The sequence below is a fragment of the Nycticebus coucang genome, chromosome Y (genome assembly GCF_027406575.1).
Source record: "Nycticebus coucang isolate mNycCou1 chromosome Y, mNycCou1.pri, whole genome shotgun sequence".
Classification (NCBI taxonomy): Eukaryota; Metazoa; Chordata; class Mammalia; order Primates; family Lorisidae; genus Nycticebus; species Nycticebus coucang.
In genome coordinates this window covers 32,610,008-32,754,186 of record NC_069805.1, presented here as the reverse complement: position 1 = coordinate 32,754,186, position 144,179 = coordinate 32,610,008, and the positions used below count along the sequence as shown (strand labels likewise).

At 40.7% G+C, this 144,179-nt stretch overlaps 1 pseudogene; it reads right to left on the bottom strand.

The window, feature by feature from the left end:
- Positions 1-44,773: 44,773 nt before the first annotated feature.
- Positions 44,774-98,953, bottom strand: LOC128579064 (formin-2-like; annotated as a pseudogene).
- Positions 98,954-144,179: the final 45,226 nt, after the last annotated feature.

Sequence of the window (144,179 nt, the reverse complement as noted above, 5' to 3'; positions counted from 1 at the left end):
TGTGTGTGAGATTTGTACCTCTGACACGTGGGGGCTCAGGTCTTCCCTCCAAGGCCCTTGGGGACAGGCCTCCTGCATGGGGAGCTGAAAGATAATGAGGGTTCAGTAAGAACTCTCCTAGTTATCTGTTTAGTAAGCCTCCCCAGAACACCCAGCTTTGACACCCCTGCCTGTCAGTAACACCACCCAGAGACCTTGTGACAAACATTCTATACATGAAGAAGATATTATTGTCAGTGTCTCTTGAAGATACTTAGAACCCTGGTGCCAAAGTTGTAGTGCCTTTAAGTGTCCCCTGAGCTCAGATGGCTTTTGACAGACAAATAGGGACACACCCATTATTCTCTTTCTGTTAGCATGATTCTATTTTACAAAGAAGGTTCTGGACAGGCTGTAGAGACAAAGGCTGAGGTAGTGATTTTTCTCCCAAATTCAGGCTAGGGGACTTTCCAAGCACCCAGATTTCACTGATAGCCTATGGGGACCCTTCCTTGCTCCTCCCCTTAGTGGCAGCAGACCCAGGTCCTCCCAGCCTGGTCCTGTCAGGGGACAGTTTCCACAAGGCCAGGACATGAGTGCCTTTCCACTGTAGTTGCACCCCTCCCTGTGTACTGAGCCTTCTCACCACTGACCTGGGCACACCCTCTCCACACCCAGGGACAGGGAGCTCCTGTCACATTCCTGATCTCTGCACAGGTCAATAGTTAGGCTTGTGGGGAAACTTCCACTTTAAATGACCAATATATAATTTATGTTTTATTCACATTTTTCTACCAGGCCCTGCCCTGTAGGGAGAGAAGGGGGAGGGCAGACCGTCTGTGGCACTGCTGCCAGGTCCCCACTGTCAATGTGCCCACACACTGGTCAGGGTGGAAGGAGGGCCAAACCTTCCTCCCTCATCTCACTTCTGAAATGTGAGCCTGGGATCCCACCAAGCTCCTGCTCACAGGAGCCCATGCCTGGTGGGGTGGTTATGGAACCGCCTGAAGCCTCACAGGGCCGCAGCACAGCAGAGGTGGGTGCAGGGAGCTCAGGGACAGGGTGGAAAACACAGAACCAGGCCCTGGGAAGTCGAGAAAGCTCCCAGACCCCCTCACCTCTGTGCCAGAAACTCTGCCTAAGCATGTGACAGGAGCCGACAATGTCTCTTGGCCTAGCCTGGAGGGACATGGCTGAGCCTGGACAAAGGGGCCGGCAGAGCACAGGGAGAGCGCCTGGGACCCCAGGGACACTTATCTGCTTCATAACAGGACTCACCTGCTCCCTCCACAACAGACCTGCCCTCAGACTCCTCACACAGAAAGCCAGTGCCAACTCTGCTGAGATGATCTTGGCCACCACACAGATTGGAACCCCCAGAGGGAGGGACATCTTGCCCACTCAGGGCATCTGTCAGTCCATTCACTGTCCCCTCTTGTAGCTCACTGTGGAAGCTGGGGACACAGGGAGAAATGAGGTGCACTTGGGAGGGATAAGACCCCTCAGTACCCAGCAGGGCCCGACTGGAAGCACAAGGGTGGGGCCCAAAGGCGTGGGGCCTCCCTTCACAGAGGGAAGGACACTGTCTTCCTCTCTCTGAGCACAGCTGGGCTGCCATGGGCAAAGGGGGCAAGTGAGAGAGAGAGACAGAGAAAAACATGCAGAGAGAGATGGGGAGACAGAGACAGACCCAGAGAGACAAGGACACAGAGAGAGGGTCATAGACACAGAGTCCGCTCCGGGAAGGGCAGGGAGCACATTAACAAGATGAGGAGTTCAGGAGGATGGAACCCCAGACACCTGGCAGGCACACACAGGACACGCAGCACATGGGGAACACAGGATCCTTGGGCTCTATGGAATCCCTGAGATTTGGGCATTCCAGGTCTTTTATTTTTAAAATCTGTGCTCTGAGGTGATTGTTTTGTTCTAGTTTTTTGCTTGTGATGATGCTCCTGTCACTGACCTAAGGCCATAGTGTAAAAGCAGACATGTGTGTCCTGCTGGTGACAGTCTCACCCAGGAGAGTATGTGGGTGATGTAAGGGCAAGACTCCCCAGACCCTGGCTAGTTCCTCTCAGTCAGACACAGGGTACAAGTTCCAAGAAGGGGAGGGACCAGCCGGGGAGGGACAACCTTGCTGAGGGGCTCCTCCCTCTCTGAGTGAGCGATGTGATCAGTACATCAGGACCCTGTGTGGCCCTGAGTGAAATTGCAGCTCCGGGTGACCCCCTGCTCTGCACGGTAGATTCCAGCCCTGCCTGTCATGTTCGACCCTATTTCTCACCCCTGACAACTCATCCTCACCTGGAGGCCAGTGATGCCACATCTTCATCTTCATCATCCTCGTAGGTTTCTACAAACAAATTCAGACATATCCAGACATTAAATAGGTACCTTTTATCCAGGGCACATCCTGCTTAGCATGGAGACACGTCACCTGTGAGTGGGTTCAGCTACACTCAGGCGATTGTATTGATGTCCTCTGATGTCAGAGCAGAGGAGATGGACAATGTGCTGCCTCGTTCTGTCAATGTGCCTGGTTGTGGGTCATTATCATGGTGTGTCTGAATTTAGTTGTGAGTGTTACAATATGCTTTAGTCTCCAGGTCATGGATCCTAGCCCAGTTTCTTCCAGATATATCTAGCCACCTGTCTCTCCTTCCACAAGGAGGCACAGGGCTGTGTCCCCTCACATTTCTCAAATACACCCTATTCAGATTTGAGAAAGAAATGAAATCCTTTGCTGCTTCCCTCAATGCAGAGGGGACATCAGACTGAGCCAGGTTGGCTTGTGCAGTGAGGCAGGGAAAGTGTTCAGGACTGAATGACATTTCTGCCCTAGCCTGCACTACTTGAATTACATCCTTCTAAACCACCAGAGGCTTTATTCCTTCTGGAAGTGCATTCATGGGTTTTCACTGTGTCAATGCACCTAGCTTCCGGGCACCACAAGGAGGGACATGTTACGGATTAGGGGACAGAAGTCCAGAAGGGCCCAACCCGTCCCTCACCTACAGGTGTGAGGCCTGTGCTCAGGCAAGAGCTGGGGACAGTGGCCTTCTTTGTGCAGGGCTCTCTTCCCGCTAACAGTCTGCCTCTGCTTCAGATGCCATATTCCATCGGGAGGACAGTTGACAGTTGGAAGGCCATGACCTCCTGCACAGGGTGTCCCTCTGCTCAGTTCCCACCCAGGCTCTGTGGCCTCCTTACCTGGGCTGAGCAAGCGGGCCAGGTGATCTGCTAGCCTGCGCCCCTCCACCAGGTGTTGTCTGTGACCCTGGGAGTTGTCAGGGTGCTTATGGCTGAGCAGGGCCTGGAGGTGCCCAGTGAAGAAGGAGGATGCAGCCCGCCCAGCCCGTAGCTTGTGGCGGAGATGGCTCAGCTCTTGCCCCTGGATTTTAACCAGGAAGTTGAAATCACTGAGGTGGGATAAAAAGAAATATTTGTAGTTAGAAGTCAATGACGAGAAGTTACTCAGGTTTGAGAGTGATTTCATTGAGGACATTCCACTAAAGCCTTTAAAACACAATTGTGGATCATTTTTGGAAAATGCAGATTTTCTTTGGTACTTGTAGAAGCTACTGTAACTCCTGAGACACTGTAGACCCGCAGAGTTCTGTACTTTCTAGGCCTTTTCTCTGAATTTTGTGAGATACTTTGCTTGTCTACTGATCTTTGCTGCTGTGAAATTGCTGCTCATGACTTAAGATTACTGAATGGAAATTAGGAACCTCACCTGCCTCTCAGTCCCATGTGGAGGATCAGGTGGCATCTGTGAGTCTAGAAAGGCCCTGACTGGCTAGTTCTCCTTGGCTCAGACCAACACTCACAGTTCCAGAGACAGAATCCACAAGTTTGTTTAAGAAACTGCATCACTGCTGGTTGAGTGAGTGAGATGGGAAATCAACAGTTTATATTTCCCCTGCATCATGGATGTGCTGCGATCCTCTTGGCTCTTTCTAAAACCCTCTATAGTTTACCTGTTCTGGTCATCCATTGTGGACAGTGGTTCTTATTCTTCAACTTCCTCATTTTCTGCAAATTCAGAAATGTGCATCCATCTAAACATGAAAGAGGTAAAGTCTCCATCTTTCTTCAAGGCTGCATAGTATTCCATGGTGTACATATACCACAATTTGTTAGTTCATTCATGGATCGATGGGCACTTGGGTTTTTTCCATGACTTAGCAATTATGAATAGGGCTGCAATAAAGATTCTGGTACAAATATCTTTGTTATGATGTGTTTTTTGATCTTCTGGGTATATGCCCAGCAGAAGAATTACAGGATTGAATGGCAGATCTATTTTTAGATCTCTAAGTGTTCTCCATATATCTTTCCAAAAGGAATGTATTAGTTTGCATTCCCACCAGCAGTGCAAAAGTGTTCCCTTTTCTCCACATCCACGCCAACGTCTCTGGTCTTGAGATTTTGTGATATAGGCTAGTCTCACTGGAGTTAGATGATACCTCAAAGTAGTTTTGATTTGCATTTCTCTGATGATTAAAGATGATGAGCATTTTTTCATATGTCTGAAGGCCGCTCGCCTGTCTTCTTCGGAGAAGTTTCTTTTCAAGTCTCTTGCCCAGCCTGTGATGGTATCTCTTGTTCTTTTCTTGCTAATGCGTTTGAGTTCTCGGTGGATTCTGGTTATTAAGCCTTTGTCAGAGACATAACCAGCAAATATCTTCTCCAATTCTGTGGGCTGTTTGCTTGCTTTACTTACTGTGTTCGTAAAGTGTCTCAAGAATGGAAGAAAAAATATCCAATGTATTCACCCCTACTATGAAACTAACTTAGGACCTTCACATGAAAGCTATAACCAAGTTACAACTTAAGAACAGGGGAAGGGGGAAAGCATGGGGAGGGAGGGGGTGGGGGGAAGAGGGAGGGGGATTGAAAGGATCACACAAGTGTTGCATCTTACAAGGGTACATGTGAGGCTTGGCAAATGTGGAATGTAAATGTCTTGGCAAAGTAACTAAGAAAATGCCAGGAGGGCTATGTCAACTAATGAGATGAAAATGTTGTCAAATATTCTATGAACCAAGTGTATGGTGCCCCATGATCATATTGATGTACACAGCTATGATTTAATAAAAAAAAAAGAAATGTGCAGTCAGACATCACGGACTTTCTTGTCACTCATAACAAACACAGTGGACTTCAGGGTGAGGAGACTTCAACACCTAGTTATGGTTTTTGACACCCTGAAAGTTCCTGGTTTCCTTTAAAAAATGGCCTGGATTGACTTTAGCATGTAGCACAGAAAGTGTCCTAGTCTGATGTGTCACCTTCATGGCAACTTCTGTCTAACATTGCCAGAATGGTTAAAAATGTCTTCTGGTGCCCAGTCACCCCATACTTGTGCAGATTCCCTCTATCCTCTACGGATTTTCCATCTATACCCTCCCTCTTGTCATAGCTGGTCCCCAGACACAGGTTCCCTGTCTCTGCACAGCTGCCTTCTAGAACCAGAGCATTCTCCATGGGAGGGCAAACAGCCCTATCCCCAGTCCCTCTACACATACAAGGACTTCCCAGGTACTTCCATGTTGGAGTCTGCTGGTTTAGACGGCCCCTCACTTGAGCTGGGCAGTGAGATCTGAGTCCTCCGCCTGCTTTTCCTCTTCCACGTCTACCTTCTCCCAGAGCACAACCTCGAGAATATCCTTGAATTTTTCACATTCTGAAGAAAGACAAACATCTGCCTCAGTGGGAGACTGACATGTGGCTGTGGTCACCGCTACTGAGGAAGACACAGGGTCCATCTCCAGGACAAAACTTTCTGCAATACCAGGTTCTGTTGGGGGGGATTTTTATAACTTTATTTCTCAACCTCACACCCCCATGTGTAACCCCTATTGAACCATGAGGAAAGAGAAGCTTAAAGGCACAGGAAGTCATCTGAAAATTTTGAATTGGAATTTAGGAGAATTGACATCTCCTAAGGCTTGACTCTGAGTCAGGGGCCACTGGACCAAGCTAAACAGCCTGTAATGTAAACTCAGAGCTGGGGCATGAGGAGTGATTCCTGCAGAGCCAGAAAGGCCCTGAGGATGACAGAACCAAGGATCCTTTGTGCTGGGAATGTAGAGAGCCTTGAGTGTCCCACAGATCAATCATCTTGCCTGGAAACACTGGTGACAAATTTTAAGTCATTAGACAACAGGGACCTGGGACAACAATTCCCAGACTCTGAGAAGGCCTGAGTTAAATGAGAAGGGGCAAACTCTGAACTCAGAGTGCGCACTTCTGGCAGCCCTGCCATGAGAGCTTCACAAGGATTAACTCAGGTGCTCATTACAACCAAAGAAATGGGTCTAGGAAAGCACTATATAAACAGAGGAAAACTGATGTATGGGGGGACCAACAAATTGAACTGGAGCCAGAGACATTCCCAGGGTCCCTGCTCTCCATCCTGTGACCTCACCCAGGTCCTCAGCCCTGTTCTGTCTTCTCCTTCCACTTTACAGTTGTTCCAAATCCTCATACGATGACGACAAGGATGGGTCAGGATAAAACTCAATTTCTCCTTTCCCAAAACCCTTCTCTTCACTTTATGATTTTTACTTTTCTCATTCAAGTCTTGTCATTTAAAATAATCCCCAGTGCTTTGTTTGAAAATAATCTGTAGCATAATGATGTAAATTTAGCCTCAGAGGTCAAGATTCCTTGTAACCCTGCTGCTATGCACGTGACCCATTAAAAGGATAAGCTTCTCCTCCCGAGCTGGACAAGGGCTGGAAGTGGCCAAGAGGACCAAGGGAAGGGCTCCCTTGCCCACTGCTGAGTCCCAGTGCTGCTGCTCTCCTCCTCGGCCCTGTTCTCACTTGGGCATCACATCTCCTATCTTAAACCTTTAAGGGTCACTTGAACCTACTGCCTGTCCTGGGTACCAGAAGGTTCACAAGCTCATGGGACACACAGTGGTCGGAGAGGTTCCCTGACATGTACAGATGCACCATTTCCCTGCCAGGCATGTTGCAAATTACTCAGAGAAGAACCAGTGTTCCAGGAGACAGGATCCCTCCCACAGGGTCAGCCCTCTCCATGGGGTCATCAGGATATACAGCATCTGTTGGGAGCACACTCCTTGGGAAGCTCTTTTAGACCTGGGGTTGTGCCCCGTCACCACCTTTCTCTGGGGACACAGCACAGTACTCTCCTACTGGGCCTCAACAGAAGCTTGAATTAACTGGGAGTCCCTCAGTTGCAAAAATTCAGACCCACAGTGACGCTACATGCGATTGGACACAGCGCAGAAAGGACATTCGACACACCAGTTCAGCTTGTGCCCCAAAATAAGAGGCATGTCCCAGCCTGCTTTGGTAACAAACAACTGAGACTGACCTGAGTGCCCTGCCACTCCTCACATGGAGCCAGGGTGAAGTCTTTGCCTCAGTGATTCCATCCTCAGGGAAAATGTTGTTCAAACACCCACTTGTCCCTTTCCAGCAAATGTTCAGGATGAAATTGGATAAAGGGAAGGGAAGAATGAAGTCCACTGACCGTGGATTTGTTCAGACAGAAGACACAGAATCACTCACACTGAGGACCATGACCCCACAGGACTTAGTCTATCACTGTAGCTCGTTGGCCAGGGAGAAGGTAGTGGACTCCGAGATAGTCAGCTGCTCTCTCAGGTCCAGCACCTGCTGCCTTTTCTCAGCCAGCTGGGCCCGCAGCTCCTTGATGTGGTCCCCGGTGGCCACCTTTGCCCTCTGCCTGCACGCAGTGGGGGCAGGTCCTGACATGATAGAGTATGGACAGTAGAGGCACCACCTGGGACTGGGGAGAAGAAACCCAAACACAGGATTGGTGAAAAACTAGGGAAATACAATAGATTTCATCTGGACTGGGGAATGACAAACATGTCACTCTTAACTTACTGTTGGGGGCAATCTGATGAAGAGCCTCTTCACGGTTAAGCAAAATTTGTACCAAGTAACAGAGCTCACAGCTAAGCTACCACCATCAGCTCACATTCTGTGTAAAGTGAGGTAGGCAGAGCCCAGACTCCAGGTAACAGCCTGGGGTGCCATAACATAATTAGAAGGATGGAGTGTCTCAGAACCTGAGGAGCCCCTGCCTTCCAGTTTCCTGACCTATGCTGATACATAAGCCACGTGGTCCAGTGTGAAGGTCACCCCTGATGGGAACACCCCATGGCAGCCGTGGTGCAGACTTGTGTGATGCTACCATCCAGCCCTTTCCAAGAAATCTCAGCCTACTTCCTATGTTCATCCTCACACATATGAAAATATCTAGGTGGAAACATTTTCTCCACCTGTTTTGTATTATGTAGTCACCTCAGCATTTCATTACCATAAATACAGATCTTAGGATGTTTCCTAAACTGAATACTGTGAAACTCTGTAATGTCCAATGTGCATCTCTCCCGCCATTCCTCTCTGCATCTTCCTTCACACCTCCCGCTCTGTAAACAGGACAGAAGCACATTGAGTTTGTAGTACTAAGGGTGAAATCACCTGGATTTCCATCTGCTTTGTCCTTTCTTGGTGTCTGGCTGCGTTCTAGTTTTGTGTTGGCTCCTGTTCTCTATGATGGCAGCTGCATGTTCCTCATTACGCCTACATTACCTGACATTTCCCTGCCAACTATGTCCTCCCTATATGGGGGATGCTTTGTGTTTTTCTTTAACGTCACTAGCATTATATATCACAGTTGTTACTAGGGGTTATCATTGTATACCTTATGTTCTCTTTACCAGCTGTCACAGTGATTCCCATGGTTTAAGTGCATGCCTTTGATTACATGAGATCTGTCTTTGATTACATGATGTTGGGAGGACATGTCAACCTGGTGGCAGCTTTTAAGTGTTCAGTCATTTTTTCCCCCATACTGCACAGAACAATTATCAAGGAAAGGTTCATGGGCTCAGTGTACGTAGCTCAGTGGTTAGGGTGCCGGCCATGTACACCATGGCTGGTGGATTCAAAGCCCACCTTGGCCTCCTCCATACAACAACAACAACAAAATAGCCAGGTGTTGTATCTGGCACCTGTACTCCCAGCTACTGGGAAGGCTGAAGCAAGAGAATCATTTGAGTCCAAGAGTTTGTGGTTACTGTGAGTTATGACCTGACAGCAGTCTACAGAGAGCAACAAAGTAAAACTCTTTCTCAAAATAAAAAAATAAAAATTAAAAGACCAGGTTCGTGGAAACTGCTGCATAGATCTCTGTGAATTGACCTAACCTGACACAGTAACCTTGATGTTGTGTTCCACTAACAATATGGAAAGATCAAGGTCCTGAGTCTGGGGTGATGAGGTTCCACAATGGCCATGTGCAGCGGATTACAGAGACAGCAAGAGAGGCTGATATGAGAGGGACAGGCAGGCAGGGCAGAGGGACCCCCTTAGCCTCCTCCTCACTTTCTGTACTTCAACTTCCACCCAGACCTTATGAGTATGAGTCAAGAGAGACCCACTGTATCCCAGACCTCTGTAGTCCACCACATGGACACCTCTTATTTGAGCGTGTAACATGTGCTCTCATGGGCCCTGAGCATTCAAATCAAATAGGATGAAGCAGAATTGGTCTATCACTTTTGAATGCATGTCTCTGACACCCAAAACTAGTGGTTCTCAACCTTCCTAATAATGTGACCCTTTAATACAGTTCCTCATGTTGCCATGAACCCCAACCATAAAATTATTTTCGTTGCTACTTCATATAGTGCTACTTCATGAAGTAGCAACAAAAATAATTTTATGGTTGGGAGTCACCACAACATGAGGAACTGTATTAAAAGGTCGCAGCATTAGGAACGTTGAGAACCACTGCCCTAAACAATCCTCCTGCTATGCATGGAATGATATTTGTGTTGAAATGTATGTTAAAGTTCGGAGGCCACTGGGTCCACATTAACCAAACACACCTTTGAAAAGGGAATACTTATGAGCAGGTCATTTAGAGCTCTTCCATGTCATCCTGTTTATATGGTGTTTTTTTGCCCCCTAGTATGAGTACCACTCTGCTTTCCCCTATGAAACACTCCCATAGGATCCATGTCCTAGAGGTGGAATGATTTTTCCACCTTATGTATTGCATTAAAGACCTCCAGATTAGGTGCAAACAAGACAGGTGATGGTTCCCTTTGTTTTTTGGTGTACATGGCCTTGACTTGGGACATGAATTGTTTTAATAGGCCAGGTCACTACGACTCCAAAGCACCGCCCTGCCCATCACACCTATGTGGGGCTACTACCTCTCACCATCCTCTTTCTCTCTCTACACACACACACACACACACACACACACACACACACACACACACACACTAAACACACACACACTCTGACATCACACATGGGACCATAGGTCTAGGTGACAGAAGACTCTGGGAGGTGACAAGGGGAAAAAAGAGAAAGACTATGCATCTGACATGGGCCTTGCCCTTTGTCGGATTCTCTGGTGCCTTTTTACTGCTTCTGTATTCCTTTCTGTCTCATAAAATCCTATCTTGCCACTCATCTGTGGTGCATGGTTTCATTCTTTGGATCCCTGAGACCAAGGACCTACTGAGGAAGAAATTCCAGTAACACATTTTTGGGCCTCATCTGGGATTGAAGATCTGTGGTAAGCCTTGGGACCAATTACCTCTATCTTGTTTTTCTCTATAATCATGGTAATGGAGACTAATAATTTGGATGCCCATCAGCCTCTGAAACTGTATGTGTGGCTACTGACGTCCAGGTCATGGGCAAGAGGCTGTTGAGGAACAAGCTTGGCTCCAAAAGAAAGAAGTGAAAGGAATGTTTAAAGGCTTGAGATCCAAGCAAAGAGAAGTAGTGCCCAGAAGTCCTGAGTTTCTGTCAATGATTCTGACCCTATAGCACTGGAGGGCCTTCTAAAAAAATGTGCTCCCTGCTGGTGGGAATGCAAATTAATACATTCCTTTTGGAAAGATGTTTGGAGAACACTTAGAGATCTAAAAATAGATCTGCCATTCAATCCTATAATTCCTCAACTAGGCATATACCCAGAAGACCAAAAATCACATCATAACAAAGATATTTGTACCAGAATGTTTATTGCAGCCCAATTCATAATTGCTAAGTCATGGAAAAAGCCCAAGTGCCCATTGATCCACTAATGGATTAATAAATTGTGGTATATGTCCACCATGGAATATTATGCAGCCTTAAAGAAAGATGGAGACTTTACCTCTTTCATGTTGACATGGAGCTGGAACATACTGGAACATACTCTTCTTAGCAGAGTATCTCAAGAATGGAAGAAAAAGTATCCAATGTACTCAGCCCTACTATGAAACTAATTTATGGCTTTTATGTGAAAGCTATAACCCAGTTATAACCTAAGAATAGGGTGAAGGAGGAAAGGGAGGGGAGGGAGGGGGGAAATAGGCAGAGGGAGGGTGATTGGTGGGATTACACCTGCGGTGCATCTTACAAGGGTATATGTGAAACTTAGTAAATGTAGAATGTAAATGTCTTAACACAATAACTAAGAAAATGCCAGGAAAGCTATGTTAACCAGTGTGATGAAAATGTGTGAAACGGTCTATAAAACCAGTGTATGGTGCCCCATGATTGCATTAATGTACACAGCTATGATTCAATAAAAAAAATACAATAAAATAATTTATTTGAGGACATGAAAAAAAATAAAAACAAAATAAAAAATGTGCACCCCCGGGCGGCGCCTGTGGCTCAGTGAGTAGGGCGCCGGCCCCATATGCTGAGGGTGGCGGGTTCAAACCCAGCCCCGGCCAAACTGCAATAAAAAAATAGCCGGGCGTTGTGGCGGGCGCCTGTAGTCCCAGCTGCTCGGGAGGCTGAGGCAAGAGAATCGCGTAAGCCCAAGAGTTAGAGGTTGCTGTGAGCCGTGTGACGCCACGGCACTCTACCTGAGGGCGGTACAGTGAGACTCTGTTTCTACAAAAAAAAAAAAAAAAATTTGCACCCCCACGGCAGTGCCTGTGGCTCAAAGGAGTAGTCTGCTGGCCCATAGAAGTAGGGAATTGGCAGGTTCAAACCTGCCCTGGCCCAAAACTGCAAAAAAAAAAAAAAAAAAAAAAAAGTGCTCTCCCAGTTCTTGTACTATTCTCTCATGTCTTCCATTGTCCCAAACCTCTTCTTAGCTCTGGTACCTCTTCTGCTGTCCCTCTCTCTCCTTGTGGTTTGCATGATTTGTTTGAATGTTGATAAAGGATTGGTACTGGCTCTCTCTGGTATTTTTCAGTTAAAAAGGTCCTTTTCCTCCAAGAATAAATTCAATTGGCTTTTCCACATGTTTGAGAAGAAGTTTAACTGTGTTAATGATTAGAAGGCAAGAAGCCAGCTCCAAACAAAGAGTGAAATGGTGAAGGGGAGCCCAAGGCAAGAATGTCCCTAAACCCTAGCCTACAGTTAAGTATCTGTAAAGGAGAAAGAGAATGGAAAAAAAAACAAAAACAAAAAAAAAAACCTTCAAAAATGAAGAAAGGCAAAGAAAATGATCCTAAAAAAAAAAACAAAAAAAAAAACAATGATCCTCGGTATTTGATTTTTTTTTTTTAATGGTCTGTTGGTGTAAATGGAAAGGTTGAAAGTAATTCTAGGTTTCACTAAGACTTCACCTAGTGGTAGCTAATTCCAATTCAAAATTTTTAAAGTGTCTCTCAAATCTAAGTTTAATTCTTGTTGCCTTGCAAACTTTTGGGAAGAAGAGAAGTTGGAAAACATAGCATTTAAGATCTACTTACAATAGATATTCTGTTTTCCTTTATTACTGGTGATTTCCAAAAATCTTTTAAAATTATAAAGGGTTAAATGCGCAAGCACAGCACAGCAGTCTTCTCCTTTCACTTTGAGTGACAGGCTTATACTCAATAGCAAGTGCAGAAAGGGGCAGAACTTGTATTAGGTGGGACCAGGCTCCCAGATACCTGATTTCTCAAACTGTGCTGCCAGCAAGTAATAAGAACAGGAGAGCCAGTGGGTACAAAGTGCTACACTAGTAATTGTGGCTAAATCGAGACAAGTGCAGGGACTGAGGAGGCCATTCTCCTGAGGGATTCTTCCCCAAGCTTTGGAGGGATGCTTCCTTTTGTTTGGCTGGAAGGCTTCCTGGGTTGGTCAGAGAACACTTTGACAACCCAAGAACATAGGGTGGGATTGATTGAGATTCTGAAAATTTGTACTTTCCCACAGAGGGGTAATGTTCTCTACCTAAGAGAAAACTCAGGTACATGTTCCCTCACCAGGAGAACTTTCATCAGGTGGGACTACTATGGCTCCCAGTGACACAGGATTCTCCCACTAAGGGATGAGATACAGGATCTCTCCTCCTTAGGGACGGACAGGGATTCCCCCATTCTCTAGGTCCAGGTGAGCTCAGAAATCAGACCCCCATTCCCAGGCACAAACAGGCAGCCTTTTCTAGGAAACACTCTCTGAACTCTAACATGATCAGGAACAAAAGTTTTCAGACACAGTTTGGGGGTGATTCTACCTTGAGTAGGAAACACACACACTAATTCCTTCCCTGAGACAAAAACTGCAAAGACTTAATAACCTTGCCCAGGGTAGAGACTCCATTCAACTTTGAAAGGGTTATTTTCCATTTACCAAATCCTAGGCAAATGTAATTCTCCAGACAATATACACCCCTAAACAAAGGACCCAAAAGAGACTTCTGACTTGAGTCTTCCTATTTGCCAGCTCTGGTGCCTTTTTACTTCCTTTGCATTCCTTTCTTTCTAATAAACTCCCATCTTCCACTGGAAAAAAAGAATGAGGAGGAGGAGGAGGAGGAGGAAAAGAAGGAGAAGGAGAAGAAAAAGATTGCAGGCATCTCTGCAGTGGGACAGTAGCACCCACTCCCCGAGCACTGTGACCAGACCCCCAGCCTGGGAGAGGGTGGAAAATACTTTCTAATCCTTGGTCCTTTGAGCAGAGATTTATGGGTTTGGGGGACTGAGACTTAAGGCGAGGCAGAACATGGCAGGGCACTGAACACTCATCCTTGGAGAGGAGCAAAGGCAGCCCTGTCAGAGCCTCAGGGAGGCTCTAGCAATAGGGAGACAAGGAAAGTTTCTGAGTCCCTCTCAATGTCCCAGATCCTGAATCTCCTGCCTCTTTGCTCCCTGAATCCACAGAGAGCTGGTGCCTTCAAGTCATGCTAACAAAGGTGTCCTGGGTGGTGCTTTTCCTCCCTTGAGTGTAGTGCTACACTGGCCAGCAGGGCAGGCTGTGTCCACTGTGCTCTGCGGGAGCAACTGGAGCCAAGGAGGACTCACTCAGGGGTCCTTCTGTCCATTCCCTTCCCACAAACTGGGCCTTGCCCCCAGGGATGAGCACCCACCCCCACAACCTGAGATGGTCATAGGAAGATGGTCATATTGGGACCAGCTGCTCCAAGAGCCTGTCATTCATTCTTCCCCATAGAAAGTGTGCCCAGAACACTTACCTCGTTCCAGGGCCAAGGAAGGCCTGGGTGCCTCAGTGAAAAGACTAGCATGGTCCCTGCCCTGCAGGAGCTCACGGTCTGGAGAGGGAGAGAGACAGAAGTATGAAGACAAATGGAAACAGAGGAGAAGAGCAAGAATTAAAATGAAGTGCTGGGAGCAGGGATGGTGGGCTGTGAATGGGGAGTGTGATCTAGCAAAGGCCTCACTGAGTTGCCATTTATCCTCGGTGACCTGACATGTCTCTGTCAATGCTGCTAGGCTAGGGGTGGGCCTTGGGTGTGGTGGCCTCTGGGCAGACAGGGAAAGGAGACAAAAGAGTCCAGCCCTTAAAGTACAGCCCTGGGAGGGAGGTGAGGAGAGGCCAGGCCTCTGACTCTGCTGCACACCCACCTTCGTCCCCCTCTCTCCCCGTCCCTGGGCATCTGGATGGACCATTATTCTTGGGATGTCTCTCAGCCCACAGAACTTTTCTGTCTTGAGGTTCCAGGGCATGCCTGCAAATTAGTCTGCCTGGCTTAGACCTGCCATGCTGTGCCCACCTCTCCCTGGCTCCCCTGGAGCACCCAAGACCACCTGAAGCAGAGACGGGGTGTGGAGAAATAGGGGTGGGTCCAGGTGAGCATGTGGGCCTGAAACAGGTGCAATGAGAAATTCGGCGGAGTCATGCAGAGGCCTACAGTCTGAGAACACTTCTTGGGGTGGGTCATGGGCCTGGGCCTGTCTGAAAGGCAAGGTGTCTGACCCTGGAGCATGTGTGGGAAGTCAGGCATGGTGGTAATCTTTGTTCCTCTGGCAGCTCCAGGACCAGCTCCAGCCCAAGCTCACAAACCACCTCAGGAGTGTGTCACCGCCACTCCAGTTCTGGCGCCAGAGCCAGCTGAAGTCACAGCTCTAGGGACAGTTTAGGAGCTAGAAATAACAGTGGCACTTGTCCTAGCAGGAGCTCCTAAGTGCCCTGACTCCGTAAATAGCCCTAGCTTCAGAGCACAGGATAGACCCAGCAGGAGTCAGGTTGCCTCAGCTGCAGTTACAGCGCTAGTTGTATTGTCAGCAACAGAACCTGTTCCAACAGGAACTCTGGGGCCAGAAACACCTTCTCCCCCAAGTGCAGAGCTCCTGGAAGCCCCTCCTAGAGAGTCCAGCTTTTGCCCCAGGCCTCAGGCCACCTCCGAGCCCAGCCTTGCCCAGATCACCCCTCCCCCTCCATTACATTGCGGCTAATTTTGGTTTTCTTCCTTCATCCTGCATCCTGCACTTCAAGTTAAATTTAATATTTTAATCTTATAAAAATGTACAGTTCGGTGGCACATAGCACTTTCACTATGTGGTGCAACCATCACCATTGTTGAGTTCCAGAACATTTTTAGTCTCTTTGTATCCATAAAATGATCACTGTCCTCACCCCAGTCTCCAGAAGTTCTGTAACTATGATTTACCTATTTGGGATTTTTTCATATCACTGCATTTATATGATGTCTGGCCACATAAGAGGGGAGTAATTGATTTTGTGTTTTTAATAAAAATAAAAAGGGAAATCCCAGATAAATCAAAGGTTATATGTAAAAAAAATTAAGCCCTTCTAGTAAATGTTTTCATAATCCTGAGGCGGGGACTGCTTCTCTATGTCTTGACAGTAGTAGCCACAATGGGAATGGCTGCCTCCTCCTGTGGCCAGAACATAACCAAGGAAAATACTGAGAGTGGGAAGGATTCCTGGGAAACCGTACGCTGATACCCACAGCTAGAGAAGGGTCAGTACTGCAGTGGTACAACGAGCTTACATGAAGGATTTTTTTAGGGGAATAAAGGACATTTACCTGCAATTCACCAGAGAATTAACACATGTGGCCAGTAACTGTCAGAGACACTCAGTCATACACAAGTGTACTCATTCTTGAGCTGTCACTTGTCCCCATCAGACTGGGAGGTTTGTATGCCTGATGACAACTTGCATTTTTGAGAATGTGGGAGGCACAGTCTCTGGGGGAGGTGTTCTTGAACACCCCTCTCTAATGGAGTATCTAGCAAAGTTCCAAATGTGTGTCCCTTTACCTAACTGTGCTAACACTGGGAATTTATCCTGCGGAAGTAGTTGCACTGTTTTTGAGGATACGTTTTCAAGTCTCCGAATCACAGCACTGTTGCGTGAACCGAGACGCGAACGAGCAGCAGCTTTGCTGTAGGTGTAAACTCGCTCCTGTAATTATTAAGTCAAGAAACAGACTATACACCGGGGGATGGCATATAGCAAAGTTCTTTATTCCACGTTTAAGTTTTATACTCTTCCAGTCACGTACACACCTAATCCATTATCTATTAGCTGAATTTGAACTTGAAAGGAAATTTATCATATCAATGTAACCACTTGGGTAGTAAATCTCTTCCTCTAAACAGTGACTAGTTTTCCGAGCAGGGCACAAAGACAAAAACAGCTATAGGGGAACAGAGTTATCTTCAAGCATTCACTCAGTTTACTCAGTATGAAGTAAGGACTGTGACCTTCCTTCAGGGCAGACCACCTATAGACCTCTGACAATATGTTGTTAACATATGTCAACCCTCTGGCCCGTATCTCTGAGGAAGGGCGGCATGCCCTTGGATCTCAGGCTTCACAGGGTGTACTGCTTCAGAGAAAAGGCCTAAGGAATTTTCCAAAGAGCCTAACTCTGTGAGTAACCCGGGGTGTCCAAGCGTCTTAAGCCTCTGGAAGAAAAGCATGTCGTTTTAAACTCACACTGAATTTACTTTGTGTGCTTGATGTAGGATAAGTTTATTTCTAAATATTATCCTACACAGCACCAGTTGGAATAACAAAGAATTAGAAACATCACTCACATCCATGTAGAAAGGATGGATGAAGAACTACTGGCCAGCATGTAACAGGGAATACCAGGCGACTTCTGGGGAGAGTCTCTGTGTGCCCACGTGGAAAGACATCATGGGATCTATCAGGTGAAAAAACACATCGACAGTCTGTACTGCAGATCTCATTTGTAGACTCTGCATCGATGGCGCAATCTCACATAACCACACAGAGGCAAATGAGTCTGTGTGAGAGAGAGAGAGACCACAGATTGACAGAGACAGAGAGAGAGAGATGCCTGAGAGACAGGGCCTGAGAGAGGTTGCTAAACCATTAACCATGATCAGATGTGGTGATAGGATATTCAAAATACATGATCAGATGTGGTGATGGGATATTCAAAATGCTTTATTTTCCCCTTTAAGGAAAAAATGTAAATATGAAATACTAAATTTAAATATTAAAATTTAAATATTTTATAATTTTCATATTACTTTCATAATTATGAATAGATCAAAATCGTATTAAATATTATACATAAAACATTCACTCATTAAGTAATCAATGTATGCAATCTAGTTTTTATTTTTTAAAGTGTTTATTAAAAAGATATGAAATATTTAAGTGTAGTAAAACATGAGTTAAACATAAATAAAAAGTAAAATAGAGGACCTAGTCGTTCCCCTAGATGCACTGCCCTCCATGAGGTGCTCCCCGCTCCTGTTCTGGCTCCTGTGTGCCCCTGGGGCTGTGGGAGCCACATCATGCCCTAGGCTCTTCTGTAATTTGATGTTCTCATGGTGGCCATCGCCCAGTCAATCCCCCATGCCTTGTAAATTTTCACTGGCCACATCACAACTTCCTCAGTACCCTTTGCTCTTAAACATTAGACCACTTTCCATTTTTCACTTTCCTAATGGTGCTGGAGGAAGTATCTCTGTCCATAAATCTCTGTTTTATAAAATGGAACACTAGAAGTGAAAATTCTGGATCAAAGTGCATAAATGTTTACACGTGTTTTCCAGAGGCTTATTGCAGTTTCTAATATTTGAATGTGTTTTTCAAGATAGAGCCTTGTTTTGGGGACAGCAGGGGCTGCAGAGACACTGGGGCTGAGACTGAGGGAAGGGAGGGGGACAAGTCAGCAGTGGAGGCCACCCAGGGGGCAGGGAAGCCCGTGCCCAGCCCAGCGCCTCCTATTCCATAACACAGCTCTGAGTGAGGCAGCCAGGTGCTGCCATCCAGGACAGCATGGGGACAGGTCTGACCACCTTGCCTATCTGGTGTCGCTCTAAGCACGGAGCCCCTCCTGACACTCAGGAAAGCATGTGTAAAGGCAGACCAGTGAGTTACAGAGACCACCTCGAATGCGTTGGGGACAGGTGACATCCTCAGCTGCCAGAGGAGCACCTGCTTGAGACATGGGAACAGAATAGACATTACAAAGCACAGGAGGTGCCCATGGACACTGCGGGAAGGTCAGAGCATCAAGAGAGGCACAGCCCCAAGCCACCCTGAGGCTCATGCAGTAGTGACCCTTGCCTACACCCTGCACCAGCCCCCAGCCCAGGTAGCTCTCATGTTCAGCTTTATGGGGGCTGCCTCCCCTCAAGAGACAGTGAGGTTGGGAGAGTCCTCCTGGCCTGAGGCTGTGTGCTGAGGCCAAGATCTCCTGCAGGACTGCAGTCTGGAAAGACTCCCTGGGGTGCGTTCTCAAGCTGAGTCTTCTCTTTAAGGCAGTGGGGTGTTTTCCATCTCTGGAGAGGCACGTGGAAAGGCAGTAACTCATGATCACTTATCCTTGTGCAAAGCCAGCAGCAGCTTCTGTGTCAGCTTCTGTGTCAGCTTGCGAGCCAGCTCCACAGCAGCTGCCTGCCCTGCTGCCAGTTGTACTATCTCCAGGGTCAGCCTGAGCCCCAGCCTTAGCTGAGCATCAGCCCTCGTACCAGCTTGGGTGTTAGAGTCATTTCTGCCACCAGCACCAGTGGGGAGAGTTAATGCCAGACACAAAGTGACCGCCAACTTAAACACCAGCTCTTGCAGTGGCTCCTGAACTGGACTAAGCCCTGGTACCAGAGTCACCTCCAGCTTTAGATCCGGTATCATTTCCAGAGCTAGAATCAGCCCTAGCACCATCTCCAGCGTTGATTCCAGAGCTACCACCAGGTTGTTCCCAGCTCTAGCAAGTGCTTCAGAGCTACAACCAACTCACAAGCCAGCCCCACCTTCATTTCCAGAGATGGAGGCAGCTGCATATGCAGTTCCAGTGCCATTTCCGAGGGGCTGAGCCAGCATCAAGTCCCGAGCCAGCTACACATGACCCCAAGTGCCAAATCTGGGACAGATGGGAGCAACCTGATCACCAATTCCTGTACAGGTGTCAGTGGTGGTTCTAGCACCACCTCTTCCACTGGAATCAACTCCCACCTGTCCCAAAGCTGAAGACATTTCCAGGTGACTTAATGCATTTATGTTGCTAGAAAGGAATACCCCATGGTGGGTAACTTACAAAGAAAAGGGGTCTATTTGGCTCATGGTTCTATAGGCTGTGCAAGAGGCCTGGTGCCCACACCTGCTTCTCTTGAGGGCCTCAGGAATCATCTGTTCATGGCAGAAGGCACAGGGGAGCGGGCTTCAAAGGGCCAGAAAGGAAGGATGTGGCTGGGAAAGGTGGCTGGAGGTGACAAGGCTTTTTTCAACAGTTTTCTCAGGAACTAAGTGAGAATTCATTTATTACTGTGAAGACAGCATGAAGCCATTTATGAGGGATCCACCCCCAAGAACCAACACCCCTCTCCACACCCCCCCTCCAACATTGGAAATCAAATTTCAACACAGGATTGGGAGGGGACAGATATCCACGCTATATTACCAGGTTTTGGAAAAAAGTTCACTCCAGAAGCTGTTAGGGGACCTACTTCAGAGTCAGGGCCCCTTTAGGCTCTTGATGCACAGCTGATGACAGTGCCAAGTTCAAGGTAGGACTAGTTTCAAGACTAGCTCTAGGACTAGCTCTATCACCAGTTTGGGGGCTCTGGCCATCTGTGGAGCCAGCTGTGGAGCTGGAACCAGCAGTAGCTCCAGAATCTGCTGCCACACCAATAGTCCCAGCTTCCAAACCGGCTCCAGCCCCAGCCCTTCCACCAACTCCCATGCAAGATTCAGCACCAGCCATAATGCCAGCTCTGGAGAAAGAATGCACTCTAACACTAATTTGGGAGATAGCCAGTGGCAGCTCCATAGTGAGAACCAGCTATACCGGCAGCCGTGGCACCAGCTACAGATTGAGAACTGGTTTAAGCTATGTAGTTGGAGGAGTTTCGAGAACCATATTCAGCTTAAACACCAGATTTAGAGCCAAATCCAATTCTCAAGCCAGCTCTAGCACCATTCTTAGATTAGAGCCAGCTCTGATACCTGCCACAGATGTAGAAAAAGTATCTGATTCAGAGCTACAACCAATATTAGCACCAGGTCTTACATTAGCTACAGAAATAGAATCGTTTTCTGCCCCAGCTTCAGGGCCAGGCCTAGGGACAGAGTCGTCCTTCCCTTGTTCTAGAACCAGCACTAGCTACAGAAATACAGCCTATGCCATTTTCAGCTTCTACAGATCTAGATCTGGCTCTGCTGTCAATTCTAGAGCTAGAGGCAGCACCAGCTCCAGAGCCAGACCCAGCTTTAGCATCAGATCTGGCTTCAATACCAGAGATAGAGGCATCCCTATCATTAATTCTTTTACCAGCTGCAGTAATAGACTTTGCACCAGCTCTAGAGCTAAAATCAGCTCCAAAACCCATTCCAGAGATAGAGCTCTGGCTGAGTCTAGAGCTAGAGCCAGCACCACATGTGGAGGAAAGCCAATTCTATCACCAGCTTCTGTAATATCTAGAGCCACCACCAATGCCCACTCCACCAGCAACTCCATTGCTACATCCAGCTCTGGCTCTATGACAGTGCTAGAACCCCTGCCAGCTCCAGAGCTAGAACCAACTTTAGCACCAGCCCCAGATAAAGCAAGAGAGTTTGAAATAGCTCGGGCCACCAACTCCCAGTGCGACAGTACAACCACCAACTCCCAGGCCAGCGCCAGTGTCTGCTCTAGCACCAGTACTAGACCTTGAACCTCTTCAACACCAGTTACCAGGTTAGAGCCAGCATGAGAGCCGAAGCTAGACTCAGCCCCACTATCCACTCCAGCTAAATGTAGCTCCATTGCCAGATCTAGAAGTAGCTCCAGCCTCAGCTCTATAGCCAGTTACTTCCAGGGCCATGTCCACAGCTACAGCTAGTTTTTTTTTTTTTTTTTAAACCAGCTCCAGATATAATTACACTATGTTGAATTTTAAATTTCATGATTTTATGGTTCTAACTACATCAACTGTCCCGTGAACCATCAATGCTATCTAGTTCCAAAGCACATTCATCACCCATAGAGAAACCCTGTTCACTCCCCAAGCCACACTACCCCTTCCCCTGACAACCACTAGTCTCTTTCTGCCTCTACTCACCCATTTTGTTTTTTTCAGACCAGGCGGAGCATAGAATGTGTGGTCATTTCCATTTGTCTTCCCTCACTCAGCTGAATGTTGCTGAGGTTTATCTACACTGTATCTGTAGTAGGTATTGAGACCATTGAAGGCTGAGTAACACTCCACTGTAAGAACTGACCACACTCGGCTATTCATTCATCTGTTGATGGACATTTGGGTTGTTACTAGCTTCCAGCTATTGTGAATATTGGGTACAGATGTTCTTCTGAATGTCTATATTCATTTATTTATTTATTTTATTTATTTATTTATTTATTTTGGTATACATATAGAGATGAAATTGGTGAGTTAATCAAGAACTCTATGCTTGTCTTTTTGAGGAACTTCCAAACTTTTTTCTACAGTGTTTGTATACTTTACTGTCCCCCAGCAGTGCAGGAAGCTCCTCATTTTTCCATGTCTTTGCCGACAGTTGCTGCCTTATGTTTTCTTGTTGCTGTTTCATTATAGCCATCCTAGTGGGGTCGGAATGATATATTATTGTTGGTTTCTTTTGCATTTCCCTGCTATCTAATGCTTTGATCATCTTTCTTGTGCTTATGTGCCATTCATATGTCTTCTTTGGAGAAATGTCTATTCAAGTCCTTTGCCAATTTTTAGTTGGATTTTTTGTGTTTCTGTACTTCAGTTATAAGACTTCATTATATTTTCTGGGTGCCAAATATTTAATAAGTTTATCATCTACCAAGATTTTCTGTCATCCTGTGAGCTGTCTTACACTCTCTTGAGAGTGTCTTTTGATGCAAAAAAGTTTTAAATTTTGTTGATCCCCAATTTATCTGTTTTTTTTTTCTCCTTTTACTGCTAAAGCTTCTGATGTCATGCTTATGAAACCATCAATCCCAAGGTCATAATGCCTTGCCGTTAAATTTTATTTTGAGATTTTATTTAGGTTTTTGTTTGTTTTTGAGACAGAGTCTTGCTATGTCATGCTTGATAGAGTGCCGTAGCATCACAGCTCACAGCAACCTCAAACTCTTTGGGCTTAAGCGATCCTCTTGCCTTAGCCTCCCAAGTAGTCGCGACTACAGGCACCCGCTACAATGCCCGGCTATTTTTTGTTATTGTGGTTGTCATTGTTGTTTAGCAGACCTGGGTCAGGTTTGAACCTGCCAGCCCCGGTGTATGTGGCCAGCACCCTAACCACTGACCTATGGGCACCGAGCCAAGAGACTTTTAGTTTTTGTTTTTAAATTTAGTTGTTGTATTCACTTTCAGTTCATTTTTCATGTTTTGTTTGGTTAAGATCCAACTTCACTCATTCATAATTTTACATGTCTACATGTATAAGGAGATGTATCTTCCAGTTGGTTGGATTATCTTTTATTTGTTTCTTTTAGGACATTTTCATTACTTCCAAATGATATTAAAGGATAACAGCAAATGAGCATTTTTTAAAAAAAGTTCTCTAAGATTATTTACTTGTTCTGAATGCTAGCTTCTTTAGAGTGGAAGAATGTCATTATCATAAGCTGTCTTGCACTGTCCTCTGGTGGCTAAAGGGGAGAATGGCATGAATACTGCACGGCTGTGCTGGCAAAAGGGGCAGAGCTGATACTCAGACCTAAGGATTCCCCCTGCTAGTAGGTCACATCCAAATTCTTTAAGATCCTGCTTTGGTGGTGTCTTCTACAGGAATGCCTTGTGTTTTCATTTTACATTATGCAAAAATAGATCTCTTATCAAGTGCAGAATTTCAGTTGGTATTTATTGAACACCTGAGTAAGTAAGACCCTGAATTCCAGGGCGAAAAACAGAGATGAGATGAGTGTCTCACAAAGATCAGCAACAGGCTGTACAGAAGGGGCTGTGTGTGAATATGTGGTTTACAGCTGCATTTTGTGTTAAATAAAATCATGTAATACATCAAACCAAAGCATATGGATGAAATATTTATCATTATACATAAACATTTGAGGAAATTGAAACACTGTCATGCCTGATGTATCAGTATACTTCCTTCTAAATTCAGTTATAGAATTTTTCCAACAATGGAATCATCTTATATGCCCAGTTACTTTTCATTTAATATGAACACTTATCCATGCCATCTAATGTTTTTCAAAATATGATTCCAATAGCTGCAAAGTATTCCTCGACACAACCTATACACAAATTACATAAGTTTCAGTTCCTCTGTGGTAATTTACTGATGATAAAAGCTTTTAATTTTATCCCAAAACTTACCTTTTAAATTTATTTTAATGAGAATGTCTCTGAAGATGCAAAATTCTTATAAAATTAAAACTTTTACTAGCCGGGCGTTGTGGCAGGCCCCTGTAGTCCCAGCTGCTTGGGAGGCTGAGGCAAGAGAATCGCATAAGCCCAAGAGTTAGAGGTTGCTGTGAGCCGTGTGATGCCACGACACCCTACCCGAGGGCAGTACAGTGAGACTCTGTCTCTACAAAAAAAAAAAAAAAAACTTTTACAGTCCTCGTTCCTTACTATTGTTCAAATCAAGTACAGTTCATTTTATAAATCTGGTGGCAGTAACATTGGGTGCATAAATATTTAATATTGAAATGTCCTCTTACTATTTTGTTTTCTCGACCAGTATATAGTGTCCATCTTTTGTCTTTCTTTACTTTTGTTACTTTAACGACAATTGTATCTGAGGAAAGAATTGTAGCTCCCACTTTCTGTCAGCTACTTTTTGCCTGAAATATTATTTTCCAGCCCTTAACTCTGAGTCTTGATTTGTCCTTGAGGGGTCAGATGTGTTTCCTGAAGACAGAAAATACTTCACTTATTTTTTTTAAAAACTGGTCAGCCAAACCGTGCCTCATCACTGGGGAGTCAACCCATTCACATTTATTGAGAGGAGATAAGGAAGGAGGAGTTCTGTTTGTCTTGATGAGTGGAGGTCTGTTGCCATGTTTTATCACTTGGGTCATCATGGAAAGGCTTTGTCCATTTGTTTTTGAATGACTTTACTTTGCTAGTGCTTCATCGTGTTGGTCTACATATAGTACTGGTCTGAGTACTTCCTTCAGAGAGGGTCTTGTAGCGATAGATTTCCTCAAATTTTGCTTTTAAGTAAAAGATATTATTGCTCAAGTGAATATGAAGCCATTTTTCAGGATACAGAATCCCGGACTGTTAGTTGTTTTGTTTGAGTTGATCAAAGGTGGTAGCCCACTGTCTTCTGGCTTGTAAAAATCCTAATAGTTTTGGTCAGCTGTTGTTTATGCCTGACTGCTTACAGAATTTTTTCCTTCATTTTGACTTATTTGGCCAGGTTGATTACAATGTGTCTAGAAGATGCTCTGTTTGAATTGAGATGACCCAGGATCAAACATCTATCTAAAAGAGTGTGTTTGAATCTTTAGAGATGCTTGAGAAATTTTCAGTCATGATATCATGCACTAGAACTTCCATGCTATTGGAACTCTCTTCTCCTTCAGTGAAGCTATAATTCGTATATTTGTATGCCATGTGTAGTCCCATAGTTCTGTAAGTGATTGCTCTGCTTATATTTTCTTCTCTCTTCTTAAATGACTTAGCTCGAGAGCCTTGTTTTCAAGCTCTGAGATTCTTTCTTCCCCATGGTTTATTCTGCTGTTGAAAATTTCTACTATGTTTTAAAGCTCCTTGAATGACTTCCTGCAATTTTTAAAGCTCCATTATATCCTTTCTAATTTTGTCCAGGTCCTTTCTGACTTTATCGTGTCTTTTGTTAATTTCTTGGGTCAACTGTTGGATTTTGTTTTGGAGTGTTTTCCACTTTACCTTCCCTTTATTATTTTGGCTGTTTATAAGGTAAGTTATCTTTCTGTAATTTTCATGATTTCTTTATAGTTGGAATCTTTTGTGGTAGCTACCTGGTCATCCTTTGGGAGAGATGATATGTGCTAATTTTTCAAGTTGCCAGTTGTTTTTTGTTGGTATACCCTTATGTATGGTGTCTTCTTTATTTTATTTCCTTACTTACTTCTCTCACTTCTTCCTTCCTTTTGATCTTCTTTGCCTCTTTTCTTCTGGGCTTCATGGTTGAAATGGTCCTTTGTTATAGGAACAAAAGGGAGAGAAAAGAAGAAAGCAAAAAAGATAAAGAATACACAATCATATATTTAGTTAATTACAGTCCTTTTTGGTGCTCTGCAAGAGATAATAAAGGGGGAAAAGAGACAGACATTTTTAATTGTAATTACTATGACTTTAGTTGCCTTGAGAATTTAGAAAGAAAAAAGTCTGCAAGAACACTAGATGGCACTCCAGTATTAGGGAGAAAAAATTACATACACACACACAAACACACACACACACAAACTGCATCTGCTTCTGGATGTGATGGGGCCAAATGTTTTTAGCTGGTTGCTGTGGAGATCCAGACTTGTGTTTCTGTTTTCATTATGGGTGTGGTAGCTGAAGGAGAGCTGAAGCCTTGCAGTTCCGGACATTATGCTAGATGTTCTAGGGAGTTGCTGTCCAGTTCTGTGATTAGTCAAGGTGCTGTATGACTGTTTTTTCTGAGTTGGGGAACACACCTCAGTTACCCAAGTGGTACTCAGTAGTTACAAGGAGGTATGGCATCCCTGATCTCGCCATGGTCTGTAGGATCAACACAACGATGGCTTCCCCAGCTTAGGAGATAGAGCCAAAGGTAGGCGCAGGGCATGTCCCTGCAAAGTCACACCCATGAGGGCTTCCATGGATGTGAGAGGTAGCTCAGGGCTAAAGGGATCTCCACTCCACTCCTGTGACTCACTTAAGTGGTGAGGAACTTGGCAGCTGGATTTCCTGCTGACCAAACTCCATAGCCAACCCCCATGCACCATGCCAGTGAGTACCTAGTGACAAGCATTGCTTTGTCTCAAAGAAGCTGCAAGCAGCCAGCACTCTCCCTAGGCCATTTTTGTGCCTCTAACAGACCTATAGCTCCTTAGCTTCTACTTGTTGCATGCCACACCCTACCCCCAGAAGGATACACCATTGAGAATCTTGGCCAGTCCCCAGTTCACCTCTGCAGGAGGCTGTGGGGGTTGGAGGACATTCTCTGGCAGACCTTTAACCCCCCATGGATTCCATATGTAGGCTCTGTCCCTGAGATGCTGTACTCCCTTGCACCCTCTTTCCTTGTAGACCTCCCCCTTCTTATCTTTTTTGTTCCTGGTGTCCCATGCTGTCTCTCTGTGCGTTTGCAATGCTGTTTCTGAGTGAGAGATTGGAAACAGGAGAAAAAGGACCCACCTCTTCCACACTTTACTGAAAATGGCTGATGGGGAGATGGCTCTAAACCACCATCTGGAAGCCCCTCCTCAAATTTCTTTCAGCTTTTTGATGTATAATTGATGTAATAACAAGCTACATAGATTTAAACTATACGATTTCATGAGTCTTGACATATGTATTTATGAGTCCATTACTGCAAGTAAGGGAATGTGCCCATATTCATTACCCCCGAAAGTTTTGTTTATCACTTCTTTATAATCTATTGTTGGTTTGACATACAGATGCTTCTGTTGGTATTTCCAGATGTATGCTTTGTTCAGGGAGAAGGTAGTCTATTCAAGGAAGGAACTCTCTCACTTTGTTGCTTTGTACAGACAGAAGTCATAATGGAGGATAGATCTAAAGACAGATGTTGACATAACCAGGATAGAGTGTTCCAAGGACTGCCCCAGAGGAGATCTACTATACTTTGGAAGTTTACCCAAATCTGAATTTTATCTAGGAGTATGATGGCTCAGAATAAACCTAGAATGAGACATGACATTTTCCAACCTCCAGGGTGTCATGGGCATGGTCATGTGACTAAATTATGGCCAAGTTGCCAATTCTAATCAGCAGAATATAAGCAGAAGCATCATGTGCTACATAATGAGATCTTTCCTTAAAAGATGCATGCTTTGTGCAACATGCCCTTTTATCCTTGATTCTATTCTTCATTCTGCCCTTCGGAATGCAGTTGTGATAGCTGGTGTGCTGGCTGCCAACCTGAGTCATGAGGTTGAGAACTCCTAAGTACAACAAAAGGCTAGGGTAGAAGGCAGCTGGGCTACAAGGATTTCATGACTTACCTACATTCGGACTTAAAAGTGAGAGAGACTAAACTTTTTTATGTGTAAAACACTTATTTGGGGGTCTCTGTTATAGGTAGCCATATTGAATTACAACTCAAATGCTTGGTTTTAAAGAATAAGGCAATATTTATCAGTCTCAAAAACATTGTGAGGACATTATAAGAAGAATAATCTGTATTTGCTTAACTCTTAGTGCCAAAAGAAGAAAAAAAGTTGTTAACACTGCTCATTTTAGAGTGACATTTTGAATCTGTTGTAATATAAGGCAAAAGGTTAATTGTCTGCCACATTGCTGTTCCCTGGCTTCCCTGAAGATTAAACCAATATGCAACAAAGATAAAGAGAATAGAGTGTAGCAATCAGGACAAAGATAAAAATGTGTAATTAAAGAGAAAGTGTGTCAATTCCTAAAATATGAAAACATGGCTAAGAAACAATTATACAATGAATTCAAAAATATATACATACATTTGATAAATACGTGTTGCTTAAATTTAAAAAATTACAATACGCAAAATTTGACATATTTTACATATTTACTCTCCCAAAACTCTGTGTGTATGACTCATACTTAATAAAAATATTATGTAAATTTAAGAAATAGCATTTATATTTCTGTTATCATTTACACCAGACAGAAAAGTCAATTCCTAGATTGTCCAATTCAATCTCAGACAGCTCCTAATCCTGATAAGAAAGTATATCTGTCAGGATCTAGTCAACAGTAAGAAACACACCAGTAATTTGGGGTGGGCTAATTTAATATAATGAATTATTAGCTGGTAGAGGTAATTAAATATTAACAGGCGCAAAAGAGAACTTGAGATTACAGGAATTGCAGCTGAAGTGTAAGTTTATCGATCAGACCAATGTTTAAGGGATTTCAAGTTGGAAGCATCAAAGGTGGTAAGAACAAGTTCTGACACAGGAGTGGAACTGGGAAGGTAATGAGTAGAAGCAAAGTGTGGAGGTGTAGCTGCCATCCTGTGGCCCTGAGAGCAAGGCCAAGGGAATCAACAAAATGCAGGCAAAGAGGGGGTGTGGAGACAAGATGGCTGACTAAAGCCAGCTTTACACAGAGACTCCTGGCCAGAAGGAGAGTTAAAGGACAGAAATTTAGCAAGTAACCTGGGGGATTAGAGCTGCATGAAGAGAGAAGGTTGAAGAATGCACATCAACCCCACTGAGGTGAGCTGTGACACCAAGGATACAAACAAAAGGTACAAAATCCATCACCAAGTGGACAGGAGTCTGCTCCTCCAAGAGAATGGCTTGGAGTATCCCACAAACAAATGAGCAGAATTCAAAGGTCCTCCCATTACACTCCACGGGAGAGACCCTCTAAAAGCTGGACCTACTTCCCCAAATAGGGTGCCATGGGGTTCTCCTGCCAGGCATAAAGCTGTATAAAACTGTATATATTCTCTACCTGCAACTCTGAGCTCCCAGCACTCCCCTCCACTCTCACTCTGAGGCCTGGAGGCCTGTCCCCCAGAAGTCCAGATTCTTGGGTGATTTCTTGAGGGGTGTGGACAGGTCCTGGACCGAAGCTGACTGTCCTCTCCTCACTCCCCTCAGCCACACAGGAGTGAGGAGAGGACAGTCAGCTGAGAGGGAACCACACCAGAGCGGCAGTGCCCCGAGGTGCAGAGAAGCAGCCATTTTTGGCAAGAATAAGGCTCACCCCCAGATATTCCAAAGTCACACCCCCTGTCTCTCTGGGCAACCAGAAGCTGGGCATCCTCTCAGGTGGCAACTACTGTGGAACAGATCTGGGACAGAAACACAGGCCCCATGAGTAAAGGCTTTGCCTGAGGCTCCAAATCATCTAACTACATGGTGAACAAGCTAGGGTTCAAATTCAAGTAAGTCTAAGCTCAACATCTAAGAGCCCTTTGACTAAATGCCCGTGAACTATTATCAAAGGTGCAGACACACTAAGAACAGAGAAGAATGTGTACCTCAGGAAAAGTACCCAGGTAAGGGCAATTAAAAATAAGGTAATATTTCCTCTGGTTAAAGTGATCAGGGAAACCTTCCTGGAAGATGAGGGAGAATAAAAGTACTTGAAAAACAAAACTAGAAATAAAAAAAAGAAAATTGAAAACAACTGTATCAAGGACCAAAAACAACAGAGAAGGGGCTTTCAGAGCAAAGCAGGAAGTTGACAAATCAGAAGCATAGAATTGTGGGGTGTTCCTGACGATGGTGAGCCTGATCCAACCAGGGGAGAGGGGAAGTAAAAGAGAAATAGTGAGCATGAAGGACCTAAGATGTAGTCAGGGCAGGTACTCAATGAGATGTGTGTGGGATGCTTTTGGTGAGATTTGGGAAATAAAGTGAAACCAATCAGACCTGGTCATTGTAAAAATGAGTCAAGAGGGGGTGGTGCCTGTAGCTCAGTGGGTAGGGTGTCAGCCCCATATACTGAGGGTGGTGGGTTTGAATCCGGCCCCGGCCAAACTGCCACATAAAATAGCCAGGTGTTGTGGCAGGCACCTATAGTCCCAGCTACTTGGGAGGCCGAGGCAAGAGAATCACCTAAGCCCAGGAGTTAGAGGTTGCTGTGAGTTGTGATGCCAACAGCATTCTACCGAGGGCAATAAAGTGAGACTCTGTCTTGAAAAAAAAGAGGAGTAGAAGAGTAAAAGTGGGGGAATGAATGAGGTATAAGGCTGCAAACAGAGTGGTGGTGGCCCAGGGACTAGAGAGGCAGAGCAGGTGAAGGGGCACAGGTGAGAAGGTGTAGTGTCATAAGGACTGGTGGCAACCTGGGAGAGATCAAGAAAAGTAATGCTACTCTAAGAAAGTGGGAGCACTGATGACATTTGACAGAGCAGTCTAGTTCAAATCTAAGAAACTACTGGAGGTTTTCAGCAGGCAAATACAGAAGATGAAGGATGAGAGCCTTCACAAGTGACTGGGGTTGGTGTTCCGCACACAAGTCTGAATGATGCAGATATGCACGTATAAGGATGGACAGGAGGGCACGGGGAGGGGAAGAACCCTGAGGACTTCCCACTGGGAAACCTCTATATTTTAACAGCAGGAAAACGAGAAAATAATGGTGTTTTTCAGCAAGCCAAGTGCAGAGGAGTTTTCAGGAAGTATTGGTTAATTGCCTCAAATCCTATCAGAAGTAATGGAAGATGAATTCTCAAAACTAAGGAAAGATCTTTTCCAAAATGTCTTAAAAAAAAAACAAACATGCTAAGACTAGAAGGAGATAATAAGGGGCCAAGTAGCAGCAGAGAAACTAGATGCAAAAATTCTCCATGAATTTTTCCAGAGGAGGAAGTCCACATCAGAAGACATTGAAGAAGCCTCTATAAAAATGTAACCTTCCTAAGAAAATTAGACAAAGCATCACAGCTCAAAGATAGGAGCTGGACAGTTGCTGAGGAGACTAGAGGTCACTGGAAACACGAAGGGCCACCTGCCGGCCCCTGGGTGGGGAATGAAATGTCTGCAAGCCGTAAGGAGCCAGCTCAGACTGGGCTCTGAAACATTCATGCATTTTGTCATTTTTGCAGCTTTATCCAATAATCACTGTCAGGTCTGAGTAATGGAGAAAGAGGTGGTGAATAGCAAAGTAGACATTCTAGAAATGCTAAGATAGAAGCGGCTTCTCTGCACGGATCTTGCTTAGTAGAGCAGCAACTCTTCCAGAAATAAAATTTCCTAAATTACTTCTCTAGGAATGCTGTGCTTAATCCTCTAACTCATATGAGATGTAGACACAGGAACAGGGTCACCGTGCTGAGATTCCCCACGCCAGGAAGAGGACAGCCTGATGTGGTGTGAATCTAATATATGATGCTACTGCTGGAACAAATGTAGAAATAGAAGCAAAGGGTCAAGGATATGGAACCTGCCACAAGTTCAGATGGGGTCTGGAGAGGGCAACGGATCAGGACTGAATTACATGAAGGGAGAATTATGTGCAAATTACACATGTCAGAGTGCAAGGTTGTACCCACCCTCAGGAATGAATAAGGGAAGTGCTGACTGCAAGGGTTAAATTAGAAAAGTGACACTCATTTTAAAAGTCCACTGGTTCCTGTTTTTTGGCACCCAGCCAATTCTGCTTGGTGAGAGGCAGACATGAGCTCTTTAGTCATTCATTCTTATAATGAGATGGCAACAAGTCTCAAACTGAGGCTGGGTGTGGGGGGGAAGGGGGCATCTAAGTGCCTACGACAAAAATCTTAAGCAAAAGAAATACTCTAAGACACCACATTCACAATTCGGTCAGACTCCCATCCCTCAGAATCCAGACTTCACACACAGAGCATACATTTTCTCAAAGGTGTCAGCTGAAGGTGAGGCTTAACCATTTGCTTCAGTAAAGCACATACCAAGCAGAGATTGCACATACAGGAAAACTGCCTGTTGGGACTCTTTTTCAGAGAAAGAGAAGCTAAAATAAGGGCAGCCTTAACATTTGTCACCAACCACTTACAGCACAGGAAACAATTTGGAGGTGAGAATAAGATCTGTGATAAACTCTGCTGCTTATAGACTAGCCGGTGCTCACAATGGGAAGTGACTCAACAGTTAGTAGAACATGTTGCTATTATGGCTACCATTATTATTATCATCGTTTAAAAATAAGGTCTGCCGTCACCTGCAGTGTGTGGATCTACTGAGCTCAAATACAATTAAACAGAATAAAGTAGAGAATTTGATGAGTCATTTCTAAGGACCACATGCTTAAACTAATTTAAAAAGTGGGATTTAGGAACCAGCAAATTTATCCACGCTCTCCATGTATAGTTCCATGGGGAAGACAGTTTATTAACATCCTCTCATTTCTACTATTTATTACCTGTTTTTTTGGAGTTAGGGACAAAGGGAAGATTCCTGTTAGAACCTGTCCCTTTGCCTTTGAACATACTTAGGAAAGGCTAACACATTTGTATTTATATCCCATAATGATTATTCGAAAATAGACCAAGAGGTTCCCAAATAGTGGACATACTGGTTAAGAGCAGGCATTTAGGAGTCTAACAGACCTAGATTTGAATCGCATCTGCACTTACTATCATGACCAGTCTCCTCTTCACTAAAAATAAACATAACAAAACCTCCAAGGGGTGTTGTAAGGGTCAAATGTCATATGTAATACTCGTAGCAAAGTCCGAGCTCAAAAAATGGTGACTCTGGTTATGAGAAGGGTCATCAGAGATAATTTTGTTTGCCTTTTAAAATGAGGTCACACAATCACGGCTGAGAAAAGAAATCAATTCTCATCACCCTCGCTCAGCACTCTCTAGCTGCATTTTAGTCTCGAATTATTATTAAATAACAGTGTGACTTTAATTAAAGCCTGGATCCAACAAGATTGTGAGCAAAATTTGCCTTCCTTGGGCAGCACCTATGGCTCAAGGAGTAGGGCACCAGCCCTATATTCCAGAGGTGGCAGGTTCAAACCCAACCATGGCCAAAAGCTGCAACAACAAAAATTGTCTTCCTTTTATCTCTTTCTTGTGTCTTTTACCTTGTAAAAAAACCTTCCTCATGCTTAGATTGTTTCTTGTTCATGGCAAAGGAGAACATGGGATGGGTTGATGTCTTATTCCATTAATAATCATTTTACTTCTGTGTACAGAAAAGACTAACCAGTTTCTATCTATACAGTTTGTTAACTTTGCTGAATAGTAGACCTCAGATTTTCATTTATAATTCATCACATCTATAAACATTTGTGATTTTTATATCTTGATATAAGCTCCTGTAGAAAGTTTCATACAAATTCTTAAGAGTGAGATAATTGAATTTAGCAAATTCAATTAAAAATGAGTTTTATCTAAAAAGGAAAGTGTGTTATTTTAACCTATCAAGAGACATTAATGGAGTGCCATTTCAGAAGAGAATAGAAAAATACTGTAACTTTATCAACATTAATATTGATGCAGATCAGATTACTTAATTTAATGTTATTGTAACCTTAACTTATTCATATTTGTTTTCATCTAAACTTGGGAAGAAAATTAACTGCTATTTTCTTGAGTATCAAGTAAAACTTCCATTTCGCTCCCATTTTAACAATTTACCTAAATAAAATTTTTAATTAAAAATAATGAGACTATTACCATTTACCAATGAATATATATAGTGAGAAAGTTTTAAAACGTCTTCCAACAATTGTAAATATGTAAATGAAGTTATATTCTGAGAATTCTCCTTGCATAAACTTAAGTGACCAGCAGAGGGCAGAAATAAAGAGTTGCTATTTAAATCCCTGAATGAGAAGAAAATTCAAAATGAGTCTGAGTTCTATTTTTGACTGAAATTTAGCATCCCAGTTACAATATTTGCTGAGCTTTTAAAAATACCAAGAAAAAAATGTCCTTAACTCCAACCTAATGATCTCTTTAGTACAAATTGGGGAACTAAAAATCAACACTGCAATAAAATCCTTGTTTTTTTTTTTCTTTTTTGTCTAAGAGACAAAGTCTCACTCTGTTACCAAGGCTGGTGTATTGTAGCAGAATCATAGCTCACTGCTGCCTTGAACTCTGGCCCAAAGCTATTCTCCTTCTTAATCTCTAGAGCAGCTAGGATTACAAGTTCAAGACGCCCAGTCCAGATATAAAACAATTTGATGTAGTAGCATTGCTAGAATTAGAAGAAATAAGAATAATGTAACATCATTAGTACCTTGTTCATTTTATGCATGCAAATGAGGTACAATTAAATAACTTACAAATCAAATTAGAAATATTTTGTATATATGATACAGGTAAAGAGAAAATATCTATAAAAATTAATCTGTAAAAGTAATTTATGTGTACATGCATTACATAACAACTTATTGATCTAGACAGTGGTTCTCAACCTTGCTAATGCCGAGATGTATTTTCATTGTTACAAAGGAGTCGCAACCCACAGGTTGAGAACCACTGATCTAGAATATCCTATAAACAAAATTATTACAAATATTGTTCATAATTTTCTAGGATGGTTTAAAAATTTGATAAAAAATGGTTGTTTTATTCTCAAACTTAATATTCTGTAAGTTTAATGTTTTCTAATTCCTTATATTTAAAAAAAGCTGATCATTATATAAAGGAAGCAGCAAAAGGAAGAAAAACTCCAGGGATTAGGCCAATGGGTGAAGTGTACATTGAATAAGAGTAAATGTACCATATTTTTGGAAAGATAGAATTTTCATTCAGCCAGATTTCTAGATGTGAACATCTGCATTTTATGTCTCAAGTCTTCCAAATGAGAAAGTTAAATGGTGGAAGTCCTTGTAAGAAATAGAAAGTGATGTTAATTCCAGTGAAGAGTCTGTTCACCTAGAGAACTCAGTCTCTGTTTCAGCTGAGCAGTTTCTCAATTACACACAAGAAGTTAACCAAAGGTTTAATGAGCAATCTATGGAAAATGTTCCATCATTAAGCTTAGTTTTAGCATATCACCTCTCATCAGCTGAGCTGTAACTCTTGAGAATTCCAAGGTAGGACTTCCTTTGTATTAAAAGTAGCTAAGAGTACTTTTCACATTGAATATTCACAGAACACACTTTTAGAGCAAAGTTTTCCCAAACTTGGCTGATCTAAAACCCATATTCCCAGAGGCCACCCTCAGATCTAGTCAATCAGTCTAGAAGTGGAGCCCAAGAACCTGCATTTTAGAATGTTCCCCAGGTAGCCCAGAGACAAGGAACACAGCAGCATAAGGTGAGGCTGCAGACCTCGCCTGGAGGCAGCAGAGGAGGCCCGGGGCAGGTGCGGTGGCTCACACCTGTGAGGAGGCCCCTAAGGCAGGTGCAGTGGCCCACACCTGTGATCTTAGCACCTGGACAAGATCAGCCTGGGTGAAGAAAGATTCCATCTATACAAAACGCAGAAAACAAGCCACAGAACCCCCACCGACAGCCTTAAATGCAAGCTGTCTCCCATCTTCAGAGCTATCAGGAAACAGACTCATTTTTAATCTGCAGCCTTTAGTCTCTCCTCAAAACTTTCCTCTCAAGCAGCTTTCCCAAATAAATCCTGATGCCAAGCTTTTCACATCGAGCAACTGGAAACTGAACCTGAATTACTTGGCTCCAGCTGATGATTGTGTCTGAGTACCTTGTTTCCCTAGGCTGCATGGCCCACATAAACTACCTGACTTCTCAGGCTCCCTCTCCTTAGCCCTAGATACAAAAAAAACAACTGTTTTTGGCATATTATTGAGCAGATATCTTTAAATTCAGTAGGATCTACGTTCAACTGGCTGTCCCTGCAAACTGTTCTTCATACTGTACTTTACACACAGGAAATAGCATCACTTTCTCCTCTGTAGCTCCAGCCAGAAACCTGGACCTACATCCTCCTTGTCTGCCTCTCCCTCCCTGTTATCCAATGAATCCAATCTCCAAGCTCACCGTTTCTACCTTCTAATGCAGTGCTTCTCAACATGTGGTGTCCCGACCAGCAGCAGGGGCATCACCTGAGAATTTTGTTAGAAATGCAAATACTCCGGCCCCAAAGCAGACCTGAATTCTAAACTCTGGGGTTGTGGCCCAGGAATTTGTGTTATAACAAGTCCTTCAGAGCATGAGTAAGGAAGGATACTAATCTGCCCTTTTTTCATCCCAAATTTATTTCCCAAAGACAAGTCTAATTAATTAATTATTATGGTAGTATGAGAAGAACGTTAAGATGTACAATTTGATAAAGGAAAAGCTGAATTTTTTATACAAGTGCAACTCCCTGGATATTTTGAAGTCTTTAAAAAAAATAATCGTGCATCTACATGTAACATTTTTTAAAAAATAAAAGGACTTCAGACTGCCTACCTCCATCCTTGAGGGCCCTATATGTTCTTCTGGATTTTTGCAACAGCCTCCAAACCACACACACAGCACAACTCTCAGTCCACACCCCACTAACCCCTAGAATGTTCTCTCTAAAAACACCAACCTGATCAGTCGTACACCCTCCAGCGGCTTTCTGCTCTCAGATTTAAGGTCCAAATTCCTAAACCTTTTTTTCCAGAAGGTTCACAAATGGCCCTGGATACCGCCCAGTATAATTTCTGAAGCTATCCCTTCTGCCCCTGCTGTGACTCTAGCCCCCAGGCATACTGACCACTCAAAATCACACACCTTTTCTATCACCTTCCATTAAATACTGTGCCACTGCATCTGCTCACCTAATAGCTACTTTTGACAGTAAGCTACTGTAATGCCAATGTTCTGATTGGGACAGGCTGGAGAGGAATTTAGGAACCAAGGCAGGAATGACACGTCTTGTCCAGCTCATGGTGGCAGGGGGAGCAAGCAAAGGAAGTCCCACCCTCTTTCCGCTCGGGGCAGCAGGTGAGCTAATATAGGAAGTCCACATATGGGGAGGTCCTCTGCACATATGTGCCCAGGGGAACGACAGGGGCAAAGTGCCAAGCAACAGGTACATCATCATAACATCACTATGTACAGTGACAGCTATCTAAGACTCAATGGCACCTCCCAGCGGAACTGGGGGTGAGAATGCCCAAACAATTGTGTCTGGCCCTATGGCAGAAGAACAGAAAGAGGATTTCCATTTGATACAGAAAAATTTAGTAAATATTGCAGGATTAGCTGGTGCCCACATGTGGTTAGAGACAGAAGGAAAAGTCAAACTCACAGAATACACTCAGTTTCTACATGTTTGCCTGAGTAGAGTCTAGGGGTCAACTACAGCCTGCAAGCCTAAACCGGCCAACTGGATGCTTGTGTGAATAAGTTTTACTAGGAAATAAAGCCATGGTACTCGTTGTGCATTGTCCCTGACTGTGCACTACAGAGGCAGAAGTGAGTGGTTACAACAGATCTGGCCCTTTGCAGAAATCACCAACCCCTGATCTAGACAATAAAGTTCGTAAAAACCAAATATATTTTTATTCGGATTCCCAAAGTCTAGGAAATATTTAAAAAAGAAAAGAAAAAAGCCCTCTGATCTCCTGGGTGGGATGATGTCTTCCCATTGCACGGTACTTGCCCTCAATTACCAACTTCTCCTCACTCTTCAGATGGGAGAAAGCTGAGATGGGAGAAAGCAGGTCACAAGAAATCCAAGTGCCATCAGCACAATGAATTGATATTCCAACCATATCCAGGAGCAGGATAAGAAAAGAAAGTCATGACAGGGAAGTCGGGCTGAATCACCCATTTGAATCAAAGTCCACCATCCAAATTCAAAATGAACTCTGAGTCACCCAACACTGTTTGCCAAAAAGTACCAGTTGTGAAAGTCAAAATGAATATCTCAGACAGCATATTCCTAAACTGAGGAAAAACAAATCACAAAGTGTGCTGATTAGCCACAGATTTCTTTTTTTTATTAAATCATAGTTGTGTACATTAATATGATCATGGAGCACCATACACTTGGTTCATAGACCGCTTGACACATTCTCATCACATTAGTTGACATAGCCCTCCTGGCCTTTTCTTACTTACTTTGCTAAGACATTTACATTCCACATTTACTAAGCTTCACATATACCCTTGTAAGATGCACCACAGGTGTGATCCTTTCAATCCCCCTCCCTCAACCCCTCCCCCCTCCCTCCCCACCCTTTCCCCCTTCCCCCTATTCTTAGGTTGTAACTGGGTTATAGCTTTCATGTGAAGGTCCTAAATTAGTTTCATAGTAGGGTGAGTACATTGGATACCTTTTCTTCCATTCTCAAGACACTTTACTGAGAAGAATATGTTCCAGCTCCATCCATGTAAACATGAAAGAGGTAAAGTCTCGATCTTTCTTCAAGGCTGCATAGTATTCCATGGTGTACATATACCACAATTTATTAATCCATTCGTCGATCAATGGGCACGTGGGCTTTTTCCATGACTTAGCAATTATGAATAGGGCTGCAATAAACATTCTGGTACAAATATCTTTGTTATGATGTGTTTTTGGTCTTCTGGGTATATGCCCAGCAGAGGAATTACAGTATTGAATGGCAGATCTATTTTTAGATCTCTAAATTTTCTCCATATATCTTTCCAAAAGGAATGTATTAATTTGCATTCCCACCAGCAGTGCAAAAGAACAACCCAAATGTCCTTTAACAAATAAATTGATTAATAAATGGTGGTATCTGCATACCAGGGAGTACTATTCAGCCATAAAAGATGGAAATTTTGTATCTTTTATATCAACCTGTATAGATCTGGAGAACACTCTCCTAAAAAAAGTATCCCAGGAATGGAAAAAACAAGCATCACATATGCTCAATACTAAACTGAAACTAGTAAATTAACTAGTGAGAATAAATTGAGAGAATAAATTAAATTCAAGAAGAAGTGGGGGTGAGAGGATTCCCCTACCCAAAGGGAACAATACTTGAGTATATGGCATGTTTCCTGATGAATGACACAATTACAACTTGGTCTTTAGCTTACAAAGACTTAAGTGTAACTTAATCCTGTGTACCCTCATATTAACCTAAAATTTAGAAAAAAATACAATATAAAAGCACTGGAGACATATTTTTTAGAAAGAGTGCATCGGGGTACAGCGGATGTAGAACTAAACTTACTTCAGGTTTGTTAAATGCATCACCTGTGCCTGCAGAAGTCCACAGGTGAACACGGAAAATTCTCTGCCAGCTCCCGCAGTGTCCTCAGGACTCATTCTCACTCTCCTCTCTCTCACAGTAGGCTTTTAACTGAGTGGCTTGACTCTGAGACAGAAACTCTTCCTGTTAGGTACAGTCCAGACTGGAGTACCCAGGGGCAGAGATGCCCCAAGACCAGTCGATTCACAAAGTCCTCAGAACTCACTGCTTCTGGCTGTGCTAGTGCCCCATCTCTGACCTCTGAGCTGTGGCCAGAAGAATACGATTCTGTGGGCCCACCTTAGTCACATGACAACCCCAGAGCCAGGAGAGGCTCATTGAGACTGATAGTGGAGGAAAAGAGGGTCTTTGACAACTAGGAATCTGTTCCTAGAAAAACAGAGAACAGGTGCTTACAGAATAAAATCAACAAACATTCAAAAAAGATTCATCTTTATAATGTTCAATTAACTTTACGGTTAGTGAACATTCTAAAATCCAGGAAAGTATTGACGGGAAACATTCCTCTGAGTTCAGAAAACTTCATGGAAAAAGGAGTAACAGTAATTACCATTACTATAGTACTTTTGCAGCAATGTTCTTGAATTGAGTATAATGGGGGAAATAACCTGTTTTGCCTTCTGAAATAAAATACACTCACAGCAACACATATTAGAAATTTGCTAAATCATATATGTGATCAGAAAAATAAAATAAGCTCAAAATATGCTTCAACATTATACTCTCAAAGTATGCTTTAAAATACATAATAGCTTAAAAGAGCGACATGTGGTGACTGTCACCTGTAACCCCAGCTATTCGGAGGCTGAGGCAAGAGAATCACTGAAGCCCAAAAAAAAAAAAGAAAAACAGGCGGCGCCTGTGGCTCAGTGAGTAGGGCGCCAGCCCCATATACCGAGGGTGGCGGGTTCAAACCCAGCCCCGGCCAAACTGCAACAAAAAATAGCCAGGTGTTGTGGCGGGCGCCTGTAGTCCCAGCTACTCGGGAAGCTGAGGCAAGAGAATCATGTAAGCCCAAGAGTTGGAGGTTGCTGTGAGCCGAGTGATGCCACGGCACTCCACCGAGGGCAGTAAAGTGAGACTCAGTCTCTACAAAAAAAAAAAAAAACATGCCTAGGGGCAGCTCCTGTGGCTCAGTTGAGTAGGGCTCCGGCCCCATATACCGAGGGTAGCAGGTTCGAACCTGGCCCTGCCAAACTGCAACAAAAAAAAATAGCCAGGTATTGTGGCAGGTGCCTGTAGTTCCAGCTACTCCGGAGGCTGAGGCAACAGAATTGCCTAAGCACAAGAGCTGGAGGTTGCTGTGAGCTGTGACGCCACAGCACTCTACCAAGGGCAACAAAATAAGACACTGTCTCTTAAAAAGAAAGAAAGAAAAGAAAAAAGAAATGCCTAAACACATATGTATAGAATCTTGACTTCTAACTACTACAAAATGCAGTCATACATTCCTTGAATGGTGACAGTACAAATTGCCATAAATTGGAGTGACAAAAAGAAACATGACAGAATCTCAGAGAAATAACATTTTTTTAAATATGTATCAAAAGCCTCCTACTTCATAATGAACTGTCTGACCACAAACATGGGGAACATAATTTGATCCAACAAATAATCACTGTTATGTTACAGAAAAGTTACAAGATGGGATAATTTTTTTAAACTGCACACATGTACAGATTTCAAATAAAGAAATCAACCTGGAACTTCTTTTTTTTTTTTTTTTGGCCGGGACTGGGTTTGGTGCCCCGGCACCTCCGGCACATGGGACCGGCGCCCTACTTCTTTGAGCCACAGGCAACCTGGAAGTCCTTAAAATATATCAACTTATAATATTTTTTTTATTTTTTGAATTAAATCATAGCTGTGTACATTAATGCAATCTTTATGGAATAAACATATTTTGTAACTAAAAGTAAATTTGGATTAAAAAAATATCCCTTAAAGAGAACTAAGAACAGCAAGTAGATTCTTCCTATTTACTGATTATTCCCATCAATAATTTTAGCTCATGAGAATTATCCAACCAATAAAATCAAACTTGTTCCACGTGATAGAGATCTTTGAAAGAGAAGAGTGATACTGTGCAGAAAACCAATCTCCAACCCCTTTTTGGTTTTCTCTGTTTTGGGGAAGGAACTCTGGATGAAATAGAGGTCCTTATTCTTTGGTGAAGTGTTGCAGAAAGCAGAACCTTTCATTCTTTCATGCCACAATATCTACAAAGGTTTCAGACACTCACTCATAGAGAGCAAAATAAGTTAAGTCATATGCCAATAGTGAGTGTGACACCTCTACAAACAGAACCAGTGAAAGCCTGGAGAATGGTCATGGAGGTAACCCGAAGCGGACCATGACCATGGATTTACCTCCACAATTTGTAGTTACCTCTCAGCTTTTCCCACTCTCCATTTCCTTTCTATTCCATCCAGAAAGATGTGAGGGAGTGACGTCTGGGGAAAGAATGTGATAATGACAGTAGTAAAATCAAGAGTGGGAAATGGATTAAGAATGGAGGATGGCAATAATCCTAAAGCAGAGAGAAAGTTCAGAGTTAATTCCCAGACTAATTAACTCCTGAGCAAATCCATACTCCAACCCACCCTCCATCTTCTCTCCCTCCAAGTATTTTTAAGATTATTAAATACAGAATGAACATGTACAGAAATACAGAATGAATCATACCTGAAATCTCAGCACTTTGGGATGCTAATAACTTGAGGCCAGGAGTTCTAGACCAGCCTGGGCAATATAGTGAGACTACATCTCTAGAAAAAAATTTTAAATATCACCAGAGTGTGGTGGTGTACACCTGTTGTCCCTCCTGCTCATAAGTAAGCCCTGATCGTTTAAGACAATTCACTTTAACTCAGCCACCATGGCTCTCCTTACAGCTCTCTCTTCACAAAATCAAGGCAAATTTATTGAATGGCCATATCAAGTTCTAAGTTAAGAACTTAAAACCCAATACGTACAAACTGTAATCACTAATAATTGACTGACACAATGTGTCAGGCATTTAATTTTCAAAACAACCCCTGAGATAGACATTACATATTACACATGAAAAATGTTAATGTGGGTGAATGTTCTTAACCTCTTAAGGAGGTGGAAGAGATGGAATTAGAATCCAGTCTAGGACCAGAGCCCACTCCTAGCCCCTCGAGATACCTGTCAGGTAAACACAGAGACACGGCATTACACTGAAATGGCTTTGCTCAAGGGAATACCTTCACACAAAATTTCTAATTCACATTTGGGCATGACAGGGTAAAAAGCCAATTATAATCTCTGTAATAGGTCCTTTGAGAGAGAAAATGTAGACTTAGATGGCTAAAGAAGTTGTCTCAGAGAGAACAGCATCCTATGAAAAAGTGGAATTTAACCGAGAAGTAACAGTTGGGAGCAGAAGCAGCCATGCCCATGGAGCCCTGCAGGTAAGAGAAAGCACAGCTGGAATGCTTCAGTTTGGGAAAAGATGTCAGGGTAGTAGAAAGGGAAGTGAGTCATGAGCTTCAGAAGCAGGAAAGTGTTGAAAGGTAGGAGGAAGGCCACGGAGGTACAAAGAATTTGGACTTTATTTTGACAGAGAAACCATTCAAAGTTTTATTTAGAAAAATGATGTGATCGGATGTTTTTACATTGTGAGGTTTCTCAACCTTGGTACTGTGACTGGCATCTGGTATGGGTTAACTCCTGGGGGAGAGAGGGAGGCGTCCTGTGAATGGCATGATGCCTGGCTTTGCCCTGGGTGTGTACCCACTCAGAGTATCTCAGAGATGCAATTGTGTACCCAGTTGCACCCCTCCCCTGCACTGTGGCAACCAAAAGTACCTTCGGTCATTGCCAAGGGTACCCTGGAGGGCAATATGACCCTGAACTGAGAACCACTGGACTATACAGAGGAACCTGGACTGAAGATCAGTAACTGGCAAACCCAAGAAGGCGATGAAAAGCCCAATAAGATCATTCATCCAAGTAAGGACTGAACCTGAACCGTGACTTTCTCAATTCCCTCTCATGCAGTGTGGCTTTATTACCTAGCCCTACATAATCAGATGAGATTCAAAGTCCACCCTGTGCAAAACACTCGCTACCTTTGAAGAGTGTAAAACACAGGAGTCTCACCAGCATCCTTTCAGGTCACAGACATTACAGACATCCTTGGCACAGCCTTCACTCACCAAGGACTTGATCATATGGTCCTGTGTCTTCTTCTTCATACCAAATCTCCCACAAACCTGTGGGAATTAAGCCCCAGCCAAAATTCTGAGATTCTCTGTACTAACAGTAAGGGCATTCCCCTCCACCACAGACTGGACTATGGACTCGAGAACCCCTCCACCTCTGAAATCTCAAACACAATATTCTTTCCTCAGGCACGATCTCTAACGAATTAATTCTCTCTATAGTCTCACCACACCTATTCATTCTACCCTGTCTTTACAAACTTCAACCTTTTGACTTGTTGACTTGCTTTTAATTTATTAGATTTATTTGCTTTTATTTTCAGCATATAACCCATGGTCTATGCCAGGAATATCAGTTCCCTTGCCCTCTAGGAATTGCCAGTGTGAAGTCACAAAGAATCACAAATTCTAGATGTCCAAAAGAGAACTATATTCTCCAAAACCTGCTTCCTCTTTAGCATCCTGACTCAGAGTATCTCAGAGATACAAATCAGAACCCCAAGGAAATCATCTACTCTCCTTCCCCACAACCATCCAAATGGCAAGCCTCATTAATTCTAAATCCTATATATTCCCCATTGCCATCTCTTTGCATCCCACTGCCTATGCTTCACTTTAGACATTTCTGATCACCCAGAAGCTAATTTCAGTTTTCTTCAACCCATTCTCCACTCTGCTACCAGAGTGATATTTTATAAATGCCAAACTGTTTATGGCTCAAAATTCTTCAGAGTGAGATATATGGCTTTGTTTCCATGTCTGCCCTCCTTTCCACCCATCGTTCTCCCAACGTACATTCCATAAATACTTATAAATTATGCTCACACGCATCTTCATGCCTTTATATGTGCTGCCTGGTACATAGACTTCTCTGCTTACGGCTGCTCCTGCAGCCAACTCCTACTTGTTCCTCAAGTCTTGCCCCATGTATTATCACCTGAGATACCAAGGAAACCTAGTAAATTCTTCCCCTTTGATCCTTCTACTGTATGTGTCTCCACATGGACTTCAAAAATGTTTATGACCTGTGGTACAGTTAACATACCCAGAGCACTTATTATTTACACATGTTGTACAAAATGCTTTGTTTGTATTCACACTTTCCCTTCAGTAATAAACTACTATATTATCCTGAATTTTACTTAAGAAAACAAACTTTGAGAAATTAAGCCATTTACCTAAAGTTTGACAGTTAGGACAGTTTGACGATAAAGCCCACTTCAGCCTTTAAGCTTCACTAATTTATCTTCATGTCTAATTTCATAAAAGCAGACTGCAAGCCAGTTGGGAATAGAGGCTTTCTTTTCATCTTTGTGTTCCTGGGAAGGTTGGAGAAGGGGGACAGGGGAGCTCACAGAAGGGAGGAGCTGAAAGAAAATTTCAAACAGTGATAAATTCCATTTATAACTATGGAAGTCATAGTCAAATACCAAGAACCCAGTCTAAATTAGTAGATGAAGTCAGAATGGCAAGAATTAGTTGAAAAGTCAAAGATACTGAGAATATGGGGAGGGGGCTCATGTTTCTTCTCCCAAAATAAAAGAATCATAAGAAGTAATGGGATACTTTTAAGCACATGATTATTTATTAAAAACACAAAATCCATTTGACCTTGACCCAGGGAAATCCTTGTTTAGGTGGCATGAGGGCTGTGATACTGGTAGCAGCAAACAAAATCAGAGCACACTGTCTACCTCTGCCATGTGGTGTTTACACAGCGTCCATATGTTTCCAAGCTCTTAATATGAACCTACAGATGAAACATTACCATGAAAAGTATACCACAAAAATATAATGTGTGTGGTAGAAGCAGGGAGATAAACAGTGCTCAGAATAGGCAGAGGCACTGAGAGTCTGATTTTATAAGGTGGGTGGGGCAGCAAGAGATAATATCTAAAGTTGATGAACAAAAGAAAAAAGTCATAAGCATAGTTTTTAAATTTCAAAGAAGAATTATTAAATTGATACTAGGAAGAGCAATATTCATTATATAGGAAGAAATGGAGAAGGATAAGGTAGGGATATAACGCAGCTAAATCCTCACCTGTGATAGCCCAGGCACCCAAGGCAAGAGCAATGTCAATAATGCAATAATGACATCAGCAAACACAAAACACTGCAGGTCAACACAGCTAATATGAACGTTTGTAAACAAAATCTCATATTTTACTGAGGACTTCTACGTTGCAATTACAAAGATGTCTGCAAGGAATAGAAATGTCAACTAAAATAATTTTAAACACTGGTCTGAAAATTATTATTTTATTATAAGACCACCTTTAAAACAACAATAACAACTGTTTGAGAGTTGATGCTGTCCACCATAACATTTAAAAAATAAATATACCGCAAAATATACACATACATAAGTATGAAAGTATATTCTCTTGGAGCTAAAAGATGTGACAAGGCTTTTACTGCTTCTCAGGAAAAGATTGCGTGGGCCTGACTGAATAGGATCTATGTACTCTTCCAGCTCTGAAAAAAAAAATAACGAACTCAAATATAAATATCTGTTTGTTCCCTTAAGTCTTCTTTCTGTCTATGGTGACAACAACTAGAGTACATTTCATTAGTTTTCTAAGAGAGACTGCAGCTGGGTTGGATCAGTGACCTATCTTCTAACACGTTCAAGATCTTTGTCTTTAGCTTCACTCACATGCTCACCAAAACATATGTCTACTGACATATACACCAAGGAGCTTTTGACTATCTGGTAAGGATGGGGATCACCGTATATTTATAAAAGCAGCAGATCAGCATCCAAAAATAATACCCGATTATACAGACACTTAAGGTAAGTTCATGAAGGATTAAACATACGACCACATCCCCCTGAAAAGTAAACTTGCTTAATTCCTGGTGATATAAATGGATAATGTGATCTGCCACAGGTATGATTAAAGAAATCCTAAAAGAGTTTGTTAATGGATAATCAACAAGTGAGTAAGATAAGTGTGATTGGCTGGAAAACAGCTGTTAATGAATATGACCCCCAAAAAGGGAACATGTTATAAATGAAAGCATGAGAGAGATAACTACACTAGGTTCCTGTAGCAAAAAAAGTATTTTCTCAGACCACAGGGAAAAAAGAAAAAAAACATGATCTACAATTTATACCACAGTCTACCAGGAAGAAATCAGTAGTATTATCCCTGTGTTTTTCCTTGCTAGCTTTGGTATAGATCTAGCTTAGAATATTAAGATATAGCACCCACCCACTCACCCCCTAAAAAAAAAGTAAAAGGCAAATATGAGGAAACTCCCAGAGAAAAGGAGGTACACTGGTAGTTTCTGGGCCCCCAGATCAGTCATAGAAATGGAAAGAGATGTTAAGATGTTGTCATTAGGCCCTTAAGGGAGCTCAACTTTTATTCTATTTTTATAAAAGTCATACCTTTTGATGGCTAAAAAAAAATTTAACACATTGACTCCAACACTAGAAATTTTTTTTTTCCCTTGGGGCTATGGTGTTTTATTAGGCTAAGAAATGTGTGAGTTATATATGCTTCATGAGGCATGGGCTCAAATCTAGCATCAATTTTATACAACTCAGATGGCAGTTAATATGTTAAATATCATGACCCTAATAGTAAAGTCAATGCCATTCCACTTATAAAAAGGCAAAAGCTAATGTTTGCCAGGTAATAAGCTAGTTACTACATATTAGTTTTCTAAGTAGTTATAATTTCATTCAAGAAAAGTATAGAATGAGTTATGTTCTTACAACATTATCCTCCTAAAATGGCCTTGTCTCTTCCATCTATGTAAACAGCGCCTAGCTTTTATGCTTTTGTTTTATATCTGTGTCTTCCTACCCTGCATAGGACGTACATTCCAAAAGAACACACTAAATCATTCACTGTGTCTCTGCAAAGCCTAATACGTTAGCTGGTGAGCAGAAGGCATGTGGTAAACATCTGTGAATAAATTAACATGATCACTCAAAGCCATCTTAGTCTTTGAAAGTTCTTGAAACTTTAATGAAGTTAAAATGTATAATAAAAGAAAATGTGAAGTCCTTTCATATTTTCTACAGCACTCTACAAAGAAAAATATTAGACCCTAAAAATGTATACAAATAACGTGGAACTAAAATCAAAAGGGTGGACTGAAATAGGCTAATCCCTCAACTGCATCAGTAAGAGCCCCAAATCAAAACCCTTTATGGCTCTAATTATACGTGTTAAGTGCCCAGAGAAGGAGGGAGAAAGCAGGGAGGTAAGAGGAGAGGGTGCTGTTAGAGTAGGGAACAAAGTGGAAAAGTGAGGGCTAGGAAGGGTGCCAGCTATGAGCTTATTCCCACAGGGGGTTCTGTCTCGAAGGGCAACCGAGTTTAAGAGAATCTGTTGATTAGAAATGTCCACAACAGCTATTTTCTGGAAATCAGCAGAGAGACTAATTATCAAAAATTTCTCTCCCCATAGAGAAGCACATTCTCTCCCATCCCTGTGATACCTCACTCCTCATAACCCTCTATATTGTTATATCGTTACCACCTGTGGGTTTTAAAGAAACTACTGGAGTTTGCATCGGATCGACACAGTTCCATTACTGAACTGCTACTTAAATGTATGGAATAACATTTCTTACGATGGTACCTTTAATAATTTCTCCTTTAGGCTCAGTGCCTGTAGCACAGTGGTTACAACACCAGCCACATATACCGAAGTTGGCAGGTTCAAACCCCGTCTGACCAGCTATAACAACAATAACAACTGCAACAAAAAATAGCTGGGCATTGTGGCAGGCACCTGTAGTCCTACCTATTTGAGAGGATGAGGCAAGAGAACCATTTGAGTCCAAGAGTTTGAGGTTGCAGTGAGCTGTGATGACACAACACCCTACCGAGGGTGCCATACTGAGGCTCTGTCTCAAAAAAAAAAAAAAAATTCTCCTTTATTTTGGTCACTTCGGCAGGAAAGAATAGGGAAGTTAGACCACAGCCAACAAATAGGAAGGAGAAAATGCCATCACATCAAGTAGATGGAAACAATTCCCCATTCTGTGGAAATTCCCTCCTACAACATTAGAAGGATTTTATTTATTAATTGTTTGCTTTTCAGTCTCCAAGCCACACCCTGCTGCACAAAATAACATGGCTGGGAAGATTTACTAGTCTCTCTAACACAGGGTTGATACTAGAAGAGAAGTATTAAAAAAATAAAAATGGTTAGCTAATTTTGTTTTTTAATAAGAGAGAGGAGAAATGCAATTACCCTAATCTTTAAGTTTATTACAATTCCACACTTACAGACTAAAAAGGCTGTTTACCTCTGGGCTTTAAGGAAGGAAAACACAGTTAATCTAGGAATATTTTTTAATCAAAAATCCAGTGCTAGACATGGCTAGTCTATACTATATTGGCTTTGTATATACTGTATTTTAATTATAATTCCAATTTGCCAAATTGATGCATCTTCTAAAATACAGCTCTATAAAACTTAAACTACCATCATCCCCAAGTCCTCTCTTCAATAATTCAGCCTCCTCATAGAGGAGACAGGAGGGAAAAAATTAAACAATCCAATTCTTCCCATAGGAGAAAAATATCTATCTAGCATCTGTGATTAGCTGCCATGTCTTTAAGAAAAATTATGGCAGGAAAAAGATTTAAATATCAGAAAGAAAGTTTCACCAGTCACAGCACAACCTGGAGGATTTTCTTTCAATTGGGAAGTATCAAGAAGATCTCAGAATATTTGATGTGATTTCTCTTAATACTGAAGAGAGACTGAGAAAGGCTGCAGGTCATAATATGTAAAGGAAAGGAAAAAACCAACAGGTACATAGAGACACTTTATCATCCACTGCCATAATAACACCTTGACATCAGCCCAGGTTCATTTTCTTTCTTTCTTTTTTTTTTTTAAATCATAGCTATGTACATTAATGCGATCATGAGGCACCATACACTGGTTTTATGGACCATTTGACATATTTTCATCACTCTGGATAACATAGCCTTCCTGGCATTTTCTTAGTTATTGTGTTAATATATTTATATTCTACATTTACTAAGTTTCACATGTACCCTTGTAAGATACACTGTAGGTGTAATCCCACCAATCACCCTCCATCCATCCTCACCCCTCCCCTCCCTCTCCCCTTTCCCTGTGTTCTTAAGTTACAACTAGGTTATAGCTTTCATATGAAAGCCATAAATTGGTTTCATAGTAGGGCTGAGTACATTGGATACTTTCCCTTCCATTCTTGAGATTTTTTTTTTTTCTTTGTAGAGACAGAGTTTCACTTTATGGCCCTCGGTAGAGTGCCGTGGCCTCACACAGTTCACAGCAACCTCCAACTCCTGGGCTTAAGCGATTCTCTTGCCTCAGCCTCCCGAGTAGCTGGGACTACAGGCACCCGCCAAAACGCCGGGCTATTTTTTGGTTGCAGTTTGGCCGGGGCTGGGTTTGAACCCACCACCCTCGGTATATGGGGCCGGCGCCCTACCGACTGAGCCACAGGCCCCGCCCTATTTTTTTTTTTTTATTAACCCATAGCTGTGTACATTAGTATGATCGTGGGGCACCATACACTTGGTTCATAGATCGTTTGACACATTTTCATCACATTAGTTAACATAGCTTTTGTAGCATTTTCTTAGTTATTTTGCTAAGACCTTTACATTCCACATTTACTAGGATTCACATATGCCCTTGTAAGTTGCACCGCAGGTGTAATCCCATTAATCCCCCTCCTTCCCCCTCCCTCCCTTCCTTTTCCCCTTTCTCCCTATTCTTATGTTATAACTGGGATATAGCTTTCATGTGAAGGTCCTACATTAGTTTCATAATAAGGGTGAGTACATTGCGTACTTTTTCTTCCATTCTTGAGACACTTTACTAAGAAGAATATGTTCCAGCTCCATCCATGTAAACATGAAAGAGGTAAAGTCTCCATCTTTTTTAAGGCTGCATAGTATTCCATGGTGTACATATACCACAATTTATTGATCCATTCGTGGATCGATGGGCACTTGGGCTTTTTCCATGACTTAGCAATTATGAATAGGGCTGCAATAAATATTCTGATACAAATATCTTTGTTATGGTGTGATTTTTGGTCTTCTGGGTATATGCCCTGAAGGGGGATTACAGGATTGAATGGCAGATCTATTTTTAGATCTCTAAGTGTTCTCCATATCTCTTTCCAAAAGGAATGTATTAATTTGCGTTCCCACCAGCAGTGCAAAAGTGTTCCCTTTTCTCCACATCCACGCCAACATCTCTGGTCTTGGGATTTTGTGATATAGGCTAGTCTCACTGGAGTTAGATGATTACTCAAAGTAGTTTTGATTTGCAATTCTCTGATAATTAAAGATGTATCTCAAGGAAATAGACATTCTTGAGATACTTTACTAAGAAGAATATGTTCTAGCTCCATCCATGTACACATGAAAGAGGTAAAGTCTCCATCTTTCTTTAAGGCTGCATAATATTCCATGGTGTACATATACCACAATTTATTAATCCATTCATGGATCGATGAGCATTTGGGCTTTGTCCATGACCTAGCAATTATGAATTGGACTGCAATAAACATTCTGGTACAAATATCTTTGTTATGATGTGATTTTTGGTCTTCTGGGTATATACCTAGTAGAAGAATTATAGGATTGAATGACAGATTTATTTTTAGATCTCTAAGTGTTCTCCAAACATCTTTCCAAAAGGAATGTATTAATTTGCATTCCCACCAGCAGTGTAGAAGTGTTCCCTTTTCTCCACATCCACGCCAACATCTCTGGTCTTGGGATTTTGTGATATGGGCTAATTTTACTGGAGTTAGATGATATCTCAAAGTAGTTTTGATTTGCATTTTTCCGATGATTAAGGATGATGAGCATTTTTATTGTCTTTCAAAACTCTATTATCTGACTCCTTGAATGACAGCATGTAGAGTAAAGAAGGCTTACCAGGGAAGAGAGTGCAGTTGGCACCAATTAAGAGAAGAACCCATTACTCCCAAATACTCATAAATCCTGAGCTCTGTACAAGTGAATCAACCAGATCTTTAATGTTCTCAACAGAAATTCATATGTGAATTCTTACATATGAGGTATCTAGATTTTATGTTTGTTTACTTATTTATTTATTTATTCATTTATTTATTTTTCGAGACAGAGTCTCACTGAGTGGCCCTTGGTAGAGTGCCGTGGCATCACAGCTCACAGCAACCTCAAACTCTTGGGCTTAAATGATATTCTTGCCTCAGCCTCCCATGTAGCTGGGACTGCAGGCACCCGCCATAATGCCCAGCTATTTTTGTTGTTGTTGTTACAGTTGTTTAGCTGGCCTGGGCTGGGTTTGAACCCACCACCCTCAATGTATGTGGCTGGCACCATAAACTCTGTGCCATGGTGCCAAGTCGGTATCTTAGTTTTAGATGCCTGCTTATCACAACCAAGGTCACACATGTACCACATACCTGAGAATGATTAGCAATGCTCTGGTTTGAAAATGATAATCCACTAGTGCCGATATTCATTATGAAATATGAATATGCCTTTTGAATTACTGAAGCACAACATTAACTCTCTTGGTGAATGGGTGGGAGGGAGAAAGCAGACGATGCTGCTACACATCAACATACAGCACACACATGAGTTAGGAATGCACCAAAGTAGCATTTGAGGGCCCCTGGAAACCTGGGGCTGCATGGAGCCACTTCTGAAGGAAAGTCATAAATACGGACTTAGAGCCACTTTAAAGTCACCAATGATTAAAGCGGACTAGATTATCTAGCCTATTGTTAAGAAAAGAGGTTTGGCAAGTATACTTAACACTCCAGTCCAAAAAAACAAAAACAAAAAAAAGTATAGAAACAGACGCCTGAGCTACCGAGTGGCTGGGAGGAGGACGGCTCACATTCATGTCACTTGGAAATCACAGTGTGATTGGCAGATGTCCGTCACAGCTGCTGTGTGGGAGAAATCTGCCTCACAGACAGAAGAAAACATCCCTACTTACACCAAATGGAGCTGAACTTGACTGGGCATTCTGATTACACAGTTCCCTGAAGCAGTAACTAAAAGGAAGAAGAAGGCCCATGGCAATGATCTGAGAGCAAAACTTCTCTGCTTCTTCTGGAGGCCCATAAATACTCTCCAACAGAGTTCGCCCTAAGGACGAAACTCAGTCATTAGAGGGAGTTTTGGCAGGTCCCCGGCTCCGGCTCTCCCAGAGGAAGAAGGCCTGGTAAACACTGCCGGGGAGCAACACCGTTTCCATGGTGACTGACTGCAACAGCAAGCCTGGAAACCTTGCAGAAGACGCTGCAGTCTGTGACCAGAGATGTCACAGAGGGAAGGGAGATCTGGTTTGCTCTCCTGTCTGCCAAAGCCCCCTGCCTCAAAAGAAAATGGGCCACATTAGGGGCTGTAATCTTCCAACAAAGAAACCCCCCAACCCTTTTGGATAGTTTGGGTGGGAGGGAGGTATTTGTTTGTTTGTTTGTGTTTTTTGAGATGGGAGGTCTTGCTATGTTGCCCAGGCTGGCCTTGAATTCCTGGGCGCAAGTGATCCTCCTGCCTCAGCCCCAGGAGCAGCTGGAACTACTGGCATTTGCCACGGTACCCAGCTCCCTTTTGGATTTAATTGGTAAAACCACTATTTTGGTTAAATACAGGGTTTCTGGATTTAACTTGGGATCCAAAAGGTTAAACCTTTCTGGATTTAATTGCAGATGATTTTCTAAGGAAGCATTTAGTTACCCACCATGCAACCATTCTGGCTCAGAAATTTCAGGGACTAACATTCACAATCTCAGGTCTGGACCTTGGGAGGGGACAGAGAATGAGGAATTGGGGTGACCGGCAAAGGCACTAACCCGTGAGAGGTGAGGAGGGCGGTCCAGCAAAAACAGTCGCCTGAAAAGAGAAGTGACAGAAAAACTAAAATTTTTCCTGTATGTTCTTTGGAAATATAACTCTAGGTCCAAATGTAAGTTTGCAATTATTTTCCTTAAAGAGAGGCACAATGAGAAGACAGTGGCTGAGGACCCCAGGGGACCTGGGTCCACCTAGACCAAGGGTTATCAATCTTCCCTGCACCTAAGGACTGGCGAGGGAGGACAGAATTGCTGGCAGTGGGGCCCGGGCATCAGCATTTTACTGGTCACCAGTTGGTTCTATTGTTAGCCATGGGTTCTATCCCTAATCCAGTTTTGACACCACTATGTCTCTAACCTTCAGAAATTTATGAAGTTGGTTTCCATGTTCATAAACTAAGGCAGTAGAAAAAGAAAATTTCTAGGGCTCCATCTGGGGCCACAAGTGTTCCTCACTTTTTGCCCTGTCGGTACACTTCCTTCTAATTAGATTCTAGATTCTAATCTAAAATTTAGATTAACGACACTCATCCAAAAGAGCCTTTAGTTATCTCCTTCCACACTCTTGGAATCCTTCACCGCTGCTTTGTATACTTACTTATTTTTATTAATTAATTAATTATGCAATAATTTTCTTAATGTTTCCGTTCCCCACTAAAACATAACCCCACTGATGGCTGCCATCTGTATTGCAACCCTGACTACTTGCTCATGTAAACTCCACACGTGACTTTAGGGTTTCTGCATGAATGCAATGCTGTGATAGATTCATTCCCATCGTGGTCAGAACTAGAAATGAAATACCAGTCTTATACCATCCAACGTTTTATGCAAAGGGCCCAATCATAAGTATTTTAGGCTTTGTGGGCCATATAAGGTCTCCTTTGCATCTTTTTCACTGGTTTGGTTTGGTTTTGAACAACTTTGAAAATGTATAAACCTTTCTTAGCTTAGGGCTGTGCAAAACCAGGCCAGGTCTATATTTTAGTTACAACCACTAAATTTCAAATGTATGAATGTTTCCTTCTATCAGGACACTGGTCATGCAGTGTTTATGTCTCTTTCTATTTCTGTCTGTAAAACAAAACTAATCTAAAAACTCATCTTTCATATCTGGAGTGACAAAGCAGGACAAGAAAAGCCTCTATTGTCACCAATCTTTCAAGTCTTTACAGAATATTCCTTGGTCTCCTAGGAATTGCAAGGGGGATAAGGATTTTTCTTGTATAGAAATTCAGTTTGCTGGCATCTAACTGGAACTAAATATCTAGGAAACAAGTAAGCATCCCTTAGTCCCCAAGTGAGTATTCTCATGATAGTATATCCATTGTATTCATCTTGTGGAATGACTGGGAATAGTCCTAAAACTAATTAGTTCAACCCACCACTCAGATACCATGTAGAACTGAAACTAAGGGAAACAGGATCTTGCTTGTGTATGAGTGTGACAGGGTAAATGTATAAGTGCAAATCAAGCCAAAATGCACCAGAGGGGGCTACCAAACAGTGTGCACACGAGACAGCAGTCAGCAGAACAAGTACATGACACATTTTTAAAACACCAAAATGGAAAGTTTTCTTTTTCTTTTTTTTTTTTTTTTTCAAAATGGAAAATTTTCATCCCAAGATTATAACGAGTACTAAGACATGAGAGCTGACTTTGGTGAGAATTTGCTAGGACAGTGCATAAGACAAAGAGGTGTGGTAGTTTCCCCCATGTTCTCCTGTTTTAACAGCCCAAGACTTCTACCTAGGGACCTTAAAGGATGTGGTGTATGGTAGACAACCAGCTGCACCAGTGGTACTTCTGGAAGAAACTGAAACATCATGTGTAGCAATATAAGGGGACACTTTCAGCCAGGCCCGGCAGCTCACACCTGTAATCCCAGCACTCTGGAAGGCCCTGCCAAGTGGACTGCTTGACCTCAGGAGTTTGAGACCAGCCTGAGCAAGAGCAAGACCCTGTCTCTACTAAAAATGGGAAAAAAACTAGCCAGGTGTTGTGGCACGTGGCTGTAGTCCCAGCTACTGGGGAGGCTGAGGCAAGTGGGTCACTGGAGCCCAATGGTTTGAGGTTGCTGTGAGCTATGATGCCACAGCACTCTACTGAGGGTGACAGAAAGAGGCTCTGTCTCAGAAAAATAAAAATAAAAAAAAAAAAACATTGCTCAAGCAGTAGTTTGCTGTGATCCAAAGTGACAAACGATCTATGAACCAAGTGTATGGTGCCCCACGATCATACTAATGTACACAGCTATGGTTTAATAAAAAAAAAAAGTGTCTGGACACTAATGACAACCCTTTGAGCACCTCTTATAATTGCAGAAATCAAACGTGACATGTATTCATCATTTTTTGCCAGAATATATTGAGCATAACAATTTTAACACAGTTTTCTCCCTTCTTAGAATGTGTACCCTCTGCAGTTCACCTCCTGACTCTCAGTCCCACAGTCTCCCTCTATGCCTACTGTCATTCCTGTGGCCCTGACACCCCCACAGAGAGCAAACCAACACCCAGGAGATGCCTCGTCCCAGACCCTGAGCCCTTGCCTCTAGCCAGCATTTCCTCCATCCCAAAAGAGCTACCTATGCCACATCCTCCAGCTGGTCACTATCAGGAGCTGTACCTCCTCCAGAAGATGGATTTCAAAGCTTACTTCAAATGCTCCACAGGCTTTCTGTCATCCTCAGTGTAAAATCAGAAATCTCACCATGACTCAGGAGCCCCCACTTCTCACTCACAACCACGGTCCCTCATTCCACACTTGCTCTCGCCCACGGGCCCCTCCTCCTCAAACACACTGAGCTCACTCTTACCTCACAGCATGTCACACTAGAACATTCTTCCCCAGACAGCTCCATGGCTCCCTGGGTCCTCCATCTCATGCAGGCCTCTGCTCAACTGTCACTTCCACTGAGAGAAGTACCTGATCAACTGTCCTTTCTAAAAAACCATCCCTGGTCTCTCACTCCCATTATCAGCCTTACTCTTCAGTAAGCTTTAGCCCTTGAATTAATGGAGCCTATGGTCTATCTCCTACTCCTGGAATGTAAACTCCAATCCTGTAGACCCTAATGTTTACCATCTTTTACCCAGGACCTTCAGGAGTACCAGGCAAAGGGTAGATGATCTACTATTTTGTTGATCATCAGTGAATCAATCTATGTACAAATGCCTGAATGGAAACTCTAATTCTGGACCACCACCTTCTATCCTTTAAGCCCTCACTCTGGAAACCGTTCAAAAGCTCCATCCACCACACTGACCTTGAATCAGTCATCCTTACCCGCTGTTGCATGATCCATCACCCTTGTCATTTCCTTCCTTACCAGCCTAATTTCCATGTTCTATTACTATAATTAAACACTTCAAACATTTCAATTCCCTAATCCCTCTCCCCTCCAACAGCTTTGTCTGAAGAAACCACAACTTGTTTCAAACTGTCCATCCACTTTCTCTTTGCCTGCACCTGAGCAGCTGAACACTGCAAAAGACAGACACACGCGTGTCGCCTGCTTTCACTTTGCAGTCACAGCTATCCACCTCAGGGAAGCCCAGCACCCATCAGCTTCCTCATCTAAACTCCCACTCTCCAATACAAATTTGATACAATATCCTCACAAACTGACTTGCTCTTTCCAATGAGGGCATAATCTTCTAAAATAATTTATTGAGAAAACAGAATAGACCAACTGCAAATATGCAAAACCACCTGTGCTTGGCTTCTCTGCCATTTTCCTCACAGTGGAAACTGGCCCTGTTACAAACAAGAACAGGTTTTCCCCTGTGTTTTGAATCAAATTTTTTGTTGCATGCTCAAGATCTCACTTCCTTAGCTATCCCTGAAATGTAACACCACTCTCTTCCATGAATGTTCCTAGGATCATACAAACATACTTTAAATAAAAACCCTTCCTTGAGCCTGTAGGACTCCCCACTCCCAGCTACTGTCCTAGCATAAGGCTTCCCTTCACATCAAGATTACTAACTGGGGCTGTATACAGTGGCTCATGCCTTTAATCCCAGCAACTCAGGAGGCTGAAGCAGAAGGATTGCTTGAGGCCAAGAGTTCAATAGCAGGCTGGGTAACACAGCAAGACCCCTATATCTACAAAAAATAAGAAAAATGAGCCAGTGTGGTGGCATGAACCTGTAGCCCTAGCTACTCATGAGGATGAGGCAGGAGGATCATTGAGTAGAAGTTCCAGGTTCCAGCTAAGACCATGCCACTGTACCCCAGCCTGGGTGACAGAGAAAGACCTATCTCTAAAACAAAACAAAACAAAAACAAACAAACAAACAAAAAAACCCTACCTATGTTTGCAAAACAACAGAAACTAGTGGTCAACATGCTACTGATAACATTTAACTACTCCCAAAAGCACTTTCCTCTCATTTCCATAATATTCCCTTCTCCTATTTTCCCTAATTATCTGACCATTTTCTCTCATCATTCCTTTACTGGATTCTCTACCCAAAATGTCAGTGTACAACTGCTTTCTGGCTGATCCCATGGCTTATTCCAGTGATTTCCACCTTGTGTGCCATGAGAGGGTACTAGATATTCCACAAAATTTTTAAAGATCATTAGTTAAATTATTATGTTTCTTTGAGATAGAGTCTCTGTCATCTTTAGTAGAGTGCCATGGCATCATAGCTCACAGCAACCTCAAACTCTTGGGCACAAGCAATCCTCCTGCCTCAGCCTCCCAAGTAGCTGGGATTGTAGGTGCCCACCGTAAGGCACAGCTACTTTTTAGAGACAGGGTGATGCTCTTGCTCAGGCTGGTCTCAAACTCCTGAGCTCAGTCAATCCACCCACCTCAGCCTCCCAGAGTGCTAGGATTACAAGCATGAGTCACTGAGCCTGGCTTAGTTAAATTATTTTTGAAAAAAGTTCAAAGCACAATAAGAATATTCTTTTATTTGTTCTTGATTGACATAATTTAAGTGTGCTGTGGAAGTTTAACTATAGATTCAAGTCTGCCAGGAGATAAAAAAAGGTTGAAGAACACTGGCTTCTTCTCTCAACTATTTCTCTATTCTCTCCTATAATCCTACCCCTTTCCTTGAAACAGCAAACCTTTGTGGGTGCATCAACCAACAGAGCAAGGAAAAAGTGACTCCAGACATTGACAGAGCACCCAGGGCTGCTCCATGAAGACCCTGAAGAACAGCAGGAAGACTGAAGAAGATGAGCATTCAGAGAACCCACCAAATCAGTAGTGAGTTTACCAATTTTTTCCCCTTTGATATTCTTCAATCTGGATTTAAAGCAACCAATAACCCACAAGTAGACATCAACACTGCCAAAGAAACCTAAAGGAAAACCCTGGCAGTGTGTGTCAGTGATCTTTCAAAAACTTACCTCTTTCCCCAAGAAATTCAACTTTGCAAAAGCTACTCCAGGTAAGTACTTGGAGGTATAGTCAAAGAGTGATGTACCACAGGATTATTGTAACAATTAAATGAGATAGTGCTATGAAGTACTTAGCACAGTTCCTGGCATAGTAATAAATGGATTATTCATAACAAGAAAATTAAAAGAAGCTAAAATGCCCAATAATAAAGACATAGTTTAAAGAGCAAAAGTTAGCTTTAAATACTTGGTGGCTAACTATACAGCTGTTAAAATCATGCCATTATGGAAATAATAATGACTTACTTGATTTAAAAATATTTAATACATTAAAAGGAATAGGAAAATAAAATATTGGATGTCCCCAGAGAATGCTCGGGCACTCATCATTTCTAACTAAAGGGAAGAAGAAATAATAAAGTATTTGTCCTGTCTTTCCAGTATGAATTGTATTTCAGGGTAATAACACATACCTAGTGAAAAAGAAAAGTTTTTAATATGAAAAAGTTCCAGCTCAATAGTGCAAAGGAAATGACAGAATCAGAAAATCACTTTGGAATCCCTAATGAAATAATGGGTCTCCTTAATGAACAGTAAGTGGATGGAAAACCCATTACAGAAAAGGTCAAATGGAACACTTGCAAAGAAAGGGATCAAGCTGTCATCCCCAAACTCAGGGATCACTCACAGCTTCAAAATAATTGAGAAACCCAGAAATGGGTGGCCCCAGCTGTGGAGAATCATAAAGTACACAGCAACCCCCATCAAGCCCTCATGTCCCCAGCCCCTGTGACAAAAGAGAAGGGAGTTGAGCGTGAATTAAATCAGGTGGCCTGTTGTCTCTAACTTCCCCTTTTAGGATATCAGACAGTTCTGAAAATGGACTTGATTCCAGATAATATTAAACAGCTAATTATATCTGCATTCAATACTACAAATAATGACATTGTGACATATTTTTATAAAGTACTTTTACAAGACACATACTGAAATATTTGATATCAAAACAACATGAGGTCTGGGGGTTGTTTCAAATTCTTCCACAATAAAGCAGGTGGCGAGAGTAAGACCAGAAGAAAGGGGAACAGGGATGTGAACTAGTAAGGCATTGTTAGTATTGATGGTTACGAAAGCTGAGCGATAGGTACATCAACTTCATTGTACTACTGAGGGTATGTTCAACTTTCATTATAAAATATCTTAAATCATGTTATTAAAAATAGTTAACGGCAGAGAAACCTGTGACAAAACTATTATGAAAATATCAAGGTTGAGGGCAGTGCCTGTGGCTCAAAGAAGTAGGGCGCCAGCCCATGTACCGGAGGTGGTGGGTTCAAACCCACCCTCAGCCAAAAAAAACTGCAAAAAAAACAAAACAAAATATCAAGTTTGAAAAGCTAAACCCAAAGGTGGGTTTCTGATTTTGCAAAAACAAGAAATATGAAGGCAGCTTTTTTTTTTTTTTTTGTAGAGACAGAGTCTCACTTTATGGCCTTCGGTAGAGTGCCGTGGCTTCACAGCTCACAGCAACCTCCAACTCCTGGGGCTTAAGCGATCCTCTTGCCTCAGCCTCCCGAGTAGCTGGGACTACAGGCGCCCGCCACAACGCCCGGTTATTTTTTTGGTTGCAGTTTGGCCGGGGCCGGGCTTGAACCCGCCACCCTCGGCATATGGGGCCGGCGCCTTACCGACTGAGCCACAGGCGCCACCCATGAAGGCAGCTTTTTAAAAAGTCAAATCATGATGGTAGAAACATAAAAAGGTTTTATATATCTATATCTATATCTATGAACATGCATGGTAGCTGGACTATACTGAACTCCCTTTCCATAATTTAACCAGGTCAGGACAGAGACATGAACTTTTGCTTCCTGCAATTGACAACAGGATTTATCAGGACCGCTCACCAACCAAACAGGGTGCCTTAAATTCAACCTCACTTCTCAAACTGTACAAACTGTCTGGCAGAGACCAGGAACTAGAGGCTCCCCGGTTCCCTCTGGCACCCCCTCCCCACCCTACCACACAGACATAAAGCTCAACGTGTCCTGTCTCCTAACTCCCAGTCTTCCCGCTGTACTCCTTGATCAAAACGCAGTTTGCAGGCCGATGTGTGGATGACACCCACAAATGAAAATAACTGGCCCTGGAGTAAGTGTCCACTATTGAAACCTTCATTTTACCTCATATTTGCATTCATTTATTCAATTTATTCACTGAACTCTTAGTCTATGCAAAACAGGTCTAAGTTAACTTGTCAAAAACCTCTCTGCTGCATGTGTAACTAAAAAACCACTGCAGGAGAGCAGCTATTTCATTTTCAACTGCAAGGAGGCCAGTTTCTGGGGTCAAGGCCACAGGGTCAGCCTGGGAAACCCCTCAGGAGCACACACTGTCTCAGAGTTATTTATCAGGAAAATACAGGTGGAATCATGTATAAAGGAAGAACTAGGCTTCCCCACTTCCAGGGGAATGAGCCTGTCACAGCCACCCTGACACTAAAACTTGAGAAAATTCTCCAAAGCTGATAAAATCATGTCAGCATCACAGACTGCTATAAACTTACTCAGCATATGAAAACTAGTTTCTGTTGAATTTATAGCTATGTAAAGACAAGCACCAGAGAGGGGCAAAGTTTCACCAGCTCTTTCTACTCCATCCCTCTCTCCACTCAAACAAAAGACCCAGTGGGACGGACGGTGTTTCTGTCCTTCAAACCCAGCTCTCTCTTAATTAGGAAATGCAGGCTCAGGGATGTCAGGCATCTGGCCAAGATAACACTATCTTTACCCAAAAAAGGCTTATTTCATTTAACACACACATTGCATATTATAGCTCTAACATACAGCCTGAAGAAATCGCAACTATACACTCATACATAATTCTTTCATTTTTTTTATAGATTGGAAAGTGTTGGTTATTTTCTGCCCATTCTTTTCCATGAAAACATGTGGACTCTATCACTAGACCTCGTGAAGTGGCTGCAGGCTAGGATCCACAGTTTGCACTTAGAATGAACTTAGGCCAACTGTGGGCCTATGCAAGGTACTCAACCTCTCTCTTACCCCTGTTTCCTCATCTATAAAGTGGAAATAATCATCCTTATGACCTCCCAGGATTACTGTGAGAATTAAATGAAACTATTTTTGAAACAGACTTAAAACACAGTGCCCAATAAATGTTACCTGTTATTATTATTATTGCTGTACTTCAAATACTTTGTGTGTGAACTACAAATAAAAATTTGGTTCAGTTTTTAAAAAAAGAAAACCACAAATTGGTTCTAAGAGCATTTGAAAACATTTAATAAGAAGCAAGAAAATTGTAGATTAAAATACCTTAACCCACCAAGTTTTTTTGTTTATTTATATTCAGTAAATTTTAACAATAAAATAAAGTAATATTTAACACATTGCTGCTAGAATTATTAACACCAACTTTAAAAATGGATTATTTGTTTTTACTATGTCTATTAACTTCATGTTAAAACTAATATCCTTTCAATGTCACAGAACTTATTAATTATTAATGCCTTCCAATTATTTCTGTACTAATCCCCTCCCCCTCTTCCTAACAGTTTTCCACTCCATAGCTAACAAAAGGTAAAGGAGGTGAAATCGGCTTTTCAGTCACACACTAGCCACAAATCCTCCTCTTACCTTAAGAAGCAAAAATTACAAGGCTAGATGAACATGGAAATAGCACTTAGGGGGAAAGTCAGCAAATTACACGATTTCCCATCACAACAAATACTGCAATTCTCTCCTACAATGAAGTGAAACCATCTGTCCCTCCACTAGAGCTCTACTGGGCCTGTGACCAGTGACATTGTAAAAAATAGGAGACATTTATTTGGACAAAAGAGCAATACAATGTAAAAGGCATTTCCGCACCTACTGTCAGCTCTGTGAGGCACACAGAGCAAGGATTTATCATGACAATTTCAAAGAAACTAACCAAGGAATGAAAAGGTTCTAGAATCAGCCCAAAGTCATAAGACCGGAAAGTAGCAGTGCCAAAATTGGATGCACATTCTGCTCCTCTAATTTTTATTCTGGGGATCTTCTACTTCTGAGTCAGCCAGCAACTCGGTGAAAAGCTTCTGACCAACTTTCTGCATTAAGTGATGAAAGAAAAAGACCCTGCAGTCTGCGCCCTGCAGGGCTAACAAGCTAGTTACAATGACCAAAGATCCAAAAGGAACATTTTAAAAGCATTCTGTTTAGAACACACCGCCTTAATTAAACATCCTTAGTGGAAAGGGGGTAAAGATGGCAGAGGACAAAGACAAAATATAACCAATGACTTAGGAATCCATCATACGCCAAAGAATGTCTTAGGTCCATAAGAGGGTAAAATCATGAAGAAAATATGCTCCCAGCCCTTAACCAATGATAATACAGTAAGCCCATGTTGGTGGCACACTCTTAAAGCAGACATGCAGAGTATAGGCATCCTGACTGGTGACAAAACAGAACATGGGGAGTCCCTGGATCTTTCCCCATTTGCCTGAGACAGTAAATTCTCCAAACAGGAATAGAATCTTTTAATAAAGAAATCTCCTTGGAAACAATAGGAGTCCTCCCAGTAAATTCTCCAAACAGGAATAGAATCTTTTAATAAAGAAATCTCCTTGGAAACAATAGGAGTCCTCCCAGTGGCCTTGCCACTGGCCTTAAGATGCATATAACTTTTCTGTTCTTATTGATCATGAAGACTAACAATTTTTGTCACTATGTTACTTTCAATCTTCCAAATTTTAGAGCCAAAAGAAATATTACAGATCATTTAGCTCAAACCCCTCATTTCTCCTGTTAAAAAAAAAAAAAAATCAAGCCCCAAATAGTTGCACAATATGTTTAAAGTTATAGAAGTGTGGGGTTGCACTGAGTTTTATCTCCTATAGTAACTTCACGTTTAATCATGTTTTAAATTTATGTTTTAATGGCCTGGAAATAGATCATTGATATTTTTTTTCATTCAGTGAATTTTCTTAGTGGTTGAAGTATACACAATAGTTACTGTATTTTAAAAGGTATTAACTCAGTTTTCTATTTCTTCTAGACCAATATATCTTATGCAAAATGAGAATTAAAACGGATGTCTTGGTATGTAAAACTTTTCTCTGATTGTATAGCTCAGACATATCTCTCAAATAAATTTCCCCTGAAATCCCACATTATCTATCAATTGAAACATTGGAGGAAATAGGCAGCTTACAAACAAATCTATAATTAGACATTGATGATAACTGCTGAAGTTTATGTCAGCAAATACAGAGATATCACATATTATATATCACAAGCAAATCTATAATTAGACATTGATGATAACTGCTAAAGTTTATGTCAGTGAATACAGAAATATCACATATAACATATCACACCTACTGATAGTCTATGTTGACTAAATAAGAAAAATTCATAGAAACAGAGGCCCAAGTACAATCAAATAGGAAAAAAACAGAAATTAACAAGTCTAGTTTTAGATACAAAATGCTTTAAGTTTTTCAGTAACAGAAAGACTCTGACAAGGGCACAAGGGAACTCAAGCCTCTGGCCCTCCCAAGCAACCAACATACGATCCAGGCCCAGCACAACCCCGCAAAAAATCAGGGTTTAAACTTGGTGTCCTGTGCTATCTGTAAACTGACACTTTGGACATCACTCCCATAGCTATGTGGTCTCTAACGGTTTTACTTGTTAATGGGTGTTATGTGAAGTCAAAAAAACATGTCAGTGAAGGTGAAAAGTGTATTGTCTGCCGTTTAACTAAAATTGTACACTGCACTTACAAAGCTGTTCTATAATACAGTAAAACTATGTTACAATAAAACTATGCTACAGTAAATGAAGTTTATTTCCTGTGAATTAGTATATTTCAATATTAATATCCAGTGAATACGGAGTTTATGGTACGGTATAGTAGGTATGGTATGGTATGGTTGTTATGAGGTATAGAATTAGTTAGGCCTATTTTTAATAGTAACTTTTCTAGCAACTAAAAGCTACATTAATGCAGAATCTACCAATCCCCATGGTGCCCCCAGATAAAAGAAAAATTACTGCCTAGTTGTATTGTAAATGTCATGGCAAGTTCAAGAGTGGATAACTTTTAAGACCACAATGTAATTAGCCCAAATTCATGCAAAATGACCTATCAGGGGTCCTCAAACTATGGCCCGCGGGCCACATGAGGTGGTGTGATTGTATTTGTTCCCATTTTGGTTTTTTACTTCAAAATAAGATATGTGCAGTGTGCATAGGAATTTGTACATAGTTTTATTTTTTTTTTTAAACTATAGTCTGGCCCTCCAACGGTCTGAGGGACAGTGAACTGGCCCCCTGTTTAAAAAGTTTGAGGACACCTGAACTCTCCTAGATGGCTGACAAGCTGATTGAAGTCAGTTCCTATCAGTGGTTATCAGCTGCGCTTAGTTAAGCTTTATCACCCAAGTGTCCCAGCCCCTGCTTTCATACTTAGCTGTCTCTTATTCCAACATTTGACCCATTAAGAGCTTTGGGACCTTGGCCTCTTACAAGGGGCTGAAGGGAAAAGATTTCCACTTTGGAGTTGGTATCTGTGGCTCAAGGAGTAGGGTGGCAGCCCCATATACTAGAGGTGGCTGTTCAAACCCTGACCCAGCCAAAAAACAAACAAACAAAAAAACTGCAACAACAACAAAAAAACCCAGAAAAGATCCCACTTCAGATTCCTGCTGGTAGGGGGTGGTGACCCTGCCTGTGGGCACCAAAGTCTTTCTATCTTGTCCCCTGTCTAGTAATGGGACCAGGTGTCAGGGAATGGGATTTACTGGGTGTCAGAGGATGGGATTGAAGGCACCTCACAGTGGTAGGAGGGACACTGAGGGAGGTCAGGTGGCTATCATGGAAGGAGCAAGAAGCCCGACCAAGGGGATTGTGATGGTGCCTTTTTGAAGAGGGACAGTGCTAAGCCCTTGGAGTACCATGACATGTTGTAGGGTTGTCTGGACAACTTCAGAGATAAAAGATTTTAAAAGTTTAATAACATAAGGAAATGAAGGACAAGTAAAAACTATAATTATAATGGGGACTATAAAGGGTCCTAGCACGGACCACAGCATTTGCCAAAATGCAAGTCATCAAGACTTCATTCTACAAGCTTTTTTATTATTATTAAATTATAGCTGTGTACATTAATGTGATCATGGGGCATCATACACTGGTTTTATATACTTGATTTTAGTCAGCCATGGTGACTGACTTTTTAGAGTTCAGAGTTGGACGATAATAAATTTGTGCTGTTTCAAAAAAAAAAAAAATGTAGGTTATCCTGAGGATAGTTTGCTCCAGCAGCTCTGTCTGACTTTCTCTTGACGACCTTGACAATAGACTACTATAGTTGTCTTGGCTGGTTTCAGAATACCCTGTAATAATTGAAGGATTCCACAATGATGGTTAATGGGGGAACTGTCTGTTGTCAATAATCTCTGCTCCTTCCAAATGGCAGCAGGTGCGTGAAGGATGAGGAAGGCCTACTCGGAGTCTGTGTAGAGGTTAATTCCCTTTTCCCTTCCCAGCTCTAAGGTTCTTATGAGAGCAATTAATTTGGCCTGTGGGGCCGAAGTGTTGAGGGCCAGAGGTCTCATTTTTATACCACCGTTAAGGCTGACGATAACATATCCTGCCTTTCAGATGTCATCCAGCAGGAAGCTGCTGCCCTCTGTATGTTATTTCTCATCTGTCCAATGGGGTGCCTCCTAAGTTTGGTCTGTTAGAATACACTTGTTTTATAGTTTCTATACGGAAATGTGTCAAGCTGGTGAGGGTTTCCATGGGCATGGTGCTGGCCAAATTTAAAGTCTGGCACATTTTCAGACTGATTTCTGGAGAGGCCAGAGGACCTGGTATAATGTAACATGTCCTTCTCTTGGCCAATGGTGACATTTTGTTTCTATGACCCCTTGCACAGGATGGAGAGTTCTGACCTCTGGGATCATCCTCAAGGCCAACTTGTGGCCTCTTTAGCCAACAGGGCTATGGTCAGTAGAGCTCTTCAGCACCCAGGCCAGCCTGTGGCCACTGATTCCAACTGCTCAGGGAAGTAGGCATGGGTCACGGGCCTGTTCCAGAGTCTGGGTGAGCACACTCAGAGACATCTGTCTTTCTGTGGTAAACAGAATGAAAGGCTCATTTAGGTCAGAGGTCCCTAACACTGGGGTAGCTGTTACAGACCTTTGTTTTGGAGCTCCTGTTGTTGCTCTGGTCACCAATTCAAGAGCTTGGTGTCAGATACTTTGTAAAGTTACATATAAGGATTTTGGCATGATACTGAAACTGGGAATCCAAATTCTGCAAAATCCAGCCATTCCTCAAAATGTCCAGCCATTTCTGGGCTTGTGAAGGGCCAAGTAGTAAAACGGCCTCTTTTTTATTTATTTATTTTTTTTAATTTTTATTTTGTATGTGTGTGTGTGGACAGAGAATGCTGGATCCCAAGTGCCTGGATCTGTTGTAAGGATATTTGGGCTTTTGCTTTAGAGACCCTATATCCTCTTTTGCCTAGAAAGTTAAGAATCTGGACAGTATTGTTATCACATAAATTTTTGGTAGGATTATAGATAAGAATGCCATTTGTATATTAAAGAACAGCCCCTTATGGAAGGAACAACTCTCTTAACTTCTTAGCCAGGGCGTTTCCAAAAAGGTGATAACTGTTTTTAAATCCTTGGGGAGAAGCATCAGGTATGCTGTTGTGAGAATCCAGTATTCAGATCACTCCACTTGAAAGCAAAGAAAAACTGGGAAGCACCTTTGCATTCTCTCCATGATACACATGACCATGTGGTCCCTGAGTCCGTCTCCATGCGGTCCCCATTAGCAGTCCCTGTTAGGATCTGAAAGTGAATACCTGCCATTCCCACGTGGTTCTGGAGACATCAGGAAGCATTCAAGATGTCTGCTAGGGCCCAGATGCACATTCTCTTCCTTAGGTGCAACAGTGAGAAAGAATTTCATTAATATCCCTAAATGAGATCAAAGGAAAGGATCAGGCTTTGAATTGTTCAGTAAACTTTCCTGGATCCACAAGAAACTGGCCAAGGCTAGCCTGGTACTGTAAAGTTCTGACACAGAAAAAGGAACATGTACTCTGGTGGCGCCCCTTGGCCAGTGGCCATCTCCAGTAAAGGGCACGGGAGTCCAGAGCCCAGCTTACAGCCAGGAAGTTGAGGATACTAGTGGGTTGGGTGGGGATTTGGGGCAGAGGCTGGAATTTCCTGAAGGGGTCCTCACCCCTGTTTTGGAGGCTCCAAATTGGCTCTGGAGTTTTCCGAACTGGAGGAGAAGGTGCAAGTTTAGGTCATAAGAAAGGAATATCTCCTGGGGGTGGTGACTCACACTTGTAATCCTAGCACTATGGAGGCTGAGGCTAGTGGATTGCTTGAGCTCAAATGTTAGAGACCAGCCTAAGAAAGATCAAGACCCCATCTCTACTAAAAATAGAAAAATTATCCAGGCATAGTGGTGGCACCTGTAGTCCCAGTTACTCAGAGGATAAGGCAAGAAGAGCACTTGAGCCCAGGAGTTTGGGGTCACTGTGAGCTGTGGATGATGCCATAGCACTCTAAACTGGGTAACAGAGTAAGACTCTGTCTCAAAAAAACAAACAAACAAAAAAGACTTGGGAATATCTAGTTTTACAGGGCAATGTGCTAGGATGCAAGCTTTTATAGCTGTGGGTTTGCTCTTAAGGCCAAGAATACCTGAACATATAGGGAATTCAAACGGTTTATACTGTCCTTTGTAAAAGAGGTCTAACAAAGGACAGTATTATAGTTTTGACTCCAGTTGACTGGCCAGAACTCCCTGTCCCCCAGCTTACGTTGGGGCCAGGCAGTGCTACATAGGAATATGAGTTTCTTTCTTTTTATGCTATGCAATTTAAGGGTGGCCAAATTTTGGAGAATGCAGCCCAGAGGGAAGACCCTTGGAGAGGTGGAAATATTCCCCATTTCTCTGGCTTTCTGGACAAGACCTAGAAAAAGGAAGAAGGAAGGGGTTGCAATGGAGTCTTCCAGAGGCGGCTAGGGGTGACATTTGAGCCCTAGGTGGCTCACAAGTGAGGGAATATGGACATCCCAACTTCTCCCCTCTGTATTACCTATTGCAATGGCATCCATGGTCAGTTGTGTGACCTGTGGAGTCCAGCCACCTTTGTACCCTCCTCCTTGCCTGGCAAACACCTCCTCACCCTGGCAGTCATGCCCCTGGGGGAAGCCCCATCCCTGCCCCGACATCCATGAACCTGGGATCTGGGTAAGGAGTTGTCTAGGTCTTGAGGTGTGGGCCATGCTCAGTTATCAGTGGTCCTATGCTGGGGTGGACTGCTCTAGAACTGGCATCTCTCAGGTTCCAAGACCTCTATAATCCCACCAGCCTCTCACCTACATCTGATGGAGCACCTTTAGCTCCAACAAGGTAATGAAAGGGAACAGAAATTTTGTGTCTGAAAGGCTCTTATTTTATTCTTTATGTAACATTCCAGATCATAGACCTTTTTCTCTATCCCACCAGAGATGACTTCCATACAGGTTTCATTATGACAGACAACCTCTGGTTTGTGGCATTCAATCAAGAGTCTGATTCAAGTTCCCTTTCCCTTGGGTCACCCTGCCCCTCCTCCTAATCCTTCCAAAGGAGTCTGGCACAAACAGAGCAAACGGGGAGCCTGGCTGACGTCATAAGGGCAAGCCACTTAAGGGCATCCCCACCTTGCGAGGCTGCTTATTAACTTGCAAGTGTGTTGCCTCCAGGTATTGGAAAGCGATCCAGAAAAGTAAGAATGAAATCTAGCAGCAGAAGCTAAGCAAGAATTCCATGGCTTAGAGAGTGAGTATTTGGGCTTCCGATCTCCTGCCACTCCCTGGGTTGGTGTCACCCAGCATCCTGTGACACTTTGAATCTGCATAACCTGGCAGTGACCCTCTGCCATCCAGTCAGCGGGAGCCACAGTTAGCCAGATGGAGCAAAGTTATGCACCTGTGACCCACTGAGACATGCGAAAGCAGTGAGACACAAATCCGTGCTTACATCAAAGCACAATATGGCAGTCAAGTCTAAGCTTACACGCCCGCCATGTCCTGCTCGATCGCCATGGAGATGTTACAGGCCTCCTAGCAGAGGACTTTCAGGTTCTTGGTGATCACTGCAAAAGAAGAATTTCAGGATCCACCCCAGGTAAGCCAAAAGCAAGCAGCCTGTATTGAAAGCAAAAATGAGAGTATGCTCTCTCAACAAAGAGCAGACAGGCTCAAAAAAGAGGAGTTGCCCCCAAAGGAAGGCTTTTAAAAGTCTCGCTAAATGAGGGGAGAAATAGTTAAGGCTATGGGGTTGGTTTTTACTAAAACTATGGGGAATGATTCCGAGAATTGGGTTACACTTTATAGAGTTGTTTCAGAACTGTCATGGAGATTTCTAGGGTGGAGAACTTTTAAAACCATAATGTAATTAGCCAAAGTTTGTGCAAGGTGACCTAGCTAGCGACAAGCTGGTAGCTAGGCAATGATGTAATTGGGTGGTCACAGCCCTGGGGAGACTGAACTTGAGACAGTCCTTGTCTCTGGCCATCAGACCCCCATCATTAGACTTAAATACCTGCACCCACTCTTCAGGCCCCTTCACCCATCTCCTATCCTCGTATCCTAGTCAGCTTCTACCTGAAGGTTGTTTATTTTAACAACTGCATGCACCCTGCGAGCCCCTGAATCCGGTCTCAGCTCTGTCTCCTAGTCTCCTACTCTGACACTACAAGAAGTTATGGATTTGGGGGCGGAGAATATTTATTTCAAAAGATCACAGAACAAATTAAGATTCAAAGGATGTAGTTATAGAAATGTTAGAAATGTCAGAGGAAAATGATTAAAGAAAAAGTTTTCATGTTAACTCTTAATTGAGAGTTTAAACTTTAACTTAAACTCTCAATTAAAATACCACAAGGAGACATTTCAATTCTAAATATTTATGCACCTGATTTAAATGCTCCCAGATTCTTGAAACAGACCTTACTCAGTCTGAGCAATTTGATATCTGATAATACCATAATAATAGGGGACTTTAACACTCCTCTTACAGAGCTGGACAGATCCTCTAAGCAGAAATTAAACAAAGATATAAGAGATTTAAATGAGACCTTAGAACAACTGTGCTTGACAGACGCATATAGAACACTCCACCACTAAGATAAAGAATATACATTCTTCTCATCACCCCATGGAACATTCTCCAAAATTGATCATATCCTGGGACACAAAACAAATATCAACAGAATCAAAATAATTGAAATTTTACCTGGTATCTTCTCAGACCATAAGGCACTAAAGGTGGAACTCAACTCTAACAAAAATGCTCGACCCCACCCAAAGGCATGGAAATTAAACAATCTTCTGTTGAATAACAGACGGGTGTAGGAAGAAATAAAACAGGAAATCATTAACTTCCTTGAGCATAACAGCAATGAAGACACAAGCTTTAACTTAAACTCTCAATTAAGTTAAATCCATGAGAGGGAATCTAATAAATGACAGTTTCTAAAATACATTTAGCTGAAGAGTTTTTCTTATTTAAAGCAATGCCCCCACCCACCCCACCTCCCCCCAAAAAAACCCAAACAAATAAAGAGGAAATGAGTCACACAGGCTACAGAGACTGCTCTGAATTTCATGGCAAAACCCACCCACTCTTTCCTTGGGAGGAATGTCAGGGATCATCAAGTTTAATCTCCCTAGGGCTGTGACCACCCCATTATATCTTAACCCAATCTGTTCTAACATCTCCAGTGATTGTGAATCGCTCCTTTCAAGACCATCCCGTCCTAGACTGGACATTCTATAAAGGACAGATTCCCTTATGTTGGCTCACACAAAATGCTAGCTCCTCCCTCCTGAACATACTTCAGGCTTCAAATCTGTGTTTGTAGTCCCTAGGGAACTGCTGAAAAATTTAGACGCTATTATTAAAAACCCTCCTAAAAGTGAGGGTGATGAGTATTTAAAAATATATTTTGGTGGTGTATTTTAATAAGATTTAGTGACTGTCCAGATATAGGGAGGATGAGGAAGCAGTTAACCTGCAAACCCTCCAGAGTTCCAGCTGAAGAAACTGGAAGAAGGGCTGACTCAGAGGGTATTACCATCCACCAGGAAGCCATCAATGCATAAAAGAGCAGGCTGGGTTTGAAAGAAAGATTAAGTTCAGTTTGAAACTACTGCTATAGTCATATAAAAAGATTTTTAAAAGACAATACAAAATTTTCATCTGGAATTCACAGGAGAGAGATCTAAACTGGAAATTTGCATTTTGAGTTATCAACATACATAGAAAGGATTCCTCAGGGTAGATGTTCAGATGGGTTACATTTGAAGCCTGAGGGAAAAGCAGTATTTAATTAGGAAGGGTTACGTGGAGGAAGATTATATGAAGAAGCCAAACTAGGGAGAATTACATAATGGACATTCATGGATGAACATTTTTCTGATTGGATAAAATGTTGTATAGTTGTTTAAATCATGTATTTTTAAAAAGTGTTTTATTAATGTTGAATATAAAATATAACCTATTAAATTATTAGTAATGTTTCTGGGTTTTAGGATTATGGTTCCCCAAAGAAAGCATGGAACATATACAAAAACTGATCATACACAATGCCCCAAAAAGCTACAAATTTAAAAACAATTGACTCAATCTATATTATGTTAGATGACTATGTTTCTATTATTTTGCTGTAAAAAAAAAAAAGACTCCCTTTAAGAGCCCATAGAACTATAAACTATAGACATTATTAAATAAAAGTTCAGATTAAGAAAATATTCATAAGGCAACTCATATATTGCTTACCAATGAAAATATGTCTTTACCTGAACAATAATAAACTAGAAATAAAAGTTAAGTTTCCATTCCCATTAGTGTTAAAATGTATGAAGCAACCAGAAACAAATAAAAAAAAATAATAAACCTTCTACGGAGAAAAGTTTAAATTCAGTTAAAATAACACAAAAGGTAATCTGATAAACAAAGAGCTCTTTGACATTATTGGAAAAGATATTATAAAAGTGACAATAGTCCTCAATTTATCTGTAAATTTGATAAAATCCCAATCAAATGCCATCAAAATTTTTTAAGAAATTCAACAACCTATTCTAAATTTATATGGAAGACAACAAGGTCCACATTGATGGATTGAGTTCACTTTTAAAAATGCTTCTCTTTGAGATAATCAGACATGGTACAAAGTTACATTTATAAGAACCATATGGTACTTGCTGAAGATGGAAAAACACAAATAAAAAGGAAGAATAGGAACCTCAGAAACAGACTTATCTATACATGGGAATGATATAAGGATGATAACCATAAATCAGTGAGCAAAAGACTTCAGCAGGTGATGTTGGAAAAACTGTTTGCCATATGGAGGGAAAAAAACTAGATCCCTGCATTACACCAGCACTCAGAGGGGCTCTAGATCAAACACTTAAAGGTACAAGATAAAATGATAAAGTTAACAGAGGACAGATTTGTTTTTTTATTTTGTTTTTGAGACAGTCTTGCTCTGTCCCTAGGCTGGAGTGCCATGGCCTCAGCCTCGTTCATCGGCAACCTTAAACTAGACTCAGGGGATTTCCCTGCCTCAAGCTCCCAAGTAGTAGTTAACTAGACATGTGCCACTACACCCAGCTAATTTTTTTTTCTATTTTTTTTTGTAGAGATAATTGGGGTCTTGCTCTTACTCAGGCTGGTCTTGACCTCCTGAGCTAAAGCGATCTTCCCTCCTTGGCCTCCCCAGAATGCTAAGATTACAGGCATGAGCCACTGTGCCTGGCCAAGAAGACAGAATTTTGATTAGGAGAAAGAGAATTTAAATGTGACAAAAACAGCACAAACCATACGTTAAAAACAGATTGAACTGCAACATAATTATTTCTGTTCAACCAAAGACATTACAAATGTAAAATAAATAAGTATCAGGAGATGATATTTACAATATCTAAAAGCAATTTTATACTTCAAGATTAGATGATTATATAGAACTGAATCCACTCTGAATGATTTAAATGGGAAGAGAGTTACTACAGGGTACTATTTCATTTACAGAATCTTGGAAAGCCTGGACAAAAAATGTTTTAGAATCTTTTCAGAAACCATTCACAAAGCCACAAGTAGGAGCAGGCCACCAATGAAGGGGCGGCCTCTTCTGTGATCTAAAGTCCTGGGCTCTAATAGCACACACCCTGCTGGACCTCTGGGAGTTCCAGAGCTGTTGCGCCTGCTGCAGCCACCAGCTGCCTGGATGAACCATGCCCTGCCATGTGGCTGATGCTTGGACACTAGACCCCTGCTAACATCGCCCTGGGGGAATTAGACATTTCCTCAGCTGTGCTAGAGAAAGCCATCTCAGGCCCGTCTGAAGCTTTCCAAATATTGCACAAATTCATCAGACCTACGTCACATCTGAAACACAACCTCTCAGGAACTCTGAAAAATGTCACTTTTACATTTCTGATCTCTAATGTAAGGAAAGAAGACCAACAGGAAGCTGAGAGACACTCTATCATATCACTAACATTGGTAATAGAATAATGCCTAGAATATGCAAAGAACCCCTTTGGATAAACAATGAAAATCAGAAAACCTGACAGAAATGTAAAAGGATATGAACAGGCGATTCATGGATGGGTAAATCCAAATAGCTAAAAATTTCCTCATAGGCATTATTCATCAGATAAATACAAAGTAAAAAGTAAAACGAGACAGCCCTTTCCCTCCTTAGATTCATGGAAATTAGATAATACTAATTTGCTGTGCTAAGGGAGCATGAACTTGGAAGATATTCTGGAAACTGATGACCTAGATAAATTAAGTAAACCTTTTTTTGGTGAGCTAGCAGTCCCACTCCTGATAGACATCCACAGAACTTCTCATACAGCACTCTGCATAGGAATATTCATTGGAGTTTTTTCTGTGGTGACCAAGAAGCACAGGCATCTATATGTTCATTACAGTGAAAAGTATTTAAATACAATCTAGAGAATGCACCCAGAGCCACCACACTGCACAACTTCAGGGGAACAAACAGTGCCTCCTGGTGTTACACGACCCGGAAGAACTTTCACCCCTAGGAATATTACACAGCAGTAGGAGGCAATAAACCAATGAAACTTCACCCAGAAATTTTTGTACATTTTTTTTCCAAAGTCAACTGAGGTTTAGGGTGGGGAAAAAAGCATGAAGTCCACAACTCAAAGTATTTGCATAAACTAAATATAAATAGACATATCATATCATACTTTACACAAATACCTACAATTTCAAGGATCCCAGACACATAAAAGCAGGTCTGTCTGTTGATGGGGCGGGCAGAACACAAAATGAAAATGCCGGGGATACAACAAGGACTAAAGGAGTTTTGCATTGACTAAGGATGGCAGAGTGTCACGAACTGAGTATGCTTAAATGAATTTATTTTTTCTTTTCAGGGCAAATGAGTGTCAGTAATACCTAAAACTGCCAGACAGAACTATCTAAAGCAGTGGTTCTCAACCTTCCTAATGCCGGGGCCCTTTAATACAGTTCCGGGTTGAGAACCGCTGATCTAAAGAATGACTGACAGCTGGACAAAGGAAAATGGAGACTAAAAAATGAGGTGCTGAAACTGAAGAGCGTTACATCTTAATATATATTAAAATGTATGTAGTGCATTATGCATGTGTATAAAAGACACAATAATTTATATGTGCTAAAGAACATACTGTATATATTAATATATTTTATATTTATCATTAAAGAATTTAAACTGTAGCCTCTAGGCAATAGGGGAATAATGAAATGTTTCTAAACTGGGATGCCCCCATTAAAACTTTGTATTTTAAATATAAAGTTTACTCTCTTGCCTTGTTCAGAGTGGAGTGGAAAAGAGCCAGGCTGTGGGCAAGATTATGATGAGGAGACTATTGACAAGGATCTGAACTAGGATAGGTAGAGGTAAGGGAACAGAAGTTGAAAGATGTACGAGGTTAGACAATTAAGTTTGTGGACTCGCCCTAGAAAAAGTGCTACATATGTCATTAGTGAATAACATCAGTCACCTCTGAGGTACTCCTTTGGGGAAGCTATGCGCCAATGCCAGCACCTAGTCCACCCTTCAGAGCAATTTTGGAACTCTTTTCTGAAATGGCCACCAGAACTGTCATTATACCTACCAGGTCAGACAATTAAATCCACAAACTCATCCTAGAAGAAGTGCTACATACCTCACTGATGAATGTCACTACAGTCACCACATGGCCAAAGGGAGGACTTTGAAGGTCACCATAGTGATATCCATCCATGAGTATGCAGTACTTTTTTAGAATGAGTTCCCAAACTTCATTGTCTGATCTCATATTAAAGAGATATTAAGGAAAAGAACAGAGAAGAGGGAAAAATGAATTAGGTGTTAAGTATGAGAAGGAGAGAATAATCAAAGAATATGACAAAGATGGACAGCAATGCTTTGACTGGGAGACCCAGGAGGATGGGATGAATAATAACTGTAGTTTTAGACACATTGAATACCCTTGAGCAGGAGTGTCCAACCTGCAGCTGGTAGCATGCCTGTTGATTATTTGAAGACTGGTTTGTCTGTGATGTCAGATATCATGAAAAGTATGCACTGGCCTTTCTATTGCTCAACTTTCTTTAGTATTTGTGCATTTAATGTGTAGCCGAAGGCAACTCTTATTCTTCCAATTTGTGGCAGAGAAGAAAAAAGGTTGCATGCCCCTGACCTGGACTGTGATATCTACATGAGGTGTGTCTGGTACCCAGAAAAGAGATAGAACCTGGCGGTACTGACCTAGGAATCCATTGGTAACTGAAGTTGGTAATGAGGCCAAGAAAAAGAAATGGATGGCTCAACTTTAGAGGTTTAGTCTACAGCCATATATAAAGACACATGCTCACCCTTCATTATCCCTGAGGAGATGATATAAAAATGGTCTATGAATTTAGAGTCAAATGAATCTCCTTAGAGAAACAGTCCAAGTCCAAGAGTAAAGGCTCTCAAGATCAACTTTTCACTTACATCACATTGTCAGCCCAGTCAAATGTCTCTCCAGGTAAATCACTGCAGTTCTTCTGCAATCATCTATGCCTATCCCCAAAATATTAAACTCAACAGAATCAAAACACTTCCATATTTTTCTAAAAATAGAAAGGAGGCAGATTAAACCCTATATCCTAAAAGAAACTGCAAGGGTACTATCCAAACATTTTACACCCTCAAAGCCATCTAACCAAAATAGCACCTCAAGGACAGTAAGATAGAAATGGCTTATAGAATAACATCTTGGTTAGCTGCAAAATGTAGCACTTCCCACAAAGAGCTCACATAACTCGCCCTCTCCAACCAGGAAAATACTGGTCTATGGGGAAAAGAGAGGCCAATTATCTACAAGCATATAAGTTTAAAAATAAGTTATAAAAGATTATCCCTATTGTTACACCATTGCTTTTATCACACTTTTAAAAGATAAGATTTCTGCCTTAATATTGAATACAAATGTCTCCATGGAGTATTCTAATGCATTTATTTGGGATCCTAAAATAGTTCTATTCTAGGTCATTTTCTTATTTTTTTATTATTAAATCATAGCTGTGTACATTGATATGATCATGGGGCATCATTCACTAGCTTCACAGACCGTTTACCAAGTTTCACAAATACCCTTGTAAGATGCACTGCTGGTGTAATCCCACCAATCCCCTTCCCTCTACCCACCTCCCCTATCCCTCCCCTCACTTTCTCCATTCCTCCTATTCTTAGGTTGTAACTGGGATATACCTTTCTTGTGAAAACCCTAAATTAATTTCATAGTAGGGCTGAGTACATTGGGCACTTTTTCTTCCATTCTTGAGATACTTTACTAAGAAGAATATGTTCCAGCTCCATCCATGTAAACATGAAAGAGGTAAAGTCTCCATCTTTCTTTAAGGCTGCATAATATTCCATGGTGTACATATACCACAATTTATTAATTCGTTCGTGGATCGATGGACACTTGGACTTCTTCCATGACTTAGCAATTATGAATAGGGCTGCAATAAACATTCTGGTACAAATATCTTTGTTATGATGTGATTTTTGGTCTTCTGGATATATGCCCAGTACAGGGATTACAAGATTGAATGGCAGATCTATTTTTAGATCTCTAAGTGTTCTCCATATATCTTTCCAAAAGGAATGTATTAATTTGCATTCCCACCAGCAGTGCAAAAGTGTTCCCTTTTCTCCACATCCGCGCCAACATCTCCGGTCTTGGGATTTTGCGATATAGGCTAGTCTCACTGGAGTTAGATGGTATCTCAAAGTAGTTTTGATTTGCATTTCTCTGATGAATAAAGATGATGAGCATTTTTTCATATGTCTGAAGGCCGCACGCCTGTCTTCTTCAGAGAAGTTTCTCTTGAAGTCCCTTTCCCAGCCTGTGATGGGATCCCTTGTTCTATTCTTGCTAATGCATTTGAGTTCTCTGTGGGTTCTGGTTATTAAACCTTTGTCAGAGACATAACCTGCAAATATCTTCTCCCATTCTGAGGGCTGTTTGCTTGCTTTACTTACTGTGTTCTTGGCTGTACAGAAGCTTTTTAGTTTGATCAAGTCCCAGCAGTGTATTTTTGAAGCTGCTTCAATTGCCCAGGGGGTCCTCCTCATAAAATACTCGCCCAGACCGATTTCTTCGCGGGTTTTCCCTGCACTCTCCTCTAGTATTTTTATAGTTTCATGTCTTAAGTTTAAATCTTTGATGCAGTGAGAGTCTATCTTAGTTAATGGTGAAAGGTGTGGGTCCAGTTTCAGTCTTCTAGAGGATGCCAGCCAGTTCACCCAGCATCATTTGCTAAATAGGGCATGTTTTCCCCACTGAATGTTTTTAATTTGATTGTCAAAGATTAAATAACGGTAAGTAGCTGTATTCATCTCTTAGTTCTCTATTCTGTTCCAGACATCTACTTCTCTGTTTTTGTGCCAATACCATGCTGTTGTGATCACTATCGACTTGTAGTATAGTCTGAGGTCTGGTAGCGTAATTCCTCCTGCTTTGTTTTTATTTCTGAGTAATGTCTTGGCTATTCGAGGTTTTTTCTGATTCCATATAAAACGAAGTATTGTTTTTTCAAGATCTTTAAAGTAAGACAGTGGAGCTTTAATAGGGATTGCATTGAAATTATATATTGCTTTGGGTAGTACAGACATTTTAACAATGTTGATTCTTCCCAGCCATGAGCATGGTATGTTTTTCCATTTGTTAATATTTTCAGCTATTTCTTTTCTTAGAGTTTCATAGTTCTCTTTATAGAGTTCTTTCACGTCCTTTGTTAGATAAATTCCCAAATATCTCATCTTCTTTGGCACTACTGTGAATGGAATAGAGTCATTAACTGTTTTTTCAACTTGACTGTTGTTGGTATATATAAAGGCTACTGATTTATGAATGTTGATTTTGTAACCTGAGACGCTGCTGTATTCCTTGATCACTTCTAAGAGTTTTGTAGTAGAGTCCCTAGTGTTTTCCGGATATACTATCATATCATCCTCGAAGAGCGAAAGTTTGATCTCTTCTGACCCTTTATGGATACCCTTGATCACCTTTTCTTCCCTAATTGCAGTGGCTAAAACTTCCATTACAATGTTAAAAAGCAATGGAGACAATGGAAAGTCTTCTGTGGTTCCTGATCTGAGTGGAAATGATTCCAATTTAACTCCATTCAATATGATATTGGCTGTGGGTTTGCTGTAGATGGATTCTATCAGTTTAAGAAATGTCCCTTCTATACCAATTTTCTTAAGTGTTCTGATCATGAAGGGATGCTGGATATTATCAAAAGCTTTTTCTGCATCGATTGAGAGAATCATACGGTCTTTGTTTTTTAATTTGTTTATGTGCTGGATTACATTTATAGATTTAAATATATTGAACCAGCCTCGAAACACTGGGATAAAACCGACTTGGTCATGATGTATAATTTGTTTGATGTGTTGCTGGATTCTGTTTGTTAGGATCTTGTTGAATATTTTTGGATCTATATTCATTAGTGATATCAGTCTATAATTTTCTTTTCTTGTTGGATCTGTTCCTGGTTTGGGGATCAGGGTGATGTTTGCTTCAAAGTACATGTTGGTTAGTCTTCCTTCTTTTTCTACCTTTTGGAACAGGTTGAGTAATATAGGTACTAATTCCTCTTTATAGGTTTGGTAGAATTCTGACGTGAAACCATCTGGTCCCGGGCTTTTCTTTTTAGGGAGGTTTTGTATGGTTGATGCTATTTCCGAACTTGATATGGGCCTGTTCAAAATTTCCACTTGATTCTGGCTAAGTCTTGGAAGGTGACGTGCTTCCAAGTATCAGTCAATTTCCTTCAGATTTTCATATTTCTGAGAATAAAGTTTCTTGTAATATTCATAAAGAATTTTTTTGGATTTCTGACGAGTCTGTTGTTATTTCGTCTTTGTTGTTTCTGATTGATGAGATCAGAGATTTTAATCTTTTTTTCCTGATTAGTTTGGCCAAAGGTTTGTCTATTTTATTGACTTTCAAAAAACTAGCTTTTTGATTTATTGATCTGTTGTATTATTCTTTTGTTTTCAATTTCATTTAATTCTGCTCTAATTTTGGTTATTTCTTTTCTTCTACTGGGTTTGGGGTTGGAATATTCTTCCTTTTCCAGTTGCTTGAGATGTCCCATTAAGTTGTTAACTTCCTCTCTTTCTGTTCTCTTGAGGAAGGCTTGCAGTGCTATAAATTTCCCTCTTAGAACTGCCTTTGCGGTGTCCCAGAGGTTCTGATAGGTCGTGTCTTCATCGTTGTTTTGTTCCAAAAAATTGGTGATTTCTTTCTTAATCTCATCTCTGACCCAGCTATCATTCAGCATAAGGTTATTTAACTTCCATGTTTTTGTATGAGTATGCGGATTCCTGTAGTTACTCAGCTCAAGTTTTATTCCATGGTAGTCCGAGAAGATGCATGGAATAATTTCTATTCCTTTAAATTTACTGAGGTTAGACCTGTGACCTAAGATGTGATCGATTTTGGAGTATGTTCCATGGGCTGATGAGAAGTATGTGTATTCAGTTTTGTTGGGATGAAATGTTCTGTAGATGTCTGCTAAATCCAAATGTTGGATGGTTAGGTTTAAACTAAGATTTCTTTGCTCAGCTACTTGTTGGAGGATGGATCCAACACTGCCAAAGGAGTGTTGCAATCTCCAACTATTATGGAGCTGGAGGAAATCAAGTTGCTCATGTCTTTTAGAGTTTCTCTTATAAATTGAGGTGCATTCTGGTTGGGTGCATAGATATTAATAATTGAGATCTCATCATATTGAGTATTACCCTTAACAAATATGAAGTGACCATTTTTGTCCTTCCTTACTTTTGTTGGTTTAAAGCCTATTGTATCTGCAAATAAAATTGCACCATGTACACCATGGAATATTATGCAGCCTTAAAGAAAGATGGAGACTTTACCTCTTTCCTGTTTACATGGATGGAGCTGGAACATATTTTTCATAATAAAGTATCTCAAGAATGGAAGAAAAAGTATCCAATGTACTCAGACCTACTATGAAACTAATTTATAGCTTTCATATGAAAGCTATAACCCAATTAAAACCTAAGAATATAGATAAGGGGGAGTGGGAGGGGAGGGAATCAGGGAGGATGGGCAGAGGGAGGGTAATTGGTGGGAGAACACCTATGGTGCATCTTACACAGGTACATATGAAACTTACTAAATGTAGAATGTAAATGTCTCAACATAATAACGAAGAAAATGCCAGGAAGGCTATGTTAACCAGTGTGATGAAAATATGTCAAATGGTGTATAAAACCAGTGTATGGTGCCCCATGATTGAATTAATGTATACAGCTTTGATTTAATAATAAATTAAAATAAATAAATAAATCTAAAATCACATGCTCACCCTTCATTATCCCTGAGGAGATGATATAAAAATGGTCTATGAATTTAGAGTCAAATGAGTCTCCTTAGAGAAACAGTCCAAGTCCAAGAGTAAAGTCTCCCAAGATCAACTTTTCACCACATCACATTGTCAGCCCAGTCAAATGTCTATCCAGGTAAATCACTGCAGTTCTTATGCAATCATCTATGCCTACCATGAAATATTAGACTCAACAGAATCAACACACTTCCATATTTTTCCAAAAATAGAAAGGAGGCAGATTAAACCCCATATCCTGAAAGAAACTGCAAGTGTACCATCCAAACATTTTATACCCTCAAAGCCATCTAACCAAAATAGCACTTCAAGGACAGTAAGATGTAATTGGTTTATAGAATAACATCTTGTTTAGCTGAAAAATGTAGCACTTCCCACAAAGAGCTCACATAACTCGCCCTCTCCAAACAGGAAAATGCTGGTTTATGGGGAAAAGAGACGCCAATTATCTACAAACATATAAGTTTAAAAATAAGTTATAAAAGATTATCCCTATTGTTACCCCATTGCTTTTATCACACTTTCAAAACATAAGACTTGTGCCTTAATATGGAAGAGATGTGCAAATGTCTCCATGGAGTATTCTAATGTATTTATTTGGGATCCTAAAATAGTTCTATTCTAGTCCAATTTCTTCTTAATGGTCTTAACCAGGCCGTATTTCTTTAAGGCCAATTTTTTTTTTTTTTTTTTTTTTACATAGGGTGGTGCCTGCAGCTCAAAGGGGTAGGGCTCCGGAACCGTATGCCAGAGGTGGCAGGTTCAAACTCAGCCCTGGCCAAAAACACTGCAAAATAATAATAATAACATATTTTTTACATAAATCAAAAACTTAGGAGCTTTCAAAACCTTTTATCCTTGTAACATGTAAGAACTTTTCAATGTAAATGCAGATTTTTTTTAAATGGAATACCATAGAGTCACAAAAATCATTTGAATATGCATATGTAATAGCAGGAAAACCCAAAAAGATAACAAAAATCAATATATTAAAGTATGTTGAAGTCAGAGAATTAATAGCACTGCTTTTATTGAGCAGTTTGATCTACAAAGAAAAACTCAGTTTAATCTATGATCCATCCAAAAATAGGCAATGATTTACATTGCAGACAATGAATCTGGAAGGACTTGCTCAGAGTATTTTGTGCCAGTATTAGAAAGACTCAATATACTCTAAATTTGGGGGTCATACATTGCACAATACAGCTTTCCCTTTCATACAGTTTAAAAAAACAAACAAACAAACAAAAAAGAAAAACAGGATCGATCACTTAATCACTACATCAGTGTCGAAAAATGGAAGGTCTTATATTCACATGAGATAACAGAAGTTAAACTAGTTTAAATCTCCTTTGGCATGAATTGAAAACTGATCAAAACTATCCAGATCAAAACATTACTGCTCCTACCATCAGCTATTAATATAAAGGCTACCAAGGTGTCCTGACTTATCCTTACTCCATAGTATAAATGGATCCTCCAGCACAGGAATTTTCTTCAGTTCTAACAGTCAAGAAATATGCAGATTATCGTTTCAGTGCAGAAAAGGTACCTGCTGGACCCATCATTTCTACAGAATCTCAATGTTGAAAAAGGAATTTGCCCTCTTTCCTCAAGAAGGAATCATCTCAGGAAGATTGCATCCAGTTTTCCAACATAGGAAACCAGAGTATTAAAAACAGTTGAGAAAATTATTCATCCCTGTGGTGGCAAAACAGAAAAGAGCAGTAGATTGCAAGACTTCTGAACTTTTGCTCTTGCCGTAGTGCTGTTTGTAGCTTACTGATAAACATTACCCACCACCACCACCTAAAGCAACCATTTCAAGGATGCAGAATTACTTTCCATACACTTCCACTGTTACCACCAAGGGCTACAACAAATAATCCTTCTGCATGAAGTACAAAAAGAAACTCAACATAGTGTATTTAAGCATTTTGAGCATAATTTTAAAACACAATACAGGCTTGCTTTTCTCAAAAAATTTATCCCATTCCTCCTGAAAATAAGAGGACTATTTTCAGCCTGTTGCATCTCTGCCATAATAGGTAATAAAGCTTCTAGTACAATGGTTCTCAACCTGTTGGTGGCGACCCCTTCGGGGGTGGAACAACCCTTTCATCCAACACCATCCTGCAAATCAGATATTTACATTACGATTCATAAAAGTAGCAAAATTACAGTTTTGAAGTAGCAATGAAAGAAATTTTATGCTTGGGGGGTCACCACAACATGAGGAACTGTACTAAAGGGTCAAGGCATTAGGAAGGTTGAGAACCACTGTTCTAGTGGGTCCATGGCATAATGCTGTTTGACTAGATCACAGAAGGTTGGCAGCAATTTTCCTACCCAAATGTCACTTGTAAGACATCTTGATAAAGGAGGAAGACACATTTTTTTCCTCTCTCTCACCTATAGTGGAGCAGGTGCCAAAGGATAAATAATTCCCTGGTGCAGTTAATATCCTCTTAAAGCATCTAGTAACTGTTATTATTTGTTCCTATAATTTTGTTGTTATAACTACCTCACTTTGCTAATGAGAAAATTTAAGAAAGCTTTTGAAGTATATTTCTTTTCAGATGAAAGGACACCACAGACATTGTGAATTTAAGTGAACATTTGTCTCTAGATGACTTACTATATACATATATATATATAAACACTGCATAAGTTTTCTTCCAAATAACAAATAAATTCTTATTTCTACATAATGTAAGGCAAAATCATTATTTTTTTCCTGTTGAAATAACTTATGGCTTAAAATGCTTTCAGAGTTTGTTTTATTTTTCAAAATTAAAATTTGGTCACTGAACTCCATTTTGTTTTCTGGTTTAAAAATGAAAAAGGTTTCTTTTAACAGTATCTTCAGTGACAATACAAGGTAAGTATATTAAGGGAAATCGACAATCGTGCTTGTGGGCTTTTGTTATGGGGTATTGACTTTTTTTTTTTCCCCCTGAACATTGTCTTCTGAAGTTTAAATAAAAATTTAAACTTGTTTAGGGTATTTAGTAGACAGATCAAACAATTATATATTTTTTTATTTCAAAGTGTTTTTCTCTTCAACTGATCTAAAAATGAAAGCAAGATACGTAGAAATATTTTGATAATATCCCGTTTTTTTATATCTTAATTTTATTTGCTACGTTTTCTGTAGGTTGCACAAGAACTTTTCCTCTCTTGTAATTGTGCCTCAGACTTTTTGAAAGTCCACTTTCTAAGTTGCTCAGATGGTCTTCTAGATTCTACATGTTACCATTGGTTTATTTTTGTGCTTTCTGTATTTAAAACTTTGGCTGTACTAAGCAAATACAAGGTTATAAATTTAGCTAATAGTAGTTTACAGACAATTGAGATGATTATAATTTCATTTGGTTTAACTAAGCCGTACTAGTTCATTTCATAAGGAAACGATACTGTAGACAAATGTAAATAAAGCCTGTGAGTCAAGCAAAAAAAATTTTTTTTTGAGTAGAAGTTATATTTTCTGTATTTATATTTTTAATATTAAAACACTTTGGAAAGTTTTCGGTCACTAAAATTATATAGCCAATAACCATCAAGTCACAGGCAGTACTAATTTGTTTCTTCTTAATGGCCCCTTAATGCTAAATTTCATTAACATCAGGTTAGTACTTGTGAAACATAAGTAGGAATGACAGAGAAATAGAATTTTCTCTATTTCCTTTGCCTCTTCTTTTATTACCAATAAAACTTAGATTTGGAAGCTCAGATTTGCTAGAATATCATTACTATTTTAAAATTAACCTACAGAAACAAGAATAGATGTTCTTTTCTCAACACAAGTTCTACTAAAGTATCAGTCTACCTTTACCACTGATTCAATCACTCCTCAATGGAAAGAATAATTTTGATTTCCCCCAAAGTTTACCAATTTTGTAGCTTAAATTCAACTAGTTTTAATTGCCAGTTGGAAGTCTGGATACCCAACTGGCCTATATCACCGCCCCCCAAAAATGGAATCCAGCTACTTACCATTATTTAATTTTTGACAAGCCAATTACAAATATTCACTGGGGAAAAGATTCCCTATTTGACAAATTAGTTTCTGGTCTTGGGATTTTGTGATATAGGCTAGTCTCACTGGAGTTAGATGGTATCTCAAAGTAGTTTTGATTTGCATTTCTCTGATGATTAAAGATGATGAGCATTTTTTCATGCCAAGAGATTCTGAAATTCAGATAGCAGACAGTTTCAGAACTCCAGCACAAATCAACCTAAAGAAGACATCCACCAGACACATCATAATCAATTTCACTAAAGTTAATATGAAGGAGAAAATTCTGAAAGCTGCCAGACAAAAGAAAACAATCACCTCCAAGGGAGGAATATTAGAAAAACTGCAGATCTCTCTGCTGAAAACTTTCAAGCTATAAGAGGATGGTCATCGACTTTTAATCTCCTAAAACAAAATAACTTTCAACCCAGGATCCTGTACCCAGCTTAACTGAGTTTCATTTATGAAGGAGAAATTAAATACTTCAATGACATTCTCATGTTGAAGAAATTTGCCATAACTAAACCAGCACTTCAGGATATTCTCAGACCTATCCTCCATAAAGATCAGCATAATCCTCCACCACAAAAGTAAATTCACCCAGAAAATTTTGATCAAATTCCAACTTCCACAGTCGCAAAAGGATTAAAAATGTCCACCAGACTCTCGAAAGTCTTATCAATATTCTCAATTAATGTGAATGATTTAAATTGTCTTCTAAAGAGGCACAGGTAGGCTGACTGGACACAAAAACTCAAGCCAGATATCTCCTGCATACAAGAATCTCATCTTACATTAAAAGACAAATATAGACTAAAGGTGAAGGGATGGTCAGCTATACTCCAGGCAAATGGAAAGCAGAAAAAAGCAGGTGTTGCAATCCTATTCACAGATGCAATAGGCTTTAAACCAACCAAAATAAGGAAGGATAAGGATGGACACTTCATATTTGTTAAAGGTAATACTCAATATGATGAGATCTCAATTATTAATATTTGTGCACCCAACCAGAACCCACGTCAATTTATAAGAGAAACTCTAACAGACAAGAGCAACTTGATTTCCTCCAGTTCCATAGTAGTTGGAGATTTTAACACCCCATTAGCAGTGCTGGATAGATCCTCCAAAAAGAAGCTAAGCAAAGAAATTTTAGATTTAAATTAAACCATTCAACATCTGGACTTTTAAAGACATCTACAGAACATTTCATCCCAACAAAAATGAATACACATTCTTCTCATCATCCCATGGAACATACTCTAAAATCGACCACATACTAGGCCACAAATCTAACATCAGCAAACTTTAAAAAATAGAAATTATTCCTTTCATCTTCTCAAACCATCATGGAATAAAAGTTGAACTCAATAACAACAGGAATCTGCATATCCATACAAAAACATGGAAGCTAAACAACCTTATGCTGAAAGATAGATGGGTTATAGACTAGATTAAGAAGGAAATCACCAAATTTTTGGAACAAAACAACAATCAAGACTTGAATTATCAGAACCTCTGGGATACTGCAAAAACAGTCCTAAGAGGGAAATTTATAGCACTGCAAGCCTTCCTCCAGATAACAGAAAGAGAGAAAGTTAATAACTTAATGGGACATCTCAAGCAACTAAAGAATCTTTAGGAAGAACATTCCAACCACAAACCCAGCAGAAGAAAAGAAATAACCAAAATCAGAGCAGAATTAAATGAAATTGAAAATAAAAGAATTATACAATAGATCAATAAATCCAAAAGTTGGTTTTTTGAAAAGATCAATAAAACAGATAAACCATTGGCCAACCTACCAAGAAAAAAAAAGAGTAAAATCTCTAATTTCATCAATCTGAAATGGTAAAGATGAAATAACAACAGACCCCTCAGGAATTCAAAAAATACTTAATGAATATTACAATAAACTTTACTCTCAGAAATAGGAAAATCGGAAAAAAATCAACCAAAACTTCAAAGTATGCTACCTACCAAGACTTAGCCAGAACGAAGTGGAAATGTTGAACAGGCCTATATCAAGTTCTAAAATAGTATCAAGTATACAAAATCTCCCTAAAAAGAAAAGCCCAAAACCAGATGGCTTTACGCCAGAATTCTACCAAACCTTTAAAGAAGAACTGGTACCTATATTACTAAACCTCTTCCAAAATATAGAAAAAGAAGGAATACTACCCAAGACATTCCATGAAGCAAACATCACCTTGATCCCCGAACCAGGGAAAGACCCAACAAGCAAAGAAAATTATGGACCAATATCACTAATGAATATTGAGGCAAAAATAATAAGATCCTAAAGAACAGAATCCAACAACACATCAAAAAAATTATATACCATGACCAAGTGGGATTTATCCCAGTTTCTCAAGGCTGTTTCAATATACGTAAATCTATAAATGTTATTCAGCACATAAACAAAGTAAAAAATAAAGATCATATGATTCTCTCAGTTGATGCAGGAAAAAGCTTTTGACAATATCCAGCATCCCTTCATGTTCAGAACACTTAAGAAAATTGGTATAGAAGGGATATTTCTTAAACTAATGGAGGCCATCTACAGCAAACCCACAGCCAATATCGTATTGAATGGAGTTAAATTGAAATCATTTCCACTTAGATCAGGAACAAGGCAAGGTTGCCCATTGTCTCCATTGCTCTTTAACATTGTAATGGAAGTTTTAGCAATTAGGGAAGAAAAGGCAATCAAGGGTATCCACATAGGGTCAGAAGAGATCAAACTTTCACTCTTTGCAGATGATATGATCATATATCTGGAAAACACTAGGGACTCTACTATAAAACTTTTAGAAGTGATCAAGGAATATAGCAATGGCTCAGGCTACAAAATCAACACCCATAAATCTGTAGCCTTTATATATACCAACAAAAGCCAAGCCAAAAAAACAGTCAAAGACTCTATTCCTTTCACACTGGTGCCAAAGAAGATGAAATATTTGGGAGTTTATCTAACAAAGGATGTGAAAGATCTCTACAAAGAGAACTATGAATCTTTAAGAAAAGAAACAGCTGATGATGTTAACAAATGGAAAAACATACCATGCTCATGTCCAGGAAGAATCAACATTGTTAAAATGTCTATACTACCCAAAGCAATATATAATTTTAATGCAATTCCTATTAAAGCTCCATTCTCATATTTTAAAGATCTTGAAAAAATAATAGTTCATTTTGTATGGAATAAGAAAAAACCTTGAATACCCAAAACATTACTCAGCAATAAAAACAAAGCAGGAGGAATAAAGCTACCAGACCTGTGACTGTACTATAAATTGATAGTGATCAAAACAGCATGGTATTGGCACAAAAACAGAGAAGTAGATGTCTGGAACAGAATAGAGAACCAAGAGATGAATCCAGCTACTAACCGTTATGTGATCTTTGACAAGCCAATGAAAAACATTCAGTGAGGAACAGATTCCCTGTGTAACAAATGCTAGTGGGTGAACTGGCAACCTTTAGAAGACTGAAACTGGACCCACACCTTTCACCATTAACTAAGATAGACAGTCACTGGATAAAAGGTTCAAACTTAAGACATGAAACTATAAAAATACTTGAAGAAGGTGCAGGGAAAACTCTTGAAGGAATCAGCCTGGGTGAATATTTTATGAGGAGGATTTCCCGGGCAATTGAAGCAGTATCAAAACTACACTACTGGGACCTGATCAAACTAAAAAGCTTCTGCACAGCCGAGAACATAGTAAGTAAAGTAAGCAGACAGCACTCAGAATGGGAGAAAATATTTGCAAGTTATACCTCCAATAAAGGTTTAATAACCACAATCCACAGAGAACTCAAGTGAATTAGCAAGAAAAGAATAAGTGATCCCATCGCAGGGTGGGCAAGGGACTTGAAGAGAAACTTCTCTAAAGAAGACAGATGCATGATCTACATATGCATGAAAAAAAGCTCATCATCCTTAATCATCAGAGAAATGCAAATCAAAACTACTTTGAGATATCACCTAACCCCAGTAAGAGTAGCCCACATAACAAAATCCCCAAACCAGAGATGTTGGTGTGGATGTGGAGAAAAGGTCACACTTTTACACTACTGGTGGGAATGCACACTAATACATTCCTTTTGGAAGGATGTTTGGAGAATACTTAGAGATCTGTAAATAGACCTGCCATTTGATCCTATAATTCCTTTACTAGATATATACCCAGAAGATCAAAAATCACAATATAACAAAGACATCTGTACCAGAATGTTTATTGCAGCCCAATTCATAATTGCTAAGTGATTGTAGAAGCCCAAGTGCCCATCCACCCACGAATGGACTAGCAAATTATGGTACATGTATACCATGGAATATTATGCAGCCTTAAAGAATGATGGAGACTTTACCTCTTTCATGTTTACATTGATGGAGCTGGAACATATTCTTCTTAGCAAAGTATCTCAAGAATGGAAAATAAATGTATCCAATGTACTCAGCCCTAATATGAAGCTAATTTATAGCTTTCATATGAAGGCTATAACCCAACTATAGCCTAAGAATATGGGGAAACAGCCAAGGAAGGGGATGGGAGTGGGGAGGTTAGAGTGGAGGGAGAGTAATGGGTGGAGTCACACCTATGGTGCATCTTAGAATGGGTACAGGTGAAACCTACTACATGCAGAATACAAATGTCTACATACAATAACTAAGAAAATGCCATGGAGGGTATGTTGAACAGTTTGATGAGAATATTTCAGATTGTATATGAAACCAGCACATTGTACCCCTTGATTGCACTAATGTACATAGCTATGATCTAACAATAATATATATATGTATATATATATATACAAAAAAAAAAAGAATCCCATCAAGAGTGGTTTAGCATCACTCATTTAAAATGTTAGCTCTTTCATAAACTCTAATCAATTGCAAAGCTCTCATACCAAACTTCTGTTATATTTAATGCATAAAGGACCCTCTCAAATTTCAGAAGCAATTTTTTTAACCAAACACTGAAAAAGATTTATTTCAAACAAATTAGCTGTGAAGTATTTAAATGCAAAGGCCTAAGACATCATCAGTTTCTTAATAGCTAAAACACAATAAAGTTTTGATCTCCCTCTTAGCTAAATGGTTTTATATCTACCAAAGAGACATGAACATGTGCTGTGGTGATCCCTTTCCACTTGAATTTTCTCCCTATATTTGGAAGGCAAAAGCAAAAAACATCTGTTCTTTCCTGCAGAGCTGACAACTCTCATTCTCTGGTTTAAAAATAAAAGGTCCTATGGAAGCTTATAGATATAATGATTACCTGGTTCAAAAGCAGCTGGTGATTAATTGATCCAAATACATGCAAAATTAAGCCAAGAAACGACTCCCTGAGGACGAGGCTAGTATACCCCCAATGCTCTGGTCATTTCCAAGACACCCATAAAAAGTAGCAGAGGATAATAAAGAAAATGTAACGCCAGATGAGAAGAGTCAACAGCTGAGAAACAAGGGCCTGTGTCAATCTGGATTCAGTCTACCATAAGATAGTTTCCATGTGAGCTGCCTAGAGAAAATCTGGTTCACTCTGGCCCACCATCACCCTTCACCCAGCCCCCAAGGAAGGGGGCCAGATGTTCAACCATTAAATGAGTACACCATATTAAAACAGAAACTAGAAAACCTCTTAAGGAAAGGCCCTAAGTCCTGTAATATTTTTAGAGACCTGTTTTACTCTGTATATCATCTTAAAGCTCTAAACATCCAAACAGGAACAACTAGCAAAGACACTCAGCTGTGAATCAGTAGATGTAGCTTCCATTTCCGGCTCTGAATGAATTACAGAATGACCTTGAGAAAGTTCTTTCACCTCTTTCTCTACCTCTGTTTCCCCATCAGTTATAAGGTTAAGTTAAATCTACTGATTCCTTTTTTTTGAACAATGCCAACTGAATGAGATAAATTTATGGAAACTGCTACACAAAAAAAATATAAGTTCTGGTCACTGGCCAATTATATACAACCATCAAATACAAAATAGGTGACGTCCACATTAAAATGACTAACTACACTTTTTCTCTGAACAGTAAAAAAAAAAAATCTGCCTGGAGATGTCAACAAACCTCAGAGGCTTTCTGTTCAGGACCCCATTAAAAGCCCCAAATTTTGTGTTTGTAAATACTTAGTAAATTAAAATAAAGTGCAACTTCTAAGAAGACACTTTTTCTTTTAAACAGAAAACAAACATCCCACTATTTAGAGTCCTGTGATCTTTCAGGGTGCTATTCTGCCCTCCTCTGTCAAGCCTTCTTTCCTTACTCCCTACTAAAGAGATGAGCCAACCACTGCATCCTTGATGACCCCAGCATGTATAAAGGGGGGGAATGATGACCCCAGCACACTTACTCAGCATATATAGAGGGGGGAAAATCTATACACATTTTAAGAAAGGAAAAAACTGTATTAAAATTGGAATACTCAAGTCACCTTTGACTTCCGCAATTACAAATGATACAATAGAGAAGGTAACAAACATTATCAGTATATGCTGAGTACTATATATAGTTTTTTTAATTGTTGGAGATTACTGAGGGTACAAGAAACCAGGTTACACTGATTGCATTTGTCAGGCAAATTCCCTCTTACACTTGTGTCTTTCCCACATAAAGTATAAGGACACTTGCACTAGACTGTTTATTGCAGCTCAATTTACAATCGCCAAAATGTGGAAACAGCCTAAATGCCCACCAACCCAGGAATGGATTAACAAGCTGTGGTATATGTACACCAAGGAATACTATTCAGCCATTAAAAAAATGGAGACTTTACAGCCTTTGTATTAACCTGGATGGAAGTGGAACACATTATTCTTAGTAAAGCATCACAAAAATGGAGAAGCATGAATCCTATGTACTCAATTTTGATACGAGGTCAATTAATGACAATTAAGGACAAGGTGGGGGTGGGGAAAGGAAGAACAGATGGAAGGAGAAAGGGGTGTGGGGCCTTGCTGAGTACTACAATTTTAATACACATTTTTTTCCTTTATTAAAATGTGTAGACATTTTTTGGCACGCTTTGTGTGTGTGTATATACACACATATAGGTATAAAAACATTTCTGAGGAACCTCTGTAAGTTGACCAGCCAAGGGATTGTAACAAAGTGCTCAACATACAGAGGTGGTCAACATAAGGAACTAGGCCTACTGTGTGAATATGTACATGAGGGGCACGTCCAGTCTAGGAAAATTATACCAACTTAAGAAGGTGGTCAATGTAGGCAGGTGGTCAACTATGGTCAACTACAGGTTAACATTCTACTGCATGTATACTCCTGTGTACTGCACTTATTTCATGTCACCTCTTCATTTAGTCAGTGAACTACAGGAAGCAAGAACTATAATTTAAGGGTCTGTGTATTATATACCATCTAGCATATTGCTTGACACAATGTGTGTGTATACACATATATATAAATATGCATATATATGTATATATCTCACACCCACATACACACAAATATACTTATCTACATGCATATACAGATGTGTGTATATACATCTGCGTGCAAATATATATATATATATTTGCTAAATGAATAAATTTCCAAAGTCTTATGTTACATTAAAATTATTAGTCATTAATACTAATGATGGAGAATGTAATGAATTATTTTCATTTTCAGAAAAATGTATAAATGAATCCTACCTAGATAAAATGCATGATTTCTTGCCAACAATCAATTCACAAAAATTAACTCAAAAACTTTTCAATCTTCTTCTATTAAAAATGTCTTTTTTGCTGCTGTTTTGCATTATTCTTATAATTTATCCAGTGGGTATAAAACTACAAACATCCCTTTTAACTGAATCTACCTGACAGAAGGGTGGAAAAGAAGTACAAACAAAACAAAACAAAACAAAACAAAACAAAAATGAAAGTGTCTGTGAAATGAATAGAAAGTGACTTTTCAATGTAAACTTCTACAAATTCAAAATAAAAGTCGACAAAAGAAAATAAAGATGTGGTCAATGAAAGGAGCTATTTAGCCTGTTACAAAGTCATCCTCATGGAAAAATTTCATGTATGTTTTATAAACTGTAAACATAATGGATTTTGAAATTTTTATATTGTACTTGAAATTTTTAATGTAATATATCACAAGCATACCAGCACTCAGATAAGTTTCATTTTTTTCTTATTCATTAAACTCTAACACTCTATTTCATTCAATAATTAAAAGTAGATGTTAAGTAAACAGGAAACAAACTCACACTTTACCAGTGGGCTCTCAGGGTAAGGCCCTGGGACCTGTAAACCTGTATGCAATTATCAACTCATCCTCTCACAGTAAACTGACTGCTGGCTGTGCTTCATGCTGCTTTGAGTGCAAAGTCTATAAGAAATGCTAAGCAGGAGAGGTATCAGTTGGACCAGACGTGTTTTTGGCCCTCTCATCTTCACTATCAGCAGTGTACATCCTGTTCCAACTGGACCATGAAGCCAAATGAAAATTATTCCTTTTGTTGTTGTTGTTGTTGTTTTTTGTTTTTTTTTGTCGAGACACAGTTCTACCCTATGCCCTGAGCAGAGGGCAATGGCATCGTAGCTCACTGCAACCTGAGACTCGGGCTGTGGGCATCCTGCTGCCTCAGCCTCCGAAGCCGCTGAGATTACAGATGCTCGCCGGGCGCCCGGCTGGGTTTTTCCATTTTTTTCATGAGTCGGGGTCTCACTCTCGCTCAGACAAGCCTCGAACTCCTGAGCTCAAGCAATCCTCCCGCCTCAGCCTCCCACAGTGCTGGAATTACAGGCGTGAGCCACCCTGTGGCTCAGTGAGTAAGGCGCCAGCCCCATATACCGAGGGTGGCGAGTTCAAACCCAGCCCCGGCTAAACTGCAACAAAAAAGTAGCCGGGCGTTGTGGTGGGCGCCTGTAATCCCAGCTGCTTGGGAGGCTGAGGCAGGAGAATCGCGGAAGCCCAAGAGCTAGAGGTTGCTGTGAGTCCTGTGTACATCATGGCACTCTACTGAAGGAGGTAAGGTGAGACTCTGTCTCTACAAAAAAAAAAAAAAATTTCCTAGATTTTATTTATTTATTACTTTTCTAAAAGTACATATTAGATTTTCCTGTTGTGACCACTTAATCTTGAGAAGTAGTAGCTCAAATCTGTAATCCTAGCACTCTGGGAGGGAGAGGCAGGTGGATTGCTTGAGTTCAGGAGTTCCAGACCAGCCTAAGAAAGAGTGAGACCCTGTTTCTACTAGAAATAGAAAAAATAGCCCGCAGTTGTGGCAGGCTCCTATAGTCCCAGCTACTCAGGAAGCTGAGTCAAGAGGATCATTTAAGTCCAAGAGTTTGAGCTTGCTGTGAGCTACGATGATGCCAGAGTGAGACTCAAAAATAAATAAATAAGTAAATAGAAGTAGTAGACCCCTGACTCCTGCCAGACAGAAGCTACGTGTTACATGTACATGTTCTACACTTACATACACACATATGTATTTAAAAGGGGTTAGCAATCACCTTTGGATAGTACCTGAATAAATGATTTGTGCCTCCCGCGCTGAACCTTGTAAAGGGAACATGAACCATTGTGTTCTTTTTAATGCCCTGGTGATGAGGAAGGGAAGAGAAGATTGATGGTTTAACTAACAAGGCAAAAAAGGAGTCTATATGTTTGGCGTGACTCAATGGACAGACCATCCTTTCCTTGAGATGACTCCAAAGAGACACAACTAAGTCATTCGCTATGAGACCTTGGAAGAAAATAAGCACGTCCAAGGCATTTCGCCAAGGAGGCTAGCTGGGCAGAACAGGATTCCTCATGAAGCGACCTGCCACTAGCAGGTCTCCGCCTTTCAGAACCCTGAGAGGAGGGTGGCAGGAGGCCCTGATTGGCAGACGACTTGCGACCTAGGGGCTAGCAGCAGGGTGCGCTCACCTGTGAACACTTTCTGGAAGCCATCTACAGCCGCGGGCGCCCCAGACCTCTTGGCGACCACTGCTGGAGACACCCCACCGCCGCTGCAGTCCGCGGCCACACAGCGCTCCAGCAGGTGCGCAGAGCCTCCCGCCCGGGGCGCGTGGGCATCCAGCTCCTCCGTCCGGTCTGCAGAGCGTCTGAGGCCCCCGAAAGGCCACCATCGGCACAGTGCTTTTTGGCTGGGGAGGCCGCGGAGGTCCGGGCAGTTCTGGGCCCCCGGCACAGGGGGGCTCCAGCCGCCTCTTGATCCCAGGGCTCTGGCTAGAGGACCGAGAAGGCGAGTGATCGGGCCAGCTGAGCTGCCGGGTGGTGGTCTTGATGTATCAGGGGGTTATGAGTGGGTAGGGCTTGAAGCAGCCACAGGCTGGGCGCGGGGCTGCCGGGCAGGAAGGCACGGTCGGGGTGCCAGGCCGTCGCGACCCCTCCTCCGGCTGTCCCTCCAACCTCTGCGGGGCCTCTTCTCCCACCTCCCGGCCCCACTCCTCCCCCGGAGAGCCGCGGAGGGCATCCTCAAAAGAATCCTCCTCGCCCTCCTCATCGGTGTCCCCAGCCCTGTGCTCGAAGGCTCCGGCCGCGCTCTCCCCCGGTCCAGCCTCGGGAAACGGGAAGGCGGAGGACCAGGGCGAGTCTTTGGCTGAGGGCTGGGCCTCTGGAAGGCCAGGCGCTCCGGAGGCGCGGAGAGCGCCGGGGGTTGGCGGCTGCCCGGCCACCGGGGACTTAGCGGCCAGGCCCTAAGGGCCAGGCCCTCATGCAGGTCCAAGACGGCGGACAGCGGCTGCTCTGTGTCCACTCGGTCCGGGGCTTCCGCAGCCCCGCGCGCCGCGGCCCCAGCAGGAACTGTTCCAGGCCCAGGAAGGCCCCGGGCTGAGGGCAGGTGGCGGTGGGGGGCGCTGCCGGCTCCTCAGAGTCCTGGAGAAGCAACAGACGCTGCTGCTGCTTCCGCTGCTCTGCTTCAGGCGGATCGCCTGCTGGATGTCTGAAAGCAAATCCTCTTGCTCTGTAGCTGAGTGAAAGCTATAGATGTCCGTGTCCGAACCTGAGCTGGTTCTGTGTCCAACCTGAGCCCCTGCTGCAGTTTCCAAATCCCCTGCAATCGCCCGGACGCCCACCCTGGTCTTGGCGGGCTGGACCCCCCAGACCGGTCACCTCAAAAGGGTCAGCACACTTGGTATTCGACAAACGGGTCTCGTCCGCCGAGAGCCTGAGGTCCGGGGTCTTGGTGAGCATGGAGTGAGCCCTGTCCAGCTCGCCGGGCTAGCACGTCCTCGCGGGAGCCCCCCGCGCTTTCCCCCTTGGACAGGTTCTTCCTGATCCGCAGGTTGGAAAACACCGAGGCCCTGGAGTCCGACTGGCTCCCCTTCTTGCCCAGCTCCCCGCCGCCTCCTCCCCTCTTGCCCCGGTGCCTGCCCCGAGCCTTCTTGCCCCCGCTCCCCTTCTTTGTGGCTTCCACATCCCTGGGCCCCACAGCTTTTTTGGCGCCGGCGCCGCCGCAGCCTTCATGCGAGGCATCACCTGCGCTCCTCTTCAGCTTCCCATCCTGGTTCCCGATGTTGCGATTCCAGAGCTGCGCCACCGCGCCCCGGGCACTCAGGCCAGCCCGGCCCCCTCCGCCCGAGCTCGGCTCCGCCCTGAACCTGGGCGGGAAACACGTCTCTTCTATCTGGGGGACTTTAATTTCCACTGTGCGAATCCAACGCATTGTGCCCGCCGGAAGAACTCCAAGCTTCAAAGCTCCTGGCCCTGCCATGTGAAAAGTTAAAGGAAAAAAAGGAGAAAAATTTACATGGCGAAATACTGAAGCCAAATTTCAGATTAGAGGTGCCATCAGATCCCAGCTACATACAGGACCCCACCCCCCTTCCTCTGCACGGCTCTTCAGTAAATGTTTGTTGAATGAATGGATTGTTCTGTTTCTGAAATAATTGATGGTCCCCCTGCACACTGTTAATGTGCTGGAACATTTGGTTCAGGAAAAGTTTCTACACAGGGCGCTGCTTTTATGTTTCAGACTGACCCGGCTGCTCTGAGAGAGGACATTAGCTGTCATTTCCAAAGTTGGTTTATCCAATTTTTTTTTTTTGACAGACAAAGGAGAAGTGGGGGAAGCAGCAAATACTAAGATTAGAGTTGATTAAAATGCTAATCTTCAAATTCTATGTGTTTTCCACATAATAAATTAAACAGCATTTGTATTCAAAAAGGGTGCATATACTTTAACTCCCAGGAGGTCAAATTCATCAATATTAAACATGTCACTATCGTGACCACCTATAAAAAGGGGGAAAAAAAGAACAGAAAGGAAACACCCTTGGTGCAAACACGCAAAATCAGATGTAATGCTATAAACTACCACTTTCCCAGTCAAAGCCTTGCAGTCACATTCTGTCCTGTAACACTCTGGCTTCAATATTAGCTTAAACACTTCTCTTCATTGTACATTTCACGACTATTTTAATTATTTGTGAAAATTAGCTATCTATATATTTTAAGTATTTATAAAACATTATTGATATCTAAAGAAGCTTCAAGCAGTAAATCAAGATTAAAGTGGCATTAATAAATGTTGCAGGTACTTAACTTGTAGGTTTGCTGTTAACCACTTTGAAAATATGGATGGCTATCCAACTTGCTCAAATTTCTAAAGTGACCCCATGGAGAAGAAAGTACTACATAGTATACAATTGAATTTAAATATGCAAAGAAAATGGAGGGTATTCCTTTGAATGTTGTGAACCAACATTTTAAACCTCCCTCTTTAACCATCTTTATCAAGAACAAAACAAAACAAAAGGCTGGTTCTATAAGTCTCTCATTATTAGCCTTTTTCAAATTTATGTTTTTAAAAATACATGTAACTTAAGGGCAGGCAGCCAAATGTCAGGTGGCCCTTTAAAGTAAATGTTTTGGAGAAATCCACTCTAGTAACTTTGCCAGGGTAATATCCCAGTCTTCAAGGGATTCCAGAAAACTTGAAAAGCCTTTGTTTCACCTCTTTCAAACACTGTTCTTTCTTCTAGAATCCAGGCTCCTCAGAGGGCACAATTTGCCTGTGGCTATTAGAATTTTCTGCTTCTTTGAGTGCTGAGACAATTTGCATCTTGATTTTTGCTCTTTCATCAACAGAGCATTTCTGATTCTGAACCATTGGTTTCCTTTTTTTCTTCTGTGATATATTCTAGAAGCACAAAAGACAAAGGAAGGGAAGAGAGAGTGAGAGGGAAGGAGGCTGCTGATTTTTTTCACATCCTTTGACTACAAAACAATAGGTGACAGTTGTACAGCAGGTCACAGTTGACAAAGCTTTATTGCATGCAAAGGCTCATTTGAAATGGGTATCAAATATAGGTAAATACTCTCAACCCAATAACAATTAATGCATCAACTCAGGCTCAGTGAGGCTAACAGATTTGTCCAAGGTCATATATCAGAGGCAACACTTGAAAGTACAGACTTGGATCCAAAATTATAACGAACAACACCACATACTTTACTCTTTGGGGCAGTGGTAAGGATATCATTAAGGCTAACTATAAAGCTTTGCCAAAGCATTCCTTGGTTTTCAGTAAGTATTTAGTAATCCCCAAGAAACCTGGAACATGGCCTAAGTTTAACTCCATTTGGTTCAGTAAGAATAGCACATCTGTAATTGTTATATACATTTAACAAATAAGTAGAGGTCCTACCTTGTGCCTGGCTACATCCTAGTTACCAGGATACAGAAGAGAAATAGGAAATGGGACAAGTCTCTACATTCAAGAAAGTGTAATTATGGGTAAAAGTCTTCAGTGTTACTATCCCAAGTGGTCATATAAAAATATGCATATAAAAACAAAATGTTGTGCTACCAATTTTCCAGCCAAGGAAATTGGATATGAACTTTAAAAATAAAATTAGTAAAAGTAGGTGGAAAAACTCATATAAACAAATATTGAACTTTAGTTTATAATATGTATGCTGGTGTAGTTCACTTGAGTGTACTCATCTCTGCACCTTACCCTCAAAATGCATCAAAAAATAAGATGTTTTAATGAGTACACAAATATATCATAAAGAAAATATAATAAAATGTTAATTATATAATTTATGTGGCAGATTTATGGGTATTCACTATGAAATTCTTTCAACTTTTTCTTTTTTTTTTGCAGTTTTTGGCAGGGGCCATGTGTGAACTCACCACCTCCGGTATATGGGGCCATCGCCCTACTCCTTTAAGCCACAGGTGCCACCCTCTTTTAACTTGTTATATATTTGAAAATGTTCATGCTACACTGTTGGGGAAAAAATGAGTTTTAAGAATGTATGAAATTTATAATGAATGCACAATCCTCCACTCCTTCTCCCTGTTACCTGTTTATCTGAATTACACGTCATTTCCTGTCTTCTCGCAGTTCTCTTCCTTCTCCATTACTCTCATATTTGACTGTAAAATATACTGAAATGTTTCTGATACTTGCTTTTTATTTTGTTTCATTTTAGCCTCTTTCTGCTTCATCTTGTTGGAATTTTTTTTGAATTTCTGACAGAACAATGAGTCGGCCTTTTAAGTATCTAACTCATTTTTTTTTCCAGCAGGTAAATGATTTTCCCCTTCAAAAATACAAGTTCTCTGCCTTGATATCAACTACCAAGTTATTGCATCCAAACTCCACCTCCGTCCTGACGTGGCTCCTGCACCTGTTACAGGAGAGGCTGAACCCACTCTCCTGTAAGAACAGTGCAGCCCCAGCCAAATGCAATATGTCTGAAACTGAACTCATTTTCTCTTGCAAATCCCTTTCTCCCTTATTTTTGTTTTTCGATTAAGAGAACCACAATTACTCCAGTTGCCCAAACCAGAGTTGTTGCTGACTCCTCCCTCTCTTCAGTCCCCACAATTTACCAGCCATTAAGATTTTTTTTTTTTTTTTTGCAGTTTTTGGCCAGGGCTGGGTTTGAACCCGCCACCTCAGGCATATGGTGCCGGTGCCCTACTCCTTTGAGCCACAGGCGCCGCCTGCCATTAAGACTTTTCTTCCTTAATGTCTCTCTGTCTCTCAAGTCCATTCACGTCTTCCACACCAACTGCACTTCCCTTGCCTCCCTTCCACCCTCACCTCCATCTCCCATCCCTTCTCTCCCATCATCACCAATGCTTTATTTTGCTACTTAGGGAATACTTGACACTGTCTGGAGACATTTTTGGTTGTCTCAGTGGAGGGTGATGTCACTGGTACCCTGGACCCTACTAAACATGATGGACAGACCAGCTCCCTCTCAAGCAAGAACGATTTCCCCCAAAGTGACACTAACACTGTGGTTGAGAAACCTGCTGCATCAGGAAGCCTCTCACATCTGATAGTCAGTAAATGGGAACTGAATGAGTGAAAGAAAGAAGAAATCCAAATTCATTTCTCGAGTAATCAAACTGAATTCAAAACTTGAAGGCAGAACCCAACAGAACAAATAAGATTTTAGACACTGTATCTATAGCACCAATGTCTTACATGGGGAATGAACTCTTCTCTAGGACACTGAAAGTTCCACGACACTGTATGATCTGTAAAAAAATTCCTAGTCCCCACTTAATAACACTGTAATGGGTACTTACTTGATATTTTCTTGTAACCAGGATGGAGTTCCCAGAGCTTTACAAGGATGATTACGTGATAAACAAGTAATCAAATACCTTTCGATTTTCACCATCACCATTTTATCCTCAATGCAGAACTTAAAGTGTTTACAAAACAGAGGAAAAATACAATATTACTTCCCCCAAACACTACAGAATTCACTACAAATTTGTTTCTCTATTAGAAAAGTTAAAGTAAAGGTGAAAAATTCTAGTCACTTAAGTCCCTCCCTGCTGTAAATGGAGCATAAATGCCATTGTCTCCTAATCTCTGAAAAAACCATTAGGTTTTTCTGAAAATTTCCCTCCTGGTTTATAGGTACACTTTATCTTTCAACATATAGTAGCCAAAAAGTTTTTTGATTATTTGGAACTGGGAAACTAAGGAAGACATGAAAACATTTATTTTGTTCTTCTGTCACATAGAAATTCCTACAAACCTAGAGTTCTGGTACGGAGTCTCTATAAATACTCTTTGTAAGTAGAGACATACTCTTTCTATTGGAAGGGGACCGTTTAGGTTCTAAGTGCATTGTCAAAACCATTCAGAATTCCCCTGTGAACGTGACTGAGCCCATAATGTACCTTGTTTAGTGGCAAGAAGTAACAAAAAAAATTGGAAAGACAGAGCCAATAAGAAATTAAGGTTGAGGAAGGCGATTTTTTGCCTTTAGATTCGTGGTTTACTTCAGAAATACTGTGAAATGTGAGCCTCAAGCATAATTTAAAATTTGCGAGTAGCCACGTTAAAAAGGCAAAAAAAGAAACACAAAATTAATTTTAATAGTATATTTTATTCAACCCACATGTGAAAAATATTACCATCAGAAAAAAAATGATGTAAATTATTAATGGGAATAACTATATTCTTTTTTCATTCTAAGTCTTTCCTTTTTCATTCTAAATCTCTGAGATTGGTGCATATTTTACACTAAAAGCAATGTTTCAATTCAGATTGGCCACATTTCAATTGCTTGATAGAAGTTAATGACTATTTTGGATCCTATGACATTAGCATTAGATTTTTCAGAGCTTTTTGAGCAACATGTAAACCCTGATCCAAATTGTTAGGAGTTTTAAAACAGTATTATGTATTTTGATGAACTCAAAATGAAAAAAAAAAAATATATATATATATAACATATGTATTTAAAGAGAGCTATGTGTTTTCATGCACAGACGTACAATTTTATATTTTATAATTCCTTGTGGAAAAATTTACAATCCTTTTCTTAGGCATTCAGTTTAATAGAGACCTAATAGTGGTAAGTCCTTTCTCTTGACAGAGCTTGACCTCACTGATATAAAGAATTCCCAGAACAGGAAGAACATGGGAAAGAAAGGAGGAAGGCTGATTCTATGATAGTATATAAGTATGGGCACATGAGGGGAAAGAAAACACTTGGAGTTTAGTATCTTTTTTTCTGCCTAACTACTAAAATAAGTGTTACCCACAAAATTAGGTCAAATACATGAAGTTTCATTAAATCAAGAATGATACCAATAATAGCTTACATGCACTTGTGTTCTACCTAATAGATATTAGTTTGTCCATATTAATTCTTAATGCATGATGCAAACGCTCTTAGTATTGATTTAAATTATGCTGCTTCCACAAATCCTTACTACATATATTTAAATATATATATGTTATATTTAAATGATTTTACCTTGAATTCTAATCATCAACACCTTCTCTTAGAATATACATGTAAGCGCTAATCTAATTATCACCACTTGGGGAAAAGACCAGAAAAAGGTGAATTAGAAAATAAATGTTTTAACTTAGGGGCAGTGGCTTACCTGTTCACGAGAAAACAAGTGCCTTCCTCACAGAAATGAAGGGGAACTTGTTCTGATCAGAAAACATAAAGTCACATCAATCACTGCAGATCTTTCCAGGGAATTGCCCTCCAGCAACTTGATCTCGGCCACTACAGAATGGCTCATTCCTGGGTTTCTCTGCAACTCCCAAGCAGTAGCTTCGGCCAGGAGGTTTGCACTGACTTTGTCTTCCTCAGAAGAGCAGAAAAAGGCTAGTGGGAGGTCTGATTCCACTCACTTGCCCTGGAGCTTTAGCAGTATACAAATGATCTCTCAGTGATCACTGGGGAAAGGGACAATTACTGTGCATAACCTAACTAGTATTTCTCATAATAGTAAAGAAATGCCTGTCACCAGAGTTCCAGGAAAAAGCAATTGCTTTATTCACTCACTGGGATTTATCTGTCAGTACCTGTGATAATGCTTTAACTCTTTCCTCTCTCTGAGATTAGCAGGGCAGGATAAGAAAACTGATTTGGAAGTCTGCCTTTCCTGGCTCAGGATAATGCATTAAAGATCACAACAGCTCTTTAGTGTTTGAGTGTTCATCTAGTCTTCTGGATGCTAGGAAGTATTTTCTACCTTTATTTTATTTTATTTTAGTTTTTAGCCTTTGCCCCATGAAAGCTCCTGCATTTCATTTGAATAAGATGTAAATATTAGCTTTAAAAAGAATAATAAACTAAAAAGAATGGTTGAACAATGGGGCTGTTTCTTTTACAACTTAAACTATTTCTTCCTTGGATATTTTAGAGTTGTTTACTCTGGGGTGCCTGGGTAGAAAGGCCCAGGATAATCTAACTTGTCTCCCCAGAGGCAATAGCTTTTTTGACCTCAGGCAGTGACAGGCTAGAGAGCTTCCAACTAAATCAATCTCAGCTGAAGCGATGGAAGCAAGCGGGGGACAACTCAACCCCTGTGCCCAGCAATCTGAGGGTCTTTAAGAAGTGTTTTCCTAACTTCCACAGAGTAACAAGCCCCTTCAATAATTGAAGAACTTGAAAATGAGCTTTAAAGGCACTGCTTAAAGCCTGACCTCTGTTTTACTACTGATTTGGTTCATGATTCACTGAGAAGTAGATAGTACTAAATATTACTCCAGCAAGTGGTCATATATTGGTGATCAAAACACGCTTGCTTCCTGCCCCCAGGGAACTTGTAGTGTAATTGGCAAGGGCCAAAACAGACAGTGAACAAGTCAATAAATAAATATAACATTACAAATTGTGATCAAGGATCTGGAGGTGAAGATCAGATGCTTGACGAAAGGGAATTATTTTCCTTGGGGGAGTTGAACTGTTCTGATAATTTTATTTAAAAAAAAAAAAAAAACAAGGAATGACCTACTTTAATGAAGGTGATCAGAGGAAGACTCTTGGAGAACCTGATCTTCATGTTAAGAAATGGAAGTGAGCAGGATTCAAGCAAGTGAAATGTTTGAGAAATATTTGGGCAGAGGAAGAAGTGGAAGTCAAAGTTAGGAAGTCAAGTAGTTTACTGATAAGAGCAAATGGTAAAGTAGTTCTATGCTTCAGAATCTATTACCCTAACTTTCACAGCATCTAAGATCCTGGGAAGTCTCTTAATATTTTATGTTTCCATTTATCACCTATTTTCAATATGGCAGAATGAACTATTAATTATTTACTACCTTTTAAGAACCATCTGATCCTTGCAACTGTTTATGTAGCTAGGGTATAAGACATCAATGGTACAGAATAGAGCAACAGAGGTTCAAAGAATCACCACCTTGGGAGCAACTTCAAGCTGAATGGGTGGGTCCCTTTTCTCTTATCCCTTTTCCCATCTCCCTGATCCTGATACCTATCCAGTCTCTGTCCTGTTTCTGTCCCCTCAAATTCACTGGTACATGCCTGTTTTAACCATCTGCTACTTTTTCCCTTGTTACTCTACCATAATAATTAAATTTCCCCATCCCCTGCCCACCTTTTTATATGACACTTTTAAAACTTAGTTTGTGAGAGTGTAGGGAGAACCAGCCTTAGGGAAGATGACCTCACAATGGGACTTTACCATTTAGATGATTTTGCACAAATATAATAATTTGTGTGAGTTTCAATTTCCCCATTTGAAATAGTAGCTAAATTCTAGAGATCATTGCAGGGATATAGACAATGTATGCAAATGGCCTGGCACATATTACCTGCTCAATAAGGGAAGCAGAGGAAATAAGAGCCAGTTAAACAGGGTGGACATAAAGCATTTGACCACGAACTTTATGTGCACCCCATATAACACAATATTTGCAGGTCTCTTACATCCGAGGCACCCTAGAAACACAGATAGGCACAACTGTTAATTCACCAAAACCGAGGAAGCCTGCCAGGCCTGAGAAGCGAGACAGTCTCAAACGTTCTTGCTAAGTGTGTGGAATACTCGTCAGCAGAGACCCTCTACTTATACCACCCTCAGATGAGTCGCAGGGGGTAAGCGTTTTTCTGATCAGTCCAGGATTTTCCTGCCTCTAAATATTGGTTTCAGCCTCATGGATGTGGATTGGGAAAGACGAAGCTCAGAGTCAGTATACCCGGGACCCCTAATCAGAAGATTCAGGCTGAGCAAAGCTTTGAGACCACAGTAGGGAAGGAATGCTTACCTAAGAATACCCAAATATAACAAAGGGAGCACATGAATCCATCCTGGATACCCCAAATCGAACCATATCTAAAAGGTTCCTCAGAATATGTTTTCTGAGCATAATTTAGTAATAAAAATTTATAGTTTTAGTGAATGGATGAATAAAATGTGGAGGGCTAACACATCCACAGCAGGATAAACCTCAGAGATGTTATGTTACATGAAAGACAAAAAAAGGCTGTCTTTGATGATCCCATTTCTATAAAGTTCCCAGAAAAGGCAAATGTATATATAGATATAGAAATTCAACTAGTGGCTGCCCAGGGCTGTGGGTAGGAATGAAAAAGTGACGGTAAATGAACATGAGTTTGATTTGCAGGGGAGGGAGCAAAATTTTTTTTTTTTGCAGTTTTTTGGCCTGGGCTGGGTTTGAACCCACCACCTCCCATATATGGGCTGGCGCCCTACTCATTTGAGCCACAGGCGCTGCCCAAGGGAGCAGAAATATTGTAAAATGAGATTGTGGTGTTGGTTTTACAACTTTCTAAATCAGTGGTTCTCAACCTTCCTAATTTTGTGACTCCTTAATACAGTTCCTCATTTTGTGGTGAACCCCAACCATAAAATTATTTTCATTGCTACTTCATAACTGTAATTTTGATACTGTTATGAATCATAATGTAAATATCTGATATACAGGATGTATTTTCATTGTTACAAGGGGTCACGACCCACAGGTTGAGAACCGCTGCTCTAAACATACTAAAAAGGATTAAATTAAAGCAGGTGAATTTATGATTTGTAAATTATACCACCACAAAACTATTTATTATATTAAAATATAATTTAAAAAACCAATAGGTCCCACTTTGAACCTCAGCTTAGAGGCAGTGATTTTCTGATGAGAAATGGTTTAAATCCCGTTATTGTGCGGCTCTGGACTGTCTGTCTATATTTGACTCTCCTCTCAGTCCAAAAGGGAACCCAGAGGTGTTCCAGGGGTGAATGTTCCAAGGTCACGGAGGGTGAGGCTGCTGAGGAATGAGCTGGTCACGCTACATAAGCTCAGTAAGAAAAGGGTCTTTAGTCTGTATTTAATCGTCATGTTTTATTCACAGAAACTGGCCAGCTACAATACACGTTTTAAATTTTGAATACCCCCAGGCCCAAAGCCTTAATTTTTCTTTTTCAAAAGAGATGAGCTAAAGAGAATAAAATGGTTTTTATTTTAAATTGCTAGGCTGCAAAATGAACCTAATTGTCAGTGGGAGTGACAGGGACCATCAAACATCTCAGTCTGCAGCAAGAATGTTGTTTACCTCTCTGTTATTATTGGTCTTGAAAGATATATTGGAAAGAAAATGGCACCAGGGGAAACTAAATTCAAGCCCAAGTTTTAATATTTTCTATTTCCCAATTCTGTAGTCAATGATTAATTACTTCACACATACATAAACAGTCTGCGACAGGGAACTTGTAGTAACAAGGAGCCAAAATCCACTCAAGGCCCAGGTAAAAGGGTTTTCTTTCAATGCTACAATAGTTATGTGGGTGAACCTCCGTGAACAGAAAACAAAGAACCCTGGGCTGTATATCCAGTGACTTAAACATCAGCAGACAACAACATTATCCCTTGTCTGTCTCTTGCCTCTACGCCTCTCTTTGTATCTGCAAACCCCTTTTTTCTTTGTTTACTAAAAAGAATGTACATGGCCTGAAATGAGTGAGCAAGGCCAGGCTCTCTATAACTTTACACTTCAGGTACTCAGCAATCTTTGACTTGTACCAGCTACAGATTGTTCCAGTGATTTCAACTGCCTGCCCTGACCCAAGCAGCTGCAGCCAGAAAAGGAGGGTCACAAGGTCTGTCCTGGTTACACAGGCCCACACTGGTAGGCAGAAAGATAGCCCACAAAGATGTCAGTAGGCTACTCCCCAGAACATGTAAATCAGTCCTCACACAGTACATGACAGTGGGGAATTTAAGTTGCTAACCAGCTGATTTTGAGCTGGAGAGAGTATCTTGGGTTACCCAGGTTGGTTCAATGTGATTGTAGGGGTCCTTATAAGTGAAAGAGAGTAGCAGGAGTGTCAGAATAAAAGATGTGAAGACAGAAGGAGAGATCAAGGTGATATGGGAAGGGGCCACGAGCCAAGGAATGCAGGTAGTCTACAAAAGCTAGAAAAGCCAAGGAAACAAATTCTCCCACAGAGCCTCCAGAAAGAACAGAGCCCTGCTGACATTTTGGTTCTAAGACTTCTGAACTCCAGATCTGTAAGATGATACAATTGTGTTGTTTTAAACCACTAAGTTTGTAAAAATTTATTACAGCAGTATTAGAAAATGAATGCAGCATTTAAAAAGACAAATGTCTATGTTGAATGGATTATCCTCAAAGGGACTTCATATCTACCCATCAGGAAATTATGATTCTACAAATACAGGAAAATTTCCTATTAAGAAACTATTGGGAAAGGGTGCTCAGTATCTTGTTTTTTATTTTGTTTTCTTTTGTTTTGTTTTCCATGCTGGGCCCAAGAATTTTGACTGAAATTATGAATTTACAGTATAGCTAATCAGGCAGATACATAAAGTCACACATAAAGTATTAGGTTACTAAGCATAAAATGTATGATTTCCATGAGATCTGCTTGACAGTTGATATCTCTAACATTTTACTTTGACACTTCTTGTCTTATTTTTATTGTTAAGGTACATCCTCTTTCTTTTAAAGACATATTTTGGCTTGTGATTATTTTTAAAAATTTTAAGAGTAATTTTGGTGAAACCATGGTGAAGTCAAAAGCTTTTGTTATTTTTTTCTTGTTTGTAGTATTTTATTGCCATCAGAAGGTACTCAGATATAAACTTGTATTATTTTTGAATAAGAGTTTCATTGTGGAACCAATTCAAAACAACACAAAATATCAACAAAAGGGGTGGCTGATGAGTGCACAGTACATGGATGATTTGAGATGTTCTGACGTGGTGATTTTAATTTTGAAAATGAGCTGTGTGAACTACTTGAGACTAAGGAGGGTAATGATGATCCAAATGCTTAAATGGAAGCAAATCCATCTCTCAACCTATGCCTGAATAGCCGCATGCAATTACTATTCCAATAATATTGGACCATTTGAAACAAATTGTCAAGGTAAAGAAGATGGATAGATGGGTTGCATATAAATTAAATGAGCATCAGAAAAGAAATTATCTCAAAGGGAACCATCAAAGTGAGCCATTGCTACCCCATATTCTTTATTATGTGTGATGAAAAATGGATTATTTTTGTCCCAAGCATTGGCTACAATGGCTGGATAAAGATGAAGTGTCTAAAACCAAATATTCCTCCAGTAATGCTACTGGTATCTGGTGGTCCAACACTGGTGTTATTCACCACAGCTTCATGAAACCTGGTCAATTGATTACAATGGATGTCTCCAGCAAGAATAAATGTGTGAACACAATAACTAAGAAAATGCTACGAAGGCTATGTTAACCAGTTTGATGAAAAATTTCAAATTATATATCAAACCAGCACATTGTACCCCATGATTGCATTAACGTTCACAGCTATGATTTAATAAAAAAAAAGAAGAAGTTGGAGAGAATGATGACTGGGCATGTGATTAGATAGCCAAGATTTTTCAACGGTGACAGGCCAATCCTCTTCCAAGACAACACTCAACCACATGTTATACAAACAGACCTGCTCAAAGTATAGAAGTTGAGCTTGGAAATTCTTTGACAACCACTATTCACCAGACCTCATAGCAATAGACTACCACTTCTTCCAAGCTTTTGACCACTTCTTGCAAGGAAAAATATTCAATTACCAATAAGCTGTGAAAAATATCTTTCATGATTTCATTGCCACTTGCTCTTCAGGCTTCTTTGTTGCTGACATACACAAGCTACCATTAAGATGGCAAAACTGTGTCCATGACTTAGGTGCATACTTTGCTTAATTGTACTGCTTCTTGTGGAAGATACAATAAACTAATATTTTGATTCGAAATTGGATGTTTCATATTTAATAACATAATAGTTCATCAATTTGAGAAATTCAAATGACAACAAAATAGATTGAGACTAAGGAAACAAAACCACAACTACTACCTCATTTAAAAATTAACTTAGAGAATAAACAACATATAGGTTTGTTAAAGTTAGTGCTCAATCTTTTATTACAAGTTTCGTCTAATATAGTTTTTGCTCTCAATGATAATTTTTCTTTTATTTCAATAGATTTAGGGGTATTAATCGTATTTTGTTACATATGTGAATTGTATATGCTGTGATGTCTTGATTTTTAGGGCACCCATCACCTGAATTCTGTACATTTCATCAGGCAGGTGTTTTTCTTCTCTTACCCCACTCCTGTCCTTAATGATGATAATTCTATTTCTGCCATCAGCCTAAATATAATACTGATTATTTTCACCTAAAGTTATAATACATAAGGAAAATGGGAAATTATAGCTAAATGTACTTTTATTACTAAATATTGTTTACAATACATGTTGGCCACCTCTTCGTAGAATTTCCTTCCCATTTTCCCTATGGATGGTGACTTCAGGGACATCCTGTATATCTCCAAATCCAATTGTCTATTTGACATTTCCTCTAGGTTGACATGAAGACATCTTAAATCCAACATGTTCAAAATAATTCACTAACTGTACCCCACCCTACCTTCAACCTCCTGTTCTAGCATCCTTTCTTCCCTAATTTATGGGCTTATCAATTGGAAAAACAAAATCACCTAGAATGCTTTAAAAGCTATTTTATCATTTTTAGTGATGGGTTTCACTATGTTGCTCAGACTGGACTCGAACTCCTGGCCTCAAGCAATCCTTCCACGCTAGCCTCCTAAGTAATTGGGACAATAAGCCTACACTACCACACCCAGATCTAAATGCTTCTTTACTGTTGCTTTTTAATTTATAAACATGTCTTGAATCGTCCTCCTTCTGCCTAGTCTCCTTGATACTGCCACAACCGTGGTCAAGCTCAAAGCCCTCAGCTTCTCTCTCCAGGACAACGTTATAGCTTCTTCACTAGTCTAGTGCAAGGAACACACAGCTTCAATCTGTTTCAAATTACAGGGGAAAAAAATTCTAATTTTCAGATCCATCACCCTCTATTACCTGCTTAGACATAAGCTGCTTACTAATCTAGCCACTAACTCTTCCAGAGTTGCACTTAAGTCATTTCTTTCTCAGTATTTTAGAATATCACTCAATTTCCATTCGGAAGTCCCTGTGCTTTGGGGGAAGCTGACTCCATGCCTGCCTAGTATCTGGAATGAAATACAGTAGAACTTCCATAAGTGACCACCTCCCTACATTGACCACCTCTTTAAGTTGACCTCATTTGCATAGACTGGACTTGTGCCACATGTACATTTCAGTACTGCAGGCCTAGTTCCATAGGCTGACCATCTCCATATGTGGACCAGTTTGTTACAGTCACTTGAGTGACCAACTTACAAAGGTTCTACTGACCTCTACTGCATGTAACTTACCACAGAAATACTATTTTAAGAATGGGCATTTGACCTCTGCTAGTAGAAGCAGAATGGATCCAGGACAATTACTGAAAATGCTTGTGTGAAGGGTCTGTATTGTGTGATAGATGGACAAAAGGTCTGGAATGCTAAAAGCAGAAGGTCAGCATCAGGAGTGAAGCCAACTGAGGCCACTTCTTGCCTCTGCGGGGCAAACATGTGCCCTAGGATAAAAATATTAAATACTTTAAAAATAAAAATAAATGGCCAAGTGCAGTGGTGTGTGCCTGCAGTCCTAGCTACTCAGGACATGGAGGCAGGAGGATAATTTGAGCCCAGGAACTGGAGGAAGCTGTGTGCTATGATCATCTCTGCGGTTACAGTAGAGTCTAGGAGATAGGGCTGAGACCGTTCTGAAACTCTGTTTCCCTGTGGTTCCATGGCTTGGAAGACTCAATATGGCTAAGATGTCAATTCTTCCCAAAGTAGGTTATAGATTTAACACCATCCCAGTTAAAGTCCCAGCAAATTGACATATTAGGTCTAAAAGTTATATGAAAAGGTAAAAACTCCAGAATAGTCAACATAATACTGAAGAACAAAGTCTGAGGATGAAGGCTACCAGGCTTCTATACTTACTATAAAGCTACAGTTATATGACAAAGTGTACAGGTACAAGAATAGACACAGACATTATGGAACAGAAAAGAGAGCCCAAAAGTAAAACCACACAAATATAGACAACTGAACTTTAACAAAGAAACAAAGGAAATTCAATGGAAAAAGGAGACGCTTCAAAAAAATGTGCTGAAACAATTGGATTCCCATTTGTGAAAAAAACCTCAAAATCTCAAAATGAATTATAAACTAAAGTATTATACCCAATACCATAAATATTCTATAAGATAAAAAATAGGAGAAAACTTATGTGACATTGGGTTTGGTCATAAAAATGCATATGACCATGAGTTTTCAGTTATAACCCCAAAGCACATTTCATAAAAGGAAAAAAAAAATTGATGTTAGGCTTCATTAAATTTAAAAAGTATTATTACTCTGTATTGAAAATACACTGTTGTTAAGAGAATCAAAAGTCAACCCACAGATGAGGAGAAAATATTTCCAAAACACATATCTTGGGCAGTGCCTGTGGCTCAAAGGAGTAGGGCGCCGGCCCCTTATGCTGTGGGTGGAGGGTTCAAACCCCAGCCCCGGCCAAAAACTGCAAAAAAATAAAAAAGAAAATAAATAAAAAACAAAAACACATATCTGATAAAGGACTTGTTTCCAAAAAATACAAAGAACTCTTAAAAGTCTACAATAAGAAAAAGACCCAATTAAAAAATAGGCAAAAAAATCTGAACTAACATCTCACATAAGAAGAAACATGAATGGCAAATAAGCTTATAAAAAGATGCTCATGGGCTGGGCATGGTACGCATGCCTGTAGTCTCAGCACTTTGAGGAAGCTGAAGCAAGAAGAACATTTGTGGGAGTTTGAGACCAACCTGGGCTGAATAGCAAGATCCTATCCATGTCTAAAAAAAAATAAAAATTTGCCAGCTAAGAAGATGCATGCCTATAGCCCCCAGCTACTTAGGAGGCTGAGGCAGGGTGATTCCTTGAGCCCAGGAGTTCAAGGCAACAGTGATCTATGATCACACCAATGTACTCCAGCTGGGTAGCGGAGGAAGACCCTTTATCTACAAAAAGAACAAAACAGATGCTTATCATTATTTGATCATTTGTCAGCAGGGAACTGCAGATTGAAACAACAATGAGATACCACTATACATGGCTAAAATCTAAAACACAATACCAAATTCTGGCAAGCATCCAAAGTAACACAAACTCCCACTCACTCTGGGTGAGAATTCAAATATGATGCAATCATTTTAGAAGACAGTTTGACAGTTTCCTATAGAGCCAAATGTAGTCTCGCTGTATGATCCAGAAATCATACTTCTCTTATTGATTTGCAAATCTTTGTTTACACATAATTCTGCAAAAGAATGTTTATACTGATTTCATTCATAATCACCTAAAACTAGAAACATCAAGATGTCTTTCAATAGACAAATGAATAAATAGACTGAGGGACATTCATATAATGGAATATTGTTCAATGATTTTAAAAAAGCCAGGAAAACACAGTAAAAGTCCCTTTTCTCTAATTGAAAAGTGCCAGTATAGGAAAGCTACATATTGCATAGTTCAACTATATGACATTCTGGAAAATATAAAACTACAGAGACAGTAAAATGATCAATAGTTGCCAGAGGTTCTGGGACAAAGGGAAATAAATACATAGATGGAATATAATGGGTTCTCAGAAGAGGTGAATGAGTTTTACTTTCCTGTAAGTCATTACCCTGCCTTGTACTTTACACCCTACTACTACGAGTACATGATGCTGTATTTGTTTGTTATTCAAGTATTCATTCATTTACTTAAGAAATAACTACTGAGTATTATACAATATGTTAGGCATTATTCCATGGCAAATTATTCTGTGTCCCTTGGGACATAGTTCACTCCTCATTGGAATTTCTTATGTAAGCTTCTCCTGTAGCGGAGTATTTCACCATGTAGTACAATTTTTTGTTTATATCTCTTCTCTTAGATATGGGGAAGTGTTGTTTTTAAAAATGACCTTGTAAATTACAGCAACTAGTCAGATAAAACTTTGTGAAACAGGGAAAAATGAAAGAAATACACTTTTAATATTTGTTTTCTGAGGGCCTATGGAATATATGATATAATGCAGCATTTTAGTAAGGTTCAGTCAGAGATGCTTACATTTAAAGGAGAAATGCTGCCATATCTTAAAAGCCAAAGTTTTACAAAGTCCAATGAAGAGATCAACTTGCATAGTCTATAGATTTCTGTGAGTGACTCAAGAGTTAGGTGATAAATATAACTTGAATCCAGGGACATGGCTACCTCATAACTCCTCATATGTAGTTATTGACACAGCAGCTATAATTGGGGTTGAGGATTGTGGGCTAGAGTGTAATATCCCAACCCAAACCTCCTATTAGGTTTAGAAAGACCACTTCTCTTTGTTTCATTTAACAGACTATTTTTCAGAGCTTCTTTTGGTCCACAGCAATATTGAATAGAAAGTACAGTATAAATAGTTCCCAATATGTCGCCTTCCCCATCGACCTCCTTCTCTGTCGACATCATGCACCACAGTTGTAGATTCATAACAATCAGTGAACCTACCCTTCTTACGGGGTAAGCATTGTCTCAGTTTCAGTAAGATGCTAAATATGTTTGGGAGAATCAAGACCATAGAATTAATACTTTTATGTTAAAAAATATTTGTGGGGCAGTGCCAATGGCTCAAAGGAGTAGGGTGCTGGCCACATATGCCAGAGGTGGCAGTTTCAAACCCAGCCCCGGCCAAAAATTGCAAAAACTGCAAAAAAAAAAAAAAATATATATATATATATATATATACATATTTCGTGAATTTCTTTGCCTCCCTCCATCCCTCCCTTCCTTCCTTCATTCCTTCCTTTTTTGAGAGAGTTTCACTCTGTTGCCCAGGCTTCATAGCAATGTCAAACTCCTGGGCTCAAATGATCCTCTTGCTTCAGCCTCTGAGTAGCTGTGATAAAGGCATGTGCCTCTACACTTGGCTATTTTTTCTATTTTTAGTAGAGACAGGGTTTTCACTCTTGCTCAGGCTGGTCTTAAACTCCTAAGCTCAAGCAATTCTCCCACCCAGGCCTCCCAGAGTGTCAGCCACCACCTCCAGCCCTGTTATTTGTTTCTAACGTGTAAAATAAGTTGCCTACTAGAACTTCAGCTTTGTAACTCTAAAATGAAAGATGGATCAATTGATTTAGACCTGTGATATTTAGTTGAAATCTTCCTGAGTTGGAACATTTGTGTGAACTAAAATTCCACTATTATTTATAAATTCAGTTTTTTCCATTTATAAAAATAATCTAGTATTCAGGGAAGTTTTATTTATTAGGCCAAAATACTTTTGAAGGAAATAGAATATATTCAATTTGAAAATTCAGTTTAAAGGTTTAAAGGCTGAATGATTATAAACCAGGCCAAACTTAGCATTAGTAACAGGCTCCCTGGAAGGGATAGTAAAGAACTTCTCAAAATAAAATAATAATACTGTATTACATTGAGGATTATAAAACATTAGGAAGAATTGGGATCTTTGGATTTGTGACTTTAACAAATTTAAAATTTTCTTTTTAGAAATACCAATAGACTTTTTGGTATATACAAATTTGCCTCTAATATGCAATAAAACAAACCCCCTCATTTTTAACACCCTCTTTTCCTAGAGTTAATCAATCATTCTTTCAGTATTTCAAAGTTCTTCTAGAATGGTATACATCAAAATATAGTTTTGGTCTTTTGTGTTTCTTTCTCTTTTCTACCATACAAGGAAATCCCAGGATTCAGGGACAACATCTTATTTATGTTTGGTTCTATAGTGTTTGGTTTGGTGCCTTGGTACACGGTAGGTGCTCAGTAAATGCTTACTAAACACAATACCGAGAATCAGGGGAAAGAGAGAAACCAGAGTATTGAAAAGCCTGAAATGTATACTTATTCACTATCCAATTAGCTGGATCAAGCAAATCACCTCACACTCTAGGCATGTCTGAGATGATCTGAAATGTAATAACCATTTTGATCAAGTCTCAAAATACAAAAATCATGTTAACAGTTTATCTCTGTTTCCCATCCATTCTTGCATCAGTTAAATCCCACAGGAGTTGCTGTTGATCCTTTAATGGCATGTTGTATGTCTTATCCTGAGTAACACTGATGCTTCTGAATTCATTGACACTAGAGCTTGATTTCAAACTTGAACTTTGTCATAGTGAAAAAAAAAATTTGTAAATAAAAACTTGAGCTTATGGCCTGATATTGTCACAAGTCAAATCTGACACAACATCTGTGCAGCCCAGGCTGACCACTTACCCTTTCTGAATATCCCTTTCCTTGGCAGGGAAAGTAAATACCTTATAACATCTTCCTTATAACATTTCTGTTTATAAAATTCAAGAGTAATTTGTAAAATTGCAATAACTACACAAATGAAAGACATGCATGCTGTATGCCCATGATAACTGTTTCTCTCATTTGTCTTGACAGTATTTTCTAAATCTTTCCTATTTCAAGTGTGGTCTGTGGGCCAAAATGACTGGCCTCACCTGGGAAATTGTTAAATATGCAGAATCTCAGGTCTCACTTCCCCAAACCTACTGAGTTAGGGGCTGTATTTTAACAAGTTCCAGATGATTGCACATTATAGTTTAAGAAGCATGGTCTACATATATCTGAAGGTATATTATTATTGGTAATTTCTAATTGGTGCTGAAATAAGTTAATACAAACTAGGGGCTTAAAACACACGAAAGTATTATCTTTATAATTCTGGAAATCAGCAGTCCTAAAATCAAGGAGTCCCAGGCTTGTGTTCTTTCTTGGGGCTCTAGGGAAGAATTCACTTCCTTACCTTTTCTGGATTCTAAAGGCCACTTGCACTCCTTGGTTTGTGGTTCCTTCCTTCCTCCACTCTGACCATTGTTTTTGTCTTGAGTTCTCTATGACTATGACTTTCCTGCCTCCGTTTTTGCTAACAAATACCCTATTGATTGCATTGAGTCTACATGGATAAACCAAGATAATCTTCCCACCTCAAGATCCTCAAATATTACTCATTTCTACGAAATTCTGCTTTGTCATATAAAGCACATGTTCAGAGCTTCTGGAGCTTAGATGATGAACATTTTTGAGGGCCCTTATTTTGTCTACAGAAGATGCTGTGTGCCTAAACATAGCTCAATTTCTCAGAAATCCATTTCAAGATAACGGCACATGAATCACATACTCTCATTCATTCATTTGTATCTGCAGTATGCTGGGGCCTAAATGCTGTCCCATAATTAATCTACATTCTATCATCATCTCTCTCTTCCATTCCAACCCCTTGTGAAACTCCACTCTGTACAACTTGCCCACGTCACTGTTTCTACCTTTAAACTCAATAGATAACTTAGCCTCCTACTTCACAGAGAAATTCACAAGCCACCAGGTAAGAGTGTCTTCAACTTCTTGGCATTCTCTCCCCATCCCCTTAATTTACTCAGCAAATATACATTTGTATCAAACTTCAGACTAATCGCTGTCCTAGGTTTTCAAAAAAATGGTTCTGGCTGTCATGGAGTTGACATTCTAATGGGGAAGAAGAGAATAAGGAGGGAAGGAAGAACAGGAACGGGAAAAATCAGACGGTGGAAAATGACATGGTGAGACTACGGTACCTACTAAAGAGAGGGCGGTACAGAATTCTCTGAAAAGATGACATTTAAAGTGAGACGTGAACACAAGTAGGAACCTGCCAGGAGAAGGTGGATGGTGGACACAGTGGACCACCGCTCAGCAGAGGGGATTTTTTCAAACCTATGTGTTTTCATGTAGGAACACCTATCCTTTTCTTTCCTCTGTTTGGCTTCTAGATTAGTAGTCTTCAAACAGGACCGCAGGAATATATGAAGACTTTCCAATGGGATCTTGAGCAAGTTCATTTCCAGGAATCCTGTTGCTGACCTTCAACTTCCACAGGTTGTCTTCTCTAAAATTGCTCCCAGAATAAACTTCAAGTTCAAGGTATTCTTTTCTTTCCTATCCCTCCTTTCATAATTTCCTCTTTCTTTCTTGGGAAAGAAAGCATGGTTCTCACTCAACCTAAATCTTAATACGTTGCTTTGTCTTCTGGGTATGAAAACCTCTGGCATAATGCCGGAGGTGGCGGGTTCAAACCCAGCCCCGGCCAAAAAAAAAAAAAAGATAGAAAACCTCTGGCATGCCCAAATAAGAGACAATTCTACATATTGGTGGCAGTGTTGAGAAAGCCAATGTGAAAATTAACAAAGATCACAGAAATGAGAACAGAGAAACAGAGGCTGTTTATTCAGAATTTGCTATAACAAGGGAGTCAGCTACCATCACTTCCCTTTGGCGGAAACTTAAAGGTAAGTTGGGAGATGGGGGAAGTTTTATAGTGGAAAGAAGAAAAGGCTCCAGCAGTACTCTGCCTGGAGTCTGTTGGCATAGGGTCTCGTATGGGACTGGTTTCAGGAGTCTATTTGGCTCTCTCTGGTTGATCCTGAGTTGGAAGGGAGCGGGAGAGGAGAGAGGATAGGGAAACTGGTAGTCATTGACCACTGACTATAGTCTTGACTATTCTGAACCCTCTGTGGCAGAGGTGCTGATGTGGTTGGCATCCTGGACTGGTTACTGCAGAGGCTGTGGGTCAGAGTTCTGTTGTCTGGATATTACCAGAAAAATTCTGATAGCTACAAAGACTGAATAGCAAATCCTATTGCAAGTCAGGTTATTTTTACTTCTTTGCTTTTGATATGATTGCGAGAAGGAATCTAATCACTAAACATTTTTGACGATAGGTCATTGTATGCTATTTTGGAATATAATCTGGAAGGAGTTAGGAGAATTTTTAAATATTGCTTCAGAAAAACTCCCTTCATTCCTTCCCCTTATTGTATCAACAATTACATTTTCTTAAAAAAAAATACTTTAATAAAATGAAAAATATGAATAGAATTGATGCTGAAACTTGTCTAATTTTATTAATATATAATATTCATTCACAGATAACCGAACTACATTTAAAAAATCCTGATTATCTTCATAGGAAATATTTAATATATTTCATTAATACTTTATGTTTAATAGTTATAAAAATTATAAAAACTGTTATATTGTCTATATCAATTATGTACTAAACAGTTATGACTAAATCTATTGTATTTGCATCTTGGTTGCAGATAAGCACGATAGATTGATTAATATATTATAGGGTAAAATTCTCTTAGGAAAAAGGTTGTAAGTGTTCAAGGAATGAAGATATGTTATTAAAGTTCTGTTTAAAAAAGAGTTTATCTTTTTCAGTGTGTGGTAGTGGGTACCAAATTGCAAGTGTATTTTGATTTTGCTAAATGTACTTAAAAGACTCAGTATCTTTTATTATGCTGGAAATTACATGTTTTGCAACTATTTATACTTGAAGAGAAAACCTTTAGATGTCAAATTTAAGATGTGTGGATGATACATGTTTTTTCAAACATTTTGGGGGGTACTATGGAAAAGAATTTGAAGAGTGTGCTAGAACATAGGTTTTCAATGTTCAGTGTTCGACCTAAGTGTGCATAGAATCACTGGGAGAAGTTGCTAAAACCCAGCTTGCTGATGTCTGCCTGCAAAGTTTCTCATTCTCTACATCTGGGAGGAGGTTAGGGCTGAGAATTTGCATTTTTCACCAGCTCCCAAGTGCCACTGCTGCTCTATCTTCTTTTGAAAAAAACTTCTGTTCATGTCTTTTGCCTGCTTTTTCATGGGGTTATTTGTTTCTTGCTGTTTGTGTTCCTTGTAGATTCTTGATGTTAGTCCTTTGTGGGATGCATAGTTTGTGAATATTTTCTCCCAGTCTGGTGGTTGTCTATTTACTCTGTTGATTATTTCCTTTGCTGTGCAGAAGCTCTTCAATTTAATCAAGTCCTGTTTATTTATTTCTGTGGTTGCTGTACTATGTGTTTGCCTTTGGGATCTTAGTCATAAATTCTTTGCTTAGGTTGATGTCTCTAAGAGTTTTTCTTCTACCTTTTCCTCTAGCATTTTTATGTCTTCATGCCTTATGCTCTAGAATTATTAGCCTCCATTCAGATGACTAAACTAAAAATATGAATGTCATTTTTTTTTGAGACATAGTCTCACTCTGTCACCCTGGGTAGAGTGCTGTGGCATCATCATAGCTCACAGCAACCTCAAACTTTTGAGCTCAAGCGATCCTCTTGTCTCAGCCTCCTGAGGAGCTGGGACTACAGGAAGGTGTATTCTTAACCCTCCTCCTTTTCCCATGTCTGTCACACTTGTCACACTTGCCAAACATCAAGCCAGTGCAGCCACTTCAGTCCATCCCCCACTGTTACCCTTAGATGAGCTCTCCTGCTCTCTCCTGCGTGACTCCAGTTTCTTCCATGGTGCAGTCAAAAGCCCCTTCCAAAGCCAAGCCACAAAGATGTCACAACCTGCTCAAAAACTCCAGTTATCCTCAGTCATGCTCTCGATGCAAAAGCAAACTTCTTCTTGTGCCTCTCGGGCACTGCTCATCTTCATATTTGGATATCACAGTCCCTCATTCCCCCAGCTCTGACCTGTAGCACCCCACTACTGTTAGACCCTCCCAAGGTAAAGGGGGACTTATGTATTGTCCTTTCAGGGTGCTCTCTAGTTTTTCTCACCTCTGGGATTCCATAAAAGGGTCTAGAAAACTTCTCTGCTTCCCTTCTGCTCTTGTATACTGTGCAGAGCCCCACCCCTTTTCAGATTACAGAAGTAACCTCATGTAAGAGCTCATCTGAACTTGTGTGTGAGTGTGTCTGCATACATGCAAACATGTGTGTGTGTGTGCGTATGCACACATGTGTCTACAGGCAGGGTCTTACTCTGTTACCTGGTCTGGAATGCCATGCCATCAGCCCAGTTCACAGAAATCTCACATTCTTGGGGTCAAGTGATCCTTTTGTGTCAGCCTCCCAAGTAGCTGGAACTAGAGGGACCCAACACTTATTTTTAGTAGAGATGGGGGTCTCATTCTTGCTCAGGTTGGTCTTGAATTCCTGAACTCAAGGAGGATCCTCCTACCTTGGCGTCCCAGAGTGCTAGGATTACAGGCCTGAGCAACCTCACTCAACCTTTACCTTGAACTTTTAAACATCAGCTCAAGTTCCTCCCAATGTGTTCTTAGGACCTCTAATTTTGGCTTCGGTGATTACACTTATGTGTTAGGGGTCAGAAACCAATACTTCAAAACATGGCACTTTGACATGCTGAACTGAAGAATAAGCCTTAAGATCTTTCTGACTCCTGCCCCCCCCATCTACCCACATCTACTGTCTCCCAGTCTCTCAGTCCTCCTTCTCTCCCAAAGCACAGCATGGAGTTGTTCTCTGAGTTTCCCTATCTTTCCAAAGTCCAGACATACCAAACAAAAAACAATCACCTCTTGTCCCTTCCCTGAGTTTTCAGAAACTGAAGTCATATCACAGGAAGAAAGATTGAAGTCTGTCAACACACTAGGACAAAGTTTTGTTTGTCTTGGGGGTCCCAAGACATTGTATTTTCTTTGAGCCAATTGAATTCTCTTAAAATCATTTATTAACCCCCTATAATCATCCACATTCCCCATCTTCCTTTTCCCTAAGATGTAACCATCTGTTCCATTCATGGTGGAGTGGTCACTCATTTTCCCACATGCGTGCTAATAAATGTGTACACCATTTCTCCTATTAATCTGTCTTTGGTCAGTTGATTTTCAGCAAACTTTCAGAGGATGAAGGGGAAATTTTCTGCTAGCTCCCACACACATTTTATGGTACTTGCCTATTTGCTTGCATTGCTCTCTCCCAGTAGATTTCTGTTCTCTGAGGACAAGACAGGACCTTTCTTATTTACCATGCCTTCAATGAGTTTTCATTCTACTAATGCTGAAGTGACAAGAAGGTTTTTTTTTTTTTTTTTTTTTTGAGAGAGAGAGAGAGAGAGAGAGAGAGAGAAAGTCTCACTATGTAGCCCTCGGTAGAGTGCCCTGGCCTCACAGTTCATAGCAACCTCAAACTCTTGGGTTTAAGCAATTCTCTTGCTTCAGCCTCCCAGTAGCTGGGACTACAGGCACCCACCACAGTGCCTGGCTATTTTTTGTTGCAGTTGTCATTGTTGTTTTAGCAGGCCTAGGCTGGATTTGAACCCACCAGCCTCAGTGTACCATAACCACTGTGCTACAGGTGCCAAACCGACAAGACTGTGATTCCTGACACTAGCAATTCTACATAATAATGTGGCAGGAAGACAAACACACAGAGAAAGAAAAGATGGTATGATCGACTGTGACGATAAGTGACACGTGATCTAAGCTCAATAGAAGTTTAGCCTGTGCACAGTGGCTCCTGCCTATCATCCCAGCACTTTGGGAGGCTGAGACGGGAGGATTACTTGAACCCAAAAGTTCTAGACCAGCCTGGACAACAGAGTTGTTTCTATAAAACTGTGTAAAAAATTTAGCTGAGCATCATGGCATAATCCAGTGGGCCTACATATTCTATAGGCTAAGGTGGGAGGATCACTTAAACTTAGGAGTTCAAGGCTGCAGTGAGCTATGACAGCACCACTACACTCCGGCATGTGTGATGGGGCAAGGTTATGTCCCTGAAAAAAAAAAAAAAAAAAACAATAGAAGTTTGGCAGGGGAGGTCATAGTGCTTGACGGAATGATTGGAGAAGACCAAATTATGAGGACATTGAACCTTCACATTTTCTCTTCACTATTTAAAGTTCGGGACAAAGGTTTTTTTTGTTTTTTGTTTTTTTTTTTTTTTGAGCCCTTAGGCAAGACAGTGAATGACTTATTTTGTGTCAATCTTTTCTCAGGCTGGAAGCCATCACAGAAAGAAGAGGTTGGCAGTCTTCCCTATGACCTTCATTTGCAATGAGTCCACTGTTTGCTATTGGTTATTATTATTTTTGCATTTCATTTATATCTGATCACAATGGATGTAGACAGAGAATTTAAGATTTTCAAAACTGCATAGTAGCCTTATTGCAACAGGTAAATGACGTAGAATGCCCCCACAAGCTAGCTTGGTAATTTCTCTAGTTGAAAAATATATAACAGTGTCTGCTTTCAAAGTGATTTAAAGGCATTCAGTTTCATTCCGCATATACTATGTGGAGTGAAAACTACTCAAAGATTCTAAGAATCGGATATTCTTAGTGTCTAGAATAAAGACAGTTTTAAAAAGCATTTTAGTTACCCTGGCACTTTTATTAAAAATTTCAAAATTGCTGATTTCAGTGGTTATTAAATACTATAGCGACGATGTAAGTTTCCAAGTGTGAAGAACAATTTTAGTTCTGTCACCACTATTCCATATGGCTATCAGGCAATAGGACTATTTCTGCTCAGATGTTTGCTTTATTTACTTAAAAGTTAATGTGTTTATTTAACACATATCAATGCACATTCCCTCATTATGCCTGTGTTTTTGAAAAGTACCCAGAAAAAAATTAAAGCACCAAATAAAAATCTTTCAGGGAAGAAAAAAAAGTGAATTACTATACCCAGGCTGGAACAGCTCAGAGTGTAACATGCAGACAGAACACAGAAACCCAGAGTAGAAAGCTCTTCTGGGGAAGTGCATTGAGGGAGTGTGGTAAGGAGGTTTATGAATGTTCGTGGGAGGCAGTTCTGAGCATAAAGGTCAATAAAACACAAGGGATGGAGTTTAGGAGTGGGCGAGGGAGACAAAGGGTGCAGTTAGAAGATGGGCTTGGGCAGAGTAGCCAGGGAGCTGTGTTGGAGGGTGGAGGGTCAGAAATGTACCCAGATGCCAACTGAATCAGATCTGTATAAAGCAGAGGGATGCCAAGAAAAGGATGCAAATAAGAATGTAGACCCCGCGGTGCCCATAGCTCAGGGGGTAGGGCATTAGCCACATAAACCAAGGCTGGTGGGTTCGAACCTGGCCCAGGCCAGCTAAAACAACAATGAGAACTGCAACAAAAAATAGCTGGGCATTGTAGTGGGTGCCTGTGGTCCCAGCTACGTGGGAGGCTGAGGCAATTGCTTAAGCCCAAGAATTTGAGGTTGTGGTGAGCTGTGATGCCAGCACTCTACCCAGGGCAACATAGTAAGACTTTGTCTCAAAAAAAAAAAAAATGTAGCCCCCAGAATGGTGAAATGTTTGGAGCAGGTGGTTTCTGGCTAAAGAGAAAGAAGCAGAGGTGAAGAGGATACAGTGGGGACCATTTCATAATACTTACTTTTTCTTTTTTTACTCCTAAAAAAATGAACTGTGTACACTTCTTGTGTAAAAGCTGTATGTGCTTTAGAGAAAGTAGTTATAGGGTTCGAGAGGAGCCGTCAACTAACTTATAATGCTGTAGAAAAAAAAATTACAAAGTTTGCAAACAGTAAACACAAAGATTTATCTTTTTTTTTTTTTCCGGGGCTGGGTTTGAACCCACCACCTCCGGTATATGGGGCCAGGGCCCTACTCTTTGAGCCACAGGAGTTACCCCACAAAGATTATCTTTTAATGTCATTGATAGCTTGGATAGCTTGAGGGAGTTACTCATAATTGAAAATAACATATATCAAGAGAGAAAAAGGCTTTCCTATCAATGAATCAGAGAAACAAGGTAACACATGCTATGTAGAAATTTGGAGTACATAAAATGTATTAATTTAACAGAAACTGCTAAAATTACAGTTATTTTGCATATCTGTGCAGCACACATTTAGATTTAACCAATATAGTATAGGAATATTAAATATATTTTGGAGTCAAATAAAAAAGTGCCCATTACAGGTAACTGAATGTGTCCTCCTACAAATTATAGCAGCACAACTGCTGTACTTCTTCAAAGCCTTGACTGAAAGATCATATGCAGATAGCGCCTGTTTAAAATCTCAAATGAAGCCTCCTAAGTAGATAAACAGAGAAGTAAATATTACCTTTCCCCCTCAATTTATTCACTGAGAAGGAATGAGCCTGAAAATATTGAACGTACATTAAAAGGAAGTTAGTTTAAAGCCTAGTGATTGAAAAAAAATATATTTACTGGTAACAGAAGTGTTCTTTGGTTGGAAAATGTACGTCATGATTTATAAAAAAGTATCTTAGGTTGTTTGTTTTACAATGGTGAGAACGCTTCCACTCAGCTGATAAAGTTCAAATGTCATTTTCTTGCATCCTGGTGTGCTGGTAATGTTGGCAAATTTCATGAGAATCGTTCAAATGGAGCCAATTTTAAAATGACAGATAAATTATTGTGAATTCTTGGACAGATTATTGTGAATTCTTGGACACTCTGTTTTTTTTTTTGTTTGTTTGTTTGTTTTTTTGTAAACACAGAGTCTCACTTTACCACCCTTGGTAGAGTGCCATGGCATCACACGGCTCACAGCAACCTCCAGCTCTTGGGCTTACATGATTCCCTTGCCTCAGCCTCCCGAGTAGCTGGGACTACAGGCACCCACCACATCGCTCGGCTATTTTTTTGTTGCAGTTTGGCCAGGGCTGGGTTTGAATCCACCACCCTCCGTATATGGGGCCAGCGCCCTACTCACTGAGCCACAGGCGCCGCCCGGACACTCTGTTTTGAGAGGAAGCTACGTGTTTTAAGTCCCTTCAGTTAGCTGTCCATGCAGCAGCTCTGTTTCTATCTTTGTGTTACAGACACAGATCCTGAAGCAAAACTGGTTAATGACCTTATTCAAGATCACTGAATAAATCAGCTGCAGTCCTGGGGTAGACGTCTAACCACAGAGTCATTATATGCAGCCTGTCACCTGAGCCATGTTGCCATTAAGTGACGCTGTAAATACTTTGGGTTTTCAATTTTTTTTTTTTGGTTTTTGGCCGGGTCTGGGTTTGAACCCACCACCTCTGGCATATGGGACCGGCGCCCTACTCCTTGAGCCACAGGCGCCGCCCTACTTGGGTTTTCAAATCTGGCTTAAAAATCTAATGTGATGAAACCATAAAAATGGCATCTTAAGTGCATGTGCACGCAGTTTATTTTGCAGCATTGTTCAGTGCTGGTTAAAAACCTAGACGCCTTCACATATCAGACAAACCCAGCTCGTGGAAATGTGTTATTTGGCCAACAGAGTCTTGCAGTTTTGAAAACTTTGGTTTTATTTTAGTTGACAATTTTCAGAATTTAGGAATTTTTTGTAGCTGTCATCCTGGCTTCTTTTAAAAAATGTACAGATCTAGGTATATTGGCCTGTATCCCCCATGGTAAAAACACCCTGGAGCTGGGCGGCGCAGCCTGTTTTAATGGACATAGTTCATCACCACCTCCACGTGGCTTCCTTATGATTTTCATGAAGAACCTGGCCTCTGCAGGCATGTGAGACAGAGAACCTTGGTGTAATTACACGACCAGATTAGAAATGTTCAGTAGTTTCCAGGCTGTTGTCTGCTCATGCTGTTGAAAGCCTTTACGAGTCACCGTCAGCTCAGCTTTCTCTTTCTCTACTCCTTGCTTCAGTCTGCCTCTTTCCATTCCAAACATGAAACTCTCTCAGAATGTAAAGTACATTATTCTCTATCTCAAGTACTCATTGTGCCCTACCCACAATGTGTCCATGCTGGTCTTCATGGTCTCATGGGTATGCCTGGTTTCTCTTGCTTAAAAGGCTTTCCCTACCCCTGCATGCCAGGGCAACATCCTACTGAATTTCCTATCAGCTCCGATATCACTTCCTAAGTGCATACTTGCTATCTCCATCCCCTCTTAGTTGTCTGTGGGAGTGAAGTTGGGGTCAAGACCACTGTCAATGCCACCCTGCATTTAGCTGGATTAGTGCAAAGAAGTTTTTGCAGAATGGACTCTTGCTTAAAAGGAATGAATGTATCTTTTCTGATTCTTGACTTTCCCTAATGTGGAAAAAGTGGGTTAAGACATGGGTATAGTAGAGTTGCTTGGTACCAGACCTCATATCACTTTCTAGAAGGGACAGTACCGCCAGGCAGCACAACTGTATCATTTTAATTTGATTGACTTTTTTTTTATCATTTTAATGTTAAAAAGGATATAGATTTCTGGTTCAAGAGCCATCAATATTGCTTCTGGGAGATGCCATAATGTGTTGATCATGAGGAACTAGGGACCCTGCTATAGACTTTAATGAACCCCAAACCATAACCAAAGTGATGTGTTCTGATTTATAGCCAAGGCTTGCCTTTAAATCTTTACTGAGGTGGATTATGGTGGCCCTAACATGTCCCTACATGGACCCTCCTACCTCTTCTTCCTTTTCTCCTCCTAAAAAAAAGAACACAAATAATCTAGTTAGCTCCATCCCTAAATGTGCCAAAGGACCTTAACCCACCAAGCTCTCTGGGCAGGCTGGGGAATTGGACCACTCTCTATGGCCCGATATAAAAGGGGTCACTAACTGTCCCAGGGACAGACACCATCCTTGACCTGCCCAGGAGGTCTCTGACTTCTTTCAATAAACCTGTCCTGAACCTTTCTGCTCCAGCCCTTTCTCAGGGCACTGCTGCACCACTTTGCATAGAGAAACTGAGGTGTTGTGTAGACCAGGTCCTAGACATTGGGCCCAGCAGTCAACCCAAAGCACTCAACCAATAACTGGCTCCATGGACAAATATATATATATATATATATATATCCCTCTCCCTGAACTAACTTGACTTTTTGAGTTGTTTCCCAGAAATGGTGGATTTTCTGGGAGACACAGGAGCTGAGATTCCTTTTTTTTTTTTTTTTTTTTATCAGTTTTTAGCCAGACCTGGATTTGAACCTGCCACCTCCAGTATATGGGGCTGGGGCCCTGCTCCTTGAGCCACAGGCACCGCCCAGGAGCTGAGATTCTGATAGCCCCTGGGCAGACTTCCTAATGCCAAGACCCACCGTTTCCCTACAAGCTGACCCCCAGGCACCCACCTACCACCTTGTTAGTTATATCATAATGTACCCCAAAGCATGTGGTCCCTCCTTTAAAAGCCTGTGATCGTCCTTAGTTGGGGAGATAGATGGATTTGAGGCAGCTGCTCCTGTTCCCCCAACAAGATGTTTGTTGCATTAAAAATTCCTTTCCTGCATTGGCAACCGTCATTGTATGAATAACTGGATCATTGTGTGATGAGTAAATGGACCTAGACTAAGACCCCCTTGCAATTTTGACAACAAATCCAGATGTACAACTCTTACGGCAAAGAAAATCAACCTTCCCTACACACACCACATCTCGAATTCACAATCTGCTCATTTAGGGGCCCTGTATTTTGGTGCTTCCCTGACTCCATGTTTTCTGAGGAAGTGCGCACTGCAATGTAAAGCCACAGGGGCTGCCCTCAGTTCTTCAGATCTGCTATAACACACCTCCACCCCCTATCTTGGAATATTAACCAAATACAATATTCATTAGAAGAACATTCCTGACCAGAAATGCAAGGAATTACTATTATTACTGGAAGTACAGCAGCACATTCAACCTTATAGACAAGATTTGTAACCAATGATCCTTTGAAAGTAGTACATTAGTTTGAGAACATAATTTTATGAAGAGTATCAGAATATGCAATTAAATGTAGTCAAAACTTCTGTAACAAACATTCAAGAGAAGGAATTCTAGGGTTGGTTAGATCAGAAGTGCAGCAGCATACCAAGGACTCAGGGGTATTCTATATTCCCATTTGTCATCCTTTCACTTGTCCCTGCATGATTTCAGGGCGGGTGTTACACATCTAGGGATCAAATAAAGATGGTGTCTCGCCAAAACAAATGGTAATTTTTTCATGGAGTTTGTTTGTTTGTTTTAACTAGGGAGGAAATAGGTTCCGATAAGTCTCCCAGTAATCCCAAAGCAGGTCATGTTGCCCATCATTGGATCTCATGTTTAACCAAAACTGGAAGAAAGACTGGGAATACAATATCTGGTTGCACAACTCTGTGAGTATACTAAACCTGTTTTCAGAAAATAGACTTAGCTAGAATGGAGGAGGGGGGTGGTGGTGTAGGAGGGATAAGGGGAGAGGGCTAAAGGTAACCCACCGTGTCTACCCATCCTCCAAGAATGCAAAGACTGAATCAATGCCCAAGAAACATTGTTCCTTGGTATCTCCCAGCGGACCACCTACATTCTTGATTAAGAATGCTAAAGACAGGCAGCGCATGTGGCTCAGTGAGTAGTGTGCCGGCCCTATATACCGAGGGTGGCAGGTTCAAACCCAGCCCCGGCCAAACTGCAACAAAAAAATAGCTGGGCGTTGTGGCGGGTGCCTATAGTCCCAGCTGCTCGGGAGGCTGAGGCAAGAGAATCACGTAAGCCCAAGAGCTGGAGGTTGCTGTGAGCTGTGTGACGCCATGGCAGGCACTCTACCAAGGGCAGTAAAGTGAGACTCTGTCTCTACAAAAAAAAAAAAAAAATGCTAAAGACCTTTCACAAATACATTTAAATTAATCTTGTTTCGGGGCAGCGCCTGTGGCTCAAAGCAGTAGGGCACTGGCTCCATATGCTGGAGGTGGCAGGTTCAAACCCAGCTCTGGCCAAAAACTGCAAAATAAATAAATAAATTCAGTAAGATTAAAAAAAAAAATTAATCTCGTTTCTTAAGTACTCTTCCTGTGGTTTCTGTCTAACTTTAAATATGAGACCCCACACCCTGACTCCAGTCTTGCTTTCGTCCATTTCTACTTGATGTTTGAACTACTGTTTTGACTCTTTCTTACACACTTTCAACATAGGCTTACATTTATGGCTTTTACCCATATAAGATTACCTTAACAGGTGATATAGGTTGCTGGTGATGCCAGAGGCAGCCAAGCCTGAAAAGAGCAGATGAACTTGGCACGCCTTCCCATCCCCCTCAGTATCAGCACGAGCATACACTTTGTACCACAAGAAACCACCTGGAGAACATTATAGAGAATCAGCCAGAAACTATCCTTCCTTCTATTACCACCTGGGACAGGAATTAGGGACATAACACTTAGGGAGAAAAGGATTCCAAATGTTATAACACAAGAAACTCACAATAATAGAAAAGCAGGCCACTGCTCTTTTTCTACAACTTCCTTCAAAATAAGAAGGTCTCATGTATTCTATTATTGTATTTATATAAAAAATTTACTGATTAGGAGAATCTACAAAGTAGAAAGATTAGTGGTTGCTGTGAGCTGGAAATAGTTTGATGGGGAATGGGGAGTGATTGTTCATGGGTATAAGTTTTTGGGGGGTGACGAAAATGTTCTAAAAATTATGGTCATAGTGGTTGCACAACTCTGTGAGTACACTAAAACCTACTGAATTATACACTTTACATGGGTGAATTGTATAGTGTATGAATTACATCTCAATAAAACTGTTTTTAAAATAACTTATGCAAGGGCAGTGCCTGTGGCTCAGTCGGTAGGGCGCCGGCCCCATATACTGAGGTGGTGGGTTCAAACCCAGCCCCGGCCAAACTGCAACCAAAAAATATCCGGGCGTTGTGGCGGGTGCCTGTAGTCCCAGCTAATAGGGAGGCTGAGGCAAGAGAATCGCTTAAGCCCAGGAGTTGGAGGTTGCTGTGAGCTGGGTGAGGCCATGGCACTCTACTGAGGGTGTCTCTAGAAAAAAAGAAAAAAATAATAACTTATACAAGATTTTTTTAATATGTCATTCACTAGTTTCCAATGGTATGATTACAGCCTTATAACCACTTGATTGGCCTGCCAATTCCTCACAAATTATAAAAGAGAAAATGAGAACTTGCTGATACTCCAATGCTATGGAAGTATTTTTGCTCTTCAATGTTCAAAGCAAGAACTGTGCATGAGGTGAAAAAGTAGGAAAAGCAGAAGACACAATATTTTTCAGTAGATGCTGTCTTCAGCAGAAATTCACATACCATTGTCTACAGATTTTTGGTTGTCGATGTGATCGCCAAAACAAAAGAAATTATTCCAATTAACCCTCCTTTTCTGGACAAAGTCAATGGTTGTATATCATTATCACTGAGATATAATCCATTAAGTGCTTAATTTGCACCATATTAACAGATTTGTACACTGAGAGATTTTGGCTTATGACAAAACAGGAAAAATAGCACTTTTAAAATGTCTGGGAAATGTTTCAATCTTGTTTTTGTATCTGAACATCATGGGAAAATTTCCTATCTTCTTTCCTAACAGACACTACTGTCTTCATTGTATAAAGGTTAGTGTTATTGCTGGGGATGCACAGATTCCCCAGGGCTTCCCAGACTCTTTCAATAATCACCCTGTCTAAGTATCATTCGATATCTACACCTGCACCTTCAAGCTTCAAAGCTTTAATTGTTCTGATAGTTTTAAAATTCTTTGCAATAAAATGGAAAAATTTTCCATTTTAAATTTTAAATTTTCACTGCATAGAGTTCCTTCTTTATTTTTTATATTCTCTATTAAATTATAATAATTCCAAATAATTTACTTATCCTATACATGGGAAATAAATTTGGGAAGGAGAGATTGTAAAGAACAGCCTTGAATATTTTGCTTCATTTTATCTCTCCCAGAAACTTCCTTAAAAAATTAGTTTTTTGTTTTGTTTTGTTTTTAGACAGAGTTGTCACCCTGGGTAGAGTGCCAGGGTATTATTATAGCTCTCAGCAACCTCCAACTCTTGGGCTCAAGTGATCCTCTTGCCTCACTTTTTCTATTATTTTTATTTTTATTTTTACTAGAGACAGGATATCACTCTTGCTGAGGCTGATGTCATGAGCTCAAGCAATCCACCTACCTCAGCCTCCCAGGGTTTTAGGATTATAGGCATGAGCCACCATGCCCAGCCAAAACATTAAAATTATTTTTTAAATTAAAACAATCATCCCAGGTTTCAAAGCACAGCAACAAAAACAAAAATAGACCAATGGGACTAAAATGAGAATGTTTCTACACAGCAAATAATTAACAGAGTGAAAAGACAATGTATAGACTGGGAGAAAATATTTGCAAACAATTCATCTGATAAGGGACTAATAGCCAGAATATGAAAGGAACTCAAACATCTTAATAATAAAAGATTCAAATAATCCCATTAAAAATGAGTAAAGGACCCGAACAGACATTGCTCGAAAGGAGACGTGCAAATAGCCAACAAATACATAAAAAAAAAAAATGCGCCTCATCACTAATCATCAGGGAAATGTAAATTAAAATCACAACGAGGTATCATTTGATCCTTGCTAGAATGACTGTTATCAGAAAGACAAAAAGATAACAAATACTGGTGAGGATGCAGAGGAAAAGGAACTTTTATGCACTTTCAATGGGAATGTAAATTAATAGAGCTATTATGGAATGCATTGTGATGGTTTCTCAAAAAACTAAAATAGAACTACCATATGATCTAGCATTTCTGCTACTGGATATTTATCACCCTTTCAAAAAAGAAAATTAGTATATGTATGCCAAAGATATACATTTACCTTCCTATTTATTGCAGTAAATTAGTATATGTGTATCAAAGGTATGCATTTACCTTCCCATTGCTTGCAGTAGTATTCACAATACCTAAGATATAGAATCAACAGATTAATACATAAAGAAAAAAATAATATATACACAACGAAATGCTATCCAGCTATAAAAGAAAATAAGGTCAAATGTCGTGGCTCATGCATATAATCTCAGCGAATTGGGAGGCCAAGGTGGAAAGATTGCTTGAGGCTCAGAGTTACAGACTAGACAATAGAGTGAGAACTCATCTGTACAAAAATATTAATAAATAAGTGAAAACAACAATAAAAGACCCTCTTATAAGAAAAAGAATGAAATCCTGTCACTCATGGCACCATGGATGAGATTGAAAGGCTTAAACAAAATAAGTCCGATGCAGAAAAATCAATATATTATTTATATATGAGAGCTGAATAAAAATAGAGCACATGGAAATAGAAAGTAGAATTGTGGGTATTAGAGACTGAAGAGGGGAGGGAGAGAGGAGAATGTGGAGAGGTTGGTCAACAGAGGCAAAATTACAGCTAGTTAGAAGGCATGAGTTCCAGTGATCTGCAGCAATATGGGGTCAACATGGCTAATTATAACTCATTACATAGTTTCAAAAAGCTTGAAGAGAGAATTTTGAATGTTCATAGTATATATAAATGATCAGAATTTGGGGTGATGGGCATCCCAATTACCCTGATTTAATCATTGTAGATCATAGGTATGTATCAAAAGATCACTCTGTATCTCATAAATGTGTACACTTATGAGTCAACTAAAAATAAAAGGAAAAAAGTTAGATGTGTAAGGTATTAAAACAGGAGTATTTAAATGAAGAATAAAACAAAAAATTTAGAAGTTTAGTCTAGAAGAAAAGAAGAGGTGGCAACACAAAGATAACGCCGGAAAGGCTATGTTAACCACTGTGATAAAAATGTGTCAAATGGTTTATGAAGTGAGTGTATGATGCCCCATAATCATATCATTGTATACAGTTACGATTTAATAAAAAAATTAAAAAAAAAAACAATAAAAACAAAAAAAAAAAAAAGAAAATTAGGTGTTAGGGAAAGACTGGGTAAGGCTACTACAAGAATTGGGAAATTAAAGTTCTTTAAATAAATCACAGATTACCAGAATCATAAACAAAGATGGGACAAAAATTGTCATATTTTGAATAAAGAAACAAAGACCCAGCAAGTTTGATAGCTTTCCAGAACTAACAGGCTAAAATTTGATTTGTGATTCAGAAATAATGCTCAGTTTAATACCATCTCTTCATCAAGTTTAATGCAGCCGTTTCATCAAGTCTTTAGATGAGATCAGAGCTGAGCTTGAGAGCATGACTGCAGCCTCATAAGACATCTTGAGCCAAAGGCGGTCAGCTAGATTCATGCAGATCACTGCCCCACAGAAATGGTGAGATAATGTCTATTGTGTTAAGTCCTGAATTTTGGACTAATTTGTTGTACATGAATAGAAGACTAATACACATTCCACCAATTTTGAAAATGCAATTAAAATCACAATTTAAATATCCAATGCAAACACTAAAAACAAAAATATTAATGGAACAAACAACAATTTAAAGTAGGTCTGTCCCTCCTATTGTCTGCATTAACTCAACCATCTGCTTCCTGGTTGTTTGGTCACCCTAAGGAAGCAATGGAACCATGCTAGTTACCGTATTGTTTCTAAACCCATCCAGTATGTTCCATCTCAGTCCTTTTAATATTCAACTGTTGGCTTCTTTTTTCATTTTTCTCAACAGTATTCAAACTCTTTCCATCTCTCTTCCAGGATTCTCCCCACGTCTATCTTCCTTATTCACAGTGGCTTCCAATCAAAGTCATTGAGTGTTGGTTTATTCCCCTTTCATCTCACGGTCGCTATTTCTTCTCTCAAGAATCATTTGTTGACAACTATAATACATCACCTCTAAACTGTTTAAAGAAGTGGGGTTTTCCTCCTCCCCTCCTGATTATTTGTCTAATTCTTCTAGGGCATTTGCCTTTTACCTACTAAGTTTCTTTTACAAAGTCTACCTTCTTCAAATATGTTCCCCTTTTGGCTTTATAGTTGAATTTCTTTAAAAAATGTTCCCCTCCTGGTTATATTATCCTGGTTCTCCAGCTCTTTAGGAGGCAAAAATCACCAGCAGGGCCAATACTAATGACTGATCACAGGAGCAATATCACATAAGTAACTCCTTATTATACAACGGAGCTAGTCTTTCTCCAGAAGTGGGGAAGAGACAGACAGACTGACTCATCTCCTTACTTGCTGACTCTCTTGGGTTGTTTTCTTTTATTGGCCCAGACTTGGGAAGTGTAGGATGGTACTAAATAATCAACAGGTGTCCTCAATTCCATCTGTATATACGCATCCGCCTCTGAAAGTCCACCAGGAGGACATGAGGTGAATTCCCAGTTTGATAAAGCGTTCCCTCCTGTCACAGCCTTGCAAGTAGCTTGGACTACAGGCTTGTGTCCCAAGACCTGGATACTTTTCTATTTTTTTGTGGAGATAGGGTCCTGCTGTGTTTGTCAGGTTGAACTCACACTCCTGGCCTCAAGCAATCCTCCTCCCTTGGTCTCCTAAAGTGCTGAGATTACAAACCACTGTACCTAGCCCATACTTCACTTTTTAATTTAAATTTACAATCTCTCTGTATTTTTTTTTTTTTTGAGACAGAGTCTCACTATGTCACCCTCGGTAGGTGCTGTGGAGTCACAGCTCACAGCAACTTCATTTTTTTAATTTTTATTTTATTTATTTATTTTTTTGTAGAGACAGAGTCTCACTTTACGGCCCTCGGTAGAGTGCCATGGCATCACACAGCTCACAGCAACCTCCAACTCTTGGGCTTAAGCGATTCTCTTGCCTCAGCCTCCCGAGTAGCTGGGACTACAGGCGTCCGCCACAACGCCCGGCTATTTTTTGGTTGCAGTTCAGCCGGGGCTGGGCTTGAACCCGCCACCCTTGGTGTATGGGGCCGGCGCCTTACCAACTGAGCCACAGGTGCCGCCCAGCAACTTCAAACTCTTGGGCTTAAGTGATTCTCTTGCCTCAGTCTCCTAAGTAGCTGGGACTACAGCCACCGGCCACAATCCCCAGGTATTTTTTTTTTGTTATTGTTGTAGTTGTCATTGTTATTTTTAGCAGGTCCGGACTGGGTTCAAACCTGCCAGCCCCAGTGTATGTGGCCAGCTCCCTAACCACTGAGCTATGAGCACCAAGCCTATTTTCTGTACCTTGTCTTCTTAAATTTGGATTATGGGCCATTGACACTTTTCTAGAATATTCAGATATTACTCTAATCATTCCAAGGAATATTGATTTATAATGTAAAGATTGTAAATATTTGTTATAGGAACTTACATTTAGAATATTTTTACAGAGAACTTTATTTATTTTATGTTTTTAAAAAGTATTGTTATAGGAAGAGAAATTGCTCATCAATGTTGTGATAGTTAACCATACTATCACTTCATGGTCTTGTTAATAAAACCAATCAAGGGCGGCGTCTGTGGCTCAGTGTTAGGGTGCTGGCCTCATCTAACGAAGGTAGCAGGTTTGAACACAGCCCCGGCCAAACTGCAACAACAACAAAATAGTAGCCGGGTATTGTGGCTGGCGCCTGTAGTCCCAGCTACTTGGAAGGCTGAGGCAAGAGAATCGCCTAAAACCAAGAGTTGGAGGTTGCTGTGAGCTGTGACGCCATGACACCGTGGCACTCTATTGAAGGCAATAAAGTGAGACTCTGTCTCTGACAATAAATAAATAAATAAATAAAATAAAACCAATCCCTGAAAAAGCTATGTAGATTTTCTTAGAGATATCATTTCTACTCTTTTTCTATATTCTTTTAGGAACTACAGGCTTACCTTGGAGATATTTATGGAGCAATTCTAGACCATTAGAAGGCAGTGAATATTTTCATAAAGCAAATCTTGCAATAAAGTGAATATCACAGTACAGTTCGTCTCACAAGTTTTTTGGTTTCCTGGAGTATATATAAGTTATACTATGCTGCTATAGTCTATTAAGCGTGAAATAGCATTATGTCTACAAAAATCATATAAACCTTGATTAAAAATACTTTTTTGCTAACAAATTCTAACACAGATACACAAAAGTAAGCCCCTGGTGTTGGCAATATAGGCTGGCCACAAACCGTTCGTTTGTAAAAACCACAATCTCTGCAAAGTACAGTAAAGTGAAACACAATCAAATGAGGCCTGCTTGCTTACCAGACTGCCAACATTCCCTAAATACATTGCACTGTATCTCTCTGTGCCTTTGCCCATGTTTCCCGCTCCTAAAATGATTTTATCCCCCTCCCTATCTCTGGAACCCCTTCTGTGCTTGCTGAACTCCCCCTCATCCTCCAAGACTCTCCTAATGCCACCTCCAGGGAGATAAATTCCAAGGACCTTCCAGGAAGTTAGTGTTGCTCTGTGATTTCATAGCACTTGGTCCAAATCGGCACTTATCTAATTTTACTACAATGTCTAGTTTATAACTTTCTCTGTCGTTGTGGACTCCTTGAGAGAAGTCACCTCATTTTCACTGCCATGTTGTTGTATGCGTCCAGGAAGCAAGGGAAGCAATGAGGGGGGGAAATCCACATCAGGGGCATTGAGGGGTAATGAGGTAGGCAATGTGGAAAAAAAATCTTCTTTTTTTTTTTTTTTTTTATAGAGACAGAGTCTCACTTTACTGCCCTCGGTAGAGTGCCGTGGCGTCACATGGCTCACAGCAACCTCCAGCTCTTGGGCTTCTGTGATTGTCTTGCCTCAGCTTCCTGAGCAGCTGGGACTACAGGCGCCCGCCACAACGCCCGGCTATGGGAAAACATCTTCTTTAGCATTTTGCTTTGTCCCCTGCACACAATATCCTACCTGGAGAAAAGCAAGGAAAATCGCAAGGTGAGGGTTAGCAATTGGGAGAGGATGGGTGATGAAGGGGAGAAATTCATGATTAGTTCTATATTTTTTTTAACATCCCACATTTATTTGTATTCCTTTAAATGATGATTTATTTCCTTGCAGAAAATAGCTGCCTGTGAAACTATAATACAATCTGTGTTGACTGTAGCCATAGACTGATATACATGCTATTACGAAAATTAGTGAATTATATGCAATTATCAACCAGTGGGTTATCGCTGGGAAATGAAATGCCATCTGTGCAAACTATTGTACACTTATTATTATCTGTAATCTTGATAGCAAGCTCACACCCTCAATTATAGTAATCCCTACAGTACTTCCATAGTTCATTCCACCTGTTGTAACAGAACAGCCTGTGTGGCTTATAAACAGCAGAAATTTCTTTTTCATAGTTCTGGAGGCTGGGGAGTCTCACATCAAGGTGTCAGAGGATTTGATGTCTGGTGAAGGCCCACTTCCGGGTTCATCCTGCTGCGTCCACATGTGGGGGAAGGATTCAGGGAGCTTGCCTAGGTTTCTTTTATGAGGGCTTCACCTTTATGACCTAATCACACAAAGACTCTACTTCCCAATACCAACATGTTGGGATCAGGCTTCAACATAGAAATTTTACAAAGATGCATATGTCTGATCCTAGCAGATACTGAGATTATTAATTGCTCCTGAGTTTCCAGACTGTGAAAGACTCGTGCATGGTGGGGAGAGTTATTTTTTATTTTTATTTTTATTTTTTTTGTAGAGACAGAGTCTCACTTTAATCACCCTCGGTAGAGTGCCATGGCATCACACAGCTCACAGCAACCTCTAACTCCTGGGCTTAAGCAATTCTCTTGCCTCAGCCTCCCGAGTAGCTGGGACTACAGGCGACCGCTATTTTTTGGTTTGCAGTTCAGCCGGGGCCGGGTTTGAACCCGCCACCCTCGGTATATGGGGCCAGCGCCCTACCGACTGAGCCACAAACGCCACCCAAGGGGAGAGCTACTTAGATTATCTCAACAGAGCTCCCCACATGGTCCTTATATTTCCTTAATTTAAAAATCATCAGATCTCCAGGCGGTGCCTGTGGCTCAAAGGGGAAGGGCACCGGTCCCATATGCCGGAGGTGGCGGGTTCAAACCAAGCCCTGGTCAAAAACCACACACACACACACACACACAAATAAATAAAATAAAATCTAAAAAAATAAAAAGAATAAAAGCAAAATGGCAAAAATTAAAAAAAAATCATCAGATCTCCATTTCTCTGTCTTAAGGGGCTGCTTGGAGTATATTTTTGTGAAGGAAAAATCAGGAGAACTTCTGAATGTTCTTTTAGTGGACCACAGTCAGAAAAGATGGGGATGGAAATCCTGAGTAAATGGACAGGTGCTGCAACTCTAGCAAGTTTAGGTAAAATGGGCCTTGAATGAACATGTGATTTGTAAAGCTTTGGAAGTCCTGTAACATTCTGTGTATAGCCTTTGGAATAGCAGAGCACTATTTTAATAGCTAAAGGTTAATCACTCCTCTTTCAATGATACCATTTTGAGTGAACTCATTTCCTAAAAACCACGAAAGTTTTAGAGGGAGACATTTGGACCATGGAATGGTTCTCTTTCATTCCTCCAACCACTTGCTCTGTACTTTCTTCTGCTGTTTAGATCAAGGGTCAACAGTTTTTCTGGGAAGGGCCAGATAGCAAAGCAGGCTTTGTGGTCATATGGTCTCTGTCTAAGCTACTCCACTCTGCTATTGTAGTGCAAGAGCAGCCTGAGCCAATATGCAAATGAATGGCAGGGCTGTGCACCAACATCACTGTATTACAAAAATAGGCAGCCAACTTGTCATAGCCTACTGACTTCCAGCTTAGAACTAGAAATTCTGGGTTCAGTTGTTTTTGTTTTTTATAATAGTATTTATAAAATGTGCATGTACAAAAATATGGGCAGGAAAAAATATTTTCTACCTCTGAGCTCTGGTCATGAAGGCATTTTAACTTTGTTAAAGTTCAACAAGTTCACATTTATAATTTGTATATTTTTCTTTTTTTTTTTTTTGGCCGGGGCTAGGTTTGAACCTGCCACCTCCGGCATATGGGACCGGTGCCCTACTCCTTGAGCCATAGGCGCCGCCCAATTTGTATATTTTTCTGTATTTGTGCTATATTTCCATTAATAGTTCTTTTAAATATTTTAATACTGCTCTATTTCTTTGATTCCAAACATTTCTATAGGACCACAACCCTAACCAAAGTTATTTTCTAGACATAGTTCTGAAGGCTTTTTATTTCTTTGCTTCCTGGTGTCTTGGCTGGGCTTTACACAAAATTCTCCACGGTCTCTACTGGAAGAGATGCATGACCCTCCAGAGAGCAGCTTTCTTCCTGGCTGTCATGTTTCACCAGAAATTTCACAACTGCCTACCTTCCCACACACTCTCAAAAGGTCCTTACCATGTTTTTCTCTCTTGGGACTTGGAGTAAACACACAATGCCAAGCCATAGAAGAACTCTGCAATGCCCCCTCGGCCCCCACCCCCAACAAAACAAAAACAAAAAACAAAAAAGGGCGCAAAAACCCATACTCTGGTGTTTGAGAAATTTCAAATTGGCTGGTGAGATACAGTATGAAATTTTAGCAGAAAATGATTCATCAGAATTTTATTTTTAGAAGAAAGAAGCTCTTTAATGCCACATATTATACCCGGGCCTGATACTGTTTAAAATTTTTACCTTCCCCTTTTTTGTGTGTGTGTGGTTTTTGGCCGGGGCTGGGTTTGAACCCCGAGTGTTCTGGCATATGGGACTGGCACCCTACTCCTTGAGCCACAGGCACCGCCTACCTTCCTTAATTTGAATCTGAGTATGTTTTAGCTAGAAGAGTAGATATGCATCATTTTCAAAATCTGCTGTTAACATTTTTAGAAATTGAAACAGAAGATTTATTTTATTTTATTTTATTCTATTTGGTTGTATTTTATTGAGACAAAGTCTCACTATGTTGCCCCCAGTAGAATGTCATGATGTCATAGCTCACAGCAACCTCAAACTCTTAGGCTCAAGCAATTCTCTTGCCTCGGGCTCCCTAGTAGCTGGGACTACAGGCATCTGCCACCACACCCATCTACTTCTTATTTTTGTTTAGTAGGCCTGGGCCAGGTGTGGCCTTTGCCCTAACCAGGCCAAAACAACATTTTAGAGCTTTTGTTTTAGTCACCTTGAAGAAAACAGAGTAGCATGTATCAAAATCTTAAGACGTGTACATACCACTTATTTCTAAAATTCATTTTTAGGAATTTATCACCCCCTAATCAGAGAATTGTTCCTAGATGTTGTGCAGTGATAGCTATCAAAGATAGAGTAGGGAGATGTTGGGAATAACACAAACATCCAAAAACTGAGGCTTATTTAGGTAAATTAGAGCCTATTCCTGTATTGGACGGCGGCAGCATCTCCTCCCGGGGGTGATGTGGTGCCCCTGTGTCTACTCACACATTGGTCCTGTATTTCCTCACCTGTCAGGACTCCAGATTTGCAATAACTCTAAAGCCAAAATCAGGCAGGTTTTGGACCCATGTATTCTGACCAAGCTATACCTCTTAGTATTAGACTCCTATGAAATAATCTCATATACTTGTTATCTATTTAAGATACATGCAGCGTCATGTGGGACATCTAACCTTGCAAGGTATTGTCTGTTAATTGACAGGTACCTGAGTTTTCAAATAACTGCTCCAACTTTTCACAATATAATGATGTGATGTATACAATTCCAGTCAGTCTCTTGAGTTTTCATTACCCCGTTTTTGTTGATAGTAATCAGTGTTTCTGGAAAACTTAGATTATCTAAATTATTAGTAAATCCGTCATAACACAGGGAGACAGTAAACAAGGATAATCAGTTCCAGAGTAAGGGTGTTTGGTAAGAATAAATAATTTTTCTCTTGCATTATGGAAGGAGCCCATATAATGAGCCTCCTACCAGGTAATCGATATCTTTGTATTCTGAGAATCCTTTCAAATATCTTTTCTTCAAAGATCATCAGTCCTCCAATTTTCCTCCTTCCAGCCAAACCATTAAATACTCTCCATAAATCTATTTAGATTCAGGCTATTTGGATGTGAGATGCTTTCAAACCTTTGTCATCTGCGGGAATGTCTCTTCTATGTTTGCTACGGTTTGAATGCTCTTGTCCCCTCCAAAGCTCACACTGAAATTTGATCCCAATACAACAGAGTTGCGAGGTGGGGCCTAATGGAAGGTGTTTAGATCATGAAGGCTCCACCTTCATGGATAAATTAATGCCACTATAGAAGGGGGTTATGGGAAGAAGTTCCCTGTCTTTCGCTTTCCTGCCTCTGGAGGACATAGCAAGGAGACACAATCTTGGAACCAGAGACCTAATCTGCTGGTACCTTGATCTTGGACTTCCAAGACTCCAGAACTGTGAGCGAATAAATTCCTTTCCTTTGTTAATTACACAGCCTCAGGTATTCTATTATAGCAGTACAAAACAGACTGAGACAATGTTCCATCAGAGAGAATAGAGTCTACAAAGCAATAATGCTATTGGGATCTTTTTCATTCAAGTCAACAAATGTTTACTGACTTACTACTCTATGCACAGAAATTCAGACTGTAGCATGTGTATCTTGCAGAGTCACATTGAAATCTTTCCTCCTTGGTATTTTTGTTTGTTTGTTTGTTGCAGTTTTTGGCCAGGGCTGGGCTTGAACCTGCCATCTCCGGTATATGGGGCCAGCGCCCCACTCCTTGAGGCACTGGCACCACCCACCTCCTTGGTATTTTTTAATAGGTTGCAGTGTATGACCTCAAGAAGGCAGTTTCAGGGACAGGCGTAATGGGTTGTGAACCACTTGCTCAATAGACTTCCTGAAACCTGGTTTGACAAATACAATTTGCTTTCAAAGCCATGTGGTCAGATAGTGCTAGTTTATAACGTACTCCTTGAGTTAGATGAGCAATTATTTTGTGGTTACATGTTTATTATCTTCCAAGGTCTAGCAGGAAGCCAAGATATTCAGTAAAAGGATAATATCAGCAAGAGGCATATTTTTGCTTTACACTATTGTGCTTTCCGTGTAATTTTGCCATAAGCTCCATCTCTTCTGACCCATTACAGATTCTTTGACCATCATTGGATCTAGCAGATCAAGAAGCAAATTTGCTGTTACTATTTCCTGACCCAGCTGGATAAGATTTTCTTGTGCTAGGTCTGGCTTAAAGCTGTAGAACTTTCAGAGATATGGGTAAATGATTCCAGGCAGCAAACTCAAGTGTAGTAAATATTGCCTCCAAAAATTGAAGGGACTCATTTGCAATAGAAGAAATAGATTTGATATCCCAACATGTACCAGACCACTGGACCCCCAGAAAATGTTCTGAAGTGTTCCCTGTGTTTTCATGGCCTTTATCTTCCTCTAGCATATATGATCCTACAACAGAATTGAAAGTACTTGTTCCTGCTTGCCTTTCAAGTGTTAATCTCCTATTATTGACAATGAAATGAGAACGCTAATATGGCTGTTATTTGAGTTATGTGAAGAAAGAATAATGGCTTCGATAAAAGATAAATAATTTCATTAGGTATCTGTTAAAGTCTTGTTTGAATAAAGAAAGAAGTTTGTGTGGGGAGGGGTTGGGATATTGAAGTTCTTGGAATCTTTTGTATATTTCAATACATTTATATTATGTATTATTGGAATTATTCTCTTTCCTTTTCCAGATCTTAAGTTTATCAGAAGGAGGACCTATAAATTCAGTTACATAATTAGGGACATCTGGTTCTAAATTTCAGTTTAGTTTTTTAAGTACCCTGGAGTACAGGAAATACTATTAAGGCAATCATAGGAAATTGCCAGATTTTTTTTTTTTTTTTTTTTTGTAGAGACAGAGTCTCACTGTACCGCCCTCGGGTAGAGTGCCGTGGCATCACACGGCTCACAGCAACCTCTAACTCTTGGGCTTACACGATTCTATTGCCTCGGCCTCCCGAGCAGCTGAGACTACAGGCGCCGGCCACAACGCCCGGCTATTTTTTTTGTTGTTGTTGCAGTTTGGCCGGGGCTGGGTTTGAACCCGCCACCCTCGGCATATGGGGCCGGCGCCCTACTCACTGAGCCACAGGCATCGCCCGGAAATTGTCAGATTTTTGTCTGTCTTCAGGGATAATTTAAGGATTTGAGATTGTTATTCCCTTGGTATAATCTTTCTAGTTCTGTTATATTTAGACAAAACTCTGGCTTTGACTTCTTACCCTTCTGCCTGTTCTGTGGAATGTTCACCATGGTACCCTAAGGCAGTGCCCTTAGAGATCATGTTATTTCAGTTAACAAAAAGCTATAATTTAATTAGTTGTTTTGCCACCTTAGGCTCTGTGAACCAGCAGAGTCTCATACCTGGTTTTTACTACCGTTAACCTCCAAGTAACTAGATAATGAAACCCAAATTCCCCTTGTGCTGTTGCCCACAACCCAGGCATTAGTCACACTTTTTGTGTCTCTTAACTCCTTAATTGCAAACAACAGAAAATGACTTTAGATATCTGATATGCAAATAAATTTATTGGAAATCTATCTGTAGCTCACAAAGCTGATGGTAAAATTGAAGAACTGAGCTTTTTTTTTTCTAAGTTTTTAAATTGTTACACATACATATGTTTATTAGGTTTCCATTTTTTGCCTTCACAAAATTAAAAAGGCTTAAAATTTAATAACAATAACAATGTTTAAGATAAGGACTAGAAACAAAAAAGAGAGGTTTTAAAAAAAAGTAGATGAGCTAAAAAATCTAGCTTTATGCCCAACAACCATCTAGCCATTCTGTCTGTGCCGTATACCACAACCACAGCCACATACTGCAGCCCTCTGAGG